Below are 116,636 nucleotides of genomic sequence, written 5' to 3'. Positions count from 1 at the left end.
AGCTGCAGCAGGTTTTTCATGATGCAGGAGAGGTCCTGACTGATGGTGTGTGTGTGGCAAAGCCAGGAGCAAGTGTGCTTGTGAGAGTCTGGGGCCCACCCACCGGGCTCTTGCCTTTGTTTCCATCCTGATGTGTTGATGCATTTATTTAAGTCCAAATGCATATGTCTCAGTGCAAGACCTTATGTCGGTGAGAGAAAGTTTCTCCCTGCCATTATAGAGGGAATTAAATCATTTTTGACACTGGTCTTTAATAAAACTTATATATTGAGGATTCACCATGTACCAGGCACAGGGCTACTAGATTCTTTTAATAATTAAGATGTGTTGTGAGCTGAATTGTGTCCCCCAAATTTGTATGTTAAAGTCCTAATCCCAAGTATCCCAAAATGTGACTGTATTTCAAGATTGGGCATTTAAAGAGGTTAATTAAGGTAAAATGAGACCATGTGAGCCCTAATCCAGTACTTTATGACTGGTATCCTTTTAAGAAGAGATTAGGGCACAGACACACCCAGGCAGTGGACCATGTGAAGATACCTGAGGAAGACCGTCATCAGCAAGCCAAGGTAAGGACTTCCCTGGTGGCGCAGTGGTTAAGAATCCGCCTGCCAATGCAGGGGATATGGGTTCGATCCCTGGTCTGGGAAGATCCCACATGCTGCAGAGCAGGCAAGCCTGTGCACCACAACTACTGAGCCTGCAAGCCAGAACTACTGAAGCCCCCTCACCTGGAGCCGTCCGTGCTCTGCAACGAGAAGCCACCACAATGAGAAGCCCACGCACTGCATTGAAGAGTAGCCCCCGTTCACGGCAACTAGAGAAAGCCTGCATGCAGCAACGAAGACCCAACATAGCCAAAAATAAAAATAAATAATTGATTAATTTTTAAAAAAATCCTGGGGAAAAAAAAAAAGCCAAGGTAAAAAAGCTTCAAAAGAAACCACATATTCCAACATCTTGATTTCGGACTTCCAGCCACCAGAACTGTGAAAAAATGAATTTCTGTCGTTTAAGCCACCCAGGCTTGGTACTTTGTATGGCAGCCCTAGCAAACTAATACAAGGTGCTAAATAATTCAAAGCACGTTAGCTGTAATCCTTTTGTTTGGCTGTACCCTGCAGGCCTGCAAGCCCTGTAGTTGCCCCACCTGGAGACCAAGATTGAAGAAAGAGCCCAAAGTCAGTGACAGAGACATCAACGGTTTAATGCAGGGGTCCCCAACCCCCAGGTCACAGACTGGTACTGCTCTGTGGTCCGTTAGGAACTGGGCCACACAGCAGGAGGTGAGCGGTGGGCAAGTGACTGAAGCTTCATCTGTATTTACAGCCGCTCCCCATCACTCACATTACCGCCTGAGCTCCACCTCCTGTCAGACCAGTGGCAGCGCTAGATTCTCAGGAGCACGAACCCTACTGTGAACTGCGCATGTGAGGGATCTAGGTTGTGCGCTCCACATGAGAATCTAATGCCTGATGATCTGAGATGGAGCTGAGGTGGTGATGCTAGCGCTGGGGAGTGGCTGCAGATACAGATTATCATAAGCAGAGGGGTTTGCACACAAACCATAATAAATCAGTTGCTTGCAGACTCATATCAAAACCCTATCAGTGAGTGGCAAGTGAGAACAAGCTCAGGGATCCCACTGATTCTGCATTATGGTGAGTTGTATAATTATTTCATTATATATTACAATATAATAATAATAGAAATAAAGTACACAATGTAATGTGCTTGAATCATCCTGAAACTGTCCCTCCCCCCACCCCCTGGTCCATGGAAAAATTGTCTTCCATGAAACGGGTCCCTGGTGCCAAAAAGTTTGGGGATCGCTGGTTTAATGGATAGGGGGATTTTACATGTCTGAAGTAAGGTCCCCCCTGGAGTGACATTTCACTGTCTGGTAGAAGGGGGCAGGACATGGCATCAGGTACCAGTTTTAAGGGGAATTGATGTCAGATTGGCTCTTCAGTTACCAGGGAAACCAGCAGAGGGCCATGCCCCTCACTGCCCCTTTGATAAGCTATCTTAGTGGAGATGTTCTGATCTAAAGTTAGAACAATCATTAGCTGGGGCATAGTGCAAAGAGGTAAGGTCAGTAAGGTGAGTAGGGTGTAGGTGAAGCAGGCACTGTTTGAGCAGGGGATGTACAGAGAGCAAGAGAACAGCCACCTTGAGGGCCGGACCATACACCTTTCAACAATTGCAAAGTAAAGTTTGATCACAGGTCTACTTGACTCCTTAGCTTGTGTTTTTTAGGCAAATTGTCCAACTAAGCTGTATTAATATTTTTGAAAATTTCATGTGCTACCATCCAGCATAAAAATTAACTTTCTATTTGAGTTGTGTTTGAGAGTTTATCTCGTTTGGCTTTATTCAACTAGTCAGTTTTAATGTATAAAAACATATTTTCGCATTCAGTAAAAATACTGCATAAAGTATAAGTAAATGGTAATGTAATTAATATGTTATCCACTTGCCGAATCCTCATATGTACCTAGATCAGAGAGTAGGATTTAACCTCTTGCTGGATAAGTCCCTTTTTGACCTTCTAATGATAATAATCAGTGTCATAATAGAATTCATTATGTTGAACAAATAGATGAAATGTCAGATCTTTGTTAGGTTTATTTATTGCCTTATTTATCCTTAATACCTTAAGAGACTCGTTATCCCTTTTTTTATAAACGTGGAAATTTAGGCTCAGTGAAATGATTCAGGTTGCCAGAGATATGTGTCTCAGCATGTTCCTCCTTGGGTTTATCTGTCTGGGACTCTTTGTGCTTCCTGGACTTGGGTAGCTATTTTCTTTCCCATGTTAGGGAAATTTTCGACTACAGTCTCCTCAAATATTTTTCTCAGGCCCTTTCTCTTTCTCTTCTTCTTCTGGGACCTCTATAATATGAATGTTGGTGTGTTTAATGCTGTCCTAGAGGTCTCTGAGACTGTCCTCATTTCATTCTTTTTTCTTTATTCTGTTCTGTGGCAGTGATTTCCACCACCCTGTTTTCCAGCTCACTTATTCATTCTTCTGCCTCAGTTATTCTGCTATTGATTCCTTCTAGTGTATTTTGTTTCAGTTATTGTGTTGTTCATCTCTGTTTTTTCTTTAAATCTTCTATCCCTTTGTTAAACATTTCTCATATCTTCTTGGTCCATGCCTCCATTTTTTCCCCAAGATTTTGAATCATCTTTACTATCATTACTCTGAATTCTTTTTCAGGTAGGTTGCTTATCTCCTCATCATTTAGTTGTTCTTGTAAGTTTTTATCTTGCTCCTTCTCTGTTGTCTCATTTTGTCTAACTTACTGTGTTTGTGGTCTCCTTTCTGCAGGCTGCAGGATTGTAGTTCCTCTTGCTTCTGATGTCTGTCCCCTGGTGGGTGGGGTTGGTCCAGGGGCATGTGCAGGCTTCCTGGTGGGAGGGACTGGTGCCTGCCCTCTGGTGGGTGGAGCTGGATCTTGTCCCTCTGGTGGACAGGGCTGTGTCAAGGAGTGTGTTTTGGGGTGGCTGTGAGCTTAGTACAACTTTAGGCAGCCTGTCTGCTGATGGGTGGGGCTGTGTTTCTGTCTTGCTGGTTGTTTGGCTTGAGGTGTTCCAGCACTGGAGCTTGTAGGCTGTTGGGTGGGGCTGGGTCTTGGTGCTGAAATGGGGACCTCTGGGAGAGCTCATGCCAATTAATATTCCCTGGGGCCTCTGCTACCAGTGTTCTTGACCCCACAGTGAGCTACAACCAACCCCCACCTCCCCAGGAGAACCTCCAAGACCTGTTGGTAAGTCTAGCCCAGGTTCCTATGGAGGACTGCTTTGTGCTGGGTCCCAGTGCATGTGAGACCTTGTGTGTGCCCTCCAAGAGTGGAGTCTCTGTTTCTCGCAGCCCTGTGGGGTTCCTGCACTCAAGTCCCACTGGCCTTCAAGGCTAGATGCTCTGGGGGTTCTTCCTCCCAATGCCAGACCCTCAGACTGTCTTGGAGGGCTATTTTTATGTGGAAATGCCCCTGTGTAGCCTGTGTGGGCGTTTTTTTTTTTAAATTAAATTAAATTTAATTTTACTTTACTTTTTACTTCACTTCACTTCACTTCACTTTTTTACCCTCCTTCCTCAGTGTATGCTGGCCATTACCCCTTTGATAGGGGGTGTAAGTGATGTTGTGGTGACCAGAGCCTGCACTGGTTGTTGAGTGAGGCCTTCCCTTTGCTCTGTGGTTGTCACTGCCCTGTTTGGGGCGGGGCCTGCTCCCTAGTTGTTGGAGTAGAAGTCCCCAGATCTGTTCCTTAGCTGAGCTGTGCAGGCAGCTCAGACTCTGGACTGGCCCAAGCCCTGCATGTACATGCCCACAAAGCCCACAGCTGCTAAAGCCACACCCATCTCAGCTACGGGAGCACTTGTTGTCTGGGTGTTCTGCAGGCACTGAATTTATGAAGCCGTCAGCGGAGGTGTAACTCCTCAGTTTGCTCATCTGCGAGGAGAGATTTCAGCTCTTCTTCCTTAGTCACACAGACCCTGGGACTCAGCTGTGGTTTCAACCCCACCTCTGCAGCTGCTCCCAAGGCTGCCAGAGCATGCAAGTCCATCAGGTGGGAGGGTGCTGGGACAGCAATCGGAGGACGTGGGCAGCCCAGGTGGGGAGGGGGTAGAGGAGGTGATGGCCAGTGGTGTGTGAGCCTACTCCACAGGAGCCCTCCCTAGTGCCTGTGGAGGCAGGGGCTGCTGCATGGGGAGAAAGGCTGCAATGGCGGCCTCACCCTTTGCGCGTCACTCAACAATGGCACTTTGTTTCTGTGGTGCTCTGGGCTTCCTTCCATGAGCATTCCTGGTTGCGGAGTTCCTCACTCCCATTGTTACTGGGCCCAAGCTCGTTCTGCTCGCCACACGGCAGGCCAATAAATCAGGAGACAAGTTGTTGGAACAAGGAATAACGATTTTGATCGGAAAGCTAGCAGACTGAGAAGATGGCAGACTAGCATCTTCAAAAAACCATCTTACCTCAGGCTGAATTAGGGCTCCTTTAATACAGAAGAGGGGGAAGGGGAGGGCCCACAGTGGCATTGACCAATGGCTGACCAAGACCACTAGCGGTTGCTCGTTGACAGTTGCTTGCTTGGGGGAGGGGCCCACTGTGGTGCGTATCAATGGCTGAGTGGGACCACTACCGGTGGCTCATTGATGGTCGCTCACTGCGGGGAGAGGCCCACTGTGGCACCAACCAATGGCTGAACAGGGCTGCTACAGCTCATGCCTGCCCCACCAGTATTACTATTACCCACTGTCAATGTCCATTCCACAATCTTGTGGGAAAGGAGGCAATGAACTTTCTGGCTACTTCCTGCTGAACAGGGGCAATGAGGGAGTGATCGTGAAATGGAACTGATCAGCTTTGGGTCGGGAATACTCCTTAAAATTTTTAGTAACCAATACAATTCTCTTTATCTACAACTATTTGAATCTGATGAAATTCTACAATGAAATTTTCACCTCAATACTTATTCTTTTTGAAGAACAACCTTAACCCTTCTAAGGGTTCACAAACCCATTGCTCTCTAGGACTCTTGGGAGTTATGTCATTTTCTGATGACAGTGGTGCTGCTTTAACCCAAGTGTGATGAATCCATGGCTTTACTCCAGCTAACTTGACAGATGAGTGTGTGGCAAGTAATGTCACATGTGGTCCTGTCCACCTTGCAGTCAGCTGGTGTTCAGGCCCTTGCTCTCTCCAGGTTTTAAGGAGAACTCAGTCTCTAGGCCAGAAAGGATATAAGGCTACCTTAGTTGGATAGCCAGACCTGCTGGAAGCAAACTCACGAACAAAGGTTAGTATAGTGCGCAGAGTTTTAACATAATTGGCAACTGCTAGATCTTTCAGAGCATTTATATCAATAGATTCTCCCACCTGGGCAGACACCTGGAATGGCCTACCATACAATATTTCAAAGGGGCTAAATTTAAGCCTCTTCTGGGAGCCACTCTGATCCATAGCAGGGCAACTGGCAAAGCCTTATCCCAAGTTAAATTAGACTCGACTTATTTTAGCAATGCTCCTTTTTAATGTATAATTCATTTTCTCAGCTTTTCCCATTGATTGTGGTCTCCAGGATGAATGTAGCTTCCAATTAATTTGCAGTGCTTTAGACACTTGTTAGGTTATGCTAGAGACAAAAGCAGGCCCATTATCACTTTGAAGGGAGTTAGGCAGTCCAAATCGGGGGATAATTTCCTTAAGGAGGACTCAACTACTTCAGATGTTTTTTCTATCCTGGTGGGATATGCCTCTACCCATCCTGAAAGTGTCCACAAATACTAGCAGGTGTCTGAAATTTCCTGTGGCTCGAGGCATTTGAGTAAAGTCTATTTGCCAGTCCTGAGTGAGGTAGGATCCTCTGTGTTGAGTCCCCATCTGGGGAAGTCTGATAGCAGTCTTTGGGTTATTTTTAGCACAAAGCATGCAATTTTGAGTGACTCACTGGATGGCCCTTTGTAAGTTAGGACCTATTATATATTTTTGAATCCATTATAAGGTGGCATCTCTCCCGTAATGGGTACTATTATGAATGTGCTGCAGCACAGTGTCCAAGAGTGCCTCAGGAATCAAAACAACTCCTTGTGCACTACATTTCCAGCCAGATGAGTTGTGATCAAGAGGGAATCCCTACTCTTTGGCCCTCTCCTTGTCCTTTCCTGAAAACACTGGCTGGTATTTTGACAAGTCAATCTGCGGGAGAAGTGACCCTATCCTGACTTGATAATCCCCTTCCTTTGCTGCTTTCTTTGCAGCTTGGTTAGCTAACCAGTTGCCCTTTATTATATGAGTTTAGCCCTTTCGGTGGCCTGGGCAGTGCATTACGTCCACTTGTGAGGGCTTATAGACTGCTTCTAATAGTGATAGGTTTTCAGAAGCATGTTTTATGTCTTTATGGTTTGAAGTGAGGAGTCCCCTTTCTTTCCAGATTGCCCTGTGAGCATGCACCATGGAGAATACATAGTGAGAGTCTGTGTATATATTTACTCACTTGCCTTCAGTGAGTAGTAAGGCTCTTGTCAGAGCAATGATTTCTGCCTTCTGAGCTGAACTCCCTGGGGGCAGAGCTTTTGCTTCAACAGTCTTTCTAAGGGTTACCACCACATACCCAGCACGTCACCTACCTTGGTCCATGAAGCTGCTTTCATCAGTAAAGAGTTCCATATCTGGCTCAGCCAAGGGTTGGTCCGTTAAATCCGGCCTGCTAGAGTACACTAGCTCGATGACATGTAGGCAGTTGTGCTCTGGGGATTGTGCAGCATCAATTGGAAGCAATGTGGCTGGATTTAGGGTTGAAGAGACCTGGAGTCTTGCATTGGGATTGTCTAAGAGAATGGCTTGGTACTTTCCCATTCTCCCAGAAGTTAGCCAAATAGCCCCCTTTTTGTTCCAGTAAAGAAAGGACATGGTGAGGGACATACACCGTGGTGGGTTGCCCCAAGGTAAACTTACCAGCTTCCAGAAGTATGTCACAATTAGCTGCTACAGCTCGAAGGCAAGTTGGCCATCCCTTAGCAGTCTGTTCTAGTTATTTTTGAGAAGTAGGCAAAGGGTCAAGGGATATTTCCCAGAGTTTGAATTTACACCCCAAGAATTATGCCTTGTCTCTCATAGACATACAATTTGAAAGGTTTTTGTTAAGTCTGGTAGTCCTAAAGCCAGGGCTGAGACTAACTTTGTTTTTATTGTTTCAAAGGCTGTTGTGCATTCCATAGTCCAAGTAAGGGGCTCAAAATCTTGTCCCTTTAAAGCTTCATAGAGGGGCTTTACTATGAGCCCATAGTTTGGGATCCAGATCCGACAGAACCCTGCCATTCCCAGAAACCCCCTCAGTTGTCTGCAAGTCTTGGATGTTCCAAAGCCTGCAATTGCCTGTTTTCTATCAGACAAAAGACCCCACTCTCCTTGGGAAATGACAAAACCCAGATACGTGACTTGTTGCTTACATACTTGGGCCTTTTTCTGGGAGACCTTATATCCACAACTGACCAAATAGTTCAGGGTTTTTATGGTATTTTGTAGACACTTATCATGTGTAGGGCTTGCGATGAGCAAATTGTCCACATATTGGAGTAAGACTCTTTCATCCAATATTAAGTTTCTAAGGTCCCTAGCCAACATTTCCCCAAACAAGGTAGGGGAATTCTTAAATCCTTGAGGTAAGACTGTCCAATAATAACTGTTGGACTACCTGTGTTTCTGGGTCCAGCCATTCAAAAGCAAACAGCTGCTGTGATTCTTCTGCAATAGGAATGCAGAAAAAGCATCCTTCAAGTCCAAAACTGAGAGCCAGCTGTATTCTACTGGAATAGTTGTAAGCAGAGTATATGGATTAGTTACCACAGAGTGCAAATCTTGGACTATTTCCTTAATGGCCCTCAAGTCTTGGACAAAGCGATACTCTGTTGAGTTTGGCTTTCTGACCAGGAGGATAGGGGTGTTATATGGGAACCTGCAAGGTTTAATCAGTCCTATTTTCAAAAACTTTTCAAGAATTGGCTGAATTCCTTTTGGGCCTCTTGCCTCAGAGGGTGTTGTTCTAGATTAGGTGTCCCAGCATCCCCTTTTTAATGGGATTAGTATTGCCCTTCCCTGGGGTGCCATCAGCCCAACACTTCTGCCTTACCTTTTCATAGACCTCGGAGGGGAAAGGGCCGTGTCTCCTTTTCTGGGGTGTCCATGAGTGCCATCTGTAGGCTTACAGCGTGCTCTGGTGGGACCCTGATGTCAAACTGTCCTGGCGAAAAAGTTACTTGAGCATTTAATATACAAAGGAGATCTCAACCCAAAAGAGGGATTGGACACGCTGGAACATATAAGAAACTGTGTTTCAGGGTGAGGTCCCCTAATTGGCATTTTAGAGATTGTAAGAAAGAACGATTTTGTATTTCTCCAGAAACTCCCATGACTGGGTTGGATTGAGATGTTTTCTGTGCCACCTTGGTGTTTACCACAGAATATGTTGCACCTGTATCTATCAGAAAGTCAATCAACTTGTTCCCCACTGTCAGAGTTACCTGGGGCTCCTGGGGAAATTGGAATTGGATGCCTCAGGTCGAAGGGAGCACCGGGCCTCTTCATCATCAGAGTGTTCCTCTCTTTCTACCATATGAGAGGCTCCCATCTCTTTTATTGTCTTCTTTCTTATTCTTTAGCCCAGGGCAATCTTTTTTCCAATGACCTTCCTCTTTACAGTAAGCCCATTGTTCTCTCCCCAATGGTGGCTTACCTCTCTTCGGGTTACTTGCCTTCCGGGACTCCAATGCTGCTATCAGAAAAGCTGTGTTCCTTCTTGCATTCTCTTCTGTCGCTGTTTCTTGTTGTTGAACGCTTTAAAAGCAACATCTACCAATTGAGAAGTGTTCATTCCAAATGCACCATCTAACTTTTGTAATTTTCTTCTATCTGGGGTAATTTGCCCAGTGAAGGTCATGTTTACCATTCTCATATTTTCGGGGACCTCAGGGTCTGCATCAGTTTACCACCTATAAGTTTGATAAATTCTTTCTAGAAACTCTGATGGGTTTTTGGTGTATCTCCTGAATTTTGGTTAAACTCTTTTGCCTGAGTACTCCCTTTCGAAGACCCGCTAAGATAAACTTCCTATAATGTTTCCTATCATACACTTCCTATACTGGAGCGGCATACCTCCATTATTATGATCCCAGTCAGGCTCAGCCATAGGAACTGCCCTAAAATCTCTGTGCTCCATCTATTCATCCCTCCCTCTGCGCTAACCCTGGCAACCACTAATCTTTTTAATGTTCAGTAGTCTTTTTGTTTTCTCTTATATAAGATCCATTGGTGACTCTTGCATTTTGAATGGATCTTTTTCCATCATGTACCATCTTGTATTCATCATTTGGAAAATATTTGTTTACTGAATTATGTAGATCCCCAAATGTTGACACATTTCATTATTCAGTATTCAAATCACGTTTGAATTAGTCTCACCAGTACCACCAATATCAGGGCAAATCTAAGTATTGGGAAGCTCTCAAGCTCACAGAGGTAGATACATATTTTCTAAAATTTTAATTTTTGCTTAAAAGCTTGATTTTTATCATTTAGCTACAACACTGTCAGCTGTTTTCTCAGATTCACTTCAAGAGAATGACTGTCAAATACTTAAGACTGTCAGTATTTTTTCAGTCATTCTTTTAAGTAAAAATGCTATTCCATGAAAAAAGCAACTAGTTCAGCTTGCAATTCAACCACACAAGTGCTTTTCCTTGAGACAATTGTACTTTTGTATGTAGCATGAGGACTTTGTGTTTTTCCATTTTGTCAGTATTGAAATGATGTCTGCTCGAGTCATACTTAACAAAAATAATTTTACTGCTTCATCGAAAATATTCTTACATGCAAGTTGGCAATTTTTTATACTGTGAATATGTGGCAGTAATAGACATGGCTGCTACTACCTCGATTCATGCTAAGGTCAACAGTTTTACCGCCATTGTATTTGTACCATCAGTGAAAATGGTAAATAACATCTTAGTATTGTTTTTGATTTTCCAGAGCCCCAAAGAGTTTCAGGAACCCTCAGAGATCCATGAACCACCCTTTAAGAACCAGTGGTGTGTGGTAACCATAAAGTCTTATTCTCTACAAAAATTAATCCAGAAAGAACTGTATTAAGGGAGAGCATTTAGTCTTCTTCTTTGAGGTTTCCTTTGGCATAGAAGGAGCTCTCTTTGCCCCTGCAATTACCTTCTTGGTGCCTTTTGGAGGGAAACTTGGGTATGCCTAGTGGCTCAATCTCATCTTCCCTCTTTTTTCTCTTTGGGATCCAGCCAGACTGCCTGCAGATTTTGTGATTTTTGGCATCACAGCGGCCTGCTTTGGTTTTTCGGTATTTCCAGTAACTGAGCAGTAAAGTTTCATTTTGGGATTCAGTATTAGGAAATCTAAACCTAAGTGTTGTCCTCAAAGTCTTTATCAGTAATAAAGATGCCATTTTAATCTATGTGAGATCATTTCTTTTTTCTAAATATTTATTATTTTTGGTTGCGTTGGGTCTTCGTTGCTGCGCGCGGGCTTTCTCTAGTTGCATCAAGCGGGGGCTACTCTTCGTTGTGGTGCGCGGGCTTCTCATTGTGGTGGCTTCTCTTGTTGTGGAGTACGGGCTCTAGGCATGTGGGCTTCAGTAGATGTGGCACTAGGCTCAGTAGTTGTGGCTCGTGGGCTCTGGAGCACAGGCTCAGTGGTTTTGGCACACGGGCTTAGTTGCTCCACGGCATGTGGGATCTTCCCAGACCAGGGATCAAACCTGCGTCCCCTTTTGTTGTGGTCATCCATTTACAATGCTTGGTGTCAGTCTATTTATCTCTTGTAAAAATAAAATACAGTGTGTGTGTGTGAAAAAAAGAAAAAAAAAAGGAGAACGTTAGAATAGTAGTGAAAATTACCTGTGTTTTGTCAAATCTTGTTCTATTTGCATATTTAAAATAAATGTAAACTAGTAAATATTTGTACTTAAAAAAAAAAACAAAACAAAAAACCTGCGTCCCCTGAAATGGCAGTTGGATTCTTAACCACTGCGCCACCAGGGAAGTCCCATGTGTGTGATCATTTCTTTTACCCTTTATTGGTTCTGCACTCAGGTAAAAGAAGGGTGTATTATTTATTGGGCCCCACAAGCCCAAAACAGATTGTATTGCCTGGTTGATCTGTTGGGATATACGTGATTAGCTTAGTGGAAGCAGAAAAACCATGATAATATTTGATAATTATGCGAGGTCCTGTTACATTTCTGTTATAATGGTGTCCAGACACGTTTTAACCAGTGAATTCTTGGCACTTTTAATCCCTTGCAGCTCTGGCAATAAAAGGTAGTGGATAATTATCTTGTAAGCCAAGTGACTGTGTATTGTGGTATTGTGAAAAGAGTCCAGAATTTCAAATCCAAAGACTTTGTCTCTAAGCTCAGTTCTACCATTTAATAAGGCTTTTAGCAAGCCCTTTATAACCCTCTTTGATCCTCGGCTTTTCTTTGCGGATCAATTTCTGCCTTACTTATTCCTCATAAGGTTATAGTGGGGTCTAATGTGGGACTGCACATAAGAATTTCTGTGTTCTCTGTTAGCGGGCAGTGCTGATGACAGTGTCATTGGTCTCATCCCCAAGTAGCAAGCATCTTCTTCGATGTCAGACCTGGATAAACTGAGTCACAGCATTGTGTTCCACTCAGTGTCTTTTTTGTTGTGCTTTGTTTTTTAAAGGCCAGGTAAAACTTGAATAGATACTTGTTGTAAAAGATTCGAAGTATTGATATATAAAGTAAACTGTTTAAGTCCTCCTTAATTTCTCCCCACTGCTACTTTCAGTCTCCTTCCCAGGGCTTAATCACCCAGGGCTAATCATTAAATTTGCTATGTATTTAATGTGTGTGATTGTGTATACATACATGTGCATAGAAAATATGAATGTTCTTGGGACTTCCCTGGTGGTGCAGTGATTAAGACTCCACACTCCCAATGCAGGGGGCCCGGGTTCAATCCCTGGTCAGAGAACTAGATCCCACATGCATGCCACAACTAAGAGTTCGCATGCCACAACTAAGGAGTTGGCAAGCTGCAACTAAGCAGCCCGCCTGCCACAACTAAGACCCAGTGCAACCAAATAAATAAATAAATATTAAAAGAAAATATGAATGTTCTTTAGGTTGCGTTTTCACTCAACAGTATGCCTTGAAGAACTTTACTTTTCCATGTCAGTAGGTAAATACCCCATGATTTTTCTATGAAAATAGAAATCATAATCTTGGTTTCAAAGTTACAAGGAAACTCAAAATTTTTCTCTGTCCTTATCTGGTATATATAATCTCTATAGCATTTCAGATGATTACATTTCAGATGATTACATTTCAGATGATTGCGTGTACAGTCTCCGTTTCCACCAGAATTCACTGTCTTTTGAGGAAGCGTATCCATTTTGAAGCTATTGTGATTGCTAAAGTAATTCATAGAACAATGTAATTTGGAATAATTAGGATATGCTTTACACATATCAAAGGTGAAAAAGCATGGGGGCAGGTATAGAGACTGGTGATAGGTTTGGCATGTGTAAAGGCACAGATGTGCAAAAGAATAAGATAGGGGTACTGAGGCTCTGAGAGACATATTTTAATTCAAAGTAGAAAATAATTGCTGTAAGAGAGGTCCAGATAAAGTGCTATGGGGATTTTTTAAAAGAATTTTAACTAAGGTAGTAATCAGTTGGTTATTGAGGATTAAATAGGATTAGAGTATACAAAGTTGGAGAACAGAAGTATTGGGAAGTATTTTCCAGGCAGAAGGGAAAATATGGAGAAAGAGAAAAATGCATGAAGTACTTTTTGGAAAAAGTGAGTAGTTGTAGGGTCAATGAAAGTATTTAGGGAAACAAGGTTAGAAAGTTAGGATGGGGGAATGAAGAATGCTTCGTCAAGTAGTTAACATCGTCCAACTGTTGGGGGTTTCAGTTCTGCAGAAGAGCTCAAAGATATTGTTATGTGTATCCCTTGAGGCGGAACCAGGACTCTGCCCCAAGGCTGCACTATATTTTCTTGATTCCTCTTCCCTTGTCTCTGCATCCCCTCCCTTCCCTGATTAGCAACTGTTTGAACCTGCCTTTTGGTACTCAGGGAAGTTTATGGAGGCTAGAAAAAAAAAAAAAGAGAAAGTTAGGATGGGAACCAGATTTAAAAGGACTACAGATTATGGGCTTTGCTGTCTAGACATCATTCTAAAGGTAAAGAAGAACTATTGGTTTTTTCAGTAGATGAGTTATATGATTGTAGCTGTTATACAGAATAATGTAGTGGCAGAATTGAATTTCTATATAAAAGGAGTTTGGGAAGGCTAGTTGGTTGGACTTGAAGTTCAATTCATAAACAAACACCATAAATAATACTGAAAAACATCATTTGTGCCAAAAAATGGAGAAAGGGATGTAGATTATGTGGATGACTAAAGCCAAAAGAGAATCCTGTACCCTTTAAGCAGTCAGTCCCCATGCCCTCTTCCCCATTGCCCCTGGCAAACAATTTGCTTTTTGTCTGTGGGTTTGTTTAATTTGGATATTTTATATAAATGGAGTCAAACAATATGTGGCTTTTTGTGTCTGGCTTTTTTCACTTAGCATAATGTTTTTGAGGTTCATCACATTGTAGCATGTATAAGTACTTCATTCCTTTTTATGGATGAGTAATATTCCATTGAATGTGTATACCATTTTATTTATCCATTCATCCATTGGTGGACTTGTGTAGTTTCCACCTTTTGGCTACTGTGATTAGTGCTGCTATGAATGGTCTTCTACAAGTATTTGTTTGGGTACCTATTTTCAGTTCTTTTGGTTATATACCTGGAATGGGGTTATTTAGGAACTGCCAGACTGTTTTCAACAACAGCTGCACCATTCATTTTACATTCCCACCAGCAATCCACAAGGGATCCCATTTCTCCACATTCCCTGCAACACTTTGTATTTTCTTTTTTCTTGCTCTCTCTTTTTTATAGATGTCCTAGTGGATATGAAATTGTTTCTCATTATCATTTTCATTTGCATTTCCCTAATGGCTAATGATGTTGAGCATCTTTTCATGTGCTTTTTGACCATTTGCATATTTTTGGAGAAATGTCTATTCCAGCCTTTTGTCCACTTTTCAGTTGGGTTGCTTGTCTTTTTGTTGTTGAGTTGTAGTAGTTCTTTATATATGCTGTATACTAGAACCTTTTTAGAAATATGATTGCAAATATTTTCATGCATTCTATAGGTTATCTTTTTACTTTCTTGATAATGTCCTTGATGCAAAAGTTTGGTTTTTAATTTTGATGAAGTTTGATTTATCTAGTTATTTTTGGTTGCTCATGATTTTGGTGTTATATTTAAGAATCCATTGCCAAATTCAGGGTCATGAAGATTTACCCCTGTTTTAAGAGTTTTATAGTTTGGCTTTTATATTTAAATTGTTGATCCATTTTGAATTAATTTTTCTACATGGTGTGAGGTGAGGGTCCAATTCCATTCTTTTGCATTTTTGAACAGGGACAACAGTATATTTGTTGAAGAGACTATTCTTTCCCCATTGAATGGCCTTGGAACCCTTGTCAAAAATCAATTGAACATTGAAGGAAAAACTTAAAGAAAAAAATAAATGAAAATATACCTTGTATACATGAATTGGAAGAATTAATATTGTAAAAATGTCCATACCACCCAAAACAATATATAGATTCAATGCATCCCTATCAAAATTCCAGTGGCATTTTTCACAGAAATAGAAAAAAATTCTAAAATTTGTATGGAACTACATACACACACACAAAACCCCCAAACCTCTGACTTGCTAGAGCCATCTTGAGAAAGAAGAATAGAGTTGGGGGCATCACATTTCCTGATTTCAAATTATATTTCAAAGCTATAGTAATCAAAAGAGTATGATACTGGCATTAAAACAGACACATAGACAAATGGAACAGAATAGAGGGCCTAGAAATAAACCCAAGCATATATGGTCAGCTAATTTTTGACAAGGGTGTGACGAATACACAATGGGAAAAGGATAGTCTCTTCAATAAAAGGTATAGGGAAAACGATATCCACATGCAAAAGAATAAAATTGGACCCATATCATACACCATACACAAAAATAACTCAAAATGGATCAAAGACTTAAACATATACCTGAAACTACAAAACTTCTGAAGGAAAAAAAATAGGGGAAAAGCTCCTTGACATTAGTCTTGGCTATAAGTTTTTGTATATGACATCTAAAATTGAGACAACAAAAGCAAAAATAAACAAGTGGGACTGCATCAAACTAAAATGCTTCTGCACAGCAAAGGAAGCAATCAACAAAATTAAAAGGGAAAAATATTTGCAAACCATATATCTGATAATGTCCAAAATATGTAAGCAACTTGTACAACTCAATAGCGGAAAAACAACTCAATTTAAAAAGTGGACAGAGGAACTGAATAGACATTTTTCCAAAGAAGACATACAAGTGGCCAATAGGTAAATGAAAAGGTTCTAATGTGACTAATCATCAGGGAAATGCAAATCAAAGCCACAATAAGATAGCAACAAACACCTGTTAGGATGGCTACTATCAAAAAGATGAGATAAGTGCTTGTGAGAAAGTGGAGAAAAGGGAACCTTGTACACACTTGGCGGGATTGTAAATTGTATACTCACTATGGAGTCTCCTCAAAAAACTACAAATAAAACTATCATGACCCTGCAATACCTCTTCTGGGCATATAAACAAAGAAAATGAAATCAGTACCTTGAAGAGATATCTGCTCTCTCATGTTTACTGCGGCATTATTCACAACAGGCAAGATGTGGAAACAACCTAAATGTCCATTCAACAAAGAATGGATTAAAAAATTGAGAGATTTTATATACATAATATATATATTTCAGCCTTGAAAAAGAAAGAGATCCTGCCATTTGCAACAACATGAATGAACCTGGGTGACATTAGACTAAGTGAAATAAGCCAGACACAGAAAGAAAGAAATGCATGATCTCACTTGTACGTGGAATCTAAAAAAGTCAAATTTAGAAGTAGAGAGTAGAACTGTGGATGCTGGGAAGAGGAAGTGGGGGAAATGGGGAGATATTGGTCAAAGAGCACAAAATTGCAGTTATGTTGGATGAATAAATATAGAGATCTAATGTACAGCATAATGACTATAGTTATTATAGTTAATAATATTGTGCTGAATAATGTAAATTTGTTACGAGAATAGAATAAGGCGTTCTCATCACAAAAAAATCACATGGTAAATATATTTTTTATTTAAAATATAAAATTTAAAAAAATGGGCACTTGCTCTCAAGTGTACAGCACACACACACATCTTAATTGGCCATAGATTATGGGTTTATTCCTGATGTTCAATTCAATTCCATTTGTCTATATGTCTATCCTGTGCTAGTACCACACTTTTAATTACTGTAGACTTGTAGTAACTTTTTAAATTGGGAAGTGTGATCCTCCAACATAGTTCTTATTTTTCAAGATTGTTTCGGCTATTTGGGGGCCCCTTGTAATTCCATATGAATTTGAGGAAAAAGCTGATGGAATTTCAATAGGGACTGCATTGAATCTGTGGATTGCCTTGGGTAGTAGTGCCATCTTTACAATATTAAATCTTCCCATCCATGAACGTGGGGATTTTTTCCATTATTTAAGTCTTTAATATCAGCAATGTTTTGTAGTTTTCAGTGTACAAGACTTGCACTTTCTTGGTTAAATTTCCTCCTAGGTGTTTTAGTCTTTTGAATGTTGTTTTCTTAATGTCTTTTTGGACTGTTCATTGCTAGTGTATAGAGACACAACTGATTTTTGTGTGTTGATCTTGTACCCTCCAACTTTGTGAATTTATTAGCTCTATATTCCTTGCTGTTTTATTGGGAATTTTTATGTCTAGAATCATGCCATCTACAAATAGAGATAGTTTTACTTCTTTTCCAGTTTTGAAGATTTTTCTCTCACCTAATTGCTTTGGCTAGAATTTTCAGCACAATGTTGAACATCAGTGATGTAAGTGGGCTTCCTTAGTGGGAAAGTTTTTAGTCTTTTACCATTGAGTACGTTAGCTGTTTTTGTTTTGTTTTTTAATAAATGCCATTTGTCAGGTTGATGAAGTCACTTCCATTTCTAGTTTTCTGAGCGTTATCATGAAAAATGTTGGCTATCGTCAAATACTTTTTCTCCATTGAAATGATCACATGATTCCCCTCCACATTTGTTTATTAATGTGGTATATTGTATTGATTGATTTTGTTGTGTTGAAACACCCTGCATTCCTGGGATAAATCCATTTGATCAGGGTGTATAATCTTTTTAATATGTTGTTGGATTCAGTTTGCTAATATTTTGTTGAGGATTTTTACGTTTATATTCATAAGGGATATTGGTTTGTAGGTATCTTGTGGTGTGTTTGTCTGGCTTTGGTACCTGGGTAATGCTAGCTAGCTTCACAGAATGAGTTAGGAAGTGTTCCATCTCAGCTGATTTTTTTTTTTTTTAATATCCTTTGGTGCAGAGCATTTGAAGTTCCTAGAAACTTCCTTCCTGATCCCACAGCAAAAGCAGCAGGACAGGACATGTTTTGAGAATCCTTTTGCTACATGCCCTCCTGTCAACACTTTGAAGCAGCAGCAATAGCAGAAAACACAGAACAGAAGAAAAAGAGCAGGCTTGGGGGCATGGGAAAAGTTATACATAAAAGAGGTGGCACTTTAACTGGTTCTTAAGAAATTATTAAATAATGATTATAGTATTTTATTAATAAAACTAAGCAAGGCTTTTGAGTAGTCGGGAGGTGATAAAACTAGATATTTTGGGGCAGAAATCTATCTCTTCCTGAAATGGAATGGAAGAGGGTTAGGATGGATGGATGTGTGTAGGGGGAAGGTAGGTGTAGTGGTGCTGCTGCAGGAAAAGGGCAGGAAGCTGAGTACTTTCTATTCACAGTAGAAATTTTCTAGGACTTAATTACAGATCTCCAACTAGTTTTCTTCTTAGTTATCAGCTATTTATATCCAGAGATATGTATTACATTGTGTTCTCCCCTTTACTACAAACTCACTAATGAATCTGTGAATCTGCAATCACACAACAGCAGAGTAGATATAAAATGTTCATACTTATCAAACGTTTCTTTTTATTATGCATTACTTCTTAGGAAATTGTCAGTCACTGCACTCTTACACAGAATACTTGCAGGGATAATAACAAACATTTCTTTTGCCAGAAACATATTTAATGAAAATATACCATATGCTATATAAATTACACTCTTAGTTCCTTGCATAGAACAAAAATTTAATTTTCCTATATTTATTAAATGTAAGCTATGGATTTGGAGAGATATATTTGTACACATATTACTGATGAAAACTTACATCAAGGATATATGGAAAATTACAAATCAACAAAAAGACAGAAAACCTATCAGAAAAATGGGCAAGAGATTCAAACAGGCACTTCCCAAGAGTATAGCCAAATGGCCAACAAACAAATGAAAAAGTGTGTAACCTTGTATCAAGAGTTATCAGAGAAATGCAAAGTACACCCACAGTGGGATACCACCACACATCTGCCAGAATGACTAAAATTCAGGATGGATAACTCAAGTGCAGATTAGGATAGGAGACAACTAGAACTCTCAGGCTACCATGGGGGTGCAAACTGATTGAATCACTTTGAAAAACTGTTTAGGTTTTTTTTTTTATGTTCTTTTTAAAAAACTTTTTAATTTAATTTTATTTTTTATACAGCAGGTTCTTATTGTTCAGCATTATCTCTGCAGCTATACTCACAAATTCTCTGACCCAGCAATTCCTGTGCTAGGTATATACCCAAAAGAAATGCTTACAGATTTGCATCAATGGCCATGTACAATTAGTTCATATGCATGTCATTTGTGTAAGCCAAATTCTGGAGACCCAAATGTGCAGGAGATGAACAAATCGATATGCTCACAATGGAATACTAAACAGCAATGAATATAAATTAGTGACTGCTTACAGTAATGTGAATGAATCTCCAGACGTTGACTGAAAAAACCTAGATGCAAAAGTAGCATGATTCCATCACATGAAATTCTAAAACAGGCAATACTAATCTATGACCTTAAAAGTCAAGCAGTTGTTAACCTCAGAGGAGAAGGAGAGAAGTGTGGTTGGGAGGGGGCATGAGAGGGACTTCTAAAGTGTTGGTTAGTCTTTGACCTGGGTGGGGGTTAAAGAGGTTTGTTCACTTTGTGATAATTCATTGTGCTGTATATTTATGATTTATGCATTTTTAATTTTATTGACATATAATTGACATTTGACACTGTATAAGTTTAAGGTTTACAGCACAATGATTTGACTTACATACACTGTGAAATGATTACCACAGTAAGTTAACATCCACCATCTCATACAGATCAAAAGAAAAAATTTTTTTCCTTATAATGAGAATTCTTAGGATTTACTCTCTTAACTTTCTTACATATCATACAGCAGTGTTAACTGTTAGTCATCATGTTGTACCTTATATCCCCAGTATATATTTATCTTATAACTGGAGGTTTGTACATTTTGACCCCCTTTATCCAATTGCCCCCTCCCCCTACACCCCACTTCTGGGAAACAAATCTGCTCTCTATGAGTTTAGATTTTTGTTTGTTTTTTAGATTCTACATATAAGTGAGATATTCACTATTTGTCTTTCTCTGTCCACTTATTTCACTTAGCATAGTGTCCTCAAAGTCCAGCTATGCTGTTAAAAATGGCAGGATTTCCTTTTTATGGCTGAATAATATTCCATTGTATATATATGCACCACAACTTTTTTATCCATTCACCCATTAGTGGTCACTTAGGTTATTTCCATGTCTTGGCTACTGTAAATAATGCTGCTAATGAACATGGGGGTGCAGATATGTCTTCAACATAGTGTTTTTGTTTCCTTTGGTTACATTCTCAGAAGTGAAATTCCTCGGTCATATGATAGTTCTATTTTTAATTTTTTGAGGAACCTCCATACTGTTTTCCATAGTGGTTGTACCAGTCTACAATCCCACCAACAGTGCACAAGTGTTCCTTTTTCTCTACATCCTCACCAGCATCTGTTATATCTTGTTTTTTTTGATGATAGCCATTCTAACAGATGTGAGCTAATATTTCATTGTGGTTTTGATTTGCATTTCCTAATAATGAGTGATGTTGAGCATCTTTTCATATGCCTGTTTGCCATTTGTATATCTTCTTTGGAAAAATGTCTAAATGTCTATTCAGTTCCTTTCCCCCTTAACTTTTTTTTTTTTTTTTTTTGCTACTGTTACATGAGTTCATTATACACTTTGGATATTAACCCCTTATTAGATATATGGTTTGCAAATATTTTTACTCTTTCCATAGGTTGTCTTTTCATTTTGTTGATCATTTCTTTTGCTATGCAGAGCTTTTTAGTTTGATGTAGTCCCACTTGTTTATTTTTGATTTTGTTGCTTTTGCTTTGTGTCATATCCAAAAAACCATTGCCAAGACCCATGTCAAGGAGCCTTGTTCCTATGTTTTCTTCTAGGAGTTTTATGGTTTTTACATGTAAGTCTTTAATCCATTTGAGTTAATTTTTGTGAGGAGTGTAAGATAGGGGTCTAATTTCACTCTTTTACATGTGAATATCCAAATTTCCTAGCACCACTTATCAAAAAGACTTTTTCTCCATTGAGATTTTTTGGCTCCCTTGTTAAATATTACTTGACCATATATGCAGGGGTTTATTTTGGGGACCTGGATTCTGCTCCATTGTTCTATGTGTCTGTTTTTATGTGCCAGTAGCATACTGCCCTGATTACTATAGCTTTATAATATAGCTTGAAATCAGGAAGTATGATGCCTCCTGCTTTGTTCTTCTCTCTCAGGATTGCTTTGGCTCTTTGGGGTCTTTGTGGTTCCATATAAATTTTTGGATTTTTTTTCTACTTCTGTAAAAAAATGCCATTTGAATCTTGGTAGGGATTACATAGATGGCTTTTGGTAGTGTTGCTATTTTAACAATATTAACTCTTCCAATCCAGGAACACAGGATACATTTCCATTTATTTGTGTCTTCTTCAATTTCTTTCATCAGTGTTTTATAATTTCAGAGTAGAGATCTTTCATCTCCTTGGTTAAGTTTATTCCTAAGTATTTTATTGTTTTTGATGCTATTGTAAATGGGACCATTTTCTTTATTTCTTTTTCAGATAATTCATTGTTAGTGTATAGAAATGCTACTGTTTTTGAATGTTAATTTTGTATACTGCAACTTTACTGAATTTGTTGACTAGATCTAAAGTTTTTTGGTGGCGTCTTTAGGATTTTTTTATATATAAAATCATGTCATCTGAAAATAGGGACGATTTTACTTCTTCCTTTCCAATTCTGATGCCTTTTCTTTTTCTTGCCTGATTGCTCTGGCTAGGACTTCCAGGACTATGTTGAATAGGAGTGTTGACTAGGAGTGGTGAGAGTGAACTCTTGTCTTGTTCTTGATCTTGCAGGATAAACTTTCAACCCTTTCACTAATGACTATGTTAGCTGTGGGCTTGTCATATATGACTTTTATTATGTTGAGGTACATTCCTTAATACCTAAAATGTTGTTTTTTATCATGAATGGATGTTGAATTTTTCAAATGCTTTTTGTGTCATTGAGATGATATTTCTTTCTTCATTCTATTAATGTGATGTATCACACTGACTTATTTGCATATGTTAAATCATCCTTGCGTCACCGAGATAAAAATCCCAGTTGATCATGGTGAATGATCCTTTTTGTGTGTTGCTAAATTCAGTTTGCTAATGTTCTATTGAGAATTTTTGCCTCTATATTCATCAGGGATATTGGCTTCTGGTTTTCTTTTCTGGTAGTGTCCTTTTCTGGCTTTGGTATTAGGGTAATGCTGGCCTCATAAAATGAGTTTGGGAGTGTTCCTTCCTCTTTGATTTTTTGGAAGCGTTTGAGAAGGATTGCCATTAATTCTTCTTTCAATGTTTTGTATAATTCTCCAGTGATGTTACCTGGTCCTGGTCTTTTTGTGTTCGAAAATTTTTGATTACTGATTCAGTCTCCTTATTAATAATTGGTCTGTGCAGATTTCTATTTCTTCTGAATTCAGTTAGGCAGTTTGTATGTTTCTATTTTTTCCATTTCAGCAGTGGACCAGGGTATGACTCAGCTTTCTGGGATTGGGGTAGACCAGGCTCCAGGGCTGCTAAGTCTCTTTGTTTGAGGACCCAAATCAGGCAGACCTGCACCCCACTGAGTTCCCTGGTTAGACTGTGCCACCAACTTGATTCTGCCGGTGAGCCAAGCTGCTGGCTGGGACTACACCTGCATGCTGCAGGTTGGAACTCGGTCTGCCACATTCTGAGTGTTGGTTATTGCAAGCCCTTCCCCTCGTCTCTGTCACAGATTCCTGGTGGTCAAGCCCCACAGACTTCCCTGCAATTCCCATGGGGTGAGACTGGAGTGGGGGCTCCCAAGAAGTGACCCACAATGCTGGGGGAGCTAGATGTCCACTCTGGGCTCTTTTCCAAATGGGGTAAGCAGAGGCTCAAGGGAGACCTCTTGGCTTGGTGTTGTGCCAGCCTGGGGGGAGTGGCAGTGCAGTCACCATGTAGCCACTCCTCTTACCTTTTTAATGCGGTCTCTCTTGGTTTCTGTGGTGCAAGGGGGTGTGCTTCACCCTCACTCCTGCGTTCCAGGATTCTCTCAGTGCATGAATAGTTATTAGCTGTGCTTCTGTTGCCATCTTGGTGAAGACAATCTGCATTTTTTTTTTTTGTATGTATAACATACTTCAATAATTAGCTGAAACTTAAAAAGGTATTTTTTTCTGGACAGATGTGATGTTTATTATAGCTACACTCATACCATTGTTGACCCAAACAAGACACACATCCAAGCCTGAAGTTGCTGGGGGAGTAATTTTGCCCAGAGTAAAGCCAAAGTAATGATGGGGAGGGAGGAAGAATTGTGTACAAATATTGCTGTAGGAGTACTTTTTATTATATAAATTTTCTGAAGACTGTACCTTTTCCCCTTGGTTATCTTATAATAACATATAAGTCATCCTTAGATATAGTTAAATTATTTCCAGTTGTAAAGGAAAAGAAGTGTTGAAAATACCATACTATACGTTAATGCATTTGCAGCTGATTTACATAAGGAATGGTAATTTTTAAATTTCTACCACGAATATACCTGGTTTTTTAAAAAATAAATTTATTTATTTTATTTTATTTTTGGCTGCATTGGGTCTTCGTTGCTGTGCGCAGGCTTTCTCTAGTTGTGGCAAACGAGGGCTACTCTTCATTGTGGTGTGTGGGCTTCTCATTGCTGTGGCTTCTCTTGTTGCAGAGCATGGGCTCTAGGCACACAGGCTTCAGTAGTTGTGGCATGCAGGCTCAGTAGTTGTGGCTTGCGGGTTCTAGAGTGCAGGCTCAGTAGTTGTGACGCACAGGCTTAGTTGTTCCACCAGCATGTGGGATCTTCCCGGACCAGGGCATGAACCTGTATCCCCTGCACTGGCAAGCGGATTCTTAACCACTGTGCCACCAGGGAAGTCCTGAATATACCTGTATTAAAAGTTCTACCCAGAAGAACAAATAAATGGCTTCAAATGAAAATCCTTTGAGTAGTGCCTCTCACACTCTGGTGTTCATCAGAATAACCTGATAGGATTGCTAAAACACTGCTGGGCTCCACCACAGAGTTTGTGATTCAGTAGGTTTGGGATGGGACTCAAGAATTTGCACTTTTAACAAGTTTCCAGGTGATGTTCCCGCTGCTGCTGAACCAGGCAACCACACTTACAGTGTCAGTTTAGCCCCCACAGTCTGCCTTTTTACTCTGGGCATTTTCTATTTGTTAATTTCTCTTGAGTTTGATAAAATGAAGCAAAACCACATACTACTCTTAAAGAACAAAATTTTATTCTAAAAATAGATCTCAGTAACAACAAAATGCCAAAAGTTGGTCATTGTAATAAAAAGAAAAAAAAGTAACAGAAATTTGCTTTACATTTTTTTTCCTGAAAAATACAAAATTATCACTGTAATATACTGCCAGCTCTCATTATCTGTATTTGAATTATTCATTCTATGGATTATCCAAGGAAATTTTAAAATCACAGGTTGAATTCTACCTAATATTTATACATACATCTGAATTGCTTTTATCTTCAAGTAAATACATTCTCAAAGAATGCAAATAAAACTGAACATTTGCTGAAGTAAACATAATGAGGAAGATAAATTTACGCTTAGGAAATGTGCTCCAAAGGGAAATACTGGTTTATATAGCTGTTTCCCTCAATTTCTGCAGATAACCAAAAAACAAAAACAAAACCAAAAACCAAAAACCCCCAACACCTGATTGCATTGAAGTACTGATATTTGAAAGTAACAAATTATACAACTTATATACAGAAAAAAGACATAACTAAAATATTTCAAACCTAAAGCACAGGAAACTTTAAAGGCAAATAATGACATTTAGTACTTAAAAAGTGGTTTTGTATTTTTCAAAGTGCTAAGAAACAAGTATTCAAGAAAAGCTCAGTCCTGTCTACAAAGTTCTGACTGACTTAAAGTACTGAAATATCAAGAATGCAGGAGACAACTTAAGTTTAGAAAGCCCCCATTACTATAAAACGTATCTTTAGTATATTTTGTAAAGAAATGAAGCAGTGTTTAAAAGACCAGTTATGGCTAAGTTAGTAACATACAACTTATCAGCCCACATCTTTTTTCAAACTAATGCAAACACATGTGTTTCCTAATATTTCTTCCACATTCCACGTGTCACATCCATCCATCCTGTCATATCCATATTCTGGATAATTTTTATTATTCATTTTCATCACATCAATTGACCATAATGCACAGTGAGTAGAAATGATCCTTTTATATCAGAATTCTTGATTCTCTGCAAACCAAAAGCTGATCACAAAAGTTACATTTAATTCCTATTAAATGTAGGGACATATTTTTTAGGACTTCTTAGCTCATTTTTGGACTGTCAGACATTGGTGTGATTTACTGTGACCATCTAAGATAGAAGAAGCAATATCTTAGTACACAGTATGACTAAATACCTCTTTTGTCAAAACTTGACCCTGAGTTTTGAGTGCTGGAATATAAACTGTAAAGCTGAAAACACTCCAAAATATGCTGGCTGATAATGGTGTCCCTCAATATCGCGTGCTTCCTCTCCATTAACATGGTACATCTGAACGTGCCTCCCCTCGTCAGCACGGGAGGAAGAGGACCCAAATAAGGAAGCAGGAACTTTTCTGTCTTAAAAACTCCGCACGAATTTATTCCAAAGTACATTGGTGTCTTAGTATAAAAATGCTGTTTCCCCAAATCTTTGAGTAACATTGACAGTGCAAGAAAATGTGGCAATCTCATCCTGTAGGTTTAGTAGCCTGAGGGGAGCCCCACAATCCCTGGCCTGATAAACAGCATTCATCTATCGTTTGGACTAAAGAGAGTTCTAAATGTTGCTTTGGAAATCATATGAGTCTTTTTTTTTTAAGGCTAGGTGTGTTTACATTACGTTAACCATTTCTAGACATTGAAAGCAGTTCTACATCTGTTAAAAATATTCACTAAATATAAGATTAACAGCTGAACATGAAGTAAAGCAATTTCCAGTGGTGACAGTATTCTCACAGTAGCAAATAATCTAACTTATCATTTAACACTAATAACTAAGTCTTTAAAACATTATTATGTTAAACATTGCAATTTACTGAAATTACAGAGGGAAAAAAAAGCAATTACATCAACTGCCATTGAAAGCGCAAAAGAAGTTATTAAAAATACAGGCTCTCCAATGGCTCTCTAACAGGGATAAGCCCACATATTGTTTCTAGTTTTATTTGACTTTTTTTTTTTTTTTCTGGTGGGGGAGGGCATGCGTTTTGTTTCTAAACCAAATAAGTGTCTGAAGAGACACTTTAACTAAAATTATGCTTAAGACTTGGCTTATTCATATAATTTCTGCTATGTGGCAATGGTAATTAGGATATATCCAGCTCTTAATAGCACTGAGGTTCTTTGTGTGACCAACAAAGACATCAAAATCCTGAGTGCCAAGACAAGCTCCTTATTTGTATGACCACATGGCATCATACCCTTCACTGATGATACTTTCCAATTACTGGCCCTATGCGACCAATGCCACAAAAAAATGGGACAAGACTTGTGTTACTATATATTTTCTAAAAGTGAATATTATAACCATTGCATTAACTGTATGCTACATATGTTCATTTAAAAACCCAAAGCAAACCCTTTTTACCTTTAGCAATCATGAGGAATCTTTACATATTTATATAATACATTGTATATTATATTCGTGGCCTGTTTATGCTATTTTCAAGAAGAGAATACTGTTCTAAAGTAATAATAAATCAAAATTAATTGATAGGGTTGTATCAATCTTCTTTCCATTGATCCTTGGAGTCCCTTAAATGATGGCATCATGTTCATCGCTGTAATATATCAAAAGTTAAAATTACTTTATGTTTTGTATTTGTATCAAACTACTTATAGTTCATATTTTTAAGTAATAAATTTCAAGCTTCAGAATCAAAACTGTCATTGCTTTGTGTAAAGTTTCTTAAGAAAAAATACCTGGTATATTGTATTGGTTAAGGATTCAAGCAGTGTATTCAGGTTGCGAAATGTACTTACGCTCAAATCTCTGCAGTGGCTGTGTGACTTTTCATCAATTAGCTATTATAACCCTCTTTAAAAAAGAAAACAACCAAAACAACGATCATTTCTTGAGCATCTTCTATGTGCCAGGTGTTATGCTAACAGACTTTACATCCATATCTCATTTAATCATCACGGTAGCCCTAAGCAGAGAGAGGGCACTTAAAATATATATATAAAATGTTATTTATTTAATCAATCAATTCCATTTCACAGAAGATCAGAAGCTAAGCAAGCATGTGACCTCTCATCTTGACCACTGTACACTGTGCTACGTCATTTATATAAACATGGGTAGGCACCCTGCTAGTCAACAGTAGAACCAGAATCAAAATTAAGTCTGTCTGCCCCAAACCCCATCTCTTACCACTTCACTCCACTGTCTCTCCATGCAACTCTAAGAAACACAGGAGCTAACACTATAATCAGTGTTATTATCCAATAAATGAAAACTAGAAATGCTAATAATTACTAGATATAGAAGGTCTCAGGTTCCTTAATGGGACAAATATTAAGTCCTTACTTATGGAATGTCATTATTTATAACTTCAAAGGAACTACTGGCTTTAAAAGGCACTCTTTAAAAAATGTAGCACTAAGAAAAACATGGCCTATTAAACTACAACACAATGCTTTCTCATCCCATAGACTGTAAGATACATCCATTTCAGAGGTGTTAAAATGTGGAAATACACAAAAACAAAAATGTGTACTTAGACTCAACTAAATATGGTGTTTTCACCATCTACTGGTTCTGATATGAATAAGACTCCTGTTAGAGTCACACTGCCTTCCTTACATGCCACACAGATCTGTCCTTACACTTATGGGGATTCTGGACTCTGATGTCCTCCACAGGGCATGCAGCATTATGTGGTCATGTACACGTGAGGAAAAAGTCCATAAAGCTAAAATTATATACTTCGTAGTTAAGGCACTTTAAAATGAAAACAGCACATTTAAATTTAATTCCTTCAATATTTTATAGCCTCAAGTATATCAATAAATATTGATATTATAAAAAAGGAGTTACATTAAATTTACTATAATCAAAATGTGCCTTCTGTTTAACTGGTGAAATTTACCAAGAAAACAGATGAAAGTATTTCTAGAAACACAGTGGTTTTAAAAAATATTTCAAATTTTAAAGCATTTTTAGAGTCAACTCTGTTTAATCAGTTTCCTTCATGTATTTTTTTCTTTTACGGGTTGATCTAAAAGAGAAAAGAATGAATGTTTCTGAATGTGCTTGTAATCTGACAAAACACCACCTGGATGCGCTTTTAAAGTAAGTTCGATATGATGGATACTGTATGTGGAAGGTAACTTCCAATTCAAATATACTTTTTTAAAGTCTGGTTTTCTTAGTTCAATGAAAAATTTGAGACATATTTTCATACTATATTCTCCTCCTAAAAATTCATAATGTACATCAACATATCAAAGGCTTACAGTATTCTTATAGTAAAGTAACCTATTCTATTTTATTTTGCTCAATTAGTATTTCCCAAGTGTTTCTGACATGGAAACTCTGTGTGGGACACATATGCATACGACAACTTAAACAAATTTTGGAAAATGGTCATCTATTCTATGGTATTTATTTTATATATACATTAACAATCAAAAGAATGGATTCACTCTTGTACATATAAGGCTCAAAAGAAAAAACCAAAAGGACTTTGTTGGAATAACAAAAATTGGGAGATGATACCTCCAAAAACCATCAGACCTATAGAATGACATAGTTTGTTGTTGGGGACTTGTTGATAAAGCTCACCTGAAAAGACAGTTTTACTACAGATTAACTGATAATGTATATTATACTAACAACTCAGTATCAGGGAAAATGAGGCTGTCTGAAGAATTTCTTTATTTTCTTTGTCACAGAAAGCAAAAATCACGTTTTTATCGAGGATGTTATTTTAGTGTGTCTTGTGTTTGTCAGTAACACGAGGTCAACAGCCTCAGGAGAACTGATAATGGTATTTCTTGCAATTAGAGGTATAAGCAAATGAAAAGGACTGACTAAACTTGGGTCTCTGGTAAAAAAAAAAAAAAAAAAAAAGTATGACACTAATAAAATACAATCATGTTTATAGGTATATCCATTTGCATTTGCAAATAATTATAATCACAAGCTTGTACATAAACAATTTGCTTTGGGCATAGAGGATTAATGGAAATATAACTCATAAGTCTATAAATTATTAATCCCTGAGATGAACACTGGCTCTACTCTGATATTTTGTCATGATATTTAAATACAGAAATACAGAATTAATAATAATAAAAAAGTCCTGGCCAATCAAAACTTACATGGTTCTATACCGAATGCCTCTTCTCGAATAATACATTTTGCATCCAATGTAAAGAAAAGATAAAACTCCCAGTGTTAATACAATACCACCAACAAAGCTGCCAGTATCAAATTTTGATCCTTTATTTTCCTTAGAAATAATAGTTGCTGTGACTAGAAGAAAACAAAAAAAATAAGGCTTTAGTGCTTTTTAAACATATTGTAATAAGCTAAAACATTCTGAATTTCTATGTAAGAATGCTGATCTGGGGACAAGGGGGAATCTTAAGCACATCAAGGTGCTCTCCAGCTGATTTTGTGTCTAGTGTCCGCCTGATTCTAGTTTTCTTCACTTGATCCAACACATCCCTTAAACCCCCAGTGCCTATAACCCCAAGATCTTAAGGTGAGACTGGGCTTGGATAGTCTACCAAAACCTCAGAGGCAGCAAGATTTGGTTAATTCTTTTATGAATTTTCTTAAGAGTTCATGCCTTAAACAAAACAGGTCTGGGTAACAGCTGAAATCTTGAAACTGGATCCAATTTGAGTAAATGTTTCTAATTGAAATTTCTCCTTTTGAATAAATTGGGAATTTTAACTACTTTAATTTTATGGAGTCAAGAGCCCCTGAGACATTAAAGTTGATTTCAATACATACATTGTAGTAATAAACTATTTGGAATAGAAGTATATAAAAACACACAAAAGAAACCATGAAGTCTGCTATTTGTTCTGACAAATGTAATCACTAGCTTTTAAACAGAACTTCAACTTTGGATAACTTAAAATAGAATCTTAAGGTTTTTGAATTCATGGTTTCACAGGCATTATATTTTAAACAAATGCAAAAAAATAAAGAGTGCTGAGACTAATACTACATATGTGACTATATCTAATACCATTAAAAAATATCTTTAAGGCACAAGTAAATTAAAACCAAAGTTCTACATGATTTAGGTTTAGAAATCATGGAGACTGAGCCTGCCTAATTCCTTTCTAGAATGAGGTTCAAAGAGTTAAAGGTATGACAAGTTTTCAAACCATGCAAAATAAAATCCCATGTTAGGATAAATTATTTATTTACAGATGGATCTCATACAGTCATTATTTGGCATGGTTAAGTTGGAAACTAATTTTTTTAAAGGGACAAGATAGTTACTAAGTCAACTGACTCTTTTCCTGATCTCTACAACTAATTTATTTAGGAAATGAGAAATAATTGTCTAAATTTCTACATTTTTGCAGAATGGAATGATATAAATGTGGCATTTTAACAACTATTTTTTCAGCATAGGAAAAATAGGTCCATTTTTATACATACTTGTTACTGATGAAGAAACAGACGTCACTGAACTATTGTGGGTTGTGGTCATTGTGGATGTTGATATCTGGGATGTATTTTGTGAAACACTTGTTATTTTGGGTGTAGACCTTAAGGTGGTGGAAGTCATATTTGTTGAGACCGCTGGTGTTATCATTTTAGACGTTGCTATGGATTTTGAGGTGGCGGCTGTCCCACTATTTGAGACTGAGGCAACTGCAGTTGTTGATGGTTTTGCTATGGGTTTCGAGGTGGTAGCTGTCATCTTTGAGACTGGGGAAACTGGAGTTTTTGATGATTTCACACTGAAGTTGGAAGATTCACTTGTCTGGTTGAAAAGCACCTGTGAGGCTGCAAGAATATGAAGAAACATTAAAGCCAGAGCTATGACTTAGATAATTAAGCTGCCACTTCACTGACTTTCGTGGTCATACATAAAGAAAAAGGTCTAACAAACACAGCATCATGAAAGATACTTAGTTTATTAATGCTTTGCACTACAGAGCAAGAAGCCATAAAATGTCTCAAAATAGTAAAATATTCAACAGGAACCAAGCCTGGATTTACGTAAAGTAAGAAATTTTTGTGAACGTATGGGAAAAAAAGAAACTCAGCCCAGAAGACTGAGCTCTTTTGATACAGGGACAGTGTCTTAACCATCTCTGTGTCTGAATATTCCATGCTTCATGTCACAAATATTAGCTGAATGGATTATTAAACCAATGGATATAAAAAGGGTTTTTAAAGTTTAAGGTTTCTCTGCCACATTCTTCCAAAAAGCTTTGAGGACAAACAGTAGCTGCATGCTTCTAACCCCCGAGTAGGATGTGAGCATGAGTGAGATACTCTTCATAAGAGTAAAACCAGCTTCCCGTGGTGCATTAGGAAGTGAAACAACATCACAGAACGTGGCTAGTTGGAAATCTCATACTGGTGATAATTTTCTGTCATTGGGAAGGTATTTCTAAAATTATTTCTGAAAGTTTTAAAAATGCAAAAGCCAATTTTGTAAAGGAGAATCACTGGTATTAATTTAAAACAAACAATTGGAAATAAATAAATAAATAAGTGCTACGACCCAAGATAAATACTAAATATCTATATATGTACAAAATGCCCTATGACCAAAAGCAAACCTTTCTGTCTTAACAATATTCTTTCATACTCTATCTTCATTGTAACACCACAACCCAACTGATGTTTACAACTAAAGATACTTTAGTTATTATAATTTAGTATATACTATCTAAGGAATGAAAAATCTCTCTTTGCCCTATTAATAGGATGTAATTTATTTCTGTGTTTGTTTCCTAGTCTCAAAGTTTACTTGCAGGTTTAGTGGTTTGTTATGTTGCCTATATACTCCCATTTTACTCTTTATGGCCAAGAACTAAAGTGGAAAGAATTACCCACCGGGCTTGCCTTCTCCTTTCCCCCAGTGACAGCAGCACAAGGCCTTCAGGTTCTCTGTCCCACTGCTGCTGTCACACACCAAAAGTGATTACTTCATGCATTATCACCCTTTCACAATTATTCTGGACTTTTTATTCAAAGAATTCAAATATTTATTTTCAATTTTACAGGCTGGTTTTAATAGTGCTTATCTGCCCGTCTGCTTTTACTCTTTAAATTCCTATCACATTTTGTGAACTTTGGGTCTTTATTGTGTGATCTCTTCCACTGAGTATTACCTAATTTTTTAAAAAGACCAAAGGAATCAGTACTTTTGTATTATATAGGTGAATAAATCATAATTATTCAAGTAGAATGCTATGAACTTGAACTAACCTTTTATTATTCAATTCTGAATGCTCTATAGACATATAATATACTTTAGCATTGAAATAATCACCTATTATTTTAATGTAGAGAATGAATTCTATTATAATGAAATTAAATACAGCAAAGAACCATCATTTATATCATATCTTTAGAACAGAATGATCTTTGCAGAGTAAAACAATGAACACAATGCTGCTTTTGGATTCCACACACACACACAGCCTACTCTCTTCTCCCTGCCAGAATAAGATATTCTTCAGAGATACTGTATGAAGTCACATGGGCAAAAACAGGGAGCTGTGACAGGTTGGTTCTTCACTAAGAAAATCCAAATGTGTTACAGAAACCCCTAAGCAGCTAAAGTTTTCTATAAATTGACAAAACAGGCCAATAAGTTTTATGTTAAGGTGTGTTTCATGATGTTTAATTGTGATAACTGCAATGCAAGGATGCTCTCTTCAAGGTCAGAACTCACATTCCGTGACTCAAACCCCTTGTCTGTATATAAGTATATATATAAGTAAACGGTCATTTGTGCTCCTCTGCAAATGAGACCATCCCACCATGGACGTCTGGGTGTCTTCCTTCTCCCTTAACTGTTCAGCTACTGACCAGTGCCCTCCAGGGCGTGGCTCAGTGAATGCCTGCAGAGATGTCAGAAGAACAGAGCCTCCATGCAGGGTTTGGAAAGGGTTTAGCCCTATCTGACTTTGCTGTTTTAGCCAGTCAGTCTCCCCCTGCCTCTGAGAAGCAGAAGTTGTAAAGGCATGGAGGGTAGGTGACATGAGTGAAGGTGGTCAAAAGGTACAAACTTCTAGTTATAAAATAAATAAGTCATGGGGAGGTAATGTACAGCACATGGTGACTACAGTTAATAATACTGTATTGTATATTTGAAAGTTTTTAAGAGAATAGAGCTTGAAAGTTCTCATCATAAGAAATAAAATTTTGTAACTAAATATGACGAAATAGATGTTCTATGTTATATACATTATTATATATTATGATAGATGTTACTTATTGTGGTGATCATTTTGCAATATATAAATCATTATGTTGTACACCTAAAACTAATATAATGTTATATGTCAATTATATCTCAATCAAAAACAGTACAAAAACATCAAATCAAAACAAAACAAATTATAAAGGCCCAAAGAGGGTATGTTGCTGGAGAGTGTCAAGTGTGCTCTGTGTCCCCCACCACCTCTGCCCACAGAGGAAAAGAGGAGAACGCAACCCCTCACCTCAAACTAAGTGGAGGGAATCACCTGAAGAAGCAGGCCCAGAATCTCCTGGACTTGAAGCGACAAAGACCAAGATTTGACTCAAGCCTGAAAAGTAACTTTAAAGGGGACAGGCTATGGCTGAGCTGTCTCTACCTGTCAGCAGAGTTTAAAAGGCTGCTCTGGGGGCTTCCCTGGTGGCGCAGTGGTTGAGAATCTGCCTGCCAATGCAGGGCACACAGGTTCGAGCCCTGGTCTGGGAAGATCCCACATGCCGCGGAGCAACGAGTCCCGTGAGCCACAACTACTGAGCCTGCGCGTCTGGAGCCTGTGCTCTGCAACAAGAGAGGCCGCGATAATGAGAGGCCCGCGCACCGCGATGAAGAGTGGCCCCCGCTCGCCGCAACTGGAGAAAGCCCTCGCACAGAAACGAAGACCCAACACAGCCAAAAATAAATAAATAAATAAATAAATAAATAAATTAAAAAAAAAAAAAAAAGGCTGCGCTGGGAGTAGACTCTTATTTCCACTGACAGCAAAGGTGCGTGTTTCCCAAGGACCAAACCAGGCCCCATGGAACATAGCCAGCATGGGGCTGGCTGCCTTAAAAGATAGCCTCCCCAGAGAGTTCTGCGCAGAGGGATGAAGATAACCAGCAGAGAAGTGGAACACCAAAAGCTAGGGGCCAAGGGTGTGTAGTGAGAGGGTCAGCTGGAGGGGAGGCCCTACTGCATCAGGGGAGCTGAAGGGGGAAGCCCCAGCTGTAGGGTCTCCCTGGAATCTACCAAAGAGAACCACATCCGCCACCCAGGGGGCGCCTTCGCCAGATGCAAACATCCCAGCTGGCTTTTCCCCTTAAGCCCCTTTAGGCCTGATCCTGGAAGGGTAAAAACCAGGAGAAGCGAGGGGGAGAAAGGCAGTGCAAGGAAGGAAGCCGACAGTGTCAAATTCCCCACTGTCGGTTCCAAACCCAAAGCAGTCCCAGGCTGGCAGAGGGAGAAATTCCAATCATTGTAGAGTTGTATTTATTTTGGTATTATTCTGAAAAGGAGAGACACCTTACTAACTACAACTCACTCAATAAACTGGACCTACGTACTATCGATAACACCTCAGCTAATGCAAGTGGAGCTGCGGGAAGGGGTGTATGTGGCACACAGTTGTTAACACTTATTTAGTGTTATGTGTCCCCCTAAAATTCATATGTTGAAGCCCTAACCCCCAGTAGTTTAGGCTGTGACCTTATTTGGAGACAGGATCTTTACAGAGGATTATAATGAAGTTAAAATGAGGTTATGAAGATGAGCCTTAAATAGCTGGTGTCCTTATAAAATGGGAAATTTGGAGGCAGACAGACATATGGGAGGAGCACCATGTGAAGATGAAGGCAGAGATCACGGTGAGGCTTCCAACAGGCCAAGGAAAGCCAAAGATTGCCAGCAAAACAGCAGAAACGAGGCGAGAGGCACGGGACAGATCCTCTCTCAGGGGGCAGTAACCCTGTCGACAACCTGACGATACATCTCTGCTGTTTACACTACCTAGTTAGTGGTCCTTTGTGTGGCAGCCCTAGCAAACTAATGCACTCAGGACCACAGGTCTTTCACTGCTAACAAAACGTGTCTTCAGGCAGCTGTGCCACGGCACTCGCCAGTGGCTGTGCTGAGCTTGTTCCTTTCACAGATCCTTGAAACTAATCACTGTGAGATACATTAAGTCATTCGGTAATTGTCAAACCACTCTCAAAACTTCTTAAATGAAACCTAAGATCACCTACAGATTTCAGAGCTATAAAAATTTCTTGACCCTAACTCTTGGTTTCAACTAACATAATCACAGGAAGACAAAGTGAAGGGCTGTAGTAAGAGTACCCATGCACCCTCCGTCCCAGCAACTGCCATGTTCAGGCACAAAAGGGACAAGACAGAGAAAGTACAAATGGGGATGAATTGATGTTTTGTCACTGCTGCAAAAATACTCAAGACAGTCCAATCAGCACTCCGTTCCTGTTCTGTAATAAGAGAACTATCCCTGGAGCACAATTTTTCTATGACAGAATTCGCACTTCCATGTACTGAGCTCTTCTCTTTACCAAGTGCTGGTGATATTTTTCAGGCATGGTGGGAACGAGCTCAAGCTCTGGATCAGCTCAGCCATTTACTTGCTGGGTTACCTTAGACAAGTTACTTAACCTCTCTGAGATTCACTCTCCTTCCTCATCTATAAAAAGGGATATCACAAGGGTTTGGGAGAAATAACTGACATAATTTGTATTGAGCACTTAGCACAGTGCCTCCTATGGAGGACCTGCTCAATGAATGGTTGCTCTGTATCTCAGCATTTGTTTTACAGAATATACCTCTCCTACGGAGCTGCACTACACAGTTCCCTTATAGGAGGCTGAGGAGTAGTCAGTCAGATCTACTTCCATGATTATCACCACTGCCATCTGAATAACAGCACATCGAAGAGGATGCTCTTAAAGGTATTTTCAGTTCATTGATATAAATATCCAAGAAGAAAAAAGTGATGTTCCAGGCCTTTTTCTATTAACACCAGCCGGCCACCTTCTTATTACAGCAAGACCAAGGACACTGTGAAGCAGCCTGTTTTTTCCTAGTACCAAGTAAAAGTACTCATCCTCTTCAAAGTCTGGATTTATTCCAAGTATCTTTGTATAACTATGTTGTGTTGAAATAACTTTCTTTACTCTTATAACCTTGAGCCCCAAACCAAGTGCCATTTTTGTCCTTTAACCTAAATATTTCAAAGTTAAGGGTGACGATTTGTTTTCTTTGGGGTATCAGATACACACTTAAACCAGAGGTGAAAATTCACATTCATTTTTTAAAAAATCTCAGTTATTTAAAAATGGGATAGTAGTAGCTTTTCATTTCCTATTATAGTTGTCAAAAATACAGAGCTATTTAAGATCATGGACCATAAATTTCTGGTGCCACAGTCATTTTGAGGGTTCTATGATTCTAAGTACAGTCTGCAGCTAGTACTAGTCTTGTGTGTGTCTCTTGGAATATTTTTAAACACTGAGAACCTTGAGAACCTCTTTCCCATAGAGCAGTGGTCCCCAACCTTTTTGACACCAGGGACCGGTTTCATGGAAGACAACTTTTCCACGGATGGGGGTGGGGATGGTTTTGGGATGATTCAAGCACATTTCATTTATTGTGCACTTTATTTCTATTATTACGTTATAATATATAATGAAATAATTATACAACTCACCATAACGCAGAATCTGTGGGAGCCCTGAGCTTGTTTTCACTTGCCACTCACTGATAGGGCTTTTAAAAATTTTATTTATTTATTTATTTATTTATTTATTTATTTATTGGCTGCATTGGGTCTTCATTGCCGTGCGTGGGCTTTCTCTAGCTGCGGCAAGTGGGGGCTACTTTTCGTTGTGGTACGTGGGCTTCTCATTGTGGTAGCTTCTCTTTGTTGCGGAGCACGGGCTCTAGGTGCGCGGGCTTCAGTAGTTGTGGTGCATGGGCTTAGTTGCTCCACGGCATGTGGGAACTTCCCGGACCAGGGATCAAACTCATGTCCCCTGCATTGGCAGGCAGATTCTTAACCACTGTGCCACCAGGGAAGTCTGCTGATAGGGTTTTGATATGAGTCTGCAAGCAAATGATTTATTATGATCTCTGTGCAGTCAAACCTCTCTGCTAATGATAATCTGTATCTGCAGCCACTCTCCAGTGCTAGCAACACCGCCTCAGCTCCATCTCAGATCATCAGGCATTAGATTCCCATAAGGAGCGCACAACCTAGATCTCTTGCATGCGCAGTTCACAGCAGGGTTCAAGCTCCTATGAGAATCTAATGCCGCCGCTGACCCGACAGGAGGCGGAGCTCAGGTGGTAATGCTAGCAATGGGGAGCGGTTGTAAATACAGATGAAGCTTTGGTCACTCGCGCGCTGCTCACCTCCTGCTGTGCGGCCCAGTTCCTAACAGGCCACGGACTGGTACTGGTCTGTGGCCTGGGGGTTGGGGACCCCTTCTATAGAGAATCTAAGTATCAGTGTAATCCCAGAAGTACTCATTATTTAGAAAGCAAAGGGGCTTTTCCTCATTGTACAAAGTCAGTAGATTCATTATGAAAATTCTCCTTGAATTCAAATTACCTGAGGACCAAAAATCCACAGAATTGAAAAATATAGTTAGAAAAAAAATCTTAAAAAGTTATCTTTAAAAAAAATCAAGAAAAATCTAGATTTAAAACAATCTAAGAGAAAATTGGGCTTTAAAAAAATGTATCATCATAAAGAGCTGTCCATTTTCTGAAAATCAAATACACTTTCCTAAACCTCTAAATTCAAAAATTAAAATTCCAAAAAAGAGAAAAAACCTCTCTCTCTCTCTCTCTATATATATATATGAACACAGAAAAATAACAACTGGGGTGTTTTAAATAAGTTATAGTATATCTGTAATAAATTCTGTTTCCACATTTTGTTACACTATCATCACTCTACCTAAATCTTTTAATATAAACTCTGGCAGGAGCTAAAAGAGGCATTTTCAGTCAAGGCAATTGTCTGTCTTAAGGACAGTGAGAACTAAAAATTGAGACACAGTCCAGGCTTGTTTAAGGAAATTCATTCTGAAGGGCGATCCCGTGCATTCCCAGAGCTGTACGGAAAGCAGCTGAGCAAGAGGGGGTCAGAAAAGAAGCATGGCTTTTCAAGGCAGTCAGAACCCAACTCAGCCAAGGCTGAGCTGGCCGGGGCTGTGTAGACAATATCCAGGCTTTGTTATGGTATTGCCATAGGTCTTGCCCATTCTATTCCATTACCACAGACCCAGCCCACAATTCGTAACCCTGGCTAATTAAAAAAAATAAATAAATAAGGCAAGAATCACATTCACAAGGGCATCAGGCAAGCTGACATTATTTTTCCTCTGTTCCTGCTCCAAACCTTCCCAGCCTCTCATCCTGGCAATCTTCACTCTCCACAGAATAGAATTCACTCTATCTGCTATTCTTCCCCAACACATTCCAGTCAGCCTGGCTTCTCACTCCTCCCAGCACTTAGTATTGGGCTGGCCAAAAAGTTCATTCAGGTTTCCCCCTAAGATGTCACAGAAAAACTGGAACGAACTTTTTGGCCAACCCAATACCTTCTCAGTGCCAAGAACAATGCTAGGAAGCTCTGCAGACACAAGAAAGATGCAATCCTTCCCAGGTATCTCCTTTATTCTTAACTTTATTTGATTATTTATCTCCTTATTTTGCCTTTTTCTGGACTCTTAATTGTGTTATCTTACCTTTTTAATGGAATTAGTTGGTTATTAATTGCAAGAACTACATCTTGTATTTTCATTTTACTCTACAGAAGTGCCAGGCACAGTTTTGGAAGAACTCAATCACTTCTAGCATGTGCTCCACACTATGCAAGGAGGGAAGGCCAAAAGCTATCTCTTCACCATGATGACAAGGGCACGGTCTCCTCTGCTGCCTAATCTTCTGCTACTCTTTTCTGCCCCAGCAGATTTACTCAGCTTTCCCTATGCAGTTTACTTCTTTATTTCTGTTGCTTTGTTATATTACTTCCTCTGCCTGGGATGCTTCCCACCCATTCTTTACCTGGCGAAATCCTACTACTGTTCCTGGCGCAGCCCAGAAATTACATTGAAGTTATATTAAATGTACAAAACAGGCCACGTAAAAGACAAAGATTATCAACTGGATAGAAAAACTATGAACTGTTCATAAGCAATATATCTTAAAATTAAGATTCCAAAAAGCTGAAAAGTATTGAAAGTGAAGGTATGGGAAAGAAACATACTATACAATTACTAATCAGCAAAAAGGGGACGAGTGGTTCTGGTTCACGACGGTGACATGGGAAGATCCTAAACTCACCTCTTCTCATACACACACTGAATCTACAGCCAATTACACAACAATTTCCTCTGGGAAAAACGACACCCCAAAACTGGCTGAGTAACTCCTACACATCGGGCAAATGAGAAAAAACCAACATTGAGGCAGGTAGGAGAGGCTGACACAATCTCGCCATAAACTCTGCAACCCGCTCCTGCCCCCAACCTGGTGCAGTGACACACAATCAGAAGGGAACTCAAAACCCGTGGCTTCTCCCTGAGGAGTGAAAGGTTTGAACCCCACATCAGGCACCCGACTTTTAAGACTTGCACCTGAGAGGTGAGCCCTCTAAACACCTAGCTTTGAAAACCAATGGTGCCATGTCCATGAGACCCCCCAAGGCCATAGCCAACTGAGAAATGGCTCTTAAAGGGCACTCATCTTCAGACTCACCCACCCCAAGGACCAGCTCAGAGGCAGTTAATTGAGAGGCACCCAGACTTTACGTGAAAGAGGCTCATTTGCTAATCTTGAAGTTTGGTATGAGCAGAAGGAATCTAATCTAACACATGTCTAAGGGCCTACTGGAGTACCCTCTAGGGACAGAGGCTGGCGGGCACCATCTTTGTGCTCTCCCTCACTCCAGCTCACCAGTATCTCCCAGAAAGGAGCCTATGCCCACCTCTGGTGCCCCAATTTTTGTGGCTGCTGCCAGGGGATACCTTTAGAATGACTGGTTCTGGTGGCCAGCAGAGTATATGCTCCCAAGTTCCATAGGCCTGTAACCAACAGAGAAAGAGCTCTCAACCAGCTACCACCCCCCAGGGCTCAGCAAGAGGCAACAGACTCAGGAGCTCAGCCTTTCTGTGAAAGAGGCCTATTATCTTATCATCTAGGCCTGAGGGGCAGGCTTCTAATTAAACACACATCTAAGGGCTGACCACAATCCTTTCCAGAGACCTGGCGGGGGGGGGGGGGTGGGGGGGGTGGGGGGGTGCTATCTTCATGTTCTCCCTCTGCCACACTCCAGAGCACCAGTGTATCCTGGAGTGGACTTGTACATGTGTCTGGTGCCCTGTTTTCTGTGGCTGCGCCCCCATGCCCCCCACTGCCACGGGATTCACTTGATTGCCTGGCTCTGGAGGCCAGGGGGGCTTGTGTTCCTAGGTCCCACGGGACTGTAACAAATGCAAAGGTACTTCTTAGCTGGCTGCCATCCCCAGAGAACTGTGCAGATCTTTCTGAGAGAGAGGCCTATTTGCTTGTCCAGGAGCTTTGGCCTGAGGGGCAGGCTTTGGGTTTGGCACACTTTTAGAGGCCTGCAAAGGTGCTCTCAGGGAATGGAGGCCAGGGGACACCATCTTTGCACTCTCCCTTTGCCTCATTCCAGGTCTCTGGGATCTTCAGAAAAGGAGGCTGTACATTTTTCTGAGGCACCAATTTTGTGATGCTGCCCAGGGGACACCTCCAGATCACCTGGCTCTAGCTGCCAGTGGGACTTATGTTTGTGGTCCCAGAGAACTGTATATATTTGCATACTTTGAAAGCTGTTATCTGAGGGTTTAGCTTCCAATCAGGCTTGGTCTAGGTGCTGACTGAGATCCTCTCCTACACTGACAGGTCTTGGCATACCCTCAGCTACTCGCATCCATTAAAAACAAAATAGACTACTTAACAATCAAAAAAGTTTGAGAGACAACCAAGAGCTAGGGCAGGATTGAACAATAAGGTTCACCTCCTACATGGACTCACTCCTTCAAGTCTGGGCAAGGTGGCTGTTTTATCTAATGCATAAAAACCAACGCAGAGAATCAAGGAAAATGAAGAAACAGAGAAAGAACAAGATAAAACATCAGAAAAAGACTTTAATGAAACAAAAATAAGTAATTTACCTGATAAAGAGTTCAAAATAACTGTCATAAAGATTCTCACCGTATTTGGGAGAAGAATGAATGAATACAGTCAGAATTCAATAAAGGGAAAATATAAGAAAGTATCAAAAGAAGTCACAGAGCTGAAGAATACAATAACTGAAAAATACACTAAAGGGGCTCAACAGTAGACTAGATAAAGCAGGAGAAAGGATCAGTGAACTCAAGGACAGGACAGTGGAACTCTCCCAATCAAAGCAGCAAAAAGGAAACAGAGTGGAAAAAAAATTGAAGATACTTTGAGGGACTTATAGGACAACATCAAGAAGACCAACATTCACATTAGAAGGGTCCCAGGAAAATAAGAGAGAAAGGGGCAGAAAATTTATTGAAAGAAAATAATGGCTGAAAACTTCCCCAACCTGGGGAGGGACTGATATCCAGATCCAGGAAACCCAGAGAGTTCCAAATAAGATGAACCCAGAAAGGCCCATACCAAGACACATTATAATTAATGTGTCAAAAGATAAAGACAAGGAGAAAATCTTAAAAGCAGCAAGAAAAAAACCCAACCTATTCCATATAAGGGAATCCTCATAAAACTAACAGATTTTTCAGCAGAAACTTTGCAGGCCAGAAGGGAGTGGCACAATATATTCAAAGTGCTTAGAGGAAAAACTGTCAACCAAGAATACTCAATCTGGCAAAGTTAGCATTCAGAATTGAAGGAGAGATAAAGAGTTTTTCCAGAAAAGCAAAAGCTAAAGGAGTTCACCACTAAACTGGCCTTATAAGAAATGTTAAAGGCACTTCTTTAAGCTGCAACAGGAAGGTGCTAATCAGTAACAGAGAACATATTAAAGAATAAGTATCACTAGTAAAGGTAAAATTCAGAATAATCTAACGTAAAGGTGGTAAATTAATCACTTATATAGAGCTAGTATGGAGATTAAAACACAAAACTAATAAAAATAACTATAATTATAATAATTAGTTGAAGAATACACAAGAGAAAAAGATGTAAATGTGACATCAAAAACAAAACGTGGGGGTGGGGAGAGCAAAACTGTAGAGCTTTAGAACCTATTTAAATTTAAGTTGTTACCAGCTTAACACAGACTGTTATAAATAAGTTCTTATATGTAAGCTTCATGGTAACCACAAAGAAAAACACCTATAGTAGATACACAAAACATAAAGGAATCTAAGCATACCACTAAAGTATGTCATCAAACCACAAAAGAAGAGAACAAGAGAAGAAGAAAGGAATACAGGACCTGCAAAACAGCCAGAAAACAATTAACAAAATGGAAGTAAGTCCATACCTATCAACAATTACTTTAAATGTCAATGGGCTAAATTTTCCCATTGAAAGATACAGACTGGATTAAAAAAACCCACCCATCTATATGTTGCCTACAGGAGACTCACTTCAGATACAAGGACACAGAGACCGAAAGAGAGGGGATAGAGAAATATATTCCCTGCAAACGGAAACAAAGAAAGCTGGGGTAGCTATACTTACATCAGACAAAATAAACTTTAAAACAAAGATATTAATAAGAGACAAAGAAGGGCACCACATAAAGGTGTCGAACAAATAAGAGAATATTTGTAAATATTTATGCACCCAACATAGGAGCACCTAAATATATAAAGCAAATATTAACAGACCTACAGGGAGGAAAAGACAGCAATACAATAACAATGAGGGACTTTAATACCCCACTTACATCAATGGATAGATCAACCAGACAGAAAATCAATAAGGAAACATTGGCCTTAAATGACATGTTAGAACATAGAGACTTAACAGATATATACAGAACATTTCAACCAAGAAGCAACAGAATGCACAATCTTCTCAAGTGCACATGGAATATTCTCCAGGATAGATCATATATTAGGCCAGAAAACAAGTCTTAACAAAGTTAAGAAGACTAAAATAATATCAAGCATCTTTTCCAGCCACAATGGTAGGAAACTAGAATTCAATTACAAGAAGAAAACTGGAAAATGCACAAATATGTGAAAGTTAAACAACATGTTACTGAACAACCAATGGGTCAAAGAAGAAATCAAAGAGGAAACAAAAAATACCTTAAGACTAATGAAAATGTAAATACAGCATACCAAAACTTATGAGATGCAGCAAAAGTAATTCTAACAGGGAAGTGCACAGCTATAAATGTCGACGCCAGGAAACAAGAAAAATCTTACATAAACAATCTAACCTTACACTAAAGAAACTAGAAAAAAAACAAACGAAACTCAAAGTTAGTAGAAGAATTAAAATAACAAAGATCAGAGTAGAAAAATGAAATAGAGACTAAAACGACAATTGAAAAGATCAATGAAATCAAGAGCCACCTCGTTGAGAAGGTAAACAAAAAATGGACAAACTTTCAGCTAAAGTCAGAATTGAAAGAGGTGACATCACAATAGATACCACAGAAATACGAAGAATTTTCAGAGACTACTATGAACAATTATATGCAAACAAATTGGACAACCTAGGGGAAACAGATAAATTCTTAGAAACATAAAACCTTCCAAGACTGAATCATGAAGAAACAGAAAATCTGAACAGACCAATAAGGAGGTTGAATCAGTAATCAAAACCTCCTACAGATAGCCTCATCCATCAGAGGGCAGACAGCAGAAGCAAGAAGAACTACAATCCTGCAGCCTGTGGAACAAAAACCACATTCACAGAAAGACAGACAAGATGAAAAAGCAGAGTGTTATGTACCAGATGAAGAAACAAGATAAAACCCCAGAAAAACAACTAAATGAAGTGGAGATAGGCAACCTTCCAGAAAAAGAATTCAGAATAATGATAGTGAAGATGATCCAGGACCTCGGAAAAAGAAGGGAGGCAAAGATGAAGAAGATGCAAGAAATGTTTAACCAATACTGAGAAGAATAAAGAACAAACAAACAGAGATAAACAGTACAATAACTGAAATGAAAACTACACTAGAAGGAATCAATAGCAGAATAACTGAGGCAGAAGAACGGATAAGTGACCTGGAAGAAAGAATGGTGGAATTCACTGCTGCGGAACAGAATAAACAAAAAAGAATGAAAAGAAATGAAGACAGCCTAAGGGACCTCTGGGACAACAGTAAACGCAAGAACATTCGCATTATAGGGGTCTCAGAAGGAGAAGAGAGAGAGAAAGGACCAGAGAAAATATTTGAAGAGATTATAGTCGAAAACTTCCCTAACATGGGAAAGGAAATAGCCACCCAAGTCAAGGAAGTGCAGCAAGTCCCATAAAAGATAAATCCAAGGAGAAACACACCGAGACACATAGTAATCAAATTGGCAAAAATTAAAGACAAAGAAAAATTATTGAAAGCAGCAAGGGAAAAATGACAACATACAAGGGAACTCCCATAAGGTTAACAGCTGATTTATCAGCAGAAACGCTACAAGCCAGAAGGGATTGGCATGATATACTTAAAGTGATGAAAGGGAAGAAACTACAACCAAGATTACTCTACCCAGCAAGGATCTCATTCAGATTCGAAGGAGAAATCAAAAGCTTTACAAACAAGCAAAAGCAAAAAGAATTCAGCACCACCAAACCAGCTCTACAACAAATGCTAAAGGAACTTCTCTAAGTGGGAAACGCAAGAGAAGAAAAGAACCTACAAAAACAAACCCCAAAAAATTAAGAATACGGTCATAGGAACATACATATCGATAATTACCTTAAACGTGAATGGATTAAATGCTCCAACCAAAAGACACAGGCTTGCTGAATGGATGCAAAAATAAGACCCATATATATGCTGTCTACAAGAGACCCACTTCAGACCTAGGGACACATACAGACTGAAAGTGAGGGGATGGAAAAAGATATTCCATGTAAATGGAAATCAAAAGAGAGCTGGAGTAGCAATACTCATATCAGATAAAATAGACTTTAAAATAAAGAAGGTTACAAGAGACAAGGAAGGACACTACATAATGATCAAGGGATCAATCCAAGAAGAAGATATAACAATTATAAATATATATGCACCCAACATAGGAGCACATCAATACATAAGGCAAATGCTAACAGCTATAAAAGAGGAAATCAACAGTAACACAATAATAGTGGGGGACTCTAACACCTCACTTACACCAATGGACAGATCATCCAAAATGAAAATAAATAAGGAAACACAAGCTTTAAATGATACAACAGACCAGATAGATTTAATTGATATTTATAGGACATTCCATCCAAAAACAGCAGATTACACTTTCTTCTCAAGTGCTCATGGAACATTCTCCAGGAGAGATCACATCTTGGGTCACAAATCAAGCCTCAGTAAATTTAAGAAAATTGAAATCATATCAAGCATCTTTTCTCACCACAATGCTGTGAGATTAGAAATGAATTACAGGGAAAAAAACATAGAAAACACAAACATATGGAGGGTAAACAATACGTTACTAAATAACCAAGAGATCACTGAAGAAATCAAAGAAGAAATCAAAAACTACCTAGAGACAAACGACAATGAAAACACAATGATCCAAAACATATGGGATGCAGGAAAAGCAGTTCTAAGAGAGAAGTTTATAGCTGTACAAGCCTACCTCAAGAAACAAGAAAAATCTCAAATAAACAATCTAACCTTAAAGGAACCAGAGAAAGAAGAACAAACAAAACCCAAAGTTAGCAGAACGAAAGAAATCATAAAGATCAGAGCAGAAATAAATGAAATAGAAACAAAGAAAACAATAGCAAAGATCAGTAAAACTAAAAGTTGGTTCTTTGAGAAGATAAACAAAATTGATAAGCCATTAGCCAGACTCATCAAGAAAAAGAGAGGACTCAAATCAATAAAATCAGAAATGAAAAAGAAGAGGTTACAACAGACACCGCAGAAATACAAAGCATCCTAAGAGACTACTACAAGCAACTTTATGCCAATAAAATGGACAACCTGGAAGAAATGGACAAATTCTTAGAAAGGTATAACCTTCCAAGACTGAACCAGGAAGAAACAGAAAATATGAACAGACCAATCACAAGTAATGAAATTGAAACTGTGACTAAAAATCTTCCAACAAACAAAAGTCCAGGACCAGATGGCTTCACAGTTGAATTCTATCAAACATTTAGAGAAGAGCTAACACCTATCCTTCTCAAACTCTTCCAAAAAATTGCAGAGGAAGGAACACTCCCAAACTCATTCTATGAGGCCACCATCACCCTGATACCAAAACCAGACAAAGACACTACAAAAAAAGAAAATTACAGACCAATATCACTGATGAATATAGATGCAAAAATCCTCAACAAAATACTAGCAAACAGAATCCAACAACACATTAAAAGGATCATACACCACGATCAAGTGGGATTTATCCCAGGGATGCAAGGATTCTTCAATATACGCAAATCAATCAATGTGATACACCATATTAACAAATAGAAGAATAAAAACCATACGATCATCTAATAGATGCAGAAAAAACTTTTGACAAAATTCAACACCCATTTATGATAAAAACTCTCCAGAAGGTGGGCATAGAGGGAACCTACCTCAACATAATAAAGGACATATATGACAAACCCACAGCAAACATCATTCTCAATCGTGAAAAACTGAAAGCATTTCCTCTAAGATCAGGAACGAGACAAGGATGTCCACTCTCACCACTATTATTCAACACAGTTTTGGAAGTCCTAGCCACAGCAATCAGAGAAGAAAAAGAAATAAAAGGAACACAAATTGGCAAAGAAGAAGTAAAACTGTCACTGTTTGCAGATGACATGATACTATACATAGAGAATCCTGAAAATGCCACCAGAAAACTACTAGAGCTAATCCATGAATTTGGTAAAGCTGCAGGATATAAAATTAATGCCAAGAAATCTCTTGCATTCCCATACACTAATGATGAAAAATCTGAAAGAGAAATTATGGAAACACTCCCATTTACCATTGCAACAAAAAGAATAAAATACCTAGGAATAAACCTACTTAGGGAGACAAAAGATCTGTATGCAGAAAACTATAAGACACTGATGAAAGAAATTAAAGATGATACCAACATATGGAGAGATATACCATGTTCTTGGATTGGAAAAATCAACATTGTGAAAATGAGTATACTACCCAAAGCAATCTACAGGTTCAATGCAATCCCTATCAAATTACCAATGGCATTTTTTACGGAGCTAGAACAAATCATCTTAAAATTTGTATGGAGACACAAAAGACCCCGAATAACCAAAGCAGTCTTGAGGGAAAAAAATGGAGCTGGAGGAATCAGACTCCCTGACTTCAGACTATACTACAAAGCTACAGTAATCAAGACAATATGGTACTGGCACAAAAACAGGAACATAGTCAATGGAACAAGATAGAAAGCCCAGAGATTAACCCACGCACCTATGGTCAACTAATCTATGACAAAGCAGGCAAAGATATACAATGGAGAAGACAGTCTCTTCAATAAGTGGTGCTGGGAAAACTAGACAGCTACATGTAAAAGAATGAAATTAGAATACTCCCTAACACCATACACAAAAATAAACTCAAAATGGATTAGAGACCTAACTATAAGACTGGACACTATAAAACTCTTAGAGGAAAACATAGGAAGAATACTCTTTGACATAAATCACAGCAAGATCTTTTTTGATCCACCTCCAAGAGTAATGGAAATAAAAACAAAAATAAACAAGTGGGACCTAATGAAACTTCAAAGCTTTTGCACAGCAAAGGAAACCATAAACAAGACGAAAGGACAACACTTAGAATGGGAGAAAATATTTGCAAATGAATCAACGGACAAAGTATTAATCTCCAAAATATATAAACAGCTCATGCAGCTCAATATTAAAGAAACAAACACCCCAATCCAAAAATGGGCAGAAGACCTAAATAGACATTTCTCCAAAGAAGACATACAGACGGCCACGAAGCACATGAAAAGATGCTCAACATCACTAATTATTAGAGAAATGCAAATCAAAACTACAATGAGGTATCACCTCACTCCTGTTAGAATGGGCATCATCAGAAAATCTACAAACAACAAATGCTGGAGAGGGTGTGGAGAAAAGGGAACCCTCTTGCACTGTTGGTGGGAATGTAAATTGATACAGCCACTATGGAGAACAATATGGAGGTTCCTTAAAAAACTAAAAATAGAATTACCATATGACCCAGCAATCCCACTACTGGGCATATACCCAGAGAAAACCGTAATTCAAAAAGACACATGCACCCGAATGTTCACTGCAGCACTATTTACAATAGCCAGGTCATGGAAGCAACCTAAATGCCCATCAAAAGACAAATGGATAAAGAAGTTGTGGTACATATATACAATGGAATATTACTCAGCCATAAAAGGGAACGAAATTGAGTCATTTGTTGAGACGTGGATGGATCTAGAGACTGTCATACAGAGTGAAGTAAGTCAGAAAGAGAAAAACAAATATCGTATATTAATGCATGTATGTGGAACCTAGAAAAATGGTACAGATGAGCCGGTTTGCAGGGCAGAAGTTGAGACACAGAAGTAGAGAATGGACATATGGACACCAAGGGGGGAAAACTGCGGTGGGGTGGGGATGGTGGTGTGCTGAATTGGGCGATTGGGATTGACATGTATACATTGATGTATATAAAATTGATGCCTAATAAGAACCTGCAGTATAAAAAATCAAACAAAGAAAACAACTAATACTAAACTTTCATTGGGTTATTTGTATGGAAATATGTTAATATAAATGTTTCAGACATTACATGAAATTTCTAAAAATCTTATATATGTATTTGTATGGAAATATGTATGCAAATATGTTAATATAAATGTTTCAGACATTACATGAAATTTCTAAAAAAAAAAAAAAAAAAACTAAAAATAGAATTACCATATGATCCAGCAATTCCAGTACTGGGCATATACCCAGAGAAAACCATAATTGAAAATGACACATGCAACCCCAATGTTCATTGCAGCACTATTTACAATAGCCAGGACATGAAAGCAACCTAAATGCCCATCTACAGACGAATGGATAAAGAAGATGTGGTACATATATACAATGGAATATTACTCAGCCATAGAAAGGAACGAAATTGAGTCATTTGTTGAGATGTGGATGGATCTAGAGACTGTCATACAGAGTGAAGTAAGTCAGAAAGAGAAAAACAAATATCGTATATTAATGCATGTATGTGAAACCTAGAAAAATGGTACAGATGAACCGGTTTGCAGGGCAGAAGTTGAGACACAGATGTAGAGAATAAATGTATGGACACCAAGGGGGGAAAGCCACGGGGGGCTGGGGATGGTGGTGTGCTGAATTGGGCGATTGGGATTGACATGTATACACTGATGCGTATAAAACTGATGAGTAATAAGAACCTGCTGTATAAAAAAATAAATAAAACAAAATACAAAATTAAAAAAAAAAACTAACCTAAAAAACAAAAAACAAAACAAAAACCTCCTAGCAAACAAAAGTCCAGGACAGGACAGCTTCTCTGGTGAATTCTGCCAAATATTCAAGAATTAATACCAATCCTTCTAAAACTCTTCCAAAAAAGCAGAAGAGATAAGACTTCAAAACTAATTTTAAGTGGTCAGCATTACCTTGATACCAAAATCAGACAAGGATGCCACAACAAAAGAAAATTACAGGCCAATACCCCTGATGAATATGGATGCAAAAATCCTTAACAAAATATTAGCAAACTAGATTCATCAATACATGAAAAGAATCATACACCATAATTCAGTGGGATTTATTCCAGTGATGCAAGGATGGTTCAACATCTGCAAATCAATGTTATATACCACGTTAACAAAATGAAGGATAAAAACCATGATTATCTCATTAGATGCAGAAGAAGCATTTAAGAAAATTCAACATTTATGATAAAAATTCTCTGCAAAGTGGGTATAGAGGGAATGTACCTCAACATAATAGAGGCCATATATGACAAGCCCACAGGTAACATCATACTCAACAGTGAAAAGCTGAAAGCTTTTCCTGTAAAATCAGGAACAAGACAAGGATGCCCATTCTCACCACTTTTATTCAACACAGTATTGGAAGTCCTAGCCAGAGCAATTAGGCAAGAAAAAGAAATAAAAGGCATCCAAATTAGAGAAAAAGAAATAAAATTGTCAGTATTTGCAAATAACATGGTGTTATAAATAGAAAACCCTAAAGACTCCACAAAGAAACTGTTAGAACTAATAAACAAATTCAATAAAGTTTCAGGAAACAAAATCAACATACAAAAATCTACTGCATTTCTATACACTAATAACAAACTATCACAAAGAGAAATTAAGAAACAAATCCCATTTACAATTGCATGAAAGAGAATAAAATACCTAGGAAAAAATTTAACCGAGTAGGTAATGGACCTGTACACTGAAAACTATAAGACATTGATGTAAGGAATTAAAGAAGACACAAATAAATGGAAAAATATTCTTTGATCACGAATTAGAAGAGCATTGTTAAAATATCCACACCATCCAAAGCAATGTACAGAGTCCATGCAATCTCTATAAAAATTCCAATGGTATTTTTCACAGAAATTGAACAAATGATCCTAAAATTTGTATGGAATCACAAAAGTCCCTAAGTAGCCAAAGCAATCTTGAGAAATAAAAGCAAAGCTGGAGGCATCACACTTTCTAAATTTAAACTATTTAAAAAATAACAAGTCTTGGGAAAGATATGAACAGAAGGGAACCCTTGTGCTCTCTGGGTGAGAATGTAAATTGGTGCAGCCACTATGGAAAACAGTATGGAGGTTCCTCAAGATAGACCTACTGTATGATACAGCAATTCCACCCCTGGGTATTTATTCCACCACGCCCCCAAATGAAAACACTAAGTTGAAAAGAGATATATATATGCACTGCTATGTTCAGTCCAGCATTATGTACAATAGCCAAGATATGGAACCTAAGTGGCCTTTGATGAGTGAATGGATAAAGAAGATGTGACACTGAGACACACACACACAGTGGAATATTGCTCAGTCATTAAAAAAAAAATCTTGCCATTTGTGACAACAGGAATGGACCTTGAGTGCATTATGCTAAGTGAAATAAGTCAGAGGAAGAAAAATACTGTACGATGTCACTTTTATGTGGAATCAAAAGAAAAAACTGAGCTCACAGATACAGAGAACAGATTGGCGATTGCCAAATGTGGAGAAGCTGGGGTGGGGCAGGGCGGGGCGGGGGTGGTGGGTGAAAAGGATGAAGAGGACAAAAGGTACAAACTTTCAGTTATACAATAAATAAGTCAGGGGATGTAATGTACAGATTGGCGACTATAGTTAATACTGTACTACATATTTAAAAGTTACTTTATACAATAAATAAGTCAGGGGATGTAATGTACAGACTGGTGACTATAGTTAATACTGTACTGCATATTTAAAAGTTACTAAGAGACCGGCCAACCCATCAGCAGCTGGCGGCGGTCTCGAGGGGAGGCGCCGTGCTGCTCCCTGCGAGCTGGTCCCGCGGCCAGGCGGGTAGCTGGCCTGAGGGCGCGGTGCCATGAAGCTGTACAGCCTAAGGGTCCCGTACAAAGGCGATGCCAAGGCGGTGCTGCTCAAAGCCGCGTACGACGTGTCCTCCTTCAGCTTCTTCCAGAGGTCCAGCGTTCAGGAATTCATGACCTTCACAAGTCAACTGATTGTGGAGCGCTCCTCAAAAGGCAGCAGAGCTTCTGTCAAAGAACAAGAATATCTGTGCCATGTCTAAGTGAGAAACGACAGTCTGGTGGGAGTGGTCATTGCTGACAGTGAATACCCATCCCGGGTGGCGTTTACCTTGCTGGAAAAGGTACTAGACGAATTCTCCAAGCAGGTCGAAAGGACAGACTGGCCAGTTGGATCCCCCGATACCATCCAGTACGCAGGCCTGGACGGTCACCTAAGTAGATACCAGAACCCCCGAGAAGCTGACCCGATGACTAAAGTGCAGGTTGAACTAGATGAGACCAAAATCATCCTGCACAATACCGTGGAGTCTTTGTTAGAGCGAGGCGAGAAGCTAGATAACCTGGTGTCCAAATCCGAAGTGCTGGGAATACAGTCTAAAGCCTTGTATAAAACGGCCTGGAAACAAAACTCGTGCCGTGCAATCATGTGACAGCAGGTGGCAGAGGCCCCTGAGCTGGAACATCACCGTCATTCATATCGCAACAGCAGCCCCCAGGAAGCAGAGCCGCTGTGGAAAGACCCGAGTGGGACAGACTCAACTTTGGCTTTGGAGCTCCTGGGAGGAACTGAAGGGTGGACGGGACCTGGCAGTGGGGAATGTTCAAATTCACATGTCTAGTAATTTGAGGCCCCCTAAAACTGTATTTTTGGGGCCAAATGAAACCATAAAGCTCAGTGACTCCCGTTTAAAAAAAAGAAAAGTTACTAACAGAATAGATCTTAAAAGTTCTCATCACAAGAAAGAAAAATTTTGTAACTATGTGTAGTGTTGGATGTTAACTAGGCTTATCATTTTGCCAGTATACACAATTATCAAATCATTATGCTGTATACCTGAAACTAATATAAAGTTTCACATCAATTATACGTCAATAAATAAAAGGAATGACCTTTGCCTCTTTTAAAATTAAGTTTTTTTTAAAGCTACTTGCTTTTTTTTTTTAATAGTAATCTTTATTTATTTATTTATTTTTATATTTATTTTTGGCTGTGTTGGGTCTTCGTTTCTGTGTGAGGGCTTTCTCTAGTTGCGGCGAGCGGGGGCCACTCTTCATTGCGGTGCGCGGGCCTCTCACTATCGCGGCCTCTCTTGTTGCAGAGCACAGGCTCCAGATGCGCAGGCTCAGTAGTTACGGCTCACGGGCCCAGCTGCTCCGCGGCATGTGGGATCTTCCCAGACCAGGGCTCGAACCCATGTCCCCTGCATTGGCAGGCAGATTCTCAACCACTGCACCACCAGGGAAGCCCTAAAATTAAGTTTTGTACACTATGCTTATGTAATAAAACAGATTCCATAGTCCTTCTCCCACCAATTTTGTCACTTAAAAACATGCTCAAGATTATAAGATAATTCAGTTAAGAGATTTTTTTTGATGGGGGAGGTTTCTTGTAAATTCAAGTCAGGAAAAGCTACAAATGAGTGCAGAAATCAGTTGTGATAAATTAGAGGAATAACTAGAACCTACTTGCCACGAGTAAAAAGAAAAAAAACCCCAGAGATAAGACACTGATAACACAAGCTAAATTATGACCATAAATAAAGTTTTCCTGGCACACAGCTACACTCATTCACTCAAATATTGTGTGTGTCTGCTGTGGTGCCAGGACAGAATTGATTATAGTTGCGATGGAGACCATATGGCCTCCAAAGCCACAAATATTTACCATGTGGCCCTTCACAGAAAAAGTTCACTGATTTCTGTCACAGGTTGTGGGTTTGTTTAATAAATGTTAATGGTTTGTAAAGGCTCCTGTAAGAATCAAACACATAAAAATTACATACCAGCAGCAGACTCTTCCCTAACAGAAGAATGTGTGGTTTTTCACACCATTACTGAAATAACTGTATCCTAAGCAAACACTCACCTTGGCCATCAACTTTTTTCTCAGGAAAGTACCTACAGCACTTACAGCTTAGAGCAGTATAACTGCCCGGTATTTCTTTCAAGATAAACTAGTTGCAAAATATACTTCTAGGCCACACATGTAGTCACTTAAAACACCATTTATAAGCTTCCAGTTGTGGAGGTCATAAGCACAAATGGACAGCTCAGCTGGGTCTCTGCTCAGGGTCTCATGAAGGCTGAAATCAAGGTGTGGCTACGCTTGGCTCTTATCTGGAGGCTCTGGGAAAAAACCTGCTTCCCAGCTCATTTAGGCTGCTGATAGTATCCAGGTCCTTGCATGAGGTTCCCATTTTCTTACTGTCTATCAGCTGGGGCCACTCCATGCTCTTAAAGGCCACCTGTATTCATGTGGCGCCTCTGTCTTCAAAGCCAACAGCAGCATGTCCTTCTCACGCTTCAAATCTCTCCGACTTCCACTTCTGCCACCAGTCAGAGAAAACGCTTTGCTTTTAAAGGGCTCATATGATTATGCTAGGCCCACTCAATAGTTTATCTTAAGGTCAACTGATTACTAACCTTAAGTACATCTGCAAAAACCCCTTTGCCAGGTAAGATAACATAATCACAGGAATGATGTCTCATATTCACAGGTGAGGGAATTAGACAAAGGGTCACTGGGGGGTCATCTTAGAATTCCACCTCCCACACAGTGTTTTGGGTGAAGTTGATCCTGATTTGCAAATCTGGGAAAACTAAATTCCTACCTGTTGAATGGGAGAAAGTGTCAGCAACCCCTCATTAAATTCAAAGGTTCAAAAATCAGGCAAACAAAATTGGCTCCCAACCACAGGCAGGCTGAAGTTCTCCTATGTGAATTGAATATATTTTTTTTGGAGCGGGGAAGGTTACAAAAATGTGTTTCCTCATGTCCTGAATAATTACTTATTAGCTACCAACAACTAATTGTCAAACCAGGGTTAATCAGGTCTCTTGTGTACCTGAACACAGAATTAACCCAATGCTGTGAGGCAACTGAGCTTCCTTCTCAAGGCTCCAGGGAATAAATTTAAAATGGTCCTCTAGCAACAAATCACCAAGAGAATTAAAGCCTGCTCATTCATCATCTCTCAGCTACCTCAACTCCCCAGGACAATGTGTGTCCAGTCTGTTAGACAATGGTTTCTTTTGAAGTGTTCTTTTAAGCACTTTTCTTATTCAGAATATTCCATATCAGCTTTACCTCCCATTGAAGACATGAACACCAGAGTGAGCTCAATGGTGCTCTAGTAGAAGAAAAATGAAATAACTGATTTAGGCATAGATTTATTACTCTAAAAAGAGAATTCAATATATCTATTTATGAACAGAAATTATTGGTGCAGATTAGAAGCATATGGCATAAAGACTGGGGGATAGTTTTGCCAGCATTTCTACCTCGGAGGTAGTAGTATCAATTCTATCTATCAGCTCTTGAACATTTCCTACCATGCTTGGAATGGCTTTTCTGAATTAAGTGGAAAATGAACTGTGTTCCTCCTTTGTTTAAGCCAGGAAGTAGTAATGCTGGAAATACACTTTAAGTGACTGTGAGACTTTTTCATTCCAGTTACATGCCGAGATCACATTTCTTTCTGTAGAAACTTAGAAAATATATTGGAAGATAATGGAAAATTTATATAGAGATATGCACATATCTACATATCATATGTGCACTATATATAAATATGCACTTTGTCTTAGAAACTGTGATGGATATTTTCTGTTTGTCCCTCTAGATCCCTCCCTACCCTTGTCCCACCAGCCCTCTGCCCTAAAAAATGACATAGGCTCCCTTAACCCTTAGGCTTCTGGTTTGGTTAAGCCAAAGGGAAGGCATCATTTGTTGATGCTTTATACTCCTCCTTATCCTTATTAGCTTGTATAACTAATCTGACTGAAAGGACAGCGTCTTTTACTGTTTGGGGACAGATCCAATCTGGGATGAGCCCACAGAGCTAAGCCCAGTCCTGTGTGCTCTATGCTGTACAGCTCTGTCTGCTATATTTATTTAATGTGTTTATTTAATGAATCTTTAAACAGTCCTCATTCTGAGCCAGACACTGCTCTAATATTTTGTAAATATTAGCAATTTTCATAATTACCCCGAGAGGCAGATGTTATGGTCATCCCCATTTTATAGATGAAACTGAAGTACAGAGAGGTTCAGTGACTTGAGAACAAACTAGTAAGGGGAGGAGCCAGGACGTGAACTGAGCCTCTGCTCTCAAGCACTGTGTTCGGTTGCCAGTCACGAAAAGTAGTGTCATCAAAACAAAAAGCTTTGGTTGGGATGGGTGAGTGACTGTGTCATTGCCCCAATGTTGACCTTCAACATGTTGTTAGATAAGAATAAGCTAGAAAATAGATTTTAGGGAGAAAAAACGATAACATAAACATACTCAGAGTTACTCTAAGTATTTAACAAACCTCAGCTGGGTATGTACCGCATATTCTTGCTGTTCCATGTTCTACAATCCTACATATAGCAAATACTACCAGTCGGTCTCCATTGTAAAATACACAAAAAACAATAACAATAACTTCTCATATCCTGAAATATCATTTCATTGTCCCAGTAGCGCTAAAATGTATGAGAAAACAGGTCTGAAATATTTTGAAATAACATTAATAGAGCTATATCTGCAACATCAAAAGACTATGCAGGTGGTGTTGTCGCTCAGTCACAGAAGATTTATGGTCTAAACATGGAGAATAAGCATGTGTAATGTGCAGCTGCCACATAAGAATTTGGTCGTTAACGAGCTCAAAGCAACACAACAAAGAGATATTCAGTCAGCAAAAAAACTGTCTGCTCAAATGTCAGCAAAAAGAAATCCCTAGAGATGACAACTGTACAGTTTAGAATCCACTATTAAATAATTTTAATTCATTGTATAAAGGCATTAGAAAATTTAATATTTAATACTGAACATTTTTTCTTACGTTACAAAAGAAAAATGCAAACTTTACATAATTACCAAAAATACATACTTGCTTAAATGCTAGACATGGTACCAGAATCATGATGGCAGTAATCTGTGGGAGTAGGAAGAAAATAATGAACATCTGCTGTGCCAGTAACTGGACTAGGTGCTTTTCATATTTTTAATTTTTAAAAAATTTCATGTGAGCTGTATAATAGCACCGAGAAGTGGGTTTGCTCCCTGCAATTTACAGATGAGAAAACTGTGACTCAGGTTAACTAAATGCTCCAAATTGCTGTGAGACATGGTGGTGAACAGACCATAACACAGGTCGTTGGATTCCTCCGAGCCTGGTAATCTTTTCACTGATTTGCTCATTGTCTCCTGATGAAAATCCACCTGAATTCCAGAGCCTACTGTATTTACTTTAGGTATTAACTTTACCTAAAAATTAATTAATTTTTGACTATCTTCACTGCACTAAAATCACCATCAATAAACAAATGTATATACTTAATACCAAAAGTTGAAGCTAAAATAAGAGCTCAGAATTTAAAAATCAAGAGCCTCTCATAATTTTCATTGTGATAACTGTAGATGTACCAAAAAAGTACAAAGAATAATACCAACATCTGTGTCCTCATTATTCTGATAAAGAAATAAAACTGCCAATTAAGAAACCCCCTAAAAGTGTGCACCTCCTCAACTGCAGTCCATTCCAAGTAACCACTACCCTGAATTTATCACAGATTTCTTTACATTTTTACTGTACACTATTTCTAAGCAACAAAATACTGTTTTCCACATTTAAATTTTATATAACTAGCATCATGCTATATATTTTTCTGTTCTTGTTTTTTGTACTCAACATTACATTAATAAATTTCACTCATGTTGACATCTATACCCCTAATTCATGCATTTCTCATAGTATTAAATTTTTTTTTTAATACTGAGAATATTTTGAGATGTTTTCTGTTTGTATGAGTCTGATTACATGAAATGACTAACTCCAATATCTTTCTGAACCATCTAGCCAGAACACAGCTGAAAGGCAAAACATGTCTGTATACATTCCAGCTCTTTAGTTTTAAGGGATCCATCCCCTTTGGCCCGCCTTCAGAACCCAACAACTACTTTTAGGTATCTGGCTAAATTCTAGCTCAAGTTGGTAAAGGCATATGTGTGTATTCACTGAAGCACTGTTTAGAAGAGTAACAGTATCTACTAATGGGGGCATGGTTAAGGAAATTATGGTACCTCCATACTATGGAACATAACACAAACATGAAAATGAATGAGAGAGCTATACATACTCTGGTGGTTTAAAACATATCCACAAATTCTTTGATATGCTTCCCTTCAAAAGGTGAAGTCTAATTTCACTTCCCTTGTATGTGGACCTAACTTAGAAACTTGCTTCCAGCAAAGAATATGGCAAAATGATGTAACTTCGGAGGCTAGGTCAGAAAAAGGATTGCTTCTACTTGGCTCTCTCTAGGATCTAGTGAATCTCTAAGATGGCTCATTCTTGGGGAAGCCTGTTACCATGTTGTGAAGATCCTCAAGCAACCCTATAGAGAGAGGAACTGAGGCCTCCTGCCAACAGCCTGTCTGTAAGTTTGTTCACCTTAGAAGTAAAGCCTTCAGCCCCACTCAAGCCTCCAGTACTGCAACCTCAAATCTACCTCCAGCTAAGTGCCCAGCTAAGCTGCTACTGAACTCCTGACTCACAGACACTGAGGTAATAAATATAGTCAAACCACTAAGTTCTGGGGTTCTGCTATGTAGCAATAACCAATAATGTACTGACACAAAAAGCTCAACGGTTTGGTCAAAAAAGCAAGTTGCAGACCATTATGTGCCTATCTCATATATTCATACCAGTAAATAGTGATTATTTCTAGGGAGTTGTTGAGAAGGAAAGGGAGGGTGGGATCAGATCTTTTTTATTTTATACGCTTTTGCATTGTTTGAAAGATTAAGTGCATGCATTAGTAATTTCTAAAAATGCTTAAAAACTTACAAGATTTAAAAAATTAATATGAAATTTTAAGCCAATTGAGATTAAAAAAAAATTTCCTCTCACCCCTTGTTAAAGAGAAGAACAAAATTATTTTAATTTTAGACATACTGCCAGCAAGTTCTATTATGTGGTTTCCTAGTTGACTGCTGATTAAAAGCAAATTGAGAGAGGAGTGGGCTATTGGAGGGAAGCATAATGACAATACAAAGACATGACAGTTGAGTCTGTTACAAAAAAGGAGAAGCTAAAATAAGCCATCTGAAGCCACTCAAGTGTAGGAACAAAGACCCCTATGTATCCTCTGAGAATGTAACTGTTTCACAAGACTATGATTATAAAAACAATATTTATAAGGCAGTGAATAGTTTATGAAGTATTCCATGTACCAAATTTTATCTTATCCCACAATAAACCTTGAGGCATATAAAAGTATTTTTACTGCCATTTTATAGATCTGGAAACAAAGCCAGGAAGTGAATGGAGCCAAGGCACAGAGCTCCTGAATTCCATTCTGAGTTCGAACTTGATTACACAGATAATGCTATTTATCTGATACTGAGAAGGGAGAGGGTCAAGCTTGTAGATGTGGGACCCCAAGTCACTACAGCCAGAACGGGTGCTCCCTCCTGACCATCCAACTCTGCACGGACTGCATGCTCACCAGCAACCTTTTCAGAAACAGTCTTGGGGAAAGACAAACCTTCTTATCAGGGGTTTCTGGGAAACGCTGGAGGCAGAAAATCTGTTTGCTGAAACTGTAGAAGTGGTAATGAAGAAAATTCTAATTTGTATCAATTAGTATTCTCAAGATGGTAGAATATGTGTTTAATTATCTGTCAATCAATCGCTTGAGATTTTGAAGAGGCAGCCAGGTATGTTAGAAAGAAACCCAGGCTTTTGCCATCAACCACTCCTGTGCTTAAATGGTTGTGCAGTTACTTTCTAAGTATACAACTTTTCCTCACCTCTAAAATAGGGAAAATAATACTTAGCTCATCTGGTTATCGTGTGGAATTCAGTAACAAGCGTGAAATACCTGCAAAATGCTTGGCAGCAGCATTATGTTCAAACAGTATCTACCATTTTTAGCACCACCACCCTCATTTTACAACAGGGAAGGTACAACTAAAGACAGCCTGGACCACCTTTCCAGCACAGACCCATTCCTTTCCCCACTCCTTTCCTCACATCGTGTCCTCCAATGACAAATCTGTTTCTTCCTCACTCCATCTCTGAATGTCACATCCACTCAGACCTAGTTCAAGTGCTATTTCCTTCAAGGTTTTCCTAACTGAAAGTAAATCTCTCCCTCTTCTGAGTGCACGTTTCTACTATACTTAGCATATTTTTTTATTATAGCTATTTTTGTTCTTATTTAAGTATCATGAGGGCAGTGTCTATATCCAGTTGGGCTCTATAGCTCTCACAAAACCTGGCACACTGCCCGACACATTAGGTTCAGAATGAACATTTGCTGAGTGGATATAACAAAAGAATACCAGAGGCTTATGTAGCAGAATTAACATTGAACTTTGATAGGAAGGTCAGCTAAATTTTTATAGCTTTGAGTCTAAGTTACTATAGCAACCTATTAGAATTCTGACTTCTCCACTCTTGAGCACTGTATTTGGATCGTTCTTAACAATAATAATAGTTAACATATACATAGTGTTTATTATGTGCCAGGCACTGTTCTAAGAGCCTTACATGTATTAACTCACTTAATCCTCACAACAACCCTATAAAGAAGTACTAGAAGAAAACTGAGGCACAGAGATTTTAAGGTCATATCATAATTCCTTTCCCTCTAACTGTGTAAGAAAAACAAAGACCAATGAAAACTCAGATTGGTAAAAATAAGAGCCAACAATTTAAAAAAGCTATAATGGCCAAAGAGAATTTATTATGTCTTGTAACACTCCTCAGTTTACCTCAGTCAATCTTCATAAAACCCCTGTGGGTTGGAATTAGTTCTATGCCTTATTTTCCATTCTTCCCCTATTCATATTTTAATGGATATTATTGATAATATTTATATTCTCCTCAAGGTAAAATAAGTTTCTACTATCTAACATCCATAATCAATTTCCACTGATCTACCTAAACACTTATAGTTACTTCTAATTAAATAGTGTCAATGTCAAGCAAAATTGTCTCCCAATCTCTAGGCACTGGACTTCCCAAGGGACTTAACTTTGCCTGAGGTCAACTGCTTTGCAGCTAACTAGTAGATGGACAAAGCACGTATAAGAGATTTTAAAACAGAACAAAAATGTATTTAACCAAAACCCTGTCCTGAGTAGAAAATAATGCAGGATCAATTTCTTTATAATAATTTATCCCTACTTAAAGAGGTTGCTGTGTAAGTTTTAGCGATCTCAAGGAAGTTATAAATCTGTCTTTGACTTCATAATAATGTAAAACCCCAGAAAAGTTTACACCCAAAGGTATACAAGGATATTGGTATGCCTTTTGTTGCTGTTGTTTAACACTGAGCAAATTTACTTACTAGGATATGACGATAAAGACTGAATGAGCATGTGGCTTAATGTTTACAAAGGCTGTTTCATTTCCCACTTATTGATCAAAATACATGGCTGGCTAATACATTCACAATTAGAAAACTTCTATTTGGTTTAGGGATAGCCCAACTACCATAGAATAGCAAATAACTGAGGTATATGCCCATTCACAAAACTTTTTATTAACTGAACAGCAAGCTGTGGATAAAAAGTTTTGTGTCTGGGCATATGCATCGGTTACTTGCTATTCTATAGTAGTCAGGATGTCACCAAGCCAAACAGAAGTTTTCTAACTGTGAATGTATTACTGTCTACTGTGGGACAATTTAAGTTGCAGAATTAAGTTGCAGGGTTTTGGTTTCTTGCAAGTTCTCTTTTCACAACCTTTAGTCTGTGGTTGGAACACACTACACGTATCTTATCCACCCTCTATATCTAGCTAGTGTGCTGAAAAACACTAGTATTCAGTTGGCTTAATGTCCCAAACAGTATATGCTTTTTCCCTGTAAAGGTTGGATTATGTACCTCAGGGAAGGAGGCTCAGTCCTTCTTGGCAGCTGTTTTCCTTAAGGCTGCTCAACTCCTCCCTCTTCCTCTAGGCACGGATGTGTGTCCCCACCCTTTTCCTCATGAACTTGAGGGCCCACTTGTCCTTGGAAACCTTGACAGTCCCATGTGTACACTACTCACACAGAGCGAAACCATATACCTCTGGGATTAGTCCAGCACAAACTGAGTGTGCTTGGCCACCTTGTGGTCCTTGCTGAGGTCCGTGGCCATGGGGTAGCACAGAGTAATGACCACTGCTCTTCAATGGCTGCTGCAGCAGAAGGTTGAATTAAATTAACACATTTAAATTAATTCTTGTTCCCTGGGTTTTTTGATTGTATTTAGTTTCACGAAAGCCACCCCAGGTCCCTGCTGAAGTAGTACATGCCCAAGAACTATGAGGAACAAGCGGAAGGGTAGAAGTGGTAGAGAAGGAATAGGGTGGGTATAAATTCTAAGGAAACAGACTTTAAATGTAAGCAATCTGTCAGTCCATTCAGGAAGACAAAGAATATTTTCTCTACGTTGAGATGTAGAAAAGAAGAATATACATATACCTTTTGAGAATTATCATGATAACTTTCTGGCAAGACATACTTCTAGTGTAAGAACTTGCTGGAAAAAAAAAAAGAAAAGCAAACAAGAAAAGTGGTTCTAGAATCTTTTTACTCCATATCAGAAATTCCTGGTCATCTGGACAATTTACAAAGCTAAATGAAAATGATACTCTGAAATTCATGGGAAATGGTCCCTCTCCACCAAAGTGGCATAATTTTTTCCCCACAGCTCACATATGAATACAAAGCTGACAAGAGATGTTTCTGAAGAGAAATACCAATAACTATTGGCCACTTACTCTGGTCGGGCAAAATCATTACTGCTGATTGTGGCTATGTGATGTAGTGAACATCTACTGTTTATTCCCTGTCCAGCTCCTGATCCTCATTTTTTGTAACAGTTTCCACTCTTCCTTAGAGACGCATCCCTCACATTCCATGTAGTTTGGAGGGACTGTCAATGGGTGGGCAAGTGATTCAAATTAGGCCAATCAGACTCTCCCAGGAATCTGAAACTCGAGCAGTGTACACTAGGATGGAAAACAGTTGACAGTCATTTTAATGGCAACTCCCTAAAGATATTTTCTGTTCACTCTTGCCCTTGAAATCCCTAGGACGAGGTCTAGTTGTTCAATTCTTTCTCTTTGATTTTGTGAGTGACCCCATTTGTGTCCAACAATTTCTTATTTGCCTAAGTTAGCTAGAGTTGGTTTCTGTTGCTTGCAACCAAATACTTTTAACAACATGAAAACTAAATCTGTGGCGATGTCTACTTTATTCTTCCTGTTCTTTCTCTTCATAAACAAGTTTATCATTTCTCTTCAGTTTTTTCTTTTTCCTTTCCAACAGAATGTACTTTTCAACTTGTGCCAGCAGGAAGATTACACAAGCTATTTATTGAAAGGCAAGCTCTGGTGTGTAAACTGCAAGCTTCTAAAATTAGACTTTTCTCTTTGAAATGGACTTTGACACCCCTCTATGAACCTTTGACTCTAAGCTAACAAACATGAAAACATGAATGCCTGTGTCTGTGTGCTATAATGCTACTATACTTATGCCAAGCCAACTAGACTATAAGTCTTGACTGTAAACTGTTATAATCATAGCATTCAACTAAGCAGAAGTTTTACATCTCATACATAGCACCTTTTACTGGTAAGCTAGTATGGATTTCAGATGCAGCTAGACTCACCGAATTTACAGGGACTTAGCATCATATAAAGCACTTAGTCTAAAGATTTTATTCTGGGTCAGTGTGATCTAGAGCCTAGTTATAAACAGAATCATTCTCAATCAAACCTAACATGAAGAGAGATTAACCTCTTTACAGAGATGGCAACACATACATTGTACATGTGATGCCAAGTCTCATCAATACAACTATGCAATACAACTAAGCACGTATTATCCTTGGTGTGTCAGAATTACTACGGATTGCTGAATCTCAAGGCTACTTTGTGAAACAGAAGCTTTGTGAATAAAAAGAAAGAAGTCATGGCAAAACTTGGATTATACAACAACTCTTACAAGAAAATTTAATACCTAGGACAATTAAACTCAATTGAAAAAATTAGAAACTGAACACTTTCTCCTCTCTGGTAAGTTTAGGCATTCACTGAAGAACTATATAGTACTTTTTGGTTTATAATTTTCACATATAATTAAGCATTAGCATAGCTGCCAGAACAAATAGGTTAAATAAGCAAAAGAAAAAAAATCATACAACTAAGGGAAAGACAAGTGACGTTTCCTGCTGACATCTTCTAAATCCTATGGTTTCTCCATGATAAACCCCCGAGAAGTTGGATAGTTGACTTTCCTTCGGAGGGAGACTCCACAGAGACTTTCATTTTTCACCTCTGCCCTTGGACCTTCTGTTGCCTCAATCTGGAGTGTCCTGTTCTTCTCCTGGTGAGCTCCTATGGGTCTGGCAAAGCTGGTGACTTGTTCTTGTTTCCTCACTGGGTCTTGAGAACACACATCACATGGTGCTGGTCACTCTCGTTCATGACCACAGAGCATGATCTTGACAAGAGCAAGGATTCCCTTCTTTCACTGTTGTATCCTGAGTCTAGCAGTGTTCCTGGGACTTGGGAGCCACACATTAATTGTTTACTAGATGTAAAAAGACAGCTTCTCATCTATGAGAGGAAGCGGATCAATAAGATCCACATTTTGAAAATTTTAAAATTCACCCCTCCCTTTACTTAGAAGTATTTGTATTCTTCCTTTTCCTGAAATTCTAAAAGTAGTACATGTTGATGAAAAACAATTCAAACAGCAGTGACTGCATATTTGCATATACTAAGAAACTATTCAGAGTGACATCACCAAGATGGCAACATAGAACATTCCTGACTTCACTCCCCTTCACAAGAAGAACTAACGATGACTATTCACTGACAAGACACCACTGAGAATCCAAGAATACGAGGGTGAGGCTAAAGCACCCCCCCGCACCACAGAGACCAAGACAGACCGCATTAGAAGGGCACTGCCCCTCCCCTGGACAGCACAGCACCATGCCAGGAGGTTCCCCTGCATCTACAGTTCCTTTAAGGGTAAAGAGAGCCCAGGGTGGACATCCAGCTCCCACATTTTGTGGGTAGCTTCTTGGGAGCCCCCACCCCAGTCTTGTCCCCTGGGGACTGCAGGAGAATCTGTGGGGCTTGACCACTGAGCACCTGATTGTGATGAAGAAGGGGGAAGGGGCTTGCAATAAGCGGCACTAGGATCTTGGTAGACCAAGTCCCTGCCTGCGCACCCAACTAGTAATCCCAACTAGCGGCTCTGCTCATCTGCAGAACCAAGTAGGGGCAGTCTGACTAGGGAACTCAGTGGCGTGCAGGTCTGCACGCCTCAGACGAAGAGATTTGCTGGCCCTGGAGCCTGGTCTCCATCCGTTCCCAGGCAGTGGGGCTGAATCATACTGGGTCTACAGCTGAGTGTAGCTCCTGGTCCCTCCAGACCAGAAAGCCTGACAGGGAAAACCTGCAGGTGCTTGCCCTCCCCCCATACCCAGGCAAGAGAGCTGAGTCATAGTCCTGCCCACTGAAGCGTGAAGCTCCCAGCCCTACCCAGGAGCCTCTGACAAGAACGCCTGGAAATAGCTGAGCAGTCAGAGCTGGCAGTCAGAGCTGGTAGTCTGCAGAGCAAAGCAAGTGGCCCCGTTTGGCCAGGGAGCTTGGGAAACAGGTGGCTTGAGTCAAGACCACAAACAGCCTTACCAGCCTTGGAGCTGGTTCTCCCACACTGTGCCTGGGTAGGAAAACTAATTTGTAGCCCTGACTATTACTGAATACAGCCTTCAGCCCATCTCACCAGAGCACATGGGAAGCTGTGTGGCCCATCCAACAGCCTTGCTTACTGTTACTTGTCATTTGCTTACAGTGACACCTGAATAAAGAGCACAGCCAGTTGCTCTATCTGGCCAGAGGATTCAGTGTACAGTCTTGCCTGATTCAGGTTCCTAAACAACAAGCTGTGTAGGCCCTGGGACCCATTTTACTACCACATCAGGGCAGAGAAGCTAACTCATAGCCCCATCTACTTCTGAATGTAGTACCCAGTCTGGACTGTCTACTAGGACTGCCAGAGAATCCAGGCAATCGTGGAGCAGGGGACAAAGTCAGCAATCCTATCTACCTGTTCTTGGTTAGTGGTACCACCCCCTTACCCCTGACCTTAAAGCCCAGGCAGTGGCCTCACTCAAAATAGACCCTGATAGCAAGTCCCACCTGCCCAAGGATGTTACCAGCAGACATATGCACAAACCCAAACTGAGCTGACTGGTAAAGAACTGTCTCTGACAAACCAGACCTGTAAAGACTGGAAGTGGAGGCCACTTACTCAAATGTGCAGATACCGATATAAGGAATGAAGGATCACGAAAAATTTGTTGAGCATGACACAACCAAAGGAAACTAATAAAGCTCCAAAAACTGAACCTAAAGAAATGGAGATCTATGAATTGTCAAAGAATTCAGAATAATTAAAGAATTTTAGTGAACTGCAGAAACACACAGACAACTACATGAAATTAGGAAAACAATGTATGATCAAAACAGAAAGTTCAACAAAGAAATATAAACAATACCCCCCCCCCCCCCACAAATCCTAGAGCTAAAAAATACGATGACTGCACTGAAGAATTCAACAGACAACTTCAAAAGCAGACTTGACCATTCAGGAGAATCAGTGACCTATAAGACAGAACATTTGAAATTATCCAGTCGGAGGAGCAAACAGAAGGAAGAAAAAAGAGTGAAGAAAGAAAGACTATGGGACTTATAGGACATAATCAAAACAAACAATATCTGCATTATGGGAATTCCAGAAGAAAACAGAAAGTATATTTAAAGCAATAATGCAATGTTCACAGCAGCACTATTTACAAGACATAGAAACAACCTAAATGTCTGTCGATAGATGAACAGATAAAGATGTGTGTATGTATACACAATGGAATATTACTCGGCCATGAAAAAGAATGAAATTATGCCGTTTGCAGCAACATGGATGGACCTAGAGGTTATTATACTAAGTGAAGTCAGACAGAGAAAGACAAATATATGATATCACTTATATGTGCAATCTAAAAAAATGATACAATGAACTTATTTACAAAACAGAAATAGATTCACAGACATAGAAAACAAACTTATGGTTACCAAAGGGGAGAGCATGGTGAGGCGGGGAGAGATAAATCAGGAGTTTGGGATTAGCACATACATACTACTATATATTAAACACATAAACAACAAGGACCTACTGTATAGCACAGGGAACTATACTCAGTATCTTTTAATAACCTATAAGGGAAAAGAATCTGAAAAAGAAAAAAAAATATATGTATAACTGAATCACTTTGCTGTACACTTGAAACTAACACAACATTGTAAATTAACTATACTTTAATAAAAGAAAAACAAAAGCAATAATGGCTGAAAACATCTGAAACTTGGGGAGAGAAATGGATTTCCAGATCCACAAGGACCAAAGGACCCCAAATAGGTTGAACTCAAATAGAATTACACTGAGATACACTATAATTAAATTGTCTGAAGTCAAAGACAAAGATTTTTTTGAAAATAACAAGAGAAAAGAGTACTTACATACAGTGAAACCCCATAAGACTACTGGTGGATTTCTAAATAGAAACATTTCAGGTCAGGAGAGAATGGAATTATATATTCAAAATCTTGAAAGAAAAAAGCTGTCAATCAAGAATTCTATACCTGGCAAAGGTGTCCTTCAGAAATAAAGAAGAGATAAAAACTTCCTGAAAAAACAAAAGCTGTGGGAGTTCAGCACTACTGGATCTGCCTTATAAGAAATGTTAAAGGGGGTTCCTTGAGTGGAATTAAAAGGACACTAATTAACATCATAAAAATATAAGAAGGTACTGTAAAACTCGATAATGTAAATATACAAAGTTAGATTCTGTAATATGGTAATGGGGTTGCATAATTCACACAGAACTCTAAAAATTAAAAAACAAATGTAGTAAAAAATAATCATAGCTAAAAACTTCTGTTATTAGTTATACAGTATGAAACATATGTAAACTGTAACAGCAATAACCTAACATGTGAAGGGGAGGAGAAATAAAAGTGCAAAGTTTAGGAAATCTACTGAAGTTGTTATAATTTTAAGATATTTTATGTTAGCCTCATGGTAACCACAAGAAAAAAACCTGCAGTAATGACACACACACAAAAAAACATGATAAAGAAGTCAAAACATACTGATACCAAAAAACATCACAGCACAAAAAAGAAATCAGGATATAAAACAAAGAACAATGGATCTACAAAACATCCAGGAAACAGTGAACAAAAAAGGCAAAAGTAAGTCTTTACCTATCAATAATTACTGTAAACATAAATGGATTAAATAGTCCATTCAAAAGACACAAACTGGCTGAATGGATTACAAAAACAAGATCCATGATATCCTGCCTATGAAAGACTCACTTTAGCCTTAAAAACACACATAGACTGAGAGTGAAAGGGTAGAAAAAAATATTTTAAGCAAATGGTATACAAAAAAAGCAGGGATAGCTATACTTTACCAGACAAAACAGACTTTAATTAAAAATGGTAAAAGGAGACAAAGAATGCCATTATTACGGAGCCAGTCCATCCAGATGATATAACATTGTAAATATTTATGCACCAAACATCAAAGCACCTAAATATATAAAGCAAAAACTAACAGGGCCAAAATAAGAAATGAACAGCAACATAATTATAGGTGGGGACTTTAATATGTCACTCAAATAATGGATAATTCATCCAGACAGAATCAATAAGGAAACAGCATATTTGAACAACACTATATACCAACAGATCTAATAGACATATATAAAACATTCAACCCAACAACAGCAGAAAATGAATTCTCAAATGCACATGGAACATTTTCTAGGACAGACTCTATGTTAGGCCATAAAACAAGTCTTAGCAAATTCAAGAAGACTAAAATCATAACAAGTATCTTCTCTGATCACAATGTTATGAAACTAGAAATGAATAACAAGAGTAAAAATGGCAAACTCATGAACACATGGAAATGAAACAATATTCTGAACAACCAATGGATCAAAGAAATTAAAGAGGAAATAAAAAAAGTATCTTGAGACAAATGAAAATGGAAACACAATATACCCAAACTTACGAGATTCAACAAAAACAGAGGGAAGTTCATAGCAACCAACGCCTATGTTAAGAAACAAGAAAGAACTCAAATAAGCCACCTAACACTACACCTTAAGAAATTAGTAAAAGAAGAACACAATAAACCCACAGCTAGCAAAAGCAAGGAAAAAATAAAGATTAGAGCAGAAATAAATGTCATAGAGAACAGGAAAACAATAGAAAAGACTAAAAAAACTAAAAGTTGGTTCTTTCAAAAGATAAAAAAAAATTTGACAAAACTTTAGCTAGACTAACCAAAGAAAAAATAAGAGAGAACTCAAATCAACAATATTATACAAGAAAAAGGAGATATTACAACAGATATCACAGAAATACAAAGGATCATCAGAAGTTGCTATGAATAATTATACACCAACAAACTGGACAACCTAGAAGAAATGGAAACATCTTAGAAACATACAGCCTACCAAGACTGAATCTAAAAGAAATAGTAAATATGAACAGATCAATTACTAGTAAGCAGGTTGAATTAGTAATCAAAACTCTCCAAACACAGAACAGACCAGGACCAGATGGCTTTACTGGTGAATTTTACAAAACATTTAAAGAAGAATTAATACCAATCCTTTTCAAACTCTTCCAAAAAAACCAAAGAGGAAGCAACACTCCCAAACTCATTTTATGTGGACAGTATTACCCTAATACCAAAGCCAGAAAAGGACACTATGAGAAAAGAAAACTACAGGCCAATATCCCTGATAAATGTAGATGCAAAAATTCTTAATAAAATAGTAGCAAACCAAATTCAGCACAACACTGAAATGATCATTCAGTATGAACAAGCAGGATTTATTCCAGGGAAGCAAGGATGGATCAATATCCACAAATCAATGAATGTGATACACCCCATGAACAAAATGAAAGCTAAAAATAATATGATCATCTCAATAGATGCACAAAAAGCATTTGACAAAATTCAACAATCACTTATAATAAAAATGCTCAACAAACTGGGTAGAGTGAACATACTTCAATGTAATTAAGGCCTTATATGACAAGCCCACAACTAACATCATACTCGATGGTGAAAGGCTGGAAGCTTTTCTGCTAAAATGAGGAACAACAAATGAGTACCCACTCTCACTATTCCTATTCAACACAGTACTAGAAGTCATAGCCAGAGCAACCAGGCAAGAAAAGGAAATAAAAGGCATCAGAATTAGAAAAGAATTAGTAAAACTATCTCTATTTGTAGATGATATGATTTTATATATACAAAATCCTAAAGACTCACCAAAAAAACCTGTTAGATCTAATCAATGAATTCTGTAAAGCTGCAGGATATAAAATTAATATACAAAAAGCAGTAGCATTTCTATACACTAAAAATGAATTATCTGAAAAAAAAGAAAATGGTCCCATTTACAAAAGCATCAAAAACAATAAAATATTTAGGACTAAATTTAAGCAAAGAAGTGAAAGATCTCACAATGAAAACTGTAAGATATTGATGAAAGAAATCGAATGACAAATAATTGGAAGGTATCCTGTGTTCATGGATTGGAAGAATTACTGTTAAAATATCCATACTACCCAAAGCCATCTATAGATTCAATGCAATCTCTATCAAGATTCCAATTTTTTACAGTAGTAGAAAAACAATACTAAAATTTACGTAGAACCACAAAGAAGAGTCAGAGCAATCCTGAGAAAGAAGAACAAAGCAGAAAGCATGATACTTCCTAATTTTAAGCTATATTATAAAGCTGTAGTAATCAAAGCAGTATGGTTCTAGCATAAAAACAGACACAAAGACCAATGGAGCAGAATTGAGAGCCCAGAAATAAACCCAGGCATATGTGGTCAAGTAATATTTGACAAGAAAGCCAAAAATACTCAATGGAGAAAAGACAGTTTCTTCACTAAAAGGTGCTGGGAAAAATGGATATTCACATGTAAAAGACTGAAATTAGACCCTTATCTTACACCATTCACATAAATTAACTCAAATGGATTAAAGACTTAAATGTAAGACCTGAGACCATAAAACTCTTAGAAGAAAACATATGGGTCTTGGAAATGATTTCTTTGGATATGACACTTAAAGCACAAGCAACAAAACCAAAAATAAACAAATGGAACCACATCAAACTAAAAAAGCTTCTGCACAGCGAAAGAAATGATCAACAAAATGAAGACAACCTATAAAATGGGAAAAAATATTTGCATATCATACCTGTGATAGGTGGTTAACATCCAAAATATATAAAGAACGCATACAACAATAGAAAAAGCAAATTAAGCCAATTAAAAAATAAGCAAAGGATCTGAATACACATTTTTCCGAAGAAGACATAAAAATGGCAAACAGGTATATGAAAAGATACTCAATATCATTCATTATCAGGGAAATGCAAATCAAAACCTTGATGAGCATGGCCTCATACCTGTAAGAATGGATAGGATCAAAAGGACAAGAGATAAACGCTGGTGATGACATGGAGAAAAGGGACTTGTTGGTGGAATTGTAAATTGGTACAGCCACTTTGGAAAACAGCATGGAGGTTCCTCAAAAAATTAAAAACACTGTCACCATGATCAAGCAATTCCACTTCTGGGTATTTATCCAAAGAAAAAGAAAACACTATGTGTAAGAGATATGTGCACCCCATGTTCATAGCAGCATTATTTACAATAGCCAAGACATGGAAACAACCTGAGTGTCCATGGACAGATGAATGGATAAAGAAGTGATATATTTTATACACACACACACGGAATATTATTCAGCCATAAAAAGGAGGAAATCCTGCCATTTGCTACAACATGGGTGAACTTTGAAGGCATTACGCTAAGTGAAACAAGTCAGACAGAGAAAGACAAACACTTTATGATCTCACTTATTGTGGAATCTATCAATAAAATGAACAAGAAATAAACAACAAACTCATAGAGAAAGAGATCAGACTTGTGGTTATGGGGGTGAGATGGAAAGAGGAGGGGGAATTGGACGAAGGTGGTCAAAAGGTACGAATTTCCAGTTATAAGATAAATAAGTACTAGGCATGTACTACATAACACAATAACTACAGTTAACACTGCTATATGGTACATATGAAAATTGTTAAGAGAATAAATCTTAAGATCTGATCACAAGGGGAAAAATACATTTTTTCCTTTTCTGTTTTGTATCTCTATGAGATGACGGATGTTAATTAAACTTACTGTGGTAATCATTTCACAATAGATGTACGTCAAATCACTATGCTTACACCTTAAATTTATACAGTGCTGCATGTCAATTATACCTCATTAAAACTGTAAAAAATGATTAATTTTATATGTAATATTGGTATTATGACTTGTAAAATACAATTATGATTGTTTTTTATATGTGAAATACACAATCTCAATATGCACAGCTTTATGACAGAAGCTACTGAAGGACTCAAGACAATTTTTTAACCCAATTTTCTCTGGATAAAGGCATAAATGATTCACATTTCATTAGTTGTAAAATTACTGCTATTTGCTTTTTTCCTCTTTCTTTTTTGTCACATTGTGATGTAAAAAGAGTTAACAGGGATGAGTGAACTTAGTATGAGAGTTTTCTTCAATGTCTTAGGAAGCTTTAACAAATAATCCAAGAACTTAGAATACATGTATTAAGATGATGTAAGCAGAACAAAAAGTCTTATGAATGTACTTCTCAACTATTCTCTATAGACTTTCATGTAAATAAATCTTTCAGGTCTGACACTTGTCTCCAGGAAATTGTATATTTTTGGAGAGTGAGTCCCCAATCTTTCGTGACAGCTAATGGGCTTTTACTAAATTTAACAATGTTAATCACAATAACAAAGTTACGGTACTACTAACATAACTGCTACTAGTCTGTTCCTTTCTGTGTCCCACCAGCTCCCCCCAACAACAAAAAATCAGTCCACTGTATTACTGCAATGTCTTGTTTTGGGAGGCCTTTGTGGGATGTGGGATGAGGGGTGGGAAATACCCTAATATTTCTGCATATCCCCACCAATTAAGATTTTGTAATTCTTTATGGAAAAAAATTTTATTTTTAGAAAGCTGACCCTCATTGCAAAAGCAGCCATGCATTCCACAGACCCACCAAAGGCTACTCGGGGAGAGTGGCCCCCTTCAGCCACTCTCTAAGTCAGTGATCCTCAACCTTAGTTATACATTAGAACCACCTGGGCATGTTTTATGCTATCTTCCTCCCCACTCAGAATTAACTGGTTTTAAGTGGGACTCAGACAAGTAATTTTTAATGTTCCAAGTGATTCTAATGAGCTACTAAATTTGAGAAACACTGCTCTAAGGTTTCTTCCAGTTCTAAGGTTTGATAATTTAAAAAAATAAAACGGGACAATATAACTACTAAATGACAGTTTCTAAGATTTATCCTGCAAGAAACCCCTAATAACTGGCTCATGCAGGAAGTTAAAACTGCCTAATTTTCACATTGTAACCCCTACCTCCCATCTTTCTCAAAGGCAAGGAAGCATAATAAAGTGGGATTCTCTTCACTCTTCACTTTATGTAACCCCCAATTCTTCGTCCTTACTCTTTTCCTCTGTCTTTCATCATGAGGCTTTCCCTCTTTGGATACTGCCCACTCTTCCCCTCCAGCCTGCCATGATCCCTCAGCTGTTCTCATTCTTAACTTCTCCCCTGTAAAAACCGCCCAGATACATGGTGGCCAGGTGTCTGGGTTTGACTGGGCTGATAAAACATTTGCGCTCAAACTCAAATACCCAGCCACCAGCCATCCCTTCCTCTTACCTGCCACACCCAATCCATCAGCAGAATCTATCTTCATCTCCACCACTAGCAACCCAGCCCATCATCCATTTGAACTAATTTGTTTAAAATCCTGCAATGGCTTCCCACTGCATTATTATCAAATCCATACTCCCTAAGGAACTTCAACAACCCCTTCCCCTCCCTCAACATCAGTAAAGCCTCCCAACACCTCTTCCCTGAATCACCTTTATGACCCTCTTATGTCGTGCAGAGCACAGATGTCTTGCCAGAAGGTCACCAGGGCTGAACAACCTGGGCATCTCCTACTCAGCAGGAAGACTGACCACAGCACAGCCCTGGTGAGCCTGGCAAGGTCCTCTCTGTCCTCTTGGATCTGAATGGCCCTGTCCCTCCCCTTCCCCACACCCCTCATTGCATCAGGGCCTGGTTGGAGAGGCTTTATGGGAACAAAAAGAAAGAAAAGAGTTGTCCAGGGACACAGTAATAGAATTTTGACAACTCTCCCATTAACATGCAAGCCTGTTCTTCTTAACTGTAAAGTGAAAAGCCTGGGTCTGGTTAAACGTCAGGCAGAGAGCAGGTGGTGATTTATTTTGACCAAGGAGCTCCCAAATAACCTTGCAGGTAAGCCTGGGGCAGCAAGCACAAAAACTGGTTTCCTCCTCCCAGAGCATTCATTTATCCTTTGTTTCAACAAAAACGTGTCAGGTCTGAGCTGAGCACTGGCGATGTGGTGCTGAGTGAAATCAGCATTGCCCCTGAAGATGACTTTCTGGTCGGGAAGGCAGTCTTAGCTAAGGCGTCACACAAACACATATGGTCCTCTGAAGGCCTGTAATCACAGGTCTATTCCCTGAGGACTGAAGCTGGAGCAGAGATCTGAAGGCTGAATGGGTGTTAACCAGGCAAAGGCAAAGATGGGAGGGAAGAGTTCTTTATGGAAACAGAACAGCATATGCAAAGGCTCTGTGGCAAAGAGAGCACAGATGGGAGGCATCAAAAAAAGGGCTCATTCTCACAGGTACAGAGAATAAACGGGTGGTTGCCAAAGGGAAAGGGGTGGAGGAACAAGCGAAATAGGGTGATTAAGAGGTACAGACTTCTAGTTATTTATAAGTCTAAGTCATGAAAAGATAATGTACAGTATAGGGAATATGATCAATAATATTATAGAGACTTTGTATAGTGACAGATGGTAACTAGACTTATTGTGGCAAACATTTCTTAATGTTTAAGAATACCACATTACTGTGCTATACACCTGAAACTATACACTATTTTAAGTTAATTATATTTCAATTAAAAAAAAAAGGACCACTGTGGCTGGAGAGCAAAGAGGAACACATTTATTTAGTTTTTAGTTTGTGCCAGGTGCTATTTTAAAGCCAGGTGCTTTACTTGTTATTTATCTCATGAGATAGCTATATTACCAGTTCTAGTTTTTACAAAAGGAACTGAGGCACAGAGGGGTTAAGCAACTTGCCCAAGTTCACTTAACAGCAAAGCAATTATTTTTCTCTTTGTATCTTCCCCAAAATACAACAGGGCACACACACACTGGGTGAAAAACACTAAAACTAGTGAATCAAATTCATTGCAGAGTGAAAAAAGTTGTCAAACCAGTTCTCACTGAACAGTCAGGTAGTAGAATAAAATTGTCACTTTTCAACTAGTTGTTTTCATGTCGTAATTTGTAACCATAATAAAATGTTTTGTAGAAGAGAATTAGTTTCCGTTTTAAGAAACTGTGCCTATATATTCAGTTTAAAAAAAACCTAAAACCACTTGGTGGGAATAATTTGAATAATTAAAAAATACTTGCTGTAGTTTCCAAAATTTCGACAGGAACTATATACTATATTATAATCAGAAAAAAATTAATAAAAAGACACAAACCACTCCCTCTTGTGAGAGCACCGGAATCACAACTAACTGCTGAACAATCATTGACAGGAAGACACTGGAACTCACCAAAAAAAGATACCCCGCATCCAAAGACAAAGGAGAAGCCACAGTGAGATGGTAGGAGGGGCGCAACTGCAATAAAATCAATTCCCATAATTGCTGGGTGGGTGACTCACAAATGGGAGAACACTTATACCACAGAAGTCCAACCACTGGAGTGAACGTCCTGAGCCACATGTCAGGCTTCCCAACCTGAGGGTCTAGCAATGGGAGGAGGAATTCTTAGAGAATCAAACTTTGAAGCCTGGTGAGATTTGATTGCAGGACTTTGACAGGACTGGGGGAAATAGAGACTCCACTCTTGGAGGGCATACACAAAGTAGTGTGTGCATCGGAACCCAGGGGAAGGAGCAGTGATCCCACAGGAGACTGAACCAGACCTACCTGCTAGAGTTGGAGGGTGATCTGCAGAGGCTGGGGGTGGCTGTGGCTCACTGTGAGGACAAGGACACTGGCAGCAGAAGTTCTGAGAAGTACTCCTTGGTATGAGCCCTCCTAGAGTCCACCATTAGCCCCACAAAAAGCCTGGGTAGGCTCCAGTGTTGGGTCGCTTCAGGCCAAACAACCAACAGGGATGGAACCCAGCCCCACCGATCAGCAGACAATCTGATTAAAGTTTTACTGAGCTCTGCCCACCAGAGCAACAGCCAGCTCTACCCACCACCAGTCCCTTCCAACAGGAAACTGGCAGAAGCCTCTTAGATAGCCTCATCCACCAGAGGGCAGACAGCAGAAGCAAGAACAACTACAGTCCTGCAGCCTGTGAAACAAAAACCACATTCACAGAAAGATAGACAAGATGAAAAGGCAGAGAGCTATGTACCAGATGAAGGAACAAGATAAAACCCCAGAAAAACAACTAAATGAAGTGGAGATAGGCAACCTTCCAGCAAAAGAATTCAGAATAATGATAGTGAAGATGATCCAGGACCTCAGAAAAAGAATGGAGGCAAAGATTGAGAAGATGCAAGAAATGTTTAACAAACACCTAGAAGAATTAAAGAACAAACAAACAGAGATGAACAATACAATAACTGAAATGAAAAATACACTAGAAGGAATCAATAGCAGAATAACTGAGGCAGAAGAACAGATAAGTGACCTGGAAGACAGAATGGTGGAATTCACTACCGCAGAACAGAATAAGCAAAAAAGAATGAAAAGAAATGAAGATAGCCTAAGAGACCTCTGGGACAACATTAAACATACCACCATTCGCATCACTGGGGTCCGAGAAGGAGAAGAGAGAGAGAAAGGACTCGAGAAAATATTTGAAGAGATTATAGTCGAAAACTTCCCTAAAATGGGAAAGGAAATGGCCACCCAAATCCAGGAAGTGCAGAGAGTCCCATACAGGATAAACGCAAGGAGAAACAAGCCGAGACACATAGTAATCAAATTGACAAAAATTAAAGACACAGAAAAATAACTGAAAGGAACAAGGGAAAAATGACAACATACAAGGAAACTCCTATAAGATTAATAGGTGATTTCTGAGCAGAAACTCTACAAGCCAGAAGGGAGTGGCATGATATACTTAAACTGATGAAAGGGAAGAACCTACAACCAAGATTACTCTACCCAGCAAGGTTCTCATTCAGATTTGATAGAGAAATCAAAAGCTTTACAGACAAGCAAAAGCTAAGAGAATTCAGCACCACCAAACCAGCTCTACAACAAATGCTAAAGGAACTTCTCTAAGTGGGAAACACAAGAGAAGAAAAGGACCTACAAAAACAAACCCAAAACAATTAAGAAAATGGTCATAGGAACATACATATAATTACCTTAAACGTGAATGGATTAAATGCTCCAACCAAAAGACAGAGGCTCACTGAATGGATACAAAAAACAGGACCCGTATATATGCTGTCTACAAGAGACCCACTTCAGACCTAGGGACACATACAGACTGAAAGTGAGGGGATGGAAAAAGATATTCCATGCAAATGGAAATTAAAAGAAAGCTGGAGTAGCAATACTTATACCAGATAAAATAGACTTTAAAATAAAGAAGGTTACAAGAGACAAGAACACTACATAATGATCCAGGGATCAATCCAAGAAGAAGACATAACAATTATAAATATATATGCACCCAACACAGGAGCACCTCAATACATAAGGCAAATGCTAATAGCTATAAAAGAGGAAAACGACAGTAACACAGTAATAGTGGGGGACTTTAACACCTCACTTACACCAATGGACAGATCATCCAAACAGAAAATTAATAAGGAAACAGAAGCTTTAAATGACACAATAGACCCGATAGATTTAATTGATATTTATAGGACATTCCATCCAAAAACAGCAGATTACACTTTCTTCCCAAGTGTGCATGGAACATTCTCCAGGATAGATCATATCTTGGGTCACAAATCAAGCCTCAGTAAATTTAAGAAAATTGAAATCATATCAAGCATCTTTTCTGACCACAACTATGAGACTAGATATGAATTACAGGAAAAAATCTGTAACAAATACAAACACATGGAGGCTAAACAGTACGTTACTAACTAACCAAGAGATCACTGAAGAAATCAAAGGGGAAATCAAAAAATACCTAGAGGCAAATGACAATGAAAACATGATGATCCAAAACCTGTGGGATGCAGCAAAATCAGTTCTAAGAGAGAAGTTTATAGCAATACAAGCCTACCTCAAGAAAAAAAAAAATTCAAATAAACAATCTAACCTTACACCTAAAGGAACTAGAGAAAGAAGAACAAACAAAACCCAAAGTTAGTAGAAGGAAAGAAATCTAAAGATCAGAGCAGAAATAAATGAAATAGAAACAAAGAAAACAATAGCAAAGATCAATAAAACTAAAAGCTGGTTCTTTGAGAAGATAAACAAAACAGATAAACCATTAGCCAAATTCATCAAGAAAAAGAGGGAGAGGACTCAAAGCAATAAAATTAGAAATGAAAAAGGAGAAGTTATAACAGACATTGCAGAAATACAAAGCATCCTAAGAGACTACTACAAGCAACTCTATGACAATAAAATGGACAACCTGGAAGAAACGGACAAATTCTTAGAAAGGTATAACCTTCCAAGACTAAACCAGGAAGAAACAGAAAATATATACAGACCAATCACAAGTAATGAAATTGAAACTGTGATTAAAAATCTTCCAACAAACCAAAGTTCAGGACCAGATGGCTTCACAGGTGAATTCTATCAAACATTTAGAGAAGAGCTAACACCCACTCTTCACAAACTCTTCCAAAAAATTGCAGAGGAAGGAACACTCCCAAACTCATTCTATGAGGCCACCATCACCCTGATACCAAAACCAGACAAAGATACTACAAAAAAAGAAAATTACAGACCAATATCACTGATGAATATAGATGCAAAAATCCTCAACAAAATACTAGCAATTAGAAACCAACAACACATTAAAAGGATCATACACCATGATTAAGTGGGATTTATCCCAGGGATGCAAGGATTCTTCAATACATGCAAATCAATCAATGTGATACATCATATTAACAAACTGAAGAATAAAAACCATATAGTCATCTCAATACATACAGAAAAGCTTTCGACAAAATTCAACACCCACTTATGATAAAACCTCTCCAGAAAGTTGGCATAGAGGGATCCTACCTCAACATAATAAAGGACATATATGACAAACCCACAACAAACATCATTCTCAATGGTGAAAAACTGAAAGCATTTCCTCTAAGATCAGGAACAGGACAAGGATGTCTACTCTCATCACTATTATTCAACATAGTTTTGGAAGTCCCAGCCATGGCAATCAGAGAATAAAAAGAAATAAAAGGAATAGAAATTGGAAAAGAAGAAGTAAAACTGTCACTGTTTGTAGATGACATGATACTATACATAGAGAATCCTAAAGATGTCACCAGAAAACTACTAGAGCTAATCAATGAATTTGGTAAAGTTGCAGGATACAAAATTAATGTACAGAAATCTCTTGCATTCTTATACACTAATGATGAAAAATCTGAAAGAGAAATTAAGGAAATACTCCCATTTACCATTGCAACAAAAAGAATAAAATACCTAGGAATAAACCTACCTAGCGAGACAAAAGACCTGTATGCAGAAAACTATAAGACACTGATGAAAGAAATTAAAGATGATACAAAAAGATGGAGAGATATACCATGTTCTTGGACTGGAAGAATCAATATTGTGAAAATGACTATACTACCCAAAGCAATCTACAGATTCAATGCAATCCCTATCAAATCACCAATGGCATTTTTCATGGAACTAGAACAAAAAATCTTAAAATTTGTTTGGAGACACAAAAGACCCCGAATAGCCCAAGCAGTCTTGAGGGAAAAAAACGGAGCTGGAGGAATCAGACTCCCTGACTTCAGACTATACTACAAAGCTACAGTAATCAAGACAATATGGTACTGGCACAAAAACAGAAATATAGCTCAATGGAACAGGACAGAAGGCCCAGAGATAAACCCACACACCTATGGTCAACTAATCTATGACAAAGGAGGCAAGGATATACAATGGAGAAAAGACAGTCTCTTCAATAAGTGCTGCTGGAAAAGTGGACAGCTGCATGTAAAAGAATGAAATTAGAACACTCCCTAACATCATATACAAAAATAAACTCAAAATGGATTAGAGACCTAAATGTAAGGCCAGACACTATAAAAGTCTTAGAGGAAAACACAGGAAGAACACTCTTTGACATAAATCACAGCAAGATCTTTTTTGATCCATCTCCTAGAGAAAATAAAAACAAAAATAAACAAATGGGACGTAATGAAACTTAAAAGCTTTTGCACAGCAAAGGAAACCATAAACAGGACGAAAAGACAACCCTCAGAATGGGAGAAAATATTTGCAAACGAATCAACGGACAAAGGATTAATCTCCAAAATATATAAACAGTTCATGTAGCTCAATATTTTAAAAAAACCAATGAAAAAATGGGCAGAAGACCTAAATAGACAGTTCTCCAAAGAAGACATACAGATGGCCAAGAAGCACATGAAAAACTTCTCAACATCACTAATTATTAGAGAAATGCAAATCAAAACTACAATGAGATATCACCTCACACCAGTTAGAATGGGTATCATCAGAAAATCTACAAACAACAAATGCTGGAAAGGGTGTGGAGAAAAGGGAACCCTTTTGCACTGTTGGTGGGAATGTAAATTGATACAGCCACTATGGAGAACAGTATGGAGGTTCCTTAAAAAACTAAAAATAGAATTACCATATGATCCAGCGATCCCACTACTGGGCATATACCCAGGCAAAACCATAATTCAAAAAGACACATGCACCCCTATGTTCATTGCGCACTATTTACAATAGCCAGGACAAGGAAGCAACCTAAATGTCCATCAGCAGATGAATGGATAAAGAAGATATGGTATATATATACAATAGAATATTACTCAGCTATAAAAAGGAACGAAATTGGGTCATTTGTAGAGACGTGGATGCATCTAGAGAGTGTCATTCTGAGTGAGGTAAGTCAGAAAGAGAAAAACAAATATCGTATATTAATGCATATATGTGGAACCTAGAAAAATAGTACAGATGAACCGGTTTGCAGGGCAGAAACAGAGACACAGATGTAGAGAACAAACGTATGGACACCAAGGGGGGAAAGTGGTGGTGGGGGGTGGTGGGATGAATTGGGAGATTGGGATTGACATATATACATTAATATGTATAAAATGGATAATAAGAAAAAAAAAAAGACACAAAAAAGCAAATAACTTAATTTAAACATGGGCAAAATACTTAAATATTTTGGAGTGGGAGGTTGGGGTTAGCAGATGTAAGCTTTTTATATACAGAACAGATAAACAACAAGGTCCTACTCTATAGCACAGAGAACTGTATTCATTATCCTATGATAAACCATAATGGAAAAGAATATAAAAAAATAATATATATATATGTATAACTGAATCACTTTGCTGTACAGTAAACTAACAAACAGTAGTTAACATATTGTAAATCAGCTATACTTCAATTAAAAAATACTTAAATAGCTATTTCTCAAAGCAAGATATGCAAATAACCAATAAATACATGAAAGATGCTCAACATCATTAGTCAACAAAGAAGTGCAAATCAATGAGATACTATTTCATACCCACTAGGATGGCTAGAATCAAAAGTTTAAAAGTGCTGGAAAGGATGTGGAGAAATCAGAATCAGGATACACTGCTAGTGGGAATGTAAAATGGTACAGCCATTTTGGTAAACAACCTGGCAGTTCATTGTGCATGGTGTTACCACATGACCCAGCAATTATGCTCCTAAGAACATATATCCACACAAAAATGTGTACACAACTGTTTACAGCAGCATTATTCATAGTAGTCCAAAGGTGGAAACAACCTAAATGTCCATCAATGGATGAATGTAGAAACATTATATGGTATATCCATACAGTGGAATATTATTCAGCCATAAAAGGGCTACAACTTGGATGTATCTCGAACACATTATGTTAAGTGAAAGAAGCCAATCACAAAAGACCACATACTACAATGATTCCATTCATATGAAAGTCCAGAATAAGGAAATCTATAGAGGAAGTAGATTAGTGATTGCTTGGGGCTGGGGGTCGGGGTGAGATGGGGGATAAAGAGATGATGGCTAGAGGGCACAGAATTTCTTTTCAGAGGTGATGAAAAATATTCTCAAATTAACTGTGGTGATGGCTGCACTTATCTGAATATACTAAAAACCACTGAATTATATACCTGAAATGGCTGAATTATATCTCAGTAAAGCTGTTTTTAAAAAAAGAACCAAAAAACCCCCCAAAACCAATATGAAAATATTCTAAACTTAAAGGATTGTTAACTCCAAACGATAAGACTTTTTATTAATCACATATCAGACTGGCAAATATTAAAATGTTTGCTATTACCCAGTGCTGTCGAGGCGTGGAAAGCAGGCACCTTTTACTGTCAGTGGGAGTAAACTAGTGCAATTTTCTTGGAAGAAAATTTAGCAATATATCACCAATTAAAATACATGCATGATTTGACTCAGCAATCCCACCACTAGAAAAGAACACCACGGGTGCCCTAGCAGAGGTATACCAGCATGCAATAGGAAGGATGCTCACTGTCGCACTGCTTAAGTTAGCAGAGACTGCAAACAACCTAAATATCCATCAGTGGGGGCCTGGGTGAATGACTTATGCTGCATCTGTACCGTGGAGTCCACGTAGCCATTAGGAAGGATGAGGATAAGTGAGACCAGCTGAGTAGAGAACAGTGTGCTTAGCAGTATTCATTTACGTTCATAAAAAAACACATATGCTATATTTGCATTATGCTTAAATTGTGTTTTGGAATGATACATGTAAAACTGGTAACCATTTCTTGCTTTAGATATGAATGGTTGGTCCCTCAAGTGAGATACGGAATACAAGAGCAGATCTTTGGGTGGACAATGAATCTGGCTTTTGACTGTTGAAGTACATTTGGGAAAAGGACTGAGTGGGACTCCATAGAGAAAAGAAGACTGGTATTATGTATTTCATATTTTCAAGTACTGTTTGAACTTTTAAATTATGTACATGCATTACTCCTATTGTATAATAAGTTGTAAACAAAATTAAAATATGAAGGAAAAAAAGAAGATACTGCAAGCAAAAAGATGAATGCCTGATACCAACTACTGCTTAACTCTATAATCAGTACATCAAAGTCTCTTCCTTGGAACATGATGCATCTGGGGAAGTTATTCTTGAGAAATCTCTATGTATTACTGCACATAATTGGGTAGGTAAGTCATTAATCTTAGTCTGAAAGAAGTCACGAGAGTCCAGAGCAAGCCTACTAGATTTCCATGAAAAAGAAAGATAAAAAAGAAGTGCTGTGTATTCAATCCCAGGTGAGTCCATTTTCCTATTCAAACTAGAATTCACATTCAACAAGGACCCATGGGGCACTCAATGTGTGGCAGCCCCTTCATGGGCATACTGAAAGACAACAGGAACCGAGGGTCTGATGGTTGGCTTTTCTGCCCTAGGCCTACTTTTGCGGGGAGAGAGGACCTATGTTTATCTTCTACACCATCTTTTGTTTTTCTGGATTTTCAAAAGGAACAAAAGTATAAAAAATCGCTCAAACTTTTCTCAGTGCATGTGCATCCCGCACTGTTTATCTCTCCTAACCTCTGTTCATCATGACCTTCCCCCCTCCCGCTGCCCCCACGAACTGAAGCTAACATTCACAATTTCCTGGGTTTTCCCAGAACTCGTACAGCAGGCTGGATACTCAGCCCCATTATCTCTAACCCTTAAAATGATTTAAACGTTAGATATTCCCTTAGATGTTCACATCACAATAAAGTGCAAGCAGCAGTTCTTGATCTGAATTGGAAGCATTTCATTTGGCTCCTAATTATAACTTCAGGATAGAGGCATGCTTCAGGAAAGAAAACACTAGAACAATTCCAATTTATTATTACACCTGCTGTCTTGAGAGTGCAGAGTATGAAGGTGCATAGTGGTTTAGAATCACTGTAGCATTTTAATGTTTGAAGAAATAACACCCCCCTCCCACCAAAAAAAAAAAAAAAAAGACCCAGAAAAATTAATGAAGTTGGCAGAATCCACATCCCTCGGCCTCCTCTTCTGGAGCCTGCTCTGTTTTTGACATTTCAAAATACAACTCTTACATCTTAAATACTGTATTTCCACTTCATAATTTCCTATATGTGATAACATAACTGCAGTGTACACCCACGGCTGCATGCCAGCCACATGACCTGCCTGGGCTCCTTGGACACAAGAGGCTCACTCCTGTTTCACACCTGCACTATTTATTCTTTCTGCCTGCAGCGCTCTCTCCCTGGTATACGCAGGGCTGGCTCCTCCCTGTGAGTCAGGGCTCAGCTCAGATGACCCCACCTCAGAGAGGTCCTCCCTGACCACCCAGTCTGAAGCAGCCCTTCCTCAGTCATTCTCTACCACATTACCCTGTTTATGTATCTACATATTTATATTACCTTGTTTATTTCTAAAAATCACAATCTGAAATCATCTTCTTTAGTTGTTTATCTCCTTATAGTCTGTCTCTCCCCACCTGATTATAAACTTTTTGAGAGCAGGGACTAATCTGTCTTATTTATCACTGTATGCCTTGTGCCTAAAACAGTGAATAGTAAAGTGGGCAGTCAAAACAAACATCTGTTCACTCTATAACTGAACATAATATTGCATGATTTCCCACTCTACATTCCTTGAGACAAAACCTGATGATGTTAAAAATTACCAGCAATTTTCAAATGCAATCTCAAAAACAGGAGTTGAACACAATAAACAGTCTTTGAGGAGTTGAAGCAGTTCCTTAAGTACAAATTAATCCTTCAGAGTTGTCAGGGAAATTCTTTCCTACATCAACTCTCTAGTTAGAAACAAGTATCAATATCTATACCTACATGTCTGTCTGTCTGTCTATCTAACACCATTTGCATCTGAAGCAACCTGTCAGGCCAACTGGCTCCTGTCTTATAGCAGCTTACAACCTAACAGGAAGTTTCCATCTAATGTTTCTTTCACACATAAAACATTTTACCCAAAGTGAATAAAAGAAGGTAGTAAGGAATATGGGATTATATACCTGAAGTAAAATTCTTTCTACTTCAGTAAGACTTTTAGTGTTTCCACTGGGGGTAAAAATTGGAATAATTACTTGAGTAAGCTGTTCCCAAATTTCCGCTGCCCTCTTCTGCAGAAATCTAACCTCCAAATCAGGTCCATCTGTTCAAAATTGCTATGGTCCTGCCAGGTCTGTGGATAAAGCCAACCCTACTAGAGTAGCTCAAGTGACTGTACCAAGGATGGGTTACCAAGCCAAAGGCAATTGTGTATGGATAGAAGATTAAGGAAGATCAACTGCTTTGAATCTGGTTTTGTAAAATTATGCCCAAGAACAGAGCTTCAGACTGGACGGTGGTACCCTTAACCTCTGAGATTCCCCTTTTGGGGAAAGCATTGATGCTAACTGATTGAGAAGGCTGTATCCTGAATGATACTGAGCTGTTGTTCTGAGACCTACTGTCCATTCTAGACCATGTTACATCTCCTTGTATCCTTGCCCAAACCCCTTTTATGAAAAATAATCTGGGCATGTGCCTTCCTTACACCATGAAGAATAAACCCATCCATCCACAGACCCTAAATTATAAGCCCCTGACTGTACATGAAATGGGGGAAATTATTTTCTCTATAAGCTTATAAATCATCAAACAAGTCCCTGCACAAAAGAATGTCAAAAGTATGTCTGTCTTCAAATAATGATTAGAGCATATTAAAGAAATAGAACTGTTACATATAATTCGGTGGTACAGTTAGAAAGTAACCTTAATTCCTGTTTCTTTGACCTCAAGTATCTATCTTACTCTATAAACAAACAAAAAAAAATCCAGCTATGATAATGGATAAGATTGGAGCATGGACCAGTCTTGTCTGAAAAACATATATAATGGTTCTTTGGTAAGGTAAATCAGCAACTACAAAATATGTACTTGGTTCCACAATTCAGTTCAACCAACATGTGTGCATACCTACTATACGTACCAGGCATAGTGTTAGGTGCCAGGATGAATAAATCATAGATACCACTCATAGAACTTAGACAGAGACCAGAAAAACAAACAAAATAGAGAAAAATTGGATTTGTTGAATCCAATGTGGTGAGTCCTACAAAAGCAATAGGCACCGATGCTGTAGTATTGCTGGCTGTCTCCACTTTTCCCAACAGCACATTCCTGGAATACACATCATACAGGATTCCCCAAAGACGCTGTTTTCCTTTCGGGATTGGTGCCAAATAAACTGTGCTAAATTGCATCCAATAAATTGGCAAACGGTATGTCCAAAAGACAACCTTTCAACGATTAGAACTGTGTTACTACAAAAGAGAAAATAGAGGATATAAAAGGAATAAAACAGTTATGGAAAATGTTACACAATGAACAAAATATTTTTATAATAGCTGTATTATCTGGTCTCTTCAGAAAAATATTTTGAGGCAATGCTTTTTCTCCCCTCAGAATAAATTTCCCTGTGCTAGAAGGGGTATTTGAAATCATCTCACTGACTCTGAAGCTGTTCTCAAAGTACTGAATTGATCTTTAATGATCATTCAGAAAATTATTCAAGAAAAATATTATTCAAGAAAAATAACTTAGTATGATCAGATTGTCATAATTAACCTAAATATGATTGTTAAAAACAAGTAAATTAAATAGATGTACACAGAATAAAAAGTTTTTGGGTAAACTTTTAAAATAGTTTCCCCAAATCTTTTGGTAATCTGGAACCTTAAAGTTTTGCTAAGTTCAGTTAAATAATGAGTTAAGTTAAATTCATTGAATACCTGAATCATTTCCAAATAAGATAAAACACTGAAACACTAAATACTGAACCCAGGTTTATCCACTTTAGGCTTTCTTTTATAGAGTTACTAAAGATATTTAGTTCTCTTAGTAAATACTCTTTGTACCATGCTAAAAAACTGTACTATGAGAAAGCATATGTTTCTAGAAATTATGAAATGTATTCATAAACTGACCAATCTAAAGAATGCTGGTCTAAAAGTTCACAGTTCTTTTTCTTACTTTCACTAGAAATTAAGGTTACTTAGTGTTAAGAATCTTAATTCTTCAACATGATTAAAGCTACTAGAAATAATAATGGAAACATCTCCATATGCAAGAAAACTAGGATGTGTGTTTTTGGTAAAAGAAGGTATGAGAGATGTGTTTTTGTTGAGAGAAAAGAAAGTAATTTGTCCTAAAGTGAGGCTTGTTATTTCAGAAGGGGAAAGAGGAAAAAACACAGAACAAAATCGGAAGGGATATTAAGAAAGTTGTAGGAGGTTTGTGGAAAGAGAATCTTGGAAAAGAAGTTTTATGTGTGATCAAGCTGGATAAGATTGAACAAATTTGTTCTAAGGGTTTAAAAAAATAACCTTTAATATCAATAGTGTACTTACGTAAAACTGGAACTTAATTTTCTTTCATCTACTAAAAGAACAAAGTTTGCTTGGACTATTGATCTGCTCCTGATAAGAATCTGTGAAAGGTTTATTCTTATCTTTTAAGTAACCTGCTTAGAAAGCAAAGATTTTGTGTTTTATCAAAATTATTTCCTGTGCTTCATGTTATCTTAATCAGGTCTTTGATTACTTGGGAAAACAGAGTCTTCTCAATTTTAAAAGAACTAAGTTTTGCTCAGAACTATGTAAACTTTTTAGATAATAAAGTATTGCTTTATAATAATCTGTGATTTCATTTAGTCAAGTGTCCAAAACCTTTTGATAATTTTGACAAACTTCCCAAAAATCAAATTCTAAATAATGTCTTTTTGACCTGAAAGTAACCCTGGCCATTTCCAGAGCTCCTACAACATCTCAAAAGATTTGTTCTCTCTCTTTACAAAGAGATATTAAACTAATTAGGCTTATTTGGTATGTTAAATTACATGGAAAGCATTGTCAAATAAACTATAATAAACCTTTTTAAGTTATATTGCATGGGTGAATGTTATTAACATAAATGTTCTAGAAATTGTATAAAATTCTGATATGTCCTGGTATGATGTTATCAGTCATAATTCTAGTTAGTATCCTAAAATGTGTGTCACAAAAATAACCATACTTTAGTAGAGCAATCTTTTCATAGTGCACTCCTGGGAGATGAAGGCCTCAAACACCACACACTGCAGCCTGGAGATTTCATCTATTGGGAAAGACATCTCTAGAAAGACTCCTTTCAACCCCACTAGAAAGGCCTCTATCAGGCACTGTTAACCAACCCTTGTGTTGCCAAACTTCAAAAAAATAGACTCTTGGATTTAACACATCACATCTCAAGAAAGCATCAAACACTGACTGGACCGGTACACCAACTGGTGACCTGAAAATAAAGATTTACAGGAATTGAAGCAGATGACACCTGAAGGAGACAGCTCTTCCAAGATGACTGAACCAGGCCTGTACAGGTATACACCTTTTTCTCCCCTTCTTTCTTGAAAAGACAATTCTCTTATCTGCATTTCCCAAGCTATTGCCAAAGGGGAAACCTCTCTGACTGCTGGATCTGTCACTAGATACTCCAAACTGTTCATGTTGTTGGAGATCCATCGTTTTTACCTGTAACTAATTCCTCATTAGTCCCAAATGCCACTGTCAATTATACCTACAAGCCTACAGGTGTTACCTATTTGGTTAGGCTGTTACATGCAGATGTTCCCATGCCTTGTTTCAATCTTTCTCTAACCATAACAATTGTACGACCAATTGTACGACCTTAACTCTCCCACACCCTTTTCCTTTTTAAAATACCATCTGTTTTCCTACACCCAAGGGAAATACAAGTGGGCAAACTTCTCTTTGCAAGGCTTTTAGAAAAGACTCCTTTAGGCTCGGATAGTACCTTACAGAATGTCATCCCAATTCCTCTGACCCTTGGCTTGAAAAGGTCAATCAGGAAATTCTAGCTAATGAAGAACCAGACCTTAGATGGAGTTCTCTGCTCCACCTGGTTTTATCTTTTTCTCTAGTGGATGACATTTCTCATGGGTATATGAATGTTTAGATAGATGGTGAACTGGAGGCCAATGCTTATTGGGACATTTAACTGTCAACATTTGTAACAAATCAGAAGCCTCCCATTGGTTCTCCCCATTAAACTTCCATGGCTGCCTTAAACAGGAACTTCCAGGAAGCACACATGACTCTGGGTTTGCCTCCATAGGGAGAGCCCTTCTCCCATGGGTTGGGGTAAGAACCAGGGAGTGCATAATCAAAAATCTCTCCCTTACATTAGGAGAGCTAGCCAACTCCACAGCCAAGGCAGTAGCTGCCTAACAATAATCACATGACTCGTTGGCTAAGGTAGTTTTGGACAATCATATAGCCTTTGTTTGTCTACTTGTTGAACAAGGAGGCATTTGTGTAATAGCAAATACCCCCTGTCACATATGGATTAATGCCTCTGGGAAGACAGAAATTCAACTGCACAAGATCAGGGAGCAAGTGTACTGGTTACAAGGAATTTCACCTGACTCTCTCCATGGTCCTTTGATTTGTTCAGCTGGCTACCTTCGGGTCTAGGGTTATGGTTTAGAATCATCAAACAACTTGGATTTGTCCTGTTACTTTTTATTGTTTTGCATAATTATTTTTCAACTTTGTACTGGTTGCCTGTCAAATCTCTGCAGAGGTTTTGCATCAAATAGAGAAAATTCTAACTCAATACTCTGAGATGATCTCCAAATGCTATGACCTTGATAAGATATAAACTTTACATGAGAAGTGTCTGAGAGTTCTCCCTCCTACCTTTCCCTGTTACTCAAATGTAGCTTCAACAGTTTCCAACTTGTGCATTTTCCCTCCAACGTGGGATATGACAACCAGGAAAGGACCTTCCTCAAACCAAGGAACAGAATCACCAAAACCTGACTCTTGATCAGTGATGCTTCTGAGGAAAGATCTTGATCAACAGGGGGAAATGTGAAAATAAATAAAGAAACTCTTATTTAAAAATGAAGTTGAGAAGCCCTGAAGGGAGAGCTCTCATACACTACCTCTCACTGCCAGTTGCAGACCCAGCAGGAAGAAGCTTACTTTACATGCCGCAGAAGAAGGAAGAAAGATTTTCTCCTTGCCCAGCAACAGCCCAGCCCATGAGAAACCACCACATCCAGCCAATGAGAAGCTGCTATCACCCTGCACTCCTGCTCTCCTCCAACGAACTTCTGTTTGAAGCAGGCCCTCCCAACTTCCTCCCTTCCTCTATAAAAGCATGCTTCTCTCCTTTGTTCTCTAGACTTGCCTATGATTCACCATATTTTGCTTGTCCTGAATTACAATTAGTCTGCTGTTCCCAAATGAACTCATTTTGCTGGTAAAATAACTGGCTATTTAGTTTTTAAGGTTGACACACCATACACAAAAATAAATTCAAAATGGTAAAGACTTGAACAAAAGACCTGAAACCATAAAACTCCTAGAACAAAACATAGGTGGTAAGCTCCTTGACAGTGATGTTGGCATGGTAATGACTTTTTTGAATCTGACACCAAAAGCAAAAGCAACAGAAGCAAAAATAAAGAAGTGGGACTGCATCAAACTAAAAAGCTTCTGCATAGCAAAGGAAACCATCAGCAAAATGAAAAGGCAACCTATTGAATGGGAGGAAATATTTGCAAATGATATATCCAATAAGGGGTTAATGTCCAAAATATATAAAGAGCTCATACAACTCAACATCAAAAAACAATCAAATTAAAAATGGGCAGAAGATCTAAATAAACATTTTCTCAAGGAAGACATAAAGATGGCCTACAGGTACATGGAAAGATACTCTACTTCATTAATCATCAGGGAAATGCAAATCAAAACCATAATGAGATATCACATCATACCTGTTAGAATGCCTATTATCAAAAAGACGAGAAATAACTACTGTTGTGAAGGATATGGACAAAAGGGAACCCTTATGCACTGTTGGTGGCAACATAAATTGATGCAACCACTATGGAAAACAGTATGGAGATTCCTCAAAAAATTAAAAATAGAACTATCGTATGTTCAGTTACCACTTCTCAGTATTTATCTGACGTAAACAGAAACACTAACTCAAAAAGATATGCAAACCCCCATGTTCATTTCACATTACTTACAATAGCCAAGATATGAAACAATCTAAGTGTCTATTGATAGGTGAATGGATAAAGAAATTGTGGTATATATACACAATGGTCTATTATTCAGCCATATAAAAGAAGGAAATCTTGCCATTTGTGACAAATATGGATGGACTGTGAGGGCATAATGCTAAGTGAAATAAGTCAGACAGAGAAAGACAAAAACTGTATAATATCGCTTATATGTGGAATTCAAAAAATAAACAAAACAAGCTCATAGATACAGAGAACAAATCAGTGGCTGCCAGAGGTTGAGGATGGGGGCATGAGAGTAAAGGGTGAACTGTGCTTTATTTTTAGTCTGTTTAAATAAATTGAATTTTTAAAAATGAAAAAAAAAGGCCAATAGGAAAAGACATCGAACAACTGAATAAAGTATTTAAAAACAAAAAACCACTCCCACAACTGCCCAATAATAATCACAAGTACATTTAGGGTAATCTATCTAGTCATTTTTTTCCAATTGAAAATTTTTCTGTAGAATTACTGTAACTAGAATAAAAGTATATTCTGACTATGTACAGCAGAAATAATAAAAAGCAAGTCCAGAGGAAACTGAGAGTATGAACTACATGGAGCATTAGGAAACCCACAACAATAAAAATCCATGACAAATACAAGAAGAGGATTTTTACACTCGTCAACATATATGTACCTAAAATAGGAGCACCCAAATACATGAAACAAATACTAACAGACATAAAGGGAGAAAGAGATGGAAATACAATAATAGTAGGAGATTTTAACACCCTACTCACATAAATGGACAGATCTTCTAGACAGAAAATCAATAAGGCAACAAAGATCCAAAGGATACAATAGAACGGTTAGACTTAATTGATATTTTCAGGACATTACATCCAAAAAAACCAGAATACACATTGTTTTCAAGTGCACATGGAACATTCTCTAGGACTGACCACATACTAGGGCACAAAACAAACCCCAACAAATTTAAGAGTATAGAAATTATTTCAAGCATCTTCTCTGAACACGACATGAAACTAGAAATCAACCACAAGAAAAGATATATGAAAAAAAAACGATTATATGGAAACTAAACAAAATGCTACTAAGAAACCAATGGGTCAACATGGAAATCAAAAAGGAAATTAAAAAATACCTTAAGAAAAGTGACAATGAAAACACAACCATACAGAATCTATGGGATGCAGCAAAAGCAGTTCTTAAGAGGGAAGTTCATAGCGATACAGGCCTTCAAGAAACAAGAAAAAAAATCTCAAAAAATAACCTAACCTATCACCTAAAAGAATCAAAAAAAGGAAGAACAAACAAAACCTAAAGTCAGCAGAGGGAGGAAATAATAAAGCTCAGAGAGGAAATAAATAAAATTGAGATAAAAAAACAATAGAAAAAAATCAATAAAATCAAGACCTAGAAAAAAAGACAGAACCCAAATAAAATAAGAAATGAAAAAGGATAAATATCAACTGATACCACAGACATGCAAAAAACCATAAGAGAATACTATGAACAATTATATGACAACAAATTTGACAAATTAGAAAAAACGGACAACTTTCTAGAAGCATACAGCCCACCACAAATGAATCAAAAAGAAATAGATAATTTGAACAGAGCGACCACTAGAAGTGAAATAGAACCTGTAATAAAAAAAGAACTCCCTACAAACAAAAGTCCAGGACCAGATGGCTTCACAGGTGAATTCTACCAAACATACATAGAAGAAATTTTACTGATACTTCTCGAACTCTTCCAAAAGACTGTTGAGGCAACACCCCCAAAGACATTCTATGAAGCCAGAATCACGCTGATACTAAAACCAGACAAAGATACCACCAAAAAAGAAAAGTACAGGCCAATATCTTTGACGAACGTAGATGCAAAAGTTCTCAACAAAATACTAGCAAACTGAATCCAACAACACATAAAAAAGATCATATACTATGACCAAGTGGGATTCATCCTAGGTTCACGAGAAAGGTTCAACACATGCAAATTTATCAATGTGATACACCATATCAACAAAAGAAAAGACAAAAACCACATGATAATCTCAATAGACACAGAAAAAGCATTTGACAAAATTCAACATTCATTCATGATAAAAACTCTACCAAAATGGGTATAGAGGGAACATATCTCAATATAATAAAAGCCATTTATGACAAACCCACAGCCAATATAATACTTAATGGTGAAAAGCTGAAAGCCCTGCTAAATTCTGGAACAAGACAAGGATGCCCACTCTCACCACTTCTATTCAAAATAGTATTAAAAGTTCTAGCCACAGCAATCAGACAAGAAAAAGAAATAAAAGATATCCAAATTGGAAGGGAAGAGGTAAAATTGTCACTATATACAGTTGACATGATACTATATATAGAAAACCCTGATGACACCACACAAAAACTACTGGAACTGATAAATAAATTCAGCAAGGTAGCAGGATACAAGATTAACATACAGAAATCACTTGCATTTCTTTACACTAACAATGAAATAGCAGAAAGGGAATGTAAAAAAAATTACTTTTTAAAATCACACCAAAAAAAAACACAAAAACTTAGAAATAAACCTGACCAAGGAGCTGAAAGACTTATATGCTGAGAACTATAAAACATTAATAAAGGAAATTAAAGATGATTCAAAGAAATGGAAAGATATCCCATGCTCTACTATCCAAAGCAATCTACAGATTTAATGCGATCCCTATCAAATTACCCATGACATTTTTCACAGAACTAGAATAAATAATCCTAAAATTTATACAGAACATAAAAGACCCAGAATTGCCAAAGCAATCCTGAGGAAAAAGAACAAAGCAGGAGGCACAACCCTCCCAGACAATACTACAAGGCGACAGTAATCAAAACAGCATGGTATTGGCACAAAAACAGACATAGGGATCAATGGAACAAAATAGAGAGCCCAGAAATAAATCCACACCCCTACAGTCAATTAATCTTCAACAAAGGAGGCAAGAATATAAAATGGGAAAAAGTCTTTTCAGCAAGTGTTGCTGGGAAAGTTGGACAGCTGCATGTAAATCAATGAAGTTAAAACACACCCTCACGCCATGCACAAAAGTAAACTCAAAATGGCTTAAAGACTTAGATATAAGACATGACACCATAAAACTCCTAGAAGAGATCATAGGCAAAACATTTCTGATATAAATCATACCAATGTTTTCTTAGGTCAGTCTCCCAAGGCAACAGAAATAAAAACAAAAACAAACAAATGGGACCAAATCAAATTTATAAGCTTTTTCACTGCAAAGGAAACCATAAAAAAATGAAAAAACAATATACAGAACGGGAGAAAATATTTGCAAAAGATGCGACCGACAAGGGCTTAATTTCCAAAATATACAAACAGCTCATAAAACCCAACAACCAAAAAGCAGACAACCCAATCGAAGACCTAAAGAGGCGTTTCTCCAAAGAAGACATACAGATGGCCAACAGCACATGCAAATCAAAACTACAATGAGGTACCACCTCACACCAGTCAGAATGGCCATCATTAAACAGTCTACAAATAACAAATGCTGGAGAGGGTGTGGAGAAAAGGGAACCCTCCTACACTGTTGGTAGGAATGTAAGTTGGTGCAGCCACTATGGAAAACAGTATGGAGGTTCCTCAGAAAACTAAAAATAGAATTACCATGTGATCCAGCAATCCCACTCCTGGGCATATATCTGGACAAAAGTATAATTCAAAAAGACACATGCATCCCTATGTTCATAGCAGCACTATTCACAATAGCCAAGACATGGAAACAACCTAAATGTCATCGACAGATGAATGGATAAAGAAGATGTGGTATATATATACAATAAAACACTACTCAGCCATAAAAAAGATTGAAATAATGCCATTTGCAGCAACATGTATGCAACTAGAGACTATCACACTAAGTTTAGTAAGTCAGAAAGAAAGTCATTTGATGTCACTTATATGTGGAATCTAAAATATGGCACAAATAAACCTATCTATGAAACAGAAGCAGACTCACGGACATACAGAACAGACTTGTGGTTGCCAAGGGGGTGGGGGCTGTGGGGAAGGGATGGACTGGGAATTTGGGGTTAGTAGATGTAAACTATTACATACAGAATGGATAAGCAACAAGGCCTTACTATATAGCACAGGGAACTATATTCAATATTCTGGAATAAACCATAATGGAAAAGAATATAAAAAAGAATGTGTATATATGTATAACTGAATCACTTTGCTGTATAGCAGGAATTCACAGAACATTGTAAATCAACTATATTTCACCATAAAAATTAATTAAAAAAAAACTCTATGACATTGCACAACAATATGAATGTACTTAATGCCACTGGGCTGTACACTTAAAAATGGTTAACATTGTGAATTTTATGTTATGTGTATTTTTCTACAATGACATAAAACAAAAAACAAACAAAAACTCCAAGAAGTAAGGGCTTGGTCCATTTTGTAATGTGTCCTTACATTAGGGCACTCAATAAATATTTGTTGAATAAAAGTAGAGAAAATGGGTCCAGTGATAGGATTTGCATGCCTTTTTCTAGTTTCTACCTCTGTCAACTCTTAATAACAAGGACAGTAAGAAGAAAAACTAAATACTGCTTACAAGAAACATGCCTTGATGGTTTACTATTTATAACATCAGCCTGGTTCCTATCTTTCCATGCTAATGAACTCAGAAAATCAAGAAAGAAATCCATTTGTCCCAAACTAAAAGCACAAGAAAAGTGCTTGAGCATCTTTTTGGGACTTTCCCGGTGGTTAAGAATCCACCTTCCAATGCAGGGAATGCGGGTTCGATCCCTGGCTGGGGAACTAAGATCCCACATGCCGTGGGGCAACCCACGTGCTGCAACTAGAGAGGAGCCTGCAAGGTGCAAAGAAGACCCAGTGCAGGCAAAAAATTAAAAAAGGGCCTCATCTATTGTTTCAATAGGGAAGCAAGAGGGTGGGTTGAAATCTAACTGATGGGTGAAATATAAGTAGGGTCTCCCTGGAGTCCACCAAGGCAAATTAAGGCTGCTGTGGCTGACCAGCTTAGCGTGACTTGTTCTACCGGCAAGATCAGCAGACTTACATATTCATAGTACATATCTATAGGCAGAGTGCAAAATGTCATACCTAAAAATGTGCTTCAGAACTCAGTAATAAATTCCAGTATGCTTTTAGTTTTAGAATTTATTCACATCTTTGCTAAACTGAGAAAGACTATTAATCCAGTGAACTATCATTTACTGATGCCCACTAAGGGCAGCCCTTGATGGTAGGCTTTAGGGATTCATGAATGAACAAATCATGGTTAAGACAGGTCAGTGTACCAGCTTACATGTACTTGACTAGCTGATATTACTTTATGTATCCTAGACAGATAATCCGTTTCCTAACCTTTTTAAACTCACCTTTTGGGTTATCATTGGAGTCTTCCACAGACATAAGATTCTTCTTACCTGGAGATCCTATAAAAACAAAGAAATATCCTGTGATGAAAGGACATTTAATATTTAACTAAGAACACTGGCAATATGTTTCTTTCTGTCTCTGGGGTGGTGGTGGTGTGGGGGAAGGGTAGATTATTCCACAGGAAGTTCTACTTTTGCCACTGTTGCTATGAAATATACCTTGAAACTGTCAGTAAATCTGGGACTGTATTATTGGATTTTTCAAGACAGAAAACATATGGCTAATGTAACACTTACATAGTACTTACTATGTGCCAGCCAATGATACAATAGTTTGCCAAAGTTCATTCACCCACATGAGGACACAGTGGTTGGTGAGGAATTTTTGCTACTGACAACTCTGCTCTTCTGAGTAGAGTGGACCATCCTGGGAGAGGCCCTTACTATTAATGGGTGCCCCTAGGTCTTGTACCACCAACATGCCTAACTTCATACAATGGAGAGAAGATGAAGTGGGTTAGGATTTTCATTTAAAATTGCAAGTCTTCTCAGTATAATTCTTTGAATTTTTAACTAGTACCTTAAATTTTGGAAAAAGTTTGGAAGAATTCTATGCCCCAGTTAAGCAACTTTTCAGAGTGGGTTATTCATCTTTGGTCTTTGTATAATGGAAGATTAACACATATACTACATGGGAGGCAAGTAAGTTTATTATTGTGTACTTTTCACAAAGATAGGTTTCCCCTACCCAAAAAACCTTCAAAGTACAAAGAAAGTAAGCAATAACAACTTTGAAGGAGCTATCTTTACTGTGCGTTTCTTCCTCTTGCTGGAACCATAATCCATTTATCACAAAAGGATATAGTGTGAAGATTAAACTTGAAAAAGATCAAGGTCAGTAGACTATACACATGTATTTAGCAGCAGGCAGCAAATAATTGCCAACATTATTAAGGGCTTACTACATGCCAGGCCTCATGGGGAGCATGTAACTTGCATTAGCTCATCTAACCCTCACAACAATTCTGTGGCAGGAACACTGTCGTGCAGTGACAGAACTGAGACCCAAAGGAGGCCACCCAGCTAGTAAGTGGCAGAGTCTGGATTTGGACCAGGCTGTTTGATTCCAAAGCCTGTACTTGTGAGTGCCAAAATGCAACCATTGATTTTCTGCTATAAACCTGCTTCTGCCCCAGTGTCCCCAGTTGTTGCATTACCAGTTGTTCAACCCTAAAACCAAGAGGTCATCTTTTGATTCTTCCTTCTTCCTCACTCCACCATGCAATCTATTAGCAAATGATTTCAGTTCTACCCCCCAAAAAGATCTAGACTCTATCTACTTATCTCCATTACCACGTGCCTTCGTCTTTTGCCTAGACTGCTACGAGAGCCTCCTGTTTTTGTCTCCCTGCTGTTGTCACTCTTATGAGGGATGATTTCCTGACAACCCATTTTTTTTTTTTTTTTTTTTTGCTTGAGGAAGAAGGCAGAAGCAGTGTTCTTTCTAAGCTCTTTCTAGCTTTAGGACCTTTTCTCCTCTTTTCAAAAAATACTTATGAAGTACCTACTATGGGCAGGCACTGTTTCTGTGTCCTAAGAGATAAAGAATGTCATGGACAATCTAAGTACAAGGAGGCTGACGATTTACCTGACAAAATGACCAAGTATTAAAATAGAATATTGCACTAAATAGAAAAAAAGAAAGTTAAGTTCATGAAGTGGCATAGGCTCATTAAAGATTAATTTCATATCCTACCTGGCTACCCATTATGATGGCTTTTGAAGCCTGGGAATCACTTTAGAAAGTCCCTGTTATTTGGATTCCCCCTGCAGGCTAAGAACACTTTAACTAGGGCTTGCCTATGGTTTGATAGATGTAATCTAGAGTCGGAAATGGCCACCTCTTAGCAACCTATTTGAACTCTTGAATGCAGCATTTCTGAAGCCACCTTAATCCTTGGACCTTTCCATTTAAGGGTCAATAAAGTCCTTCCTTTCCCCTAAGGCTGTTTAAGGTAGGTTTCTGTCACTTGCCACCAAGAGTCCTGATTAATAGCCTCCCCCACCCTTATGTCTTTCACTGCACTACCACAATCTATCCTGTTTGCTGGCTTGCTAACTTGTTCATAGTATCCCTCCTCCTTCAACTGAAGATATTTATGAAACTATGCAGCAGACTGTGAAGGATATTTTAAAAGAAGAATTTCAATAATGTTTTTATCTTCTCCCACAATATTCTGGGCAATGACAGCATTGTGGATAAAAGTATTATCTACTTGAAGAGCCAACATCACCTACTGTAGCTTAGTGGCAAAATGGTTAATTGAGAGTTTGGATTCTGGCCTCTGAAGTCAAACATGTATTAGTTGTTTCACTTTGAATAAATTAGGTAACTTCTAAGCCTCAGTTTCCTCATTTATAAAATGGGGATAATACTGTGAGGATCCAATGGGATGAAGTATGGACCTCAATCAGCATAGTGTGAGGAGCACAGGAAAAGTGTCTAGTAAAAATTAGCTATATAAGCTCTAGTATGACAAAAATCACTGTACTTCATAATGACACTTTATACAGATTACACACTGCATATAAAGACTAGGACAACGTTTACTTGCTCTTTTGAGACATCCTCTATAGAACCTTCCTTTACTCTAGTTTCAAGGTGACCTTATAGTCTGCAGAAATGGATTCCAGCTCACATTGGTTATACTAGTTCATGAAATCAAGGCTTTCGTATAGTAGAACATTCCAAGTTTTCCAAATAGCATTAATGTCTAGTGAGACATCAAGTAACAAACAGAACAGTCAAACAGTGAGTATTAAAACAGGACAAAAAAAATCTGTTATGAGGGCAAGAAAAGCAAGCACACTCAGTTTCTCTACTCAGTAATTCTTTAGACAAACAATAAGCAGGTATACTTTCACAAAGTAACAAATAAAAAAATGGAGACCAACTCACATAAATATTGGCATAAAATTAGCAGCAAAATATACTGTTTAATTCCAGATAGTTCACTTTTACAATAAAATACCTCATAATATTGAAAATATGACAGACATGATTTTACTGATCATTCTTTCCTGAAACGATCTCAAAATTAGCTCTACAAAGTCAGTCTGACACATGTGCAATTCGGCAAACAAAAAAATTCAGCAAAACAAACGAAAACTGTTATTGTCTAAGTCACCCAGATTATTCTAGCAAAAGCAGGTGTTGTGCCTGAACCGTCTGGTTTTGCAAACTGCTGGATAAAACTAATGTAATATACAGTGGATAGAACTTAAAACCAGGAAAAACTTGGGTCATTTAAACTAACTTATTCTAGTTTACTGACCATTAATCAGTGACCTGACTTCTATAAGAGTTGACAAAGAGAAAACAGAATTTACACAGCAAATCAGTTTTCACGACTTTACCCAAAAAGTTCCCAAAGGGCCAAGGGCCTAAAGGGACACCTCCACCTCCCCCAGAAGAGAAATGTCAAAATCATTTTGTTATGATTATACTGACGACGTCGTGGACTCCTAACAATAGTGCAGCTGTGATCTTAAGGCTGCACAGCTGATATGCTCCTCGGCCCGCCTCGGCCGGTGTTTACGGTACACAAGGGGCTGGTAGCGCCCATCCACAGAAGCACGAGCATCACCTACGCCCGGGAGAGCTGTCCGCACTCCCCAAAAGCTCCCAACCAGCTACACTAGCCCCAAAGCGTCTGGGGTCCTTAAGACTATAAATAATTGGTTTGATAATACACAATTAGGCGATGAAACACCGGAAAACGCCTAAAAGGTTCCGCAACTAACTGGTAGACATGTTTGCTCAGGAATCGGTAGACATATTTTTCAATCCATCTAATCGTTTACAAAAGCAAGGCTTAGATAATCTCTAACCTCCCAGGAAAACATTAACTTCGGGGAAAGACTGTAACAACTAAGTTGAACCCCTGCTGAAGGCCCATCCTTCGGTAACTCAACAGGTTATACGCACTCCTCCAGGCCTGCGTCCGCTGCTTGCAGAAAAACTGAGGGGAAGGACCGGACCATTTCTTAAGCAGGCGGCCTTGGGGCAGCTGGGGGACTGGCCCAAGTCTCAGTTTTCCCCCTGATGGGGCCATCAGGTCACCTCCAGGTCTGCCCCGTGCGTTTGGCCTAAGAGTTGCAGAACTTTCTGCACAACCAGATCCAACTTGGAAACTCCCGATGCGCAGCGCAACTCCTCCCGGGGCCGGGGCTGGCGATCCCCGCAGCCACTTACCCTCCGGGTCTGTGCTGTCGGCGATGATCTTCAGCAGCGCTACCCCCACCACGACCCCCAGGGCCAGCACAGCCAAGATACCTCGCGAGCCGAGTCCCATTGTTCCGAGGCAGGACGCGGAGGCCTCGTGGGTTCCCGAGGAGGTGGCGGCTGCGCTGGTTAGAGCTGTGCCTTGGCGCACCCGAGCCCGCCCTGCGTCCCCTTCCGCCGCGCACGCTTCGCCTCCCACCGCCTGCCCCCCAAAGACCAAATAGGGCGCGAGAGCCTGGCCTGGAGAGGGCGTCGCGTGCCTGCCCCGGCGGCGGGACGGGGCGGGGCTGAGGCGGCGGGGCGGGGCGGGGTCGACACGCGGGGGCGGGGTTTGCGATTCGAAGCACCCGGACCCTCCTAGCTGCTGGACCCTCCTAGCTGCTTCCCCCTCTCACGCGCGCATGCGAGTCCCGGAACGGTCGAGCAGTTTTGTTTTTTTTCGGAAAGGGCAGTTTTGTTTTTTTGGATAGAAGTGAGCACCTCTGCCTCTCCCGATACCGAGTACGCCGGGCTTTGCTGGGCCCGGAAGGAAGTCTTTGAAGAGTAGTTTTCAGGTGAGGCACGGAGGCTGCGTGCGGCTCGGAGTGAGAGGGAGAAGTCGCAGGCGAGGACAGCATAAAGGGAGGTACAGGAAAGAGGGTTTTTTTCCTCCGAGTGACCCAGCCTAAGATGGGGCGGGGGTGGGGGGCTGGACAAATTGATTCAGTGCATACGTAAAACATCCATGATCTCTATACCCCAAATAACCTCATCCTCTTCCACAGGTTCCCTGCTTCTCTGGCTAGCTAACGTGCCTAAAGAGATTATCCGAGTGGACGCGGGGGGATGGTGGCGGGGGGACTTGGAAGAATTGGTAGCTATTCATAGGCAAGAATAGCCAACAAGGCCGAGGTTGCACACGTCTAACCTAGTCCCTTCTCTCCTTGGGGTCTGCTATCCCAGTTCAGATGGATTAACCTGTTTTGAATAGTTTTTGGCTAAGTTCCTCTTCAGCCCTTGGAGCCAATTCTACTCACCTGTCTTGACTTGCAGTGCTCCTACAGATTGCATTTTGTTTTTGCTCAGAAACTCCGAAGTGACCTGTAGCAACCCGTGGCTGATGCAAGAGAACGACAAAGATTGAGTCCTGATTTGGGTGGGAAACCTTCAGTTGAAAAGGATCCAGGGCACTTAAAATCCTGGTGAATCCACCCCGCTTCCCAACACTCTAAATGTGGCAGATCTAAATGTTGTTGATTCTCTTGGTACCTGACCCAGATTTCATGACATAAGGGCCACGATATCATAGTTGTATTCCCAAAAATATGTTATGAGAGATAGTACTTTCTGATCTCGGGTAAGGCTATCCATATAGACATGACTAATCATAGGGATTAAGTGGGGCAGTCTGTCCTAAATTTGCAGACTCCCCATCTGTTGTTTCAACCAAACTTGCAAATACTCATTGACATCCACCATGGGCAAAAAGCAAGCACTGCACATTTAGCTTTTGGTTACTCCATTTGATTGGGGAATCTGGTTTAGGAATAAATTGTTCTGGTGACTGCCTATGCCTTTGTTCAAGCATTTCACAATCCAGGCTCAACCTGTCTTTCCAACCTTGGTTCAGCTGCCAATGAACAAGGGTGCTCTCTGGTTCTTTGACATTTGATAGGAGTAGCAGCAGAGGTGGCTGACTTTGTTGGCAGCACTGACGGCAACAGCAGTTTCTCAGTGGTTGCAAGACTGAGTTTCCGATGCAGAAGTGGCATGGGTGGGGAACTGCAATGGAGACAGTTTCCTCACCGGACTAGTTCTGTAGTGATTTTGTGCATTATTCCTGGAGGCCTAGCGTCTGCCATGATTCTCTTTACCCTCCAGTAATTCTGAGAGCCACCCAGTATCTTCAACATGCTCCTTTTCTGCTATATCAGCAAGAGTTAGCTCTTCTTTCTCAAAACTAAGAATCCTGACTTTATACGGTTCATTATGTCTTTTCCCCCTAGTAGGCTACAATGTCTATTGGTAAATTGGTAACAGCTGGTAAGGCATCTTTAAGCAGATACTTTACCAGCTATTTACTGAGTGCTTACTGTGTGATGGGCAATGTCCTAATAGAGCTTACAATATAGTGGCAAGACAGATACATTGACAGTTACAGTCTAGTAACTGAAACAGTGTGATTAGGGGCTATGATGTAGTCATGGAAAAGCACACATTGGATCCAGGGTCTGTATCTTTATATTTGTACTTGAGGGTATAACACACTTCCTGTCACATAGAAGGCATAGAAGGCATTCAGTTTCTATTCGTGGAATGAATTTTAGGTAGAGATAAACAAAGCAGCAAAACTCTGGTAATCTTCTCCCTCAATTATGTCCTTTTTAAAAATCCATCCTGTGTTTCCCGTATGTCTGTATCTTTGGCTTAAGGTCACCTAAGGGTGCACCAGAGATTGGAACCATCATTTATTCATTAATCCAATCAGTCAATATCCAAAAATTTATTGCACACATGACATGTACCAGGCACTATGCTAGGTGCTAGGAAATAGCAGTGAATAACACTGATCTACCTGATAGACCAAGTGAGTGGTTTCAAAGTGAGTTAGTTTCTGGATAGGAATAGCAGAAACCGCTTCTGTTATGACTGTTCAAGAGATATTGAGATTTCATGTTATTCCACTGAAACTTACGTATATCCCACAGTAAGTTTTTATTTGTAAAAAGAAAGAGGTGATAGAGGAAGCTTCATCCGGTTTGATGTCCACAGATGATTATTACTTTCTAGCTATGTATAAATCAGTCTGTTGATAAATCCATATTTGCATGAGGAACAAATCGGAATCTACCTGGCTTTGAGACCGTGAGGTAGCTGCAAATAAGGCAAGGCAGTGGAAAGATTTAACACAAGAGTATAAGTTGGCCTGTGGCCATTTCCCTGTTTCTGCCAATTTCCTGTCAACTTCCATTTTAGCAGATTGACAACATGTTATAAACTGTGATTAAGTCTTCACAATGAAAGCTGATTTTTTGGGTCCTTTCCCTCTTCTGCACCTCTGCTTCCTTTCCCTATATATTAGAGTCCCTGTTTTTCTCACACCTTCTTCTTCCCTCTCCTTTTAGTTTTTCCTTCTTTTTTTTGTCCCTGAGGGTACAAACTGCAGCCAGAGTGTGAATCTGTTCAATTAATCCAAAAAAAAAAAAAACCCCAAAAAACCTTACTGGGTATCTTGTGTTCAATGCTACATAGGATTCTAAGATTAAGACAAGAGCAAAAATAAAAATAAAACAAGCCAAAAAAAAAAACACACCAAGTAATGGTAAAGATAAACAAAGAAAGACCAATGAGCTCCACAATTGGATTTTACTTTTGAAACAAGGAGATCAGAGAAGAGAGTTCTGGTGGACTAAAGTTTTAAGGAATGACTTCTCAAAAAGGAATTGGAGAGTTGTGTCTGAATCTGAAGGGTTTGGTTGGGAGAGAGGTGGTGATGGTGAGTTTTCAGTATGGATCTGGCAGGATTATGTTGTGCTATGAGGACAGTAGGAAGGTGAGATCTGAGTTCAGAGATTTCAGTGGCGGGCACTAGGAAGTCCCATGGGCCTTTCCGTTCTTAGTCGCAGGTTATTTATCAGCTCCTACTTCGACTCTTTTTGTTTCTTCTCTGTAGGAGGCTATAGGGATTCAGCATACTTTTCTTTCCTGTTTGAAGTCACTGCCACCTACCCCATTCTTTGGTGTTCTTATTTCTTCAAGACTTCATATGGAGTTAGTTGCCAGTCCCCATGCCATACTATAGTAAGAGCTAATCACGATGGAGAAAACTGACAGTAGATAAAATAGCTATTGTAAGGAAGTTAAAGAAAAATCTGAAATAAAGTTCTTAGACTTTTGATCCCTGCTCAGTATTTCCTATCTCCCATCTAGGAAATGGAAGAGTAAGGCTTACCATCCATTCAACAAAAGTTTGAGCAATTGAAAACATACATACACACAAGAAACAACTAGAAATGTGTCATGCTGATAAAACACAGCAATGTGATGGAGAACAACTGGGCGGTTACCTTACAATATATAGGTAAGTCCTCTCTAAGTAGGTAGAAGTTAAACTGAGTCCTTAAAAGGAGCCATGTGAAAACCAGGGGAAAGTACATTTTAACCAAGCTTGGTGTGTTGGGGAAACAGAAAGAAAGCAAGTGTGGCTGAAGCAGAGAAGTATAAAATGAGGTTTGGGGCTTTTCAGGTGAGTTGGGTATTAATTTAAGTATGATGAAAAGCCATTAAAGACTAGGCAGTGGCATTTTATGATTTATATTTTTATAAAAGTTTACACCAGCTGCTATAGAGAGGAACAAGAGTAGAAACAGGAAGTGCAGTTAGAGGCTGATGCATGATGGGCTTGAACTAGGGTAGAAGTAGTGAAAATGGAAGAACTGAATGGATTTGGGATGTGGATTGAGTGTGGAGTCAATTGGATGTGGTGTTTGAGGGAAAGAGAAATTAAGGCAAAATCCTAAGTTTGTGGCTTGAGAACTGGATGAGTGGTAGCTCTACATCCCTTATCCTGGAATATTCAGTCACACTTTCTGAACTCCGTCCTACTGTCCTTCTGTCCTTCTGAGTCTCTGCATACAGGGATAGCCAGGGAGAATAAAAAGTTTCAGTGATTATCTGTTGGTACCTACTCGATGCATGTCAAGTAGTATTAAGTATTACTTAAGTCTGCTGTCACCTAGGAGTAGTGCACTTTGGGTATTACTGGACTGAGGGAAGAGATGAAATAAGAAATATAGTTAAACAGATGTAACTGTTGTTTGGAGGACCATATCATAGTGTTGGGGAAAGAAAACAAAGACTCCAACAAAAGACCCCTCTGTACCAATATAGAAGAGAGAGAGAATGTAATTTTACTATTAGGTAAGCATTATCAGTGATAACATGCATATAAGATATCACAAAAGTGAATACAAAATTTGGAGAAATTTCCACACAGATTTATGCAAAAAGTAGAAGAGAGAAAAATGAAAACTTATCTCTGTGAGAGACAAGATGATGTACCTTGTAATTGTCTCATTATACCCATGAGAGACCTCTGAGCTAATTCCAGAGTAAATGTTTACAGTTTCAAGGGTCAGAAGGCCTGTGACTCTGCTTTGTAAGATCAAAAGATCAGACCATTTTTATCAGGCCTATTATATGCCCTCAAGGTGACACCCCAAAGAGGAGAGGGTGGGTAGGCCGTGACCTCCGTCCTCAAAGAAAATTTCATCATTTTACCTTTACGACTTGTCACATTTTTTTCCAAAGAACTTTCATGTAGCCCACCCCAAATAAAAAATATATGAGAATTTCATTGCGTGATGAGAATAAAAGAAAGGACAGTACATTATAAGCATTTGTGATTTCTCCCACCTCCTCCCCCTTCTTCTCCCCCAGTCCTAACTCCTGGGTCTCCTTCCAAGAGAGGGGCTGAGTGTGCCCGCTCTATTCCTGAACTTTCCTGAAAAAGAATCAGAGACTGGGGGGGGGAGGGGCTGAGCTGAAGAAGTAAGAATGAATGCCAAGGTGATACAAATGGCTGTAATTTTTTGGCTGAAAGGAAGAAGAAATAGAAGATAAAGGAGATGAAAAGCAAAACCAAGAACCACAAAGGATGAAGTTGAGAGAGAATTATTGGTGAAGATTTTGAGACTGGGCCTTAAAGTCAGCTGTGGACTTGAAATGTACTGAAGTGAAAAGAATGGGGCCAAGGAGGTTTTAAGAAGTGCTACTGTGGGTTACAAGTTGAATTACCTATAGTATTCAAGTAATGGAAGTAAAGATTAAAATGACTTTTAAATTATCTTTGATTATGGAACCAAATTCTGTGGAGTGTGAAGCCCTGCCAAGACTGGGTCCTGCAGGGCCTGCATTGGGTTACCCCTTATGGAGACTCTAAGGGGTGTTAACCTTGAAGATGGTACAAAATCAATAATAATCATTCAGAAGTTCTTTACTGAGTACCAACTGTATTTGTAGCACTCTATGAGGCACAGAGGGAGAAACAAAATAGTGCATCGTGTGGCCATGTCCTCGGAGCTTTTACATTTAGATAAATAACACATTTCCATGTGGACAGGTAAGTAAGAACATACCACCAAAAGGGATGTCATAAGACTGTGAGGGCTGAGACTTGGTAGGAAGGAGTGCTAACTCTATGTTGGGTGCTTTCCTAGACTTTAATATCTACTTTTCCTTATTCTGTTTTTTAAGCTTGCTCCCCAAATTGTAATAATTTTCTTAAGCCTTAAGATTCTATAATTTCGACCATTTATAGCAAACAAAAACACCATGTTTAGGACAACAAGCCTGGAAGAAAGTACTAAAAAGTGAATATTTTTCAGGTTGAGAGTTCTCTAGGTGACCCTTTCTTTTTCCTTTCCACTTTTCTGAATTTTCCAACTCCTCTAAAATAAGTTTTTATTGCATTTCAAGGAATTTTTTTTAAAAAGCCCTTAGTTCAGAATGTTAAGACTAATAATGATACAATAATGTTTCTATGATTATTCTACAATTAGGTACTAGGCTAAAGACAAGTATGACTTAATCTTCTCTTAGAGAAGAGCTTAGACCTGAAGAAGAAAAACAAAATTCTCTCCATTATGGAGAGCAAAATCCAGAACTTAATTCAAATTCTTTCCTCCAATATATCAATTGATCTATTTCCAAAGACCCACTCTTTGTGTAGACAATACTGCCATTTGCCTAGTCATCTGAGTTAAATCCTAGTGGAGTTAACCTTTGAAAGGGGACTGTATTGGGAGTCAAGATACTTGGTTTCTGATGTCAGCTCTGCAGTTGACTTTCTGTGTATATGGTCAAGCTATCTAACAAGTTTCACCCTTGCTTTCTTCATCTTAAAAATGAGGGATTTACATGCATTGTTGGTAGGAATGTAAAATGGTGTGGCTGATGTAGAAAACAGGTTGTCAGTTCCTCAAAAAGTTAAATACAGAATTACCATATTACCCAGAAGTTCTACTCTTAGGTATATACCCAAAAGAATAAAAAATGGACTCAAACAGATATTTTTATACAAATGTTCATAGCAGCATTATTCACAATATCCAAAAGGTAGAAACAACCCACGTGTCCATTAACAGAGGAATGGGTAAACAAAATGTGCTATATACATACAAATCGTTCTGAAGACAGTTCCATAGTGGCAGCAGAGGGGCGTTTCCCAACAAACAATGCTTTCACACCAGTTAGGTATCCTGCAATTTAACTCAATTTTGATACTTCCTACCAGGAGACAGCATCAGATTCCACAGGTCAGGGGCTCAGTTCTACAAGGCTACCCTGTGCTTCAGATGCCAATCAGAAGTCCAGGTTGTTACCTGTGCTTCTGACCAACTGGCTGTAAATCAGAGGTCCCCATGACCCCCTCTTTGGGTTCAATTTGCTAGAGTGGCTCACAGAACTCAGGAAACCCCTTTATGTACTAGATTATGGGTTTATTATAAAAGGATATAACCCAGGAACAACTAGACAGAAGAGCTGCATAGGGCAAGGTATGGGGAAAAGGTGCTGAGCTTTCATGCCCTCTCCAGGTGCACCACTCTCTCTCAAATCACATGTTCACCAAGCTGGAAACTCTTCAAACCGTGTCCTTTTGGGTTTTTACAGAGGCTTCCTTAAATACTCACAGTTGATTAAATCAATAGACATTGGTGATGATTCAGTGTCTAGCCCCTCTCCCCTCTCTGGAGGTCAGGGGGATGGAGCTGAAAGTTCCAAACCTCCAATCACAGGGTTGGTTCCCCTGGCAACCAGCATCCATTCTTAGGTGACCTAGGGGCATTCCAAAAATCACCTCATTGACATAACAAAAGAAGCCTTTATTTCTCACACCACTTAGAAAATTCCAAGTGTTTTAGAAACTCTTGTGCTAGTAATGGGAACAAAGACCAAATACATATTTCCTAATATGAATCACAATATACAATGAAATATTACTCAGTTGTAAAAAGGAATGAAGTTCTGATACATGCTGTGCCATGGATGAACCTTAAAAGTATTTAGCTAAGTGAAATAAGGCAGACACAAAAGGACAAATATTATATGATTCCATTTATGTGAGGTACCCTGAATAGGTAAATTCATAGAGATAGAAAATAGATTAGAGGTTACCAGGGACTCGGGGAGGGTGGAGTGGGGAGTTATTGTTTAATGGGTACAGAGTTACTGTTTGGGATGATGAAAGAATTTTGGAAAGAGCTGGTGGTGATGGTAATGAAACTGTGCAACTCAGACTGGGACTTGAACCCATGTCCCAGGACTCGAACCCAGCCAAAACCCAGATTGAGACTTGAACCCACGTCTTTTAATTGAGATCACACACCTGGTCTCAGGACTTAATGAAGCTCAGGTTCTTGAGGTCTCATTGTAAAAAGAATTCAGTGAGAGACAAAGTGATAGGTAAGAAGTGGATTTATTTAGAGAGAAAAATACTCCACAGACAGAGTGTGGGACATCTCAGAAGGCAGCAGGCCCCAAAATATGGCGTGATTAGTTTTTATGGACTGGGTAATTTCATAGGCTAATGAATGGGAGGATTATTCCAATTATTTCAGGGAAGGGGCAGGAATTTCCAGGAATTGGGCCACCACTCACTTTTTTTTTTTTTTTTTTTTGCAATTACCAAACATGAAACACACTCATACTATGTCATAATATTGACATTCAGTCCAGTAATCCTCCACTGTAACAGCTCCTTTACTTTGCAGTGAAAATTGATTTGTATATTCTTTGCCTCTGAGTCCTTGTGGGATTTTTTTTTTTTTTTTAAATTCAGACAGAAAGTCACAAAAATTATACTCATCCTCATCAGTTCACTCAGTCCCATGTAATTCATTTTTTTTTCATCTTGATCTTTTGTTAGCACTTTTACGAGTTCATCAGTTTTTCATTAGAGTTCTGAAAATGCTTATTCATTCAGTTCAGCAGTACAGTCAGTTACCAGAAACCTGTACTTGTCAGAGTCTTTTCCATGAATTTCTTGAAGATGAAACCCTTTTATAGGAACATATTTGCAAAATCATCAGAGTACACCCAGAACTGTCTGTAAATGACAAAAGACTTAAAAATGACCACGGTTAAAGATTTGATGAAAGTTCATAATAATGCAGTTGACAAGAAAATTAGTTATTTCTGAGATATACATTTTAAAGTAATAACTTATACCAGAACATATAAGATTTTTAGAAATTTCATGTAATGTCTGAAACATTTATATTAACATATTTCCATACCTCTTCCCATACAAATACAAATATAAGATTTTTAGAAATTTCATGTAATGTCTGAAACATTTATATTAACATATTTCCATACAAATAACCCAATGAAAGTTTAGTATTAGTTGTTTTGTTTGTTTTTTTATACTGCAGGTTCTTATTAGGCATCAATTTTATACACATCAGTGTATACATGTCAATCCCAATCGCCCAATTCAGCACACCACCATCCCCACCTCACCGCAGTTTTCCCCCCTTGGTGTCCATATGTCCATTCTCTACATCTGTGTCTCTTAGCTGGAGTTTTGAAGTAGCTGCTCCCTTTAAGCAGTACACACTCTCCAAATAGTCCCTCTGGTCCTTGCTGCCTTATTCCCAGCTGGCCTCATTAATCTGTTACTTGCCAGTCTCCTGTGGCATTTGAATTTGTGGCCCCTAGCATAAATCAATGATCAGGTGAATTAGTTCTGAGAGCCCTCTGCTTAGTTTGTCAATTTCTTTAAAAAAAAGTGTTGTCAACTAAAAAAAAAAAAAATACACAACCTAAAAGTTGAAAATTATGTTTTATTCGGTGGACTTACTGAGGACTTAAGCCTGGGAAACACAGTCTCAGGTAGCTCTGAGGAGCTGTTCCAAAGAGGTACAGGCGTAGCCAGGATATATGAGTTTTTGCAAAATCCAGGTAGTTGGAACATCAAAAGATTACTGTTGATTAAAGAAAACCAGACATCTCAAGTTAATGAATTTAGCCCTTCTTTACGTATGGGAAGGTGCAAGAGCCTGGGCTCATTAAAATCATTCCTTTGATATGCACCTTAACTGTTTAGAGCCAGTATCCTGTTCTTTCCCATCTTGAGTTCCCTCAGGGTGTACACTTGGAGGTGTCTGCAGTTGTTGGCTTGATGGCTGCAGCATCCTTTGTTTACTGATAACAGGTGACATTCTTCATACACAGTGTTAAAGAAATTTCTTTTTTCCGTTCTTACCTCTTCTAAAACATGGAATGACTGTTTTATGCTACCACATAAGGTTTCAGGTTTTGGTAACTGACACAAATACATGTGAATAATTTTGTGAGCATAGAGTTCTAAAGAATACTTAAAGAGATAATTCATGCGTGCAGTTCCTGAAAGTTTGATCACTGCTTTTGTGAATCTTCACATATTTTATAGCTACTTTAATTGGGTTTATTTTTTATTTCAGAAAAGTCAAAAGTATTACATTGATGTTGCAAGAAAATTTAAACAATTCATAGAAATACACAAAAAGAAAAGCCCTTCCTGCTTTACCTCCCCAGGGGTAACCACAGTTAGCAGTTGGGTGTTTTTCTTTCCAGACCTTTGTTTTTGTTTGTATGTTTGTTTTTATTTTTGTTTTTGTAGAAATTTATGTATTTATATGAACACAGAAACATGGAACATGTCTTTTTTCCCCACAAAAAAGAAATTATACTACATTTACTGCTTTGCAACTTGCTTTTTTTTGACAATGTATTGTGATCATTTTCCCATATCTACACATATAGATATGGTTCATTCTTTGTGATGGCTATGTAGCATCAGAGTACGAATATAATTTACTTAAACATCTCACTTTTGACATATTTACGTTATCTCTGATTTCTACTAATATAAATTTAATGGCACTGTGAACTTTCTTCAGCCAATATCCTGGCAATATGGAAAAAGTTATTCTGAAGAGTAGATTCTTAGAAGTGGGCTTATTTAGTAAGGAATGTGTGTTTTAAAAATTTTGATCAGTATTGTAAAGTATCCTTTAAAATTTACATTCCCACCATTGCTGACACTGAATATTATCTATCTCTTTGCCTTTTGCCAGTATGGTAGGCAAATGATGGTGTCTCATTTTGTTCCATTTGCATTTCTCTCTTTATTAACTAAGATGGCACATCATTGTCTATTTCATTAGCCATTTGTATTTCCTTTTCTGTGAACTATCTGTTTTTGTCCTTAGTTGCTTAACTCTTGTTTGATCTATGTACATGAAAGTATGTAATCGGGAAATAGATCTGTATGTCTGCATACTAAGAGAGGTTTCAAACCCTGGCTTGCAGTGTATGTATGCTCTTGTTCCTTGCTAGTGTGTTAGCTTCCTCTTGTTGTGGCTTGCAGTTATACCTGAGTCAACCATCAGACAAGCAACATTTGTTTTTTGCCCAGAACAACTAGCTAGGTACAGTGTGTAACTTAAAGAGAAATAAAATAAAATAAACGGGTCTCTTACTGGCCTTTAGAAGATCATAATCAATGGATGTGAAATGTACATGGAGGCAAGTACAACAATAAAAATGAAAATTCCTTGCCTTTGATCAGTGCTTTACAGTTTAGATTCTTTTGAGAAAGAAGACAAGAACATAAATAGTGAAAATATTAGATTAAAAAAGATAAGTACCATAACATTGTAATAGCAGTTTGGGGGATATAGAGGTAGGTTGGGAGCATGGGGCTTGGGATTGTGGAACAGCAGAGTATTCCAAAAAGGACAACGGACAAATGAAAGATGAGATGGAAAGGATTTTTATGGGTGGAAGAAAACCATATGAAGAAACAGGACAAAAGGGTGAGAGTCTATCTTGGAAAGAAAGATCAGTTTCCTTTGGATTTGAGCATGGCATCTGGGATGCTTGGGAAGTGACCGTAGGAGTGAAGAATCCCCTACTAACTTTTTTCTTTGGGTATCATACTCTTGTTAACTCAATATCAAGGTTATGTCATAATTTTTTTTTATCAGCCACATCTCACTGCTGGTTTATGTTGAGTGTGAGAGGAACTTAAATCGTCTGCTGTTTTCACGCAGACCTTGTCTGTGACCACAGAAGGAAGATGCCATAACTGAACCATCCCGTCCCTGACCTTCAGTCTCACTCACATCCGTTAACTCATTGACTCCTTCATTTGTCTAACCTTTACAACATTCCAAAGACAGGTATGGCCCACCTGCTAAGCATTAGGACCATGCTAGGTGCTGGGGAGACAAAGATGAACATGGCAAATTCCCTTCCCTGTGGAAGTTTCAGGCTGGAATAAGTGGAGCCCTTAAACACTTAGCTAGCTAGAACACCATGAGCATCCCAATCTCAGAGATAGCATGTCCAGACCTGAATCAATTTGAGGATCTCCTGATCTTCACTCTTGTAAATGAGGACTAACTTCGCTGGGAGGGGCTGCCAACTGGCCTGGTGGTACCTGAGACTCAAGGGACTAGTGAGATGAGCTGAGTCTGGGAGGTGGTTATTCCCATTCTCATTCAGGACAGCCTTAGTTTTATTTCTATTGTATTTTGCTATATCTGTTCACAGAAGATGAGTATGCTTCAGTGGAAGGAGGAAGTTTTACTGAAGCTTGAAACATTTTTTTCTTGCTAACCAGGTGGTTCACATGACCCTCTAGCATATTAGAAAGATGGTGTGGCTCTAATGATGGCGGCATTATAATCCCATCTAGTTAAACCTATTTCTCCTTTGAAGATACTTTTGTTCAAATTGCTTGGTTTTGTATTATTTGTTTTATTGTTTGTTTTATTAATATAGAAATCCAGCAAGTTCAAAACGTGTTCACCTAAATAAGTTTGTTATCGTTATATTTATAATTTACATATCAAATAACTCAGATGGTGTGAATTCAGATGGTGTGAATAAATAATACTTTGGCTTCAGGATTAAGGAATTAAATGAATAAGTGTTAGAGTGTTGTGTTAGAAGGCCTCATTTCTGCCACTTCTAATTGTGAAGCCCAAGTCACAAACTTATAGCCCCAATTTCCTGCTAGGTAAAACGGAGAGGATTCATTTGACAAAGGAGTCTTTAATGTCCTATCCAGCTGCCAGAACAACAGCAACATGGAACCAAACCCATGAATTCAAGGGATGAAAGCGTGAGCTGACCCCAGAGATGTGCTGCCCACCTTCTTGGTTAAACATACTTACTGTGAGGTCTGACAGCCTGACTTTGAATCTGGGCCTCCCTCCATCACAAGCCTAAGTATGCTTATGCTGGGCTGCACCCCGCAGGCCTGCAAGCACTGTACTTGCCCAGCCTCAAGACCGAAGGAAGAGACCAGAGTCAGCAACAGAGACATCAGTGGTTTAATGGATGAGGGATCTTACATGTCTGAAATAAGGTCCTGGAGTGACACCCCACTGTGTGCAGCCGATGGTGGGCAGGACATGGCAGCAGTCTTCACTTCAGGGGGGAGAAGGAGGTTACTGGTCAAAGGGGGAATTGACATCAGGTGGGCTCACTGGTTACCAGGGAAACCAGCAGAGGAGCCCTCTCCTCATTGCTCCTTTGATAAGCTATCATAGTGGAGATGTTTTGATCTAAAGTTTTGAACTATCACTAGCTGGGACCAGGTGCAAGTATGTAGGCATTTACTGATTAGGATCTGTAATTAAGAGGGAAAGTCAGTTAGGTGGGTAGGGTGTAGGTGAAGCAGGAACTGGTTGACCAGGGGGTGTACAGAAAGCAAGATACAGCCATCTTGGGTGGCCCAATCATATACTTTAGCTTCTCAGAACTTCCATTCCTTCAACTGTAATATGAGAATAATAATACTACCTATGTCACAGTGACGTTAGAAAAAAATGAGATAATTCATAGAAAGTCCTTACTGTTATGCCTGGCACAGTAAGTGTTCAGTGTTAATTCTTTTATATAAAACACTTAGGTCTGGTTTCTCTAAGGTTCGTATGGGTATGGCTTCTATATGGTTTCTGCAGCCAATGAAGCACAGGCCTCTAGGATTATGTGAAAAAAAGATACTAATTTATAAATGTTGTCACTGACAGGTGCCAGGTAATTACACTAATTTTAATAATTTAATCATATTACAGTTTTAATGGTATAAAAAATATAACACTATGTGGCAAGCTATGTTCTAAGAGCATTACATATATTAACTAATTCAGTCCCTAATGTTAAAAAATTCAGCCCCGTAAGTTTGAAGATCTAATTGGCCTTAATGAATAATTCATGAATCAGGCAGCATCCCATCTAGAAAACAGAAAGGCACTCTGAGGGGTTGTACTAAATGGTAGGTTTTTATAGGAAGAAGTGTGGGATGAGGAAGCTATTAGCAAAAGAAAAGAAAGGATATCTTTTTGGGGGGAGGGGAAAGAAGGGCAAGGGTTTTATCATGTAGATTGCCTCTTATTCCTCTGGGGATGGGGGAGAATGGAGAGGGCCCACTGTGGCAGGTTACCTCCTTGATACTGACCAGAACATTCCAGACTGGATGATTAAGATTACATTTCTGGGGAAGGTTGAAACTGCAATTGGGTTAGGTATTAAATCTACGTTTGGCTTCATGGTCTTTAGCAGAAGTGATGCCATTTTGGGCCTGTGGTTTTCTCTTTAATACTAACAGGAGGGTACTATTATTATCACCTGCATTTTACACATGAGGAAGTTCAAGGTACAGGTCTCACAGCTAAGTGGCAATGAGTGTTTGAGCACAGGAAGTTTGGGTCCAGAACTCGTGCTCTTAACTACTCTGCTTTACTGATTATTTTATGAAAATTGTTCATACTCCTGACCACTTACTAGCTTTAGTCAAAGGTTAGAAAATTGTAAGACATCTGGGAAAACTTAGACAAATTAATCATGAAATATGAGAAGGAAAATCATATAGACTAAAACATTAAAATATTCTACAATAATAAAGATAAAAGATGCTAAATAAAGGAAAGATTTTTGAATGAAAACAGTGGAAGTC

General features: G+C 38.6%; 1 protein-coding gene, 1 long non-coding RNA gene and 1 pseudogene across 2 annotated transcripts; 2 read left to right on the top strand and 1 right to left on the bottom strand.

The window, feature by feature from the left end:
- Nucleotides 1–24,468: 24,468 nt before the first annotated feature.
- TMEM123 (transmembrane protein 123) lies at nt 24,469–101,929 on the bottom strand. The gene is made up of 5 exons (XM_059930510.1): nt 101,615–101,929; nt 97,360–97,416; nt 30,909–31,259; nt 29,606–29,759; nt 24,469–27,060 (listed from the first exon to the last, which is right to left on the bottom strand). The coding sequence occupies exons 1-5, from the start codon at nt 101,712–101,714 to the stop codon at nt 27,036–27,038; spliced, it is 687 nt and encodes a 228-aa protein (XP_059786493.1). The 5' UTR covers nt 101,715–101,929; the 3' UTR covers nt 24,469–27,035.
- LOC132369694 (synaptobrevin homolog YKT6-like) lies at nt 52,197–52,793 on the top strand (annotated as a pseudogene).
- Nucleotides 101,930–102,022: 93 nt separating the features above from the next.
- LOC132370469 (uncharacterized) lies at nt 102,023–107,527 on the top strand. Its single transcript, XR_009504587.1, has 3 exons — nt 102,023–102,198; nt 105,554–105,704; nt 107,226–107,527. It is a non-coding gene; the product is annotated as an uncharacterized LOC132370469 (long non-coding RNA).
- Nucleotides 107,528–116,636: the final 9,109 nt, after the last annotated feature.

This window comes from Balaenoptera ricei, chromosome 8 (assembly GCF_028023285.1).
Source record: "Balaenoptera ricei isolate mBalRic1 chromosome 8, mBalRic1.hap2, whole genome shotgun sequence".
In the NCBI taxonomy this organism is placed as follows: domain Eukaryota; kingdom Metazoa; phylum Chordata; class Mammalia; order Artiodactyla; family Balaenopteridae; genus Balaenoptera; species Balaenoptera ricei.
This window is presented reverse-complemented; position numbering and strand designations above follow the sequence as displayed.

Excerpts from the sequence above, each read along its gene's own strand:
- TMEM123 (XM_059930510.1), bottom strand. The coding sequence starts at position 101,714 with ATGGGACTCGGCTCGCGAGGTATCTTGGCTGTGCTGGCCCTGGGGGTC. Across the intron at positions 31,260-97,359 it reads CTCCAATGATAACCCAAAAG|CCTCACAGGTGCTTTTCAAC; the intron begins GTGAGTTTAAAA and ends ATATTCTTGCAG. Across the intron at positions 29,760-30,908 it reads TGTTTCTTCATCAGTAACAA|TCACAGCAACTATTATTTCT; the intron begins GTATGTATAAAA and ends GTTTTCTTCTAG.